At 40.3% G+C, this 144,179-nt stretch overlaps 1 protein-coding gene across 3 annotated transcripts; it reads left to right on the top strand.

Moving 5' to 3' along the window:
* The first annotated feature begins 702 nt into the window (after positions 1 to 702).
* On the top strand, positions 703 to 74,955 carry pcgf3 (polycomb group ring finger 3). 3 transcript variants are annotated; one of them, XM_082507539.1, is made up of 10 exons: positions 703 to 834; positions 38,529 to 38,638; positions 42,818 to 42,935; positions 48,651 to 48,747; positions 52,029 to 52,084; positions 52,374 to 52,481; positions 60,178 to 60,266; positions 64,688 to 64,825; positions 67,991 to 68,071; positions 69,274 to 74,955. In XM_082507539.1, exons 2-10 carry the CDS (start codon positions 38,624 to 38,626, stop codon positions 69,319 to 69,321), a joined length of 750 nt encoding a protein of 249 aa, XP_082363665.1. In that variant the 5' UTR covers positions 703 to 834; positions 38,529 to 38,623; the 3' UTR covers positions 69,322 to 74,955. The 3 variants fall into 3 exon arrangements, with proteins under 3 accessions (XP_082363665.1, XP_082363666.1, XP_082363667.1); XM_082507540.1 differs by lacking the exon at positions 703 to 834 and adding an exon at positions 10,109 to 10,132; XM_082507541.1 differs by lacking the exons at positions 703 to 834; positions 38,529 to 38,638; positions 42,818 to 42,935 and adding an exon at positions 44,997 to 45,068.
* The last annotated feature ends 69,224 nt before the right edge of the window (positions 74,956 to 144,179 follow it).

Genomic DNA, 144,179 nt, shown 5'->3' on the forward strand with positions numbered 1-144,179 from the left:
ACTAATTCCACTTTTATCTTTTATCACTTTTATTATTTTTTAAGCGAAATGGACTGAAACTCTGCGTTCTGTCAATGTAAAGACATTAAACTATACATTTAATCCCCGTGATTTCTTATGATAAGAAAAAAAGAAGTGTTTCAACAGCAGGTCTCAGTTTTTCTACATGATAAATGTGTCAGTTACAGAAAACGTTCTGGTAGCTCATTGACCAGACTATCTTGTATTTATAAACCATGAAGTTAGGTAATTCAAAGGAAATGTTCCTGTTTTTTAAACCGAAATTTCTAAAGCAGGTAGTGTAAAACATAATAATAAATGCCATAAAACTTATGAAAATACACTTAGAAGTCCAAAATCCATGCACTCCTTTACATTTTCAAAAGCCTTCCACTGACCCGCTTGTAGTCTTTCACGGACCGATTCTGGCCCCTGGTCCTTATGTTTGACACCTATGAAGTGCAACCTGGTGTTGCTATAAATTTTTATTGATTAATATGAAAGAATTCAAATAAATAAAGTATTTACAGCTTATAAACCCATAATAAAGAAAATGGTGCCAACTCGATAATCAATAACAGAATCAGCGGATCGATTTTCCGAAATTTGCCGCCCTCGTTCAACTCGCGCCCCTCTTCCCCCCCTCCCCCTCCCCCGACTCTACCGCCTCCGGCTCGGTCGCTTGGCCGCTCTGCGCATGCGTTCTGCCGCTTCGAGAGAACAGTTTCGGCCTGTTCCGCGACCGCTCGGTCATTTTCGCCTCTTTGTTTTACTGATAGTGGATTTAACTCGGATTCAACCTAACATCCAACGGACCGTGCTGCTCCCAAACAGGTTAGTTCGTCTACCTGCACTTCTCCTCCTCATATGTCCGTGCTCGGCGGGTGTGTGGCCGGTTTACGGTCCCGGTTTGCACCCCCTCCTCTACATTTTTTGCTTGTCTCTTTCCGCTTGGTGCTACGGGGCACGCTATACGTGTTGTGTTATGTGCCTGTGTGTGCGTGTGTGTGTGGTAGTGGTGGTGGTGGTGGTGTATGACCGGGCCCTGCAGTTGTAGACCGGGGATGGGGGTTATTTTTGAGGAGGTAAAGTCTGCCGTAAAGGTGGCTTTAATGCTATCCGGGATGCACACGGTTAGCCGTCCCGGAGAGGAGGCTCTGGCAGCAGCCTGTCTGCCTGTCTCGTCATGTTTAAATGCTGTTGTTCTTCTAAACCAAACACCAGTTTTTGCTTCCCAGTGAACTGGAATGTTCTTGAAGGAAACAGCTCATGGTCCACCATTAGGCTCACCACCTCCAACACCTCCTCCCTCTCCTTCTCCTCCTGCTGTTGTTGCTGTCCAAAGTTCAGAGGAGGATCTGTGTGTGAGGTTCGGATTAAATGGAGACACAAAGTTGATGCCTTTTCTTTTCCCTCTGGGTGGATGTCGCCCCTCACAACCCTGCTCCTCCTGCTCCTGCTGCAGCAAACCCTGGGTGACATTGTGAGGGGGAAGGCGTGCAGCCAACAAGTCTGTGCAGCGCTTTTATTTGTACGTACATATGTGTATGTGTGTGTAGGGGGAGATGCGGATAAGGATCAGCTTTACACAAGCCTTTTAGTATGGTGGAGTCAGTTGGACTGAATCCAGGTTTAGATGCGAGGGTTTCCCATAACTTTACACCACGAGGAGAATCTGCAGCCTGGGAAGCATGCTGTGGGTGATTGCAGGTTGTGTCTAGGTGAGAAGTGGGTCCAGTTTTCTTAGGAATTAATATGCACGGTCACAGACAAAGTTTTTGTGTCAAAACCTGTCAAATCAAGCCGTTTTTAAGTGTAACCAACCATCTTATTGTCAGAAAATGTGCTCTTAAATTGGATGCTAGCAGTGAGATTTATGTGCACATGCCTGTTGTCAGAATTTGGTTGAAAAATCAAAAAGCCTGATCACGTTTTCTTACATACATATGCCATATTTAGTTACAGTTAAAAGTTTGGTTAGTATTTAAAAAGAATGGTAAATGGCCTGTATTTGTATAGCGCCTTACTAATCCCTAAGGACCCCAAAGCGCTTTACACATCCAGTCATCCACCCATTCACACACACATTCACACACTGGTGATGGCAAGCTACATTGTAGCCACAGCCACCCTGGGGCGCACTGACAGGCAAATTCATTTTGAGAAATCTGCTCATGGTTCGGATGTTTGAGCAGAAATGCACGTGCACATTCCAGTATTCACAGTTTAGATAAGGGTAAAAAAAAAGGTTCAAAAGTCTGTGAAATCATGCCTTCGTTTTGTCTGCATTGGAGCCACCCTACTGTCAAAAAACCCACTCCTCACTTGCTGTTCGCACTAAGAGCTTTATGTGCACAAGCCTGTTGCCGTCTTCATCTGCTGGAGGGGAAACTTTGTCCTTTCTTACTTTAAATCTGAATTGAAAAGCAGGATTTTGCCTCTTTAAGAACAGATGAAGGCTGTCTTGGTCCAATATGCATCCTATGGCTAAGTGTAATGTAGTGTATAAAGTCTAGAATGGGAGAAATTGTTTATATTAAATTCTGAGAAGGTCATTTAACTTCTTTTTAAAACAGAAGTTATGAAAGACTGAATATTTGTTCATTTCTGTAAATGGTGTAAACAATCCTGTACAGCAGTCAGACGGAGAGTTTTGTAGTTTAACGTTTAAGTGTGACGTTGCTGTCTCACAGTGGAATAAGGTCATCACAGAAACCACTGTTACACACAGCGGCACATTTTTAAAATCGCTAAACAAACAAAAGCCAAAAAAACAAATTCAGCCTCCCTCTTGCATCGACGTCTAGACATCTTTTGATCTGCAGGTTACCAAATCAATGCTCATGCTGACTATAAACCACAGGCCGTCAGACTGAGCAGACTTTTGTTGCACGGAAACCAGGGTGCTCATCATGGCAGTGATGAATTCAAGCTGCACCTTACAGCAACAGAAAGTTGACCTCCATAACCTCACTGATTCCATTTAATTCAAAACGTTGCCTGATGTTGGATGGGTGAATAATTTCGCTGCTTTTCGGAGTCTTGATAGCTTTGATTCGCCTGAGATGTCTCTTCTAACCTGCAGCCAGTGTGCTTGTGTTTAAACAGCTGAGCTGCTTTCTGATGCTTTACATCATCACAGAGGGAAGAGATGCAGCATTTGGCAAGGCCAGGTTCTCCTTGATGGGGCTTTCACTCACTCTTTTTGTTTTCTTCTGCACTTCAGTTTAAAGTGAGTTGCTGTTATTGTCTGTCACAGCTCCAGCTTTTAATTTAGGTTGTAAAACACTTTGATTCACTTTAAATTAACTTCACTGAGCCTCTCAAACTGTGCTTGCATTTACCACATGGTATAGTTGCTTCATAGCACTCCACATATCCTCTTAGTGTCTACTTTCATATCGGGTTTCTGCTGACTTTGCAGGGGAACCCTAAATTACCTGCAGCTTTTCTTTAGCGCCGACCTCTGACCTGGATTCAATGACACCTAACGAGGTTTTCTAACGTTACAGTGAAATTTCTGCATTTTCATCAGTGGTTAATGGATACAAATGGCCAAAAGAACACGAAGCTTGACCTCTTTACCCCGAAACATGCATCTCTGCACTGTTTTAACAATGTTAATGGTCCCACTGGGCAGTCTGATAAAACTGTCCGCCCTGCAGGACAGGCGAGCAGTATACGACCTCTTAAAGCATAGCGCTTCTTGATAATGAGAAAACTCAATAGTAAGTGAAGCTCCGGTAGATATAGCATTTGTCTCTTTCCTTGGACAGGAAATGATCTCGGGCAGCTCTCTAAATGAGCTGCTGAACGACCGTGGAGAATCCCTCGCCTGCAAATCATGCTGCAGCTCAGCGAGGCTGATCTCACCCGCTTCAGCGCTACTTTCGCTTTTTCCTCCTCCACACGGTTTCTTTGAACATTCAGTAATGGGAAATGGACACAGTATCACCCCTTTGGTTCAGTCCTTGCCCATCTTTACAGGTCATATACCGGCAGCAGTCCTAATAGTGTGTGTGTGTGTGTGTGCAAGGTTCTACAGATACTGATAAGATGATGTGATACTGTTGGAATTTCAGGAAAAATTAAATTAGAGGTATCAGATGGGTGCAAAGCAGGATTGTGTGATTAGTTGGTGATTTTTGAAGTAGCAGAAGTTGAGGGAGGCTTACATTCTTTACAGGACAGCACCTCCTTTTTAGCTGCAGCTGTGTGCTTCATGGATGCCTCTGTGTCAAGGAAGAGGTGTCATTGAAATTAATGATCGCTGGGAGGGGAGCTGTCTTTTTATAATGCAGCAGTTGTCAGTCTGATGTGGCCTGAAGGCGCGGTCATGTCACCATTTAAACCTGCAAAATAACTTCCTAATTTTTAAGTTGAGAGAACGCTGATATAGTCCATGAAATCCTTATGAATTTGTCACATTCTGCTGTGGTTAAATGCACATTGGAGCCACACTGAAGTCTTCTTGATTGTAGTACCAACTGGCGATTTTGCTCTTTAGGGAAAGGTGCAGAACGAGCTGGTTGACCTGTTGGCTCAGGATGTTTCTGGCAGCTCATTAATGTGGCACTGTCATTTTCCGGTGCAGCTGTCTAACTGGTGTTGTACATTAATGAAACAAGAATCAATTATTTAACTGACTGGTATTTTTGGTGCCTACTAGCAAGGGCAGCCAAATGTAAACTTGAGGTTGTTATTATGGCCTATAATTATTTTTTTTAAAGTAGTGCTGCCTCCTTGTAGTAGAGTGGAATTTGGGACAGGTCTAACCTGAGCAGTTTTCACTCATCAGCTTTGGGCTTTTTTCCAGGAATCAGGTTGGGATGCTTTTCCCAGTATCACATGTAGTACGCAGCAGGAAATAATCCACTTCAGCCATGCTCCATGTGGTTTAGGTGAGGGGAGGAGCCTGGATGGAGCATGCAGGCGACTGCTTACTTTTCACCCACTTGCTAGTGGTGAATGTGCCGGTCTATTAGCTGTGCTTTTTGTACACTGACTCATCCCAATATGGACTATGTAGAAGGATGCTGGCAGGTGAGATACCAGCTAATGTCCAACCCGACTGCACCGAACATCTGCGCTTTCACAACCACTCCAGTCATTAATTCCTGGAAAGACTCAGGGCTGCAGCGCATGTGTGCAAATGGCTCCAGAAAATTTAGTTTTCTAGTTTCTGTTTAATATTGAAAAACAGTACATTTAGCTTTAAACCAGGATTTCTTTGACCACAAGTCAAAACCAGTGTCTAGACACAAAAAATGAAACCAAATGAGATCGAAACTCAAGATGAAAGTTGAGGGTGTGTTTGTGCTTCAACTGCTTTATATTCTTCAACTAAGGGTTTTATTTTTCTCTTCTTTTATTGCTTTTTAAAAAGTCTTGCATAGGTCGTTTCACACAACAGGAGCTGTTGTTGTCACTTAATCACTAACAGCATCTTTTTCTAGTGTGATCAGATCTTAGAGTGATTACAAGCTGCTTTCACACATGAAGAGGAGGCACACACATCACACACATCAACAATCTCCTGCCAGGAATCTGCTGATATTTGTCAGTACTTATATTAATGCTATGATTTTTTTTTTTTTTACTCCTTATACTGAGGCGATCATTGTTATTCTTTCGCTAATAAACTAAAAAGCTGAGACAAAAATGTAACGCGAAATCAACACGAGGAATTGATGGTGCTGAACAGGCCAATCATAATTGCTGTGGGCTTCTTGGGAGGTGCACATCAGGGTACGATGCACAGTTCCTGCTGAAAATTGGACATGATGAGGAATGAGAATAGTAGTTTTGAATCCACATGTCTTGTCTCCTGGATACTCTACCCAGCAGAAGCCTCAAGTAAACCTAATGAGCTTTATAGTAGTGAGAAAGTCAGCTGTGACCAATAACCTGGCTATGTTCTCCTGACCTTGTCCAGATTTCAAGTCTGAAAGCAGTTTTATTGTAGCAACAGAATGGGACGCAGCGTCTGACATTCCCATGTTATTCTCCATAGATAACGTTAGCTAATGCAAACAGCAGCCAGATTCTTTGAAGAAAATTTAACATTTCCAACAAACCCAGGGTGGAACCAGGTGGAATTATCTATTTTGCAACACAATTTAGAAAGTAGTTTGTTTTCCTGTGTTGTTATTTACATAAGGGCACATAAAAAATCTCAGACTTTCTGGCAGACTTTTTCATTTATTGCATAAACACAGTGGGTTATCTGAAGCAGCCATAAGGCCAGAGGACAGAAGGAGACACTTAAAATCGGTACAGACTTGCAGTGAATGTTTTTGAAGCAGCTCGGTCTGCGCTGGCTCTGCTGATAAGATTCATGGCTGTGCTCAGGCTTTCGCAGATCCTATCTGTTCTATGTCAACATCTCAAATAGCTGGTTGTCAACAGGTGGTGTGAATTTAAATGGTTTGCTTTGCCTTTGTGTTGACATTAAAAACATTCCCTGACATGCTAAGTGCTGCATTCAGGTGGATGAAACGGCAAACAAAAGACGGGGCGCCTGTGTTTCACGTCCTCATTCTCCTTTTTGTCTTTAGTTATCTGCTTAAATGTAGATGACACGACCGCAAGTTTGTTTGTGTTAGAATAATTGGTTAAGTCGTTTGTAGTATTTCAGGATGCATGTAGCATAGTGACAGGGTAATAAACAAGCACAGCGCGGCTTCCAGACTCACTTGTTAGTTCAGCCAGTTTAATGAAGACAGGAAGACGGTGTACGTTAACAGCTCTGATGCACAGAGCTGCTCTGGAAAGGTTTCTCTTTCTGTGCTTTCAGTTGATGTCACCTTCCCTCTGGCAGCCATACTGCAGCTCTCCAGCTGCAGCTGACTGATTTGCAGAATATTTGGTAAATCTGCTGCACTTGTTTTCACTTGTAAATGATATTTTAGCACTCTGAGAGTGCAGACTTTGTATTGAGATCGAGTTCCTTTTGGATACGGGCTTGTGGCTCAAAGTTAGGAGTAACTAGCAAGTGGTTTGCAAGGTTAGGCAGCCAAAAAAATGCTAAACATTATATCCAACCAAGATCAATATTTGAGATGCTTGCTACACACCGAACAGGACTTTATTGTTAAAATATAAAGATGGCGATTAGGGCTGCCACGATTAGTCGACTAGTCACGATTATGTCGACTATTAAAATCGTCGACGACTAATTTAATAGTCGACGCATCGTTTGAAGCTTTGTAAGATCACAAAGGACGCAGGAATGAGTAGTAGGATTTAAGAGTGTAATAACGGACTGAAACAGAAGATGGCAGCACTGCATGTACAAGGATGCCAGCTGCCGTTAAACCCCGAAGAAGAAGAAGCTGTGTCCCAGAATTCATAGCGCGGCCCAGCTCAGTTGTCAACAATGGCGGCAGCTAGTTAGTTTTAATATTACTCTTATTATTCTTTCTGGGTCACAAAATAAACGTTTAACATATTTTCAGGCGAGAATGTAGCTGTGTAAACCTCAAATATCTGCTCAGTTTATCAAGACACCACATATTTTCAAAAGCGCTCCGACGTTTTCGGAGACGTCTGTTACCCACTAGCTCGTTAGCTAGCCGGGGGCAAGGCTAACTAGAGCCGTGAGAACACCGGACTCACGGCAAATCGTTTTCAAACCCACCGCCGTCTTTCGCTAGTCAGGTTAAACATATATATAAGTCACTTAGATAACTTAAAAATGTTATTGTTTGGCTTTCTTTAGTATTTTATTTGTTCCTGAGTAAATCGGTTTGGCTGAGATTAAAGTTATAGTTTTTGCACAGCTAAAACTGTCAAGCAGACAGCTGATTATCAGAAGTGTGAGACGCTGGAGAATATACTCCGGTGTCCTGTTATATTTTAGAAAGCAAGGAGTTTATTAAACTTCACCGAAACAATCTGCAAATTTCATTAAAAATTAATAAACTACCATCTTGTCTTTATTTTTAGTTAGCACAAACACTTCAAGCTGTAAGCTAATGATAGTTATATAAGACCAGATGCTGCTGGTGCAATAAGCTGTACGTCCAATGGATGATGATCTGATTAGTCGACTAATCGCAAAAATAATCGGTGACTAGTCGACTATCAAAATAATCGTTTGTGGCAGCCCTAATGGCGATGCAGCTTTCTGGTTCACAAACCCAACTTTTATCTAAAGGTGCAGCTGTAAATCATTATGGTCATTATCCTCTGGAGTCCAGAGGCTCATTATTTAAACTCCTCGTAGCTGTATGCCATAAAGTTATGATCGGGAAAAATGCAATCAGTGGTTTTGCCAAGTAACCTTGAACACAGATATTTCTTAATATACACCAAAATATTCAGAGCAGCGATATCTGTATAGATAAAATACAGGTTCTCAAAGTATGCCCTGGGGGCCAGTGGTGGGACTTGGTAACGTTTTGTGTGGTCGGCAAGCTTGATGAGACTTTCTAACACTAACGTTACAGATGTTATCAAGCGATGCTAAAATAAAGGTACAAGGATGACAGTTAACTGCAAAAACCACAGCTTCTTTAACAGACACATTGGAAACACTGACTACATGCACTCAAAAGTTTCCCCATCCTCAAAGGTGAAGCTATAATTTATTTATTTTTTGGCCTTTTAGCCTTTATTGGATTGAGATGGTGTAGATCAGCGGACCCCAACCCCCGGGCCTCAGACTGGTACCGGTCCGTGAGTTGTTTGGTACCGGGCAGCGAGAGTTGAGGCTCAGGTGTGAAATGTATGGTTTTTATCGGGTTTCAGTGTTATTTTGTTATCGTTTTTATCGTTAACTCGGTGTCCCTGGGTCTTTTCACGTGTGTTATGAATAAATCTTCTTTTTTTCGGTACCGGTACTAGTTTTATTTTGTTGTATTTATCCGCAACACCTTAAAGGCCGGTCTGTGAAAATATTGTCGGGCATAAACCGGTCCGTGGCGCAAAAAAGGTTGGAGACCACTGGTGTAGATCACAGGTGTCGAACTCCAGGCCTTGAGGGCCGCTGTCCTGCTTGTTTTCCAACTAACCTGACCTTGTAGCTTCTTATTGGCAAAGCACACCCGATTCAGGTAATCAGCAGCAGGCATGGCAGGGCTATCTCAAAAACTAGCAGGATGGTGGCCCTTGAGGACTGAGTTTTACACCGCTGGTGTAGATGGACAGGAAAGTGGGGAGAGAGAGGAGAAGACATGCAGCAAAGGGTCGTGGGTCAGACTCGAATTGGGGCCGACTGCTCTCTGGCCATTCGGCATATGGTCGCCTGCTCACCCACTGAGCTAAACCAGGACCCACAAAGCAATAATTTTGAGCAAAATGCAGCTGAAATATACAAAATCCAAGCACATTCATGAAAAGAGTCTCGTCAGTGCTCTGCGTGTAGCTTATTTGGCAAGTCTCAAGCAAACACCAGTGACAGCACTGATTAAAAATTTTCCAGTTTTTCTACTCTTTATGTTCACCACCACCATCTTAGATTGCTAACTTGGTTGGGCTGCTCTGACTTTCGAAGTAGTACGAGCTGAACGGGCGTCCCACATTAGCACGCAGGCTTCTGACGTAATCTGGAATGCAGCATAAGCCCAGTTCCAGACCGAAAGATTAAGACCTTCACCGAACCACTAGTCTTAATCCCCGTTTTGGCAATTGAGCACAAGTGTTTTTTAAATTTTTAATAGCAGTTTCTAGTCAAAGATATTGTCTCTTATACGCTGTCAGCCAAAATAAAAAGTCTAATGCTGCTAAACAGCTGAATCCACATTCACAACAATGTGCTGTTTTTATGTGTGTTCTGTGGGAGAGCAGATTTTATTAACCCGCAGCTCTCAGTGATGCCAAGTTTGTGATTTAACTGCAAAGGCTGTAAAATCACCAAAATTCAATTATGTAACTTCCCAAGCTGTCAGTTGTATTGCAGTCTTTTATGTAGCAACCTATCGCCATGCCCTAAGGACAAAGGCGGTTAATCCAGTGCTGAACATGTGACTTGTTAGCTCGTCATAGACCACATGAGTTTGAAAGTAACAAATGAACAAAACTTTCAGTTAGTTTTGTGTTTTGTTTTTTTTTAGACTTGCCGCCCAGCTTTCAGTCGAAGGATCCATAAAGTTATGATGCATAAAGTTACTCAAGGACGTGTTTGAAAAAGGTTGTGACCACATCGAATCACCACTGTTGTCTTGCCTGTTTTGATTTTCTCCCCTCAAACTAAGCTGCAGACATACAATCTAACAGGTCAGCTTTTATTTAGTTGTCAGCTGTTTGATAAAATGCGGTCAAGGGTCAGCCAAGGTCTGACTTCTCCCTGAAGTCCAAAAAGAAGCGTGGCACAAGTGACATTACTGTTTAGCATCTCTGTCCTTTTAACAAGCCCAGAAAGCCTTTTCTAAGTGAACGTCGACACGCCAAATGAGGTATTAATTACTTGCTTGCCTTGTACTTTGGCCCAGCTCGTACAGAGCTCTGATAATAACTCTCATCTCAGGATCTGTGTGTGACGCGCCCTGTCTTTTTCCCGCGGCCGCTAGCCCACAGTTTGTGGTTAAAACTGAGAAAAGCAAGACGGGACTACAATTCTGCCAGCCTGTTAACCAGCAAACCCACGTAATGGCTCATTGCATTCTTCCTGTTGCAGCAAGCTTCTTCTCCACCACACACTGACTGGTGCATTTGAATATTATAATTTATGAAACTAAAACAGGAAGTTTTAAGTATATGGGTGTAAAAATTAACAGTGTGAAGCTGTGATTCTCCATCCTTCCTGTAAAGACTGCAGCGTGCCAACAAGCGGGCATATTGTTTGGGTTTAAATATGCTTTAATGGTGTCGGTGGAGGGTTTTATGTGTAAGTACGTTGTAGTTTATAGTTTGTGCCTTACATGGGTTGCTTTCATTTTGCTTCGTCTTGTTGCTTTGTATTGTTTGAACTGTTTGACAAATGTAAGGACTTTAAAGATATAAATTTGTGCTTTGTGAAGTTGTGACTTCACAGTCCGTCACCAATCACGTCAAACTACACAAACATATGTCTATTGCATTGATGCTAGTCTTTGGTTAAAGTCCTTCAGTTTTCCTTTATTCCCTTTATTAAAAGTAGAGATTAAAAGTAGTAGCACTCTTTTTAGTCTTAAGTCAGCTGGACTTTTTTAGGTTAAAGTGCTAACGACAGCCATGACTGGATAGAAAACGTTCAGACACAGTTCTCCTGAATCGACTTTATTTATCTTGCTGTCAGTCAGCTGTAAAAGCTCTAGACTTCAAAATAATTTTGTTTTGCCACTCATACCTTGCTAGGGATGGGTATCGTTTAGGTTTTATCCGATACCGGTGCCAAATCGGTACTTTTGAAACGGTGCCGGTGCTTAAACGGTGCTCGAACCGGTGCTTAAAGAATGGAGAACACAAACTTTGTCCAAAAACCTCTCATGTTCAGCTGGTTTTTTTTGTAAAAAGATAACAATGTGTGCCTTTTCTGCAGCTATGTGGCATATATGGTATCACTCTTGGCTGGAAGCAGTGCTTAATCAATGGAAAAAACACAAACTTTGTCCAAAAACTTCTCATGTTTAACTGTTTTCCACTTTTTCTTTGGTCATTTTAGCCTTTTTGGCCAGGGTGAAGGGAGTATCTGCCATCAAACAAGAAGACAGCCGCATGTAGCTATGATGATGTTTGCTAGTTCACCTTACCTGCATTAATGTAATAACGTGGTTAGCCTACTCAACGTAAATTACACACTAACAACATTAAGCTACTCACGCAGAGAAGAACGGCTGCTGCTGCATCATCATCCTCATCATTTCTGCTACACTGGCAGGGCTAGGGGCCAGGACTCTATTCCTCGGGTTTTTGGGGGATGTTGCTCCGGGTCTGATAACTGGCAACCCACCCGACGTGCACGGTGTGAGGTCTCGCAGCAAGCTATCAAATACGGCGCATTTCTCGGCTTTTAAAAAAACCGCTATGCGTCGCCAGCTGTTTAATCGGATTCTTGGTGTTACCTCCTTTGACAGTATCAGCTTAAAGCACTTGTTGCAGGCTGCTGAGTTTGCATATTTTGCTGTGAAGTACAGCCAGACTTTTGACCGCTTCGCCTTGGGCATTTTTAATCTGTAGCTCTGCTCTAACAGAACGTACGTACCTGGCCCCGCCTACTATCCTCGGAAACGTAAAATGATTGGCTAGAAGTGTATCACAGCTCAGGAAAAAAAGCACCGAAATAAAGCACCGAAATGTGCGCTGCTTTTCGGTCTGGTTACTACCGTTTATGTCAGAACGCACCGGACACCAGTACCCATCCCTATACCTTGCCTTCAACTATTTAAAGTGAAGTGGCCGATGTCTCAGTAAAGGTTGGTTGTCTCCTTCCCCTAACACCATCAGAAGAGGCACCTCTTTGACCTGGAGACCTTTTTCTCAGTAGGGTGTGGATGTTTATTTTCAGGTGTAAAAGTATAAGACAGAAATTACAGTTTTAGGTCTTGTTAATTGGTGATAAGGGTTAATAGGCTGTGAAACCATCAAGGTTAGAGCTTTAGGAAGATATGTATTAGAGATGGACCGATCCGATATTACATATCGGTATCGGTCCGATACTGACCTAAATTACTGGATCGGATATCGGAGAGAAATAAAAAATGTAATCCGATCCATTAAATATCAAAAAAGCACCTCACAAAACTTGCGACCTGGCGTAACTCTGCTCATAACAGTAGCACGTCGGAGCAGTATGCATCACGTGATAGAGTGGCTGTGGCGTGCGAGACCTGTCAGCGGTCTGGTTGTGTATTTGGAGCCTGGCTACCAAACCGCCATTTCATCTCCGAGAAAGTTATCCCAGAGAGAAGTAAAGCAAGTGTGTAAGTTCATCTCTGAATGTTTGTAAAGCATTCCAGCGTTAGGCTCAACAACCGATATATGGAGCGACTGCCTCTCTCTCCCTCTCCTGCTGCTACTTCAATCGTGAAACTGATCAATGATCAGCTGATCGGCTTTTCTGTCAAGAGTCCGTCTCTCTTGTTTGTTTATCACCCACTTCACGCCAGAAAGAGGAAACCAGCGGCTGAACAACAGCAGCACGTTTAAGCTTGATAAGCTGTTGTTAGAATTTATTTAATAGTACTTTCTACACCAGGATCTTTTTCTGCGTAGCTGACGGCTGGTAACTGTGCAGGGGTGGATCTAGCAAAGTTTAGCCAGGGGGGCCGATAGGGAATGAACAGGGGAAAGGGGGCACAAAGACATACTTTTCTTTCTTATTCTCATTTAAAATATCTAGCTTTTAATAAATAATTATCTGAATCTTACACCCAAAGTTTTAATCTGATGTAAAATGTATAGAAGTCCATTACGGTATATAGTAACTGTTAAGTCTAATATAGTAAGCTAGTACTTTTTTTTTTTTTTTTTTTTTTTTGCTGGGAGTTTGCAACCCTATTAGTTAGGTTGCTTAATATTTCTGCTAAGTACTCTTTAAAATACCAGAATAGGGAGGATGGAGTAGGTTTAAGTTTATTAGATTGATCAGTATTGCTGAACTATGAAATATTTTGGGTGCAGTGTATTTTTTGCATACAGGTATAACAGAATAGCTTCAGTGTTTGTTTGTTTTTAAACTTGAGTATGAACTTATACAAAATGCAGCAAGATATTAAAAAACAGTTTTATTGATTAAAAAACACACTATATCGGATTCATATCGGTATCGGCCGATATCCAAATTTATGATATTGGTATCGGACATAAAAAAGTGGTATCGTGCCATCTCTAATATGTATTAGAGATGGACCGATCCGATATTAAGTATCGGTATCGGTCCGATACTGACCTAAATTACTGGATCGGATATCGGAGAAAAATAAAAAATGTAATCCGATCCATTAAATATCACGAAAGCACCTCACAAAACTTGCAACACGCCGTAACTCGCCTCAGAACGTTAGCACGTCGGAGCAGTATGCATCACGTGATAGAGCGGCTGTGGCATGCGGGACCTGTCGGTGGTCTGGATAGCATTTGGAGCTTCGCTAGCGACCTGGCATTTCATCTCCGACAAAGTTATCCCGAGAGAAGTAAAGCAAGTGTGTAAGTCCATCTCTGAATGTTTGTAAAGCATTCCTGCGTTAAGCTTAACAAGCGACTGCCTCTCGCTCTCCTGCTGCTACTTCAATCGTGAAACTGCTTAATGATCAGCTGATCGGCTTTTCTGTCGCGAGTCCGTCTGTCTTGTTTGTTTTTGGCCCACTTTGCACCAGAAAGAGGAAACCAGCGGCTGAACAACAGCAGCACGTTTAAGCTTGATAAGCTGTTGTTAGAATTTATTTAATATTACTTTCTACTCCAGGATCTTTTTCTACGTAGCTGACGCTGGTAACTGTGCAGGGGCGGATCTAGCAAAGTTTAGCCAGGGGGGCCGATAGGGCATGAACAGGGAAAAGGGGGCACAAAGACATACTTTTCTTTCTTATTCTCATTTAAAATGTCGAGCTTTTAATAAATAATTATCTGACACCCAAAGTTTTAATTTGATGTAAAATGAATAGAAGTCAATTACTGTATATAGTGACTATTAAGTCTAATATATATATACCCTAGTAAGCTATAGTACTTTTTCCTTTGGGAAGGTACCATCTGTGCAGTCTGCAATTTTGTTGAAGAAAGATGTTGAATCTATTTAATATTTCTTGAAAAATAATTGATTTCTGTACATTTTTTTTCACACTTCATCAAATTAAGGTTGATTACGTCGATTAAGCATCATGAGGTGGAGCGTGAGGGGTGGTTCCCTATTTTTTATTTATTTATTTTTGTTGTTGCTGGGAGTTGGAACCCTATTAGTTAGGTTGCTTAATATTTACGCTAAGTACTCTTTAAAATACCAGAATAGTGAGGATGGTGTAGGTTTAAGTTTATTAGATTGATCAGTATTGCTGAACTATGAAATATTTTTTTTGTATACAGGTATAACAGAATAGCTTTAATGTAGTTGTTGTTTTAAACTTGAGTATGAACTTGCAGACTTGCAAAATGCAGCAAGATATTTTAAAAAAACAGTTTTGTTGATTAAAAAACACTATATCGGATTCATATCGGTATCGGCAGATATCCAAATTTATGATATCGGTATCGGTATCGGACATAAAAAAGTGGTATCGTGCCATCTCTAATATGTATATAAAATTCCCCATAGTTTCTGTCATTTTTCATGCAAACTCTGGTTTTTGGACTCTTTTTCTATTGGTTTTGGATTGTTGCTTGGATTAAATAAGAAACCCAAAACCACTCAGATTGACTTTGAGGGGCATTTTCCTCAATGATTTAAAAAATTTAAAGTGGCAGTAGACTCCTGTCTCTCCTCTGTGCCTCTGTTGCAAAGATTGGTTCCATTTTAACCTGTTTGCATCTCCTGGTTGCATTACACTAGTAAGTAAACAAATTTGTTGCTTTAAGGTAATGTAAATAACCCAAATCGTTATTTCTCTATGGCGTAAACGGTCGACTGGGCTTTCAGTTTCTGCCAGTCTCTCCTTTCACCTTCTGTACCTTCTCTTTTCTTTTGCTGGGTCAAGGTTTTACATTTATTGTGGCTGTTTCACCGTCCAGTTTTTCAGCTACACAGAGCGTTTGATGGTGACCCTCGTCCTGTTGTGGTTATGAGGCTTCACTGGCAGACGGATGTGCAAAGTTACACAGAGGCTTACAGGAAATCAGCTGTAATCATGTCACTGTTGATTTAGTATTTACTACATAAATGCAGTTTTAACATACAGATGCACTCCACTTCTTTGGGCCTAACTCAACCAAAACTGGCAGTTTGTTGGAGATAATTTGGAGCAGTTGGATCTGTGACGGTTTGATTTGCAGCTCGTAACAGCAGTCGGTTTAGTTTAGACCCGAAAAGATCAAATTTTTTTTTTTTTTAGTCAATGATGAGAAAACCTGTATGAAGCTCAATGTCTCATTATTTGGCGTATAAAATGCAAGTTTTTTATTTATGACAGCAAATTAAATATTGATGGTTCTAGGCTTTCTTAAGAAATAATCAAAAGGTAAATTGATAATAAAAATAACCCTTGGTTGTAGCTCTATTTCACTTTATTCCATCTCAGTAGTCTTATTGAACGGTTGCAGTTTCTCAGTATGATGGGGGCCGTTACATTCAATTTCTACTGCTGTAAAACGGCAGATTAAGAAGGCCCCCATCTTCCTTACTACCGGAAGAAATGCATTGTAATTTGAAGAGCATAAAACTCAGCAAGCAGAGGAAATGGCTTAAAGTGCTCAGGGTTATCGATTCAAGCTGTAAGACGCGTTTATAATTCCTGGTGTAAGAATGGAAGCGGAGACATGGACAAGCAGTGCTGCTGTTAATGTGGCCTTAAGCAAAGTAGGCCACTCCCAGTCACACCACTGGTGCTGTTAAGTTGCAAATTGCAGGTGACTGTGGCTTAACTGGGTGTAACTGAAAATATGAAGCAAAATTATGAAGAAAGAAAATACATGTTCAGCAAACCCTCCCTGGGTAAATAAAGGTTTAAAATGCAGTATATCACTGAGGCATTGTCAGGATAAGTGGTAGGTGGAGGACTCCTGCACTGTGTCGGCTTGTTAGAGCAGTGGCATTTCTGATGGGGGCCTGAAGACGGACGGAGTGAGTTAAGTGAATTTTGACACTTGAGTCCTTTAGAAAAGAGACTGGTGTAAGGTAATTACAACACTTAAGAGCTAATTGTTTTATTTTATCCAAAGACAAATAAGCTGGCTAACTGGGAGAATATATATCACAGGTTTAATTCTCACAGCATTAAACTTGGAGATATATCATGTCTGTATATCAATTATCTTTTGATGGCCAGTACCAGTTATTAGCAGAGATGGGCGATTACTATTGCAAAAAAGGGAATTAGATTACCGTTACTTTCCTGTAAGCACGCTGCGTTACTGCGTTACTAAAACCGTGATTCTTTTGTGACAGTGACGTAAGCGAGTGCGACGTTCATGGCAACAGCTGTGTGCAGATCAAGAATGGATAATATATCGAGTGCGGGAGAGAGTATGAGCGTACAGCGTTTAAAGCATGGAAGTACTGACCTCACTTTGAGTTTGATTCTGTAAAAAGTGACAAAAACATTTGCGTCCGCTGTCCACTGCATGGGAAGAAAACTTCTTTTTACAGCGAAAAAAATCCCTTAACTTCCGAGGAAGCACCGAGTGCGCTACCAGGGAATGGGCAATTCACAGACAAACTGGCGGATTCTTCCACTGAGCGCTGCGGCACACCTGCACCAGGGCAAACATCTGCCTGCCCCACTCGTGCTATACAGTTGAAAATAGAGCAACAGGACCGCTAGTCTTTGATTTTATTTATTTTCTGCTGTGTTTTACTTGCATCTATTTGAAAGACTGAGTGTAAACACAAAAAACATTTTATTTTATATGCCGGAATATGCAGAAAATAGGTTTAAATGTTAAACAAATGTCTTCCAGTCAGACAATGTTGCATATAATTTAATTTTTGCTAGATGCATAAAGTTAAAAGATTAAAACTAATAAAACACATTTTAAAGAGACTTTTCTATTTGATTACACTTTATATGATGGATTAGGCAGAAAGTAGAATTGGGCTGAAAGATCTATCGCTTTGTCACCTATTCAGGTTGTAAATCATGTTTTTAAAAAGTAATTAAGTAGCTAATTACTTTTGAAAATAAGTAATCAGTAAAGTAACGGGATTACTTTTTTGGGAAAGTAATCAGTAATTAGTTACTGATTACTTTTTTCAAGTAACTTGACCAACAGTGGTTATTAGTAATGAAGGAGACGCATAACTGATACTTGGAACTGATTTCCAGCAAAAGAATAAAACGTTGAAGTCAAAATTTTGACTAAAACACCAAGTTATGGGAAGAAAGCTCTGCTTCAAATGATGTTACTCAATTCCTAAAATGTATTTTTTTATAATGTGTTCATACTGTCGTAATCTGGATTATTTGTCCATGTAAATGTGCTTTTGGGTGCTTTCTTTACTGTTTTTAGATGCATGCATTGTTGTGGTATTCTGTTTTTCTGTGGTTATCAGTTTTTTCCTCTTTTTTTACATAAACCCTTACTGTGTCAGGGATTGTAGATGAAACTATTGTAGGTTCTTTAACTTGTAATATAAAGCACCTTGAGGCAACTGTTGTTTGTGATTTTGCACTATACACTGTATTTTCCGCATTATAAGGTATCTTTAAAATCCTTTAATTTGATCAAAAATCAACAGTACGCCTTATGTATGAATTCTGGTTGTGCTTACAGACCTCGAACCAAATTTTATGTGGTACATGGCGCTCAAAAATCTGTAATCTGGGTCCAAAACTCCATCTGCTTCAGGTCCCAAAGTCAAACGAACACTGCAGCATCACTAAGAGTTAAAAACTGACTAAATTCTTTCATCTTTAACAAAATGATCAGCGTTGCTGCTTTACCAGGTGTAACAATTAAGTTTAACATCGAGACATCCATGAAAACAGAATTTATTAAATTAAACAGAGTTGGACGTTAGCAGGAAGTTAGCTCGCTAGTTTTTACCTAAACATGAAACCATGTTCTGACTGAGAGATTATTGAAAAAGTTAAAATGTACAGCTCTGTCATTAATCGTTAGTCATTACTATACTGGAACAACATGGGAATAGAGCAGCTGCAAGAGAATTCAGCATTAATGAATCAATGGTACGGAAGTGGAGGAAGCAAGAAGAATGAATGACTTGAGTAAAGTTTGACTTATCTGACTGTTTTGTTTCGCTTAATGCAGCTTATAATCCGGTGCGCCTCATGTATGAAAACAGACCTGTTCATTAACCTGTTCATTAATAATTTTATTGTATTTTTAATTTTGTTAGTTGTTTTGATCTATGTTGTTCAGCACTTTGGTCTGCCTGGTGTGTTTTTAAAGTGCTATACAAATAAATGATGATGATGATGATTAGAGCAGGGCCCTATGACCAAAAATATTTAGCACGATATACATTTGAAAATATGCGATAACGGCACTAGACAAAAATACTTTACAACTCCACAACTTTATTAGTGCAAAAACCCCCAAAAATATTGATGTATTTTCACTTTAACAAGCAGTTGTTTTTTTATGTGATTTAAAGTTATATAAAAATTTTACAGTGCAAATGCAAATTCCTTGCTGACAGTTTAACCAAAAGACATTTCCAGTGGAAATTGGCCGACACATCCTCAGCATAACCATGTATAATATCCACAAAACTTAAAACGAGGTTCTACACACGCAGTACGGTAATATTATGTTGAAGCACAGTACGTATCACTCCGCGAGGCTCCTGCCTACAGTAGCCGTAATGCTCCGACAATCCATCAAGCGGTGCAGGTTCGTAGCTTAGCAAAGTCGTACTAAAACATTTGACAGATTTTCGAGCGCTGTGTACCACATAAAATCGTTTTGAGGTCAGTAACCACAACCAGAATTCATACATAAGGCACACGGGATTATAAGGGGCACTGTCGATTTTCAGAAAAATCAAATGATTGATATTAAGTGTGCTGTATTTTCCAAAAACACGGTAATAACGATGGCCCGCTAGCATGCGCTACCAAAATAGGGCTTTGTTGTGTATCTGACGTACGAAAGCTAAACCAGTTCCACACCACTGAAGTTGCAGCATTTTTACAAACCAATTCTGGTTCATCCGTTTCATTCAAAGATCCGCTTTCGCCCTTCTCATTCTCCGCCGCCGCCATGCTTTTTCCGCCATGTGCGTATGAAAACAAAGGCACTGCGCATGCGCGGTTTACCCATATTCTATCGCGACATTTCATTTCCTTATCGTTGCCCAACATTATACCGGTATTACTGTGAATGATATGATATGGCCCAGCCCTAATGATGATGACGATGATGTCTGTGTAACAAAGCACATTATTCGGCACTGGAACTATGCTAGCTAATAACTTAAGCGAAAAGGTTGATGATGTTTATTTCAGCCACAGTGATATCGGATGCCTTACTTTTGGGTAATTGAGTATTTGAGTAGTGTGTAAATGTGCCTGTCTGTTCTTGCTGATTGGTTACTCATCAGGAGTAAAAGTTCATCAGCAATCAGGTAGTTCTTCTGGAAGGTCATGGCTCTAGACCACAGAGTAGAGAGGGCAGAAAGAGCTAAATCAGCTGATTTAAATATATTTATTTAAGAGGGAAAAAAGATTGACAGTCCCTGCTGTGAGTAAATTCAGCTGCAGTTTAGTGCTGACCATGCACTTGCTGCTATTAATAAATTACATCTGCTGTCTTTTTGGTGCTACAAAAAGAATCACACTCACCTCTGTGGTGTAATAGCGTTATGATATTATTCAGTCTTAAGTGAAACGTGTGTGGCTTTTGCTCTTTGTTGAAACTGCATCTGAACTCAGTTTTATGCGATGAAAGCTAATCCTTTGATCTTATCTACCAGACGAATGCCTGTTTCGGTCCTAATTGTGCTTTCATACAGATTATTTTGAGCGGGGCAGAGGGCGGTGGGTGCTCAGAGCCAAGGACTCTCACAGAACGAGGGTGCCATGTAAAACTCAAACTTGTGGCAGGCAGTTAATTTAAGTGAGCATGTTTATGTAGCAGTAAATGTTTACCCAGCAACCGGCAGTCTGAAGGCACCCTGCTAATACAGTCTGGGTTAATAGTGTTTTGGTATTTTTGCAGCCATTATCATAAACAAAATCTTTATTTAATGTGATGCCATGTTGATCCTGTACTGTAATCTGCCAACTTCTTCTTCTGCCTCTCAGGAGCAGCTGGTGATAATCAAACTAAGCAACTGGGTTGTTTATCTCTACTTTTTCTAACAGCACAACTGTTCTATGACATTGTTCTGATTAATAACTTTATTTTCTGCTGTGCTACCTCAGAAAGATCCTGATTTTTGTCTCATTAAAAAACCCCTCACTCAGTAGTTGAAATGCTAAGCCTATTTGGTCTTAGTTATAATATGTCACACAAATCACTAAAGATAAATGTAATTGTCCACTCGTGTTAGTATAGACCTCGTAAACATTCCAAAAGTTCAGGCTGAACAGAGTAAAAATAAGCAGCGTAAAGAATGTAAATAATGTTAATAACTTAATAACCTAAATGGGGCAAATTGTGCGTAGTTCCTTGTCTGTATTTGTGTTCAAGATTTACAGTTTGAAAACTCCTTATCAAAGGTCAACATCTCTAATACAGCCGGATTATTTTAGAGTGGAAAATTACACCACACTATACAAAAGCCGTGGAATCGATGCAGACTTGTGAGCATGCAAATGTAATTTCATTGGGGTTAGAAGAGGTAGCAGCTAATTAAGGTTTTAGAGCTTAAAGAAGACCTTTTATGTTATTTATTCATATACAGTCTTACAGTGGATGCTCATTATGTGGCTGTGGTCCAAGCGGTAAAGCAGTTTCGATTCCTGGCTTCTCCAGACTCTGTGGCAAAAAGTATCGTGGGCAAGATGTTGAATGCTGAGTTGCTCCCGGTGGATTCATTAGAGTGTGAATGTTGGCTAGAAAGCACTTTAATGTAGACAAAAAAGTGCTTGTATGTTTTTGTGAATGAGACACGTTAATTAAAATGGTTTGAGTGCTCAAGTAGAGTAGAAAAGTACCACATAAGAACCAGCCCATGTACCTTTTATCTACAAGTAATCCATATGAGCCAAAAGCTCAGACTTTGCCTGCCCTAAATGTTTTGTTTTGGACAGTTTTTCTTCTAGTATTGCCTCTGTACAATGTCAAAAAGAGAGGATGTAACTAATACGGGCATATCGGACACACAGCTGTGATCATGTGGACCTGGTATTTAAACCTTTTGGTTTTAGGGGAAGACAATCAGAAAAAAGTTAAAGACAGTGGATGTATTGAGCCACAGTATAAGATAAGACAAAGCAGCTCTATTTAGACCTAGAATGGAAAATGGGGAGCTTGAAATTAGGTAGTGGGTCCCTGTTAACCCATGTAAGGTCTTTAATATGATAACTGTGATGGATAGGTTGTTGTCAGGGTTTAAGACCTCCGTATTTCATAAAGGGACTTTCGCATATTTCCTAAGCAGCAAAAGGAAGCACAAGTTAACTGACAAATGGGAAATGTGCAGTCAGAACTGACTGGTGTGTGATATCACTTCTTTCCTTCTCCCAGCTTCTTGTCATGCATTGAAAATGATCATCTCCTGCCTCAAACTTGTCTGTAAGAGGCTCCAGCTATAAGTGCTTCCTCTCTTTGTCTGCACGGCTCGAGTCGGAGCTGCTGCAATTAGCAGAACCTACTCCTTTTCGTACATTAGAGGCAGTCTAAGCCACCCAGCGTTAAGTGTGCAATTTGCATCTTAATGTGGATGTAATTTTCTTGCGTACGATAACCATACGTAACTTATAATTATATATTATTTACAGTTAAAAAGCTGTGAGAATTGGCACTTCCAATTCTGAGGTCATAGCTGTCAGCTAGAAAAGGCTGAATTGCCTGCTCTGGGTTTGGGATGAGTTTTTGGGTCAAGTAGAAAAGTTCAAGCACCGCTTCATTTTTCATGAGTCAAGGAAGATTGACAGGTGGAACAGTGCAGAAGGTGAAAAAGAAAATTGTGGATACAAGCAATGGAAACGAGCTTCCTGTGAAGGGTGTCTGTGCCCAGCCATCCAGGAATGACTCAGAGTAGAGCTGCTGTTCTCCTGCAACAGAATGACCTACTGAGGTGGTTCAGGCATTTGAATAGGATGCCTCTTTTGTGAGTTGATTAGGGCATGTTTAGCCCTTCAGGGGCCCCGGGTCACACTAGAAAGATTATATATCTCAGCTACTTTGGAAACCTCTCTCTCTATCCCAACAAAGAATTTGCAAGGGAGGTTTGAGTGTGCCAGATGCAGAACATGGATGGATATAAGTTATTTTTATTCAGAAAAGTCAAGCGAAGACAGGCAAACAGAATCGTTTTGTACATTTTATCGAAACATAAAATTCAGAGATGTTCATCTTAAATGCAAGAGAGCTGAATCCTTGCAGCTGTATATTTGGTCATATTTTTTTTGCCAACCCCCCACAAACCCCAAAATGTTTAGTTGGCTGCTGGCAGTCCTCAGGATGAGTATCTGAGAGAGAGACGAGCTACTTCACAGCATGTAGCTAAGGTCGCACTGTTATACCAGTGTGTATTTCTCATGCACACTCATTCTCCTAATAACCTTTCTAATTAATCCACTCCTCACAATTGGCTGTCAAGAGGACAATTATGGATTTTTGTCTTAAAGTCATTGATGTTTTCCGGCTTTTTGGAAGATATTGCTGCATATCGGATTTTCATATTTTTGCTACAATTCATCACAAGACAAGTACAATGTTATCTGACATCTGAGTTCATTAAGCCTGTTATGCTCTTGTACTTGAGGAAAATTGAGCTGCACTGAGCGCTTTTTATTGAATACTTTATATGAATAGAAAATATTTATGTACTTTTTTTTTAAACAGCTGCTCTAGCTGCTGTCCTTTGATTTACCTCATTAGTTGTATTTATGACTTTGTTGATCTTCAGGATTTCTTGGAGTAAAAGTTTCTCACAGCCAGAAACTTAGACCTCTGTCTTCAGTCTCAAACCACAGTGCAGAAGTTCAGCAGAGGTTATCAGTGTTTGCAGCCAAGAATGGTTTCAGCCAAAAGGTGTGGTTGATGCAGAGCTCTGCTGTTATCTAGGGCTTAACAGTGTGGTGAAGTCTAATGAGCAACAGTTTGCTATTGTGAACCACTGGAGAAAGTCTTAATTATCTTACATGTGCACATGAAAAGAAATGCATATTTTTATTGATATAGCCTCGAGGCACGCCTGACTTTTAATGAATTAGATTATTAAGCTAGAAAAAAACAGTCATTTATAGTCATGTTTCTGACCATCTGATGAATGTAAACTGCAATGCTTTTGATCTGCTTTGGTCTGTGTCAACAGTGCGCACAAACTATTTGCCAATATTGTAGCTGTGCATGTTAAGGAACCTCAGTCATGTGATATTTCTTTATTCGGTGTGTAAAGTGTGCATTGCATCTAAAATCAGTGGTCTCCAGAGATTTGGTTATATTAAAGGTACAAATAATTGTCAGCTAGTCCCTATCAGTTCTTGCTGCTTTGGTTCTGTGATGTTTATACAGTGGCTTGCAAAAGTATTCGGCCCTCTTGAACTTTCCCACATTTTGTCACATTACAGCCACAAAGAGTGTGGCAGTCAGTTACCCATAGAGTGCTAATGACTAAATAGCATGCACCTGTGTGTAATCTAATGTCAGTACAAATACAGCTGCTCTGTGACGGCCTCAGAGGTTGTCTAAGAGAATATTGGGAGCAACAACACCATGAAGTCCAAAGAACACACCAGACAGGTCAGGGATAAAGTTATTGAGACATTTAAAGCAGGCTTAGGCTACAAAAAGATTTCCCAAGCCTTGAACATCCCACATAGCACTGCTCAAGCCATCATTCAGAAATGGAAGGAGTATGGCACAACTGTAAACCTACCAAGACAAGGCCGTCCACCTAAACTCACAGGCCGAACAAGGAGAGTGCTGATCAGAAATGCAGCCAAGAGGCCCATGGTGACTCTGGACGAGCTGCAGAGATCTACAGCTCAGGTGGGGGAATCTGTCCATAGGACAACTATTAGTCGTGCACTGCACAAAGTTGGCCTTTATGGAAGAGTGGCAAGAAGAAAGCCATTGTTAACAGAAAACCATAAGAAGTCCCATTTACAGTTTGCCATAAGCCATGTGGGGGACACAGCAAACATGTGGAAGAAGGTGCTCTGGTCAGATGAGACCAAAATGGAACTTTTTGGCCAAAATGCAAAACGCTATGTGTGGTGGAAAACTAACACTGCACATCTCTCTGAACACACCATCCCCACTGTCAAATATGGTGGTGGCAGCATCAGGCTCTGGGGGTGCTTCTCTTCAGCAGGGACAGGGAAGCTGGTCAGAGTTGATGGGAAGATGGATGGAGCCAAATACAGGGCAATCTTGGAAGAAAACCTCTTGGAGTCTGCAAAAGACTTGAGACTGGGGCAGAGGTTCACCTTCCAGCAGGACAACGACCCTAAACATAAAGCCAGGGCAACAATGGAACGGTTTAAAACAAAACATATCCATGTGTTAGACTGGCCCAGTCAAAGTCCAGATCTAAATCCAATCGAGAATCTGTGGCAAGATCTGAAAACTGCTGTTCACAAACGCTGTCCATCTAATCTGACTGAGCTGGAGCTGTTTTGCAAAGAATGGGCAAGAATTTCAGTCTCTAGATGTGCAAAGCTGGTAGAGACAGACCCTAAAAGACTGGCAGCTGTAATTGCAGCAAAAGGTGGTTCTACAAAGTATTGACTCAGGGGGCTGAATAATTACGCACACTCCACTTTGCAGTTATTTATTTGTAAAAAATGTTTGGAATCATGTCTGATTTTCGTTCCACTTCTCACGTGTACACCACTTTGTGTTGGTTTTTCACGTGGAATTCCAATAAGATCTTGCAAAGAAAAATCTTTGCAAGCCACTGTAACACCAGACCAGCAGCTAGCTGCTGAAAGACGATGGCTGCCCCTGACAGGAAGATTCAAACAAGGAAGGAGACAGCCGTGCAAATAAGCAACCCATCCGTTCCACCTCTGGAGTAATGTAGCAACACATCTCGTCGACACATACCACAACAACTCGAATGACGTGGAAGGTTGCAGTGTAGGGATGAATTTCCAGTTACTATGCCAGTTAGGATCTAGATTTCCAGCAGAAGTCTACATCGAGTTTTATGGTGTTTTTATGCTCACCATGCGCAGAGTTGGATATCATATCCTACAGTGTGTACCACTGTTTTTTTGATGCATAAGCAAAATCACACCAACGCACGATCGTGTGCACGACAATTTTCGACAATTTTAATGATATTTCATGATAATCCAGTACAGAAACTCAGAGAGATAAAGAGAGCAACAGTTTGCAAACTTAAGACTTTTTGGGGAAAAAGCATAAATACATGCGAGTGCATGATGATTCTGAGAGAGTGCACTGGCAGATCACTGCTGTGGATCTGAACCTGCTGCTAGGACTGCTAATATTAGTCGCTGTGCGCATTATGTCGGCAAATATGCGTGGCTGCACATTTTGGCGTAATTTAAAATATGATTTTAAAGAATGCGCTTAAAGGTCAGGTGCTAGGTTTGCACAGTGTTTAACGTCGTCCTTATAGACTAAATTCTGTTTCATTTTGACTTTTAGATTACTTGATAATCACATCGCCCCCCCACCTCTTTAAACGCATAGTAAATTATGTGCCAGGAACATCCATAATTAAAGTCAGCATCTTAAATAACCCAACTGAACAGGTAATTCTCTTGACATTAGCTGATGTAAGATGATGTAAACACAAGAACTATATTTTTTTTCTAAGCAAATGGGACAGAGAGAAGCAGGGAGTGGAAAGCATGATTTCTAAAGCCTCACTTGAAGCTTATCTGTTTTGTCTCGGTGCCGCCGGGGTGGCCTGTGTGTCCTCAGCCTCTGGATATTAAGACTGTTTACTCTTTGAAATAGTCTCCTTATGTAGGCCAGTGTCTGTGTCTCTGTCTGCACAGCGGGATCACTGCATGCTCCTCAGTAGCGCGTGTGTTTGATTACTTCAAGAAGCTAGATAATGAACCCATTTGGCAAAGTTAAATCGTTTAAACATTCTTCAGAAGCTCCCTGCAGGGGCATTAGTATACTTTGGTTTGTGCAAACCCTTAGTCATTGGTCTTTCTTCTTCCAATGGAGCTAGAGTCATAAAAAAACCCAACCACCAGTCCAGTTAATGCTGCTACTGTAATCTACTTATTTCTCATTCTAGGATCCCAATTATAACTGTTGCATGCCATTAAAATACTGTGAGTCCACACAAGAAATAGTTGTTTATCTCCACACATGAAACTACTCCATCTAAATCTTTTCCAAAGCATGCCCTGACACAGATTTTTGGGTGGTTTGTCTCTCCCTGATATTGAATTTTGCAGAAACCATGTGAGGTCCTTCGTGTAAGTACAGAGGAGCTCTATGTTTGGCTTACCGATTGTTTCGCTTGCCCTCTCAGCTGAAAGCATCAGGTCCTACGATCAATAGCTGTATCACTCTGACCTTCTCAGACAGTTCCTCAAGCAAAGGAGGTTTTTGTTTTGTTTTGTTTTTTAAGAAAAAAACAAAAGGATGTTTTGCATCATTGCAGAAACCTAACAAGAACAAGAATAGGGGTGTACAAATTCATAGGCTGCATCCTCCTGAAGACCCGGCCTTCGCGGTCTACGTGGGCCAGGTCCTCCAAAGGTCGGGTAGGCTGGAAGTGAGCGGCTGTGAAATTGGACAGTCTAGCCTTCAGTTTTGCATCACCGCTGTCTCAGTGGAGTTTAATAAACTCAGCTGTCTGCTCCTTTCTATCTAAAATATAACAGGACATAAATTCCCGATCATCTCACACTTCTGTTTAATCAGTTCTCTGTTTGGCGTTTATTCGGCTGTGTGAAAACTATAACTTTAATCTCAGCCAAACAGATTTACTCACGAACAAGTAAAACACTGAAAAAAGCCAAACAATAACATTAAATTATCTAAGTGACTTATATATCATGTTTAACCTGAGTAGCGAAAGACCACGGGGGTTGGGGTGGGGTGAAAACGATGTGCGGGGAGTTTGCTGCTATCGCCTCGGCTAGCTATTGTCTCGGTTAGCTATCGATTGAAGATCACAATTTTTTATTTTTTTTATTTTTATTTTTTTAAAAGAACATGGTTTATTCAGTAAGACTAACGACAAACTAGGACAAACTCACCAGTATTTACAGAGGCCACAGAAAACGGAGCTGATTTTCCCACATACTTCAATCCTGTCAGACCTATTTTTGCTTCCCGAGTAGTTACCCCCTGCTGGTCAATAAAGAGCATGCAAATTTAACATACTTTTAAATTGGTTTTGTTTTTCAGACCTGGAAAGTCCATCGTTTATATACAGTTCATTGGTTTCCCAGACAGACACCCCAACTTTGGTTAAAAACTGGTTTCTAAAGTCAAAGATGGCCCAGAAAAAAAGATCAGATTGAAATGTTTATTTTGAAGATGGCTTCATGTAGAACCCCACACAATTTGTAAACCATACGACAAAAGGGCTTTTTTTTTAGCACAAGTTATGAATTTTGTTTCCCAAAAACAATTAATTTAGTAATTAGTCTCGTTTTAATGTTTTCATTAAATTAATCTCGGTAAAAGGTTGCCAGATTTCACAAAATGCTGACTTGTTTTCAGTTGAGCAGAACTGATCTGCATGTGAAAGGCTAACAGAGCTGTTTTAGTTATGGTAGTTAATAATTTCTACAGCTGCAACTAGGAGATCTGGATCAGTAGGGCTGCGTAATAATTTGCAGCTCTTTTAATAATGTGAATTGTTTATGTCATTTATAAAGGAGATTCTTTTGAAGTTACTCCACTATTAGCTTTTCCAGTGTTAAAAAGGAAAGTAGAAATGTGTAATGTTGCAGTAAAACCCATACTAAGTATCTTTCTGTTAGTTTTTTGTTTTTGTTTTTGTTTTTTTTACTCATGAGATAATCGCCAGTTTGATCAATATTCATTAGATATAAGTTAATTCAAGTTGGTGTGTAGGTAGTGTCCAGGAACATTTTAGAAAGCAAGGTGAGAAATATTCTCTCCATGGCAAAGTGAATGATTGTGCCAGACCTGCTTAAAAGAAGTGGGATGCTGTAACCGCGATCAGACATGTGAATATCGGTTTCTTTTCCACGTTGCCTCTGGGAAAGACTTAGTGTACTCAGCCCCCCACATCTCACTCCTCGCTCTTTCCAGTCTGAAGTAAAAAGGAAGGATCTTCTCTGTGCTTAGGAAATTCAGAACAACCGCATCTTTAAAAGCATAAACGTAAAATTTCTAAAACTTTCAGTAACTGTTTTGGATTACTCGAGCTCCAGCTATTTCTGTTCTTAGGATCTGTTCTGTTTTGTGTCTGACCTGTGGGGCAAATTGCATATTAGCTTCAATAACTCCACCGCTGGCCCTCACAACCTCAACTCAGAGCTCAATTATTCAAGTGTTGCTGCTTCCTGGCAGCCCATACAGCCTCCTGGCCTGCTGCAGTCTGCTTCTCTTTGGATCCCGTCTATTGTCTGACTGATTTCCCCAGGCACTGAGTACTGGCTGGAGGATTGAGGGCCATCAAACAGAATTAAGAGGAGACAATAAGTGTGTGTGTGACGGTGGATGTGTGTGCAAGTGTGTGAATACTCAGGCAAGAGTGCTTTTCCATTTTTGTGTAGTTTGTGTGGATTTTAGTCTCTGTGTATGTGTTTGTGTCTATGTGTGTGTATTGAAATGAGGCCCGAGCTTCCACAACAAGCAGAGGCCTCTCCTCCTGGCTCCGTCCACTGATGCAGGCCTTCAGTGTCCGTCGCTCCAGCTGGCGGCCAATTTATACCGAGGCCAAACACTCCAATACCCACAGGCAGGCCAACAGGGGCTCTTTGTGATCCCAGAGTGTGTGTGAGAGAGTGTGTGTGTCTCTCTGTGTACTTATCAGCTACTGAGCCAGTTGTTCGGCTCATGATTGACTGCAAACGTTGTTAATCTTAAGTCTTGGCTGCATTGCTGAGTGTGAATTGCATTATAATAGTGGCTCAAAATCAATGAGTGCGCTGGAAGCTGTAAAGCTGCTGTGGGGAGGAAGAAATGTCTTGTTGCAATTTAAAACAACGACAACAACGACAGCAACAAAAAAAAAATCCGTGTGTGTAGATAAGAAAACAATGATTTATCCCAAAGAGGGGATAAAATTACATTTTTTACTAGTGACTTTGTTAAGGAAAGCCATTAAAGTCAAATAGATTCATCAAGTTTGCAGCGATGATTATTAATTACCTTATTGAAGCAACTAGTTTATCCCATCTGTCCAGAGCAACTGGTTTTAAAACTGCATCCACTAATACTCATCAGCTGGGCTGGGTGATTAATCAGATTTTATTTTCAGTTATGATTTTTCGCTTCCAGTAATCTTGAAAACAAAATAATCGGGATGAAATGATTATCCTTTTAACTTTTTATTACTACTCGGATCAAGTGCACCCCTTTCCCTAGAAGACCTCCCTGAAGCTCAAACTAACTTGCTGCTTAGTTCAGTTGAATCCAGGATGACATAAAAAGAGCTTTTGTTGGACAAGAAATATCTGGAGGAAGTAAAATCATGAGATTTTTCGTAGATTTTACTGCATGCCCGCTGCATGATCTCTCTGAGTCTTTTGGGTTTTTCACTTGGGGACTGTTGGTTGTTGGGCTTTCTGTGGCTTTCTGTAACTTGTCCAATAGTTGCCATGCAGACAGCCCCACACTTCACTGGTGCCTAGATCTCTCTTTTTTCTTTCCTTTTCTTTCTCTTTTTTATTTAGATGAGCTTTGTTTTGTTTGTTTTGTTTCTTTACTTGCCTTAGAAAACCTAGCTTATCTTTCCCCCCCGACCATTTGCTGTAGTGTTTGGGAATTGTCTTTGTCCCACTCAGAAAATTCATCGAAGTATTTAGAGTCATGGTTTGCATTCTGAAAGAAAATTGTTCCCCTTATTACCTGGTTCCACATGAGCAGTTGGTGTGTTGTTTCTGAAACCCTCTGCAGATATTACACTAAGCTTTTGGAAACAGCGATGCAGCAGTAGACTGAGGATCACCCATTGTCATTGTGGTCACAACCAACGCCACTCGAATTTGAAATGCTGTGTCATAACACAGCTTTTCTCTGTGGTCTAGAGGTTGTTCAAAAGTAGCAGGAAAAATATTTCTCAACCTTTGACTCTTTTAATTTGATGGTCAGATCTGATTTGTTACTTTTACTGAGTAAGAATTGAAGATTTGCTGGTAGTAAACACATTTTAATGTCCAAAATAATGCTGTCAAAGGAAAGAAATACCCCTTTCTTTGCTAAAAGTTCTATTTTCACTGCTAATCCCCTCTTCACATTATTTTCATGCAGCCACTGAAATCATCAAGGCCTTAATGGGCCTAGCAACCACTTGACCGACCTATCTGTCCTGTTGTTCTGGTGTGTTTGGAGTGGTTCGCTTAATTCCTGGCTTTTGGGTAGTTTTTGGCCAGATGTTGGCTGTATCGCTATGCAGGTTTCCACAAAGATGTGGTTTAAGTGCCTTGTTACTTATTTATTAATTTTACTTATTATTTTATTGAATAGTCTCCCAGTAGGTCACACTATGAGTTTTAAAACCATTTCTTATGATCTGTATGTCGACGACATTCTGCTGTACCGTTCTGTAAACCCAAACTGGATAATGGTTAGTTAATGGTTAGATAGTAAATAGCAGTGTGCCTGATTATCATTGATGCTCACATTAAATCTGACCTGCTCTCATTTTTTACAATTTAAAAAAAATAAATAAATAAAAATTGCAATTGCAAAATTGCAGACAGTTGTCTCAAAGAGTGAACTGGCGATGCCCATCATGTCTTCATCTCTTCCCACTTAAGTTATTGTAATGCACTATTTTCTTGTCTGTCTAGAGCATCAAGTAATCGCCTTCAATTTGTCCAAAATGGAAGATTTTTAACTCTCAAACTTTCTCTTATCACCCCCCCGCCCCCCCCCTTTAAGCGTCTGCAGTGGTTTCTGCTCAGGTTTAGATGTAAGGTTAAAATCTTGGAACTTGCTTTTATTACCTTAGGAATTGACTAGTGGGTGTTTTTGACTGCAAAACCCATCTCACAAGGGCACAAGTCCACTGCGAGATGTCTCATGGTGCAACCCGAGCGACATGAGTGCTTCTCCACAGGGAGAAGGATGGAGAGCTGAAGCCAAACAAAAGCTAAAGCAGGCAGGTGATCTAGAAACAAAAGCTCCAGGCAACCTTTAAGAGCCTGACTTAATCTACTTGCATCTTTTTGAATAGTGTGAGTGAGTCTGGGTTTTTAGGAAAGAGTTGCACATGATTTATAATGCCTGGCAACAGTAATATCACTAAAGTGAATGAATGCAAACAAGAAAATCGTTCCATATATCTGTGTATATTTTTGAAATCGTTCTAAAAACATGTTTAGTTTGGATCATTTATGATGGTCGTCTTCCTCCTGACTCTGCTCAAATTATTCATTCACCACATGACATAAAGGTGGCACTTGGCAGACTGTAACAAGTAACCTGCTGCAGTGAAATGTCATTTGGTCGGCTCAGTTTGTTTCTCTCAAGGGTCAAGAGGGTCAAAAAAAAAACCTCTGACCTTCACCGAAAGTCGGCACACTGAAATTTCACCTGCATTGCTATTTCTGCCCCTTTGAGGCAGCTGGCTTTGCTTACAAGCTGTTACACAACAGCTCCAAAGATATGAAATGACTCCCTGAAATGTTTTGAATTGACTGTATTTTGCCTAGAGGAACAAATTTAAATTTAAGGAGCTTTAAAAAATATGTTTTGACATGAATTATAGGCGATGAAACTATATTTTGACAGTAATGTCTCTGTGGTGAGCTAAACATGCTTTTCAGACAGGCTCAAAGTCTTTCACCTCATTTTTCTCCTTTGTCTCATAACGCTCTCCTTGCCTCCCCTTCAGCTTCGCTGTCCCTCAGGGTAGGTTTACCTTGCAGTGTAAAGACCTCTGGGAGTGTGGTCTTTCTTTGAATAAATCTTTGTTTGTGGCGCCTCCTCACAGGAGATGTTCTTACATGTTTGAGATTTATCATCAGAGATCATTTAAAATTGATCTCTGATAAAGACTGGAAGTGAACATACGAAGATGCCTTCATCGCAACAATACCTTTTTATTTAAGCTATAGATGAATATCGCCAGCACAAATTAAAACTGTTGCCTTGACGTCTGTTTTCAAGGGGGAGAAACAGTGCTGTGATCAGCCTCATGTGGTCGTTTCTGTGGCTAATGAAAAACCAGAGCGACTGGTTTCAGGAGAGCGCCGTTGGCGTGAATGTGAGTTTCTTGTGGCAAAAAGTTTCTGTTGGACAGGTTTGAGTGGGAGGCTGTGATGATGTTGATGGTCTCACCGTGAATCACTCCAAAAAGAAAATAAGAGTGGGAACGGAGCCACATAATTTGCTACTTTTACTTTCATCTCACGTTCTTACTCAGTATCAGAGTTTCTTTAAGTAACAGAAGTGATTTCTACATAAAGAAAGATTTAGACTAACTATCATCTGTCATTTTAGTTGTTTCAGTCATTTTTTTGTTTTTTAAAGATGAACTTTCTCAGATGTGATTGATGTTTCTTTGATTGATGTTTTTTAACTGTTTTTAAAATAAATTAGACAAACAGGCCTTTTCCACGAGTACTTTTAGTTTTAGGGTTTTCCATCAGGTGGTAGCACCTGGTACCGGGTACTTTTTAATACCTACTCAGACGGGGTTCCAAGCAATCTGAGGTGATCTGAAAAAGTGACACCAGCAGATTGCATGCCACCAATTGATGAGTCATAAGGGCGACTCCTTCATGAAAAATCAATACTGTCATATTTGAATTTGGCCAGTTCCACAAAAACCAACATTATGGTCGCCGAGTCTGACAAAAAGCCGTGCACCGAGCAGCAGCTATACCACCTCCATTGTTGTGTTTTGTTTGTGTCCCATACAAATGACGTCATGGGGCGTGCATCACGTGGTACTGAATTCTAATAGATCTATTCTATTCAGTTTTATTTATACAGCGCCAAATCACAAAAACAGTTGCCTCAAGGTTCTTTATATTGTAAGGTAGACCCTACAATAATACATAGAGAGGAAAAACCCAACAATTATATGACCCCTATGAGCAAGCACTTTAGTAATAGCGGGAAGGAAAAATTCCCTTTTGAGAGGAAGAAACCTCAGGCAGAACCAGATTGGGCGATTGGTGTAAGAGATTTTCATTTTTAGTATTCTGAGATGCTGTATGAGCCAATACATTTATAAAATAGACAACTTTTTGAGCCCTGATGTGTTAAATTTAAAGTGCCAAAACATTTGAAGTCTTAAACGGTGTACCTAGTCTTGTCTGGTGAAGCACTTTTTGTTGCTGGGCTGAGACATCTGTGCACCGCAGCCTCTTGCAAATTGCATGTGGGGTCGTTTGACTGACAGCAGGAGAAAATAAAAGTGGGTAAGAGCAAAAAGTGCAATATTGGAAGTTATTTTCACATCTCTTTGTGAAAAGGCAGCAGGAACTTTGATGTGGCAAATCACAAGAACAATTACAGACTTCAGGAAATGAAGTTTGTAGATAAAATGCTGCCAAAGGAACAATTTCCCCCTGGTTAGCCTCTGTTGCTGTATTGTTTTACCTAAAAGTGGGATATCGTATGGCTCTTTGTGATTCTAGCAAATATAATGTGCACATAAGCCTTTCAATATGACGGACAGAAAAAGTTATTTACTTTTCTCCTGGCAAAAAGGAAGCTGTTATTATTTGTGTTTATATCTACTGTGAATGTGTTGAAGCAGACTTTCTACACTATGAACAGATTACCGCTCTGAATCACTACTTCATGACTTCAGAATAATGAGGGTGAAGAAAAACTAAGTGAAGTTTGTTCTTTTTCAATACAGGTTAAGGGTTGAATGTCAAGCAGTCAGGAAAAGCTTTCAGAGCATCATTTAGGGATACACCGCAGATATTTGGCTCATATCCACCTGTTTATGCCTAAATAAAGCTAAAAGGAGTATAGTGATGAAGGAAGCCAACAGCAAAGAGTTGGCAATTAGGAGGCATTTCACACCTCTGATACCAACAGCTTTTCTTGGTATGTATATTTATTTATTCATTAAATTTAAACACAAACTGTGGTCATAGTGAGTCTTTCTGTGTTGGTGTTTCTTGCTCTCACTTTAGGGTTGTTGTAAAACAGGGCCTATAGTTTGTTGTGGACTCAGACCAGTTATTCCTGCTATACTTCTTTGAGGACTGCCATGGTTGGTACGCTGTAGCGGTCAGTAAAACCTGGCAGGCATGCACAGAATCCTACTTTCACTACCTGATGACAACATTTTTGTCACTAAGACCCCGTGGAGCCCAGCAGATTTGCTCATAACCCTTGTCGGGAAGCATTGCAAGCACAATGCTGTATTGTGCTTGCAGTAATCTTAATGTGGTAATGTCAGCTTGATTTTTTTGATTATTTCACTTCACCAGTCAGATTCACTCCACGTGAGATTTATGTGTGAGGACACATTGGAGTGAAACTGAGATGCAGGAAAGCTGAAATGAAACTATATTGCAAATAATTTAGGAGAATCACATTATACCTGCTGGCTGGGTAGAACCTTTCTATTTCTTTGCATATTCTCCTTGTGCCTGTGTGGGTTCTCTCCAGGTACTCTGGCCTCCTCCCAAGTCCAAGACATTAGCCTAACTGGTGACTTTAAATTGGCTTCAGGGGTGAGCAGTTGTTGCTCTGAGTACTAAATGGACTGGCGACCTCTCCAGGGTGTAACATATGTGTATCGCCCAATGTGACCTACAGCTCACCAAATTACCCCTGGTATCAGGTTGTTACTGTGTTGCCAGATGCCTGTAGTGTGGCACTAATTAATAAAGCTGATGCTTCGTTCAAACCGAACACCACTGGTGCACACACTGAAACAATGACGCGGTGAATAAATGCATAATTCAGCGGGCAATGTGAAATGATGGTATCAGATTGTAAGTCACTGTGATTCCCACCTCTGCTGCTGACAGGTGAGACGGGCAGGAAATGAGCTGAGACACAGAGGAGACTGAAATGCATCAGAGACCTTTCATGAATTTGATAATGGTAGTTGCAATTAAAAGCTGTGTGTCTTACCCACTTGTCCTCCAGGATGCTGCTTTTATCTGATAGTTGACAATGGTGGAAGTGTCTCTAATATAATGGTAGAAGCGCTGTGCCTTTTGTGCTGCTTTCTGCAGCTTTTAAATAGCTGGTATCCTTAAATGACCCTGAATGCAGCGGCCTCAAGTTGGCACTGAACTGAGCTGAGCTCAGTTGTGGTTTGTTTTGTGGTACGCTTTATATATACTGTATATTTCATCTCTATTCCATCCCACAGACAGACATAGATGGTCAAATATGATTTCAAAGCAAAGCTCTGACAGCCTGAAGGTATTTTTTCCCCTATGCTGTCCAAATAAAGACGTGATCTCAGAACAGCGTGTTCATAAAGAATACAGATGCGTGTTCTTCCAATACGATGTGGAAGACTGACTTTGCTACAGGTTTGTAATTGTTTTGTTTAGAGGTTGCAAACTAATCTCACATGCACGCTGCAGTGCCAGAAGTTTGTGGACACTTCCTCTTCTGTTTTTAATCAGTTATGTCTTGATGCTTCAGCATACTAGAGCTGCTATGGGCCAATAATTGTTAAGTTTTAAATACCTAATTAGTCACTTAAGGTAAAGCAAGAAATGACAAATTTTAGAAAGTGTCGGCAGTGCGCATTCGGCTACAAAGAAGCAGTTTTTATCGGGCTTGTGTGGAAGAAATGACCAACACTACATCCAACACCTCTGGGAACATGATGGTTCAAAACTGGCAGGAAGCCTGTAATGTTATATAACATTACATTAAAGTGAGAGTCTCTTATGTTGAAATGTAAAGTTCAGGTGTACAAATGTGTATTTCAAAGCAGCTGACATGCCTCAAGGAGAGTTTTATTCCTATGTGTTTATTATTGGACTCAAAATGGGACAAATGAGCCTCATTTATCTGATAACGTTGCATGATGGAGACACTCAGTCAGTCTTTCTGCTGAACAATTTGTTTTAGCTCCCTACTGCATCCCTTTAAATCAGCGTTGGGCAATTAATTTTCCCAGAGGCTGCATGAGAAACTAGGACTAGGGCTCCACCAATAATCTGAACTCAATTCTGCTTAATATATATCTCTTCATAAATTGGTGCCGGCAAGGCCAGGATTATAATTTCCGTATCCATGGAGCAGTAGGGACTGTGGGATGCAAATTTCATCGTCAGATGTTTGCATGCCTGTCTCTATAGGCATGTATAGTATTACAGGAAGGACTACTAGGCCCTCGGGTCTGCAACAGAGTATAGTTGAGTCCCAATATAACTATAACCCACACCTGCCTTTAAGCCATCATTCTCCTAATTGGCTGCCCTTGAACTTGAAGCTGCAGCAATTTTTCTGAGAAAACCATATAAAGGATATCTTCACTCTGACGTAATAGACGAACAAAGAAGAAGAACAAAATGTCATGAACATGGTGTTTACAGCAGTCTTAAGTTTAAGCTTTTGGCTCACAGAGTTTATCGGTACCTCTACTGACCTAACTATTAAGTCTGAGCATCCACCACAGGAGTAGATACACAAGGCGCTGGTGGATTTTTACATTTAAAAGTCATCCACATATTGTGCCAAATGATGAGGCTAGGGTAAAATGATGTTTCATGCTGGTTCCTTTTTAAGCTCATTTTTATTTGTATTTTTTATTTTTTAAAGCTATTTTTATGTGTGTTCCCGGTGGGGGTCATCTCAGGCTTTGGAAACTGAACTCAACCCAACGTCTGAAGAAATATCAAAGATTACATCACAGAAAGGTTGCTGGATGTCATGTGACTGTAACATGTGTGTGAATCTCATCGACGTGCTGCCGATCTGTAACAGGCCGCCATACAGTGTGTGTGTGTGTGTCCTCAGCAACCGTCGCCGCATGTCATCTCTGTCGACTAACTGGGCTAATTTCATGGTCTGATGAGCAGACAGAGGAAGGCTGGCAGACTCACCGTTGAAGGCAGTTTCTTTTGAAGCTGTGAGTGTGTATGTGTGTGTTTGAAGGAGCGTTAGGGGTGGTGTGTGTTCGCCCATCGTGACTGGTGTGGTTGGACTCCTACAATTAGGTGATGAATCACACAGCGGCGGCAGAGCCAGTCACTGCAGCATGGCCGCTTTCCCTGTGTGGAGGACGACGGTGACGTTCACGAACGCTGTGCAATGTTAAACTAAAGCGGGGTTTCAGTCAATCCTGCTTTGTGTGTGTGTGTGTGTGTGTGTGTGTGTGTGTGTGTGTGTGTGTGTGTGTGTGTGTGTGTTCCCTCTGGCCGAGCAGTCGTTGTGGCGTGTGGGTGGTACTGAGATGTGTAGTTTTCCAGAGTGTTTTGACTGTGGGTGGCTTTCTTTCTTTGGTTTTTCAGTAAAACACAACCAAATATAAAGCTGTTATTTTAATAATTAAAAATCTAAATAATTATTAGGTTAAATATCTGGTACTCTGGCTCTATGATTATGCAGAGCAGCTCAAGTTAACAGAAGGACGGATGCTTAAAATCTGACAGCAGATTTAGAGACCTGTAGGAACCACAGCCGTGCTGGTAGATGGTTGATATTTTATTCACAGTTTTTTCATATATAAGACACTGATGATCTTTTAAGCCATCAAAATCAGGTGAATTGATTCACAGATATTAAAGCAAGGCCCTGTTGCTATAATTACTTATTATTTACAATATTAAATCTGCTTCTTTCTGTGTTTGTAGGCTTTGATAAGAGGCTCTTCAGGATGAGCAGCTAACACTGACTGCCGCACAACCACAGGAAGAGACGTGGCTGCTGCACCACCCACAGTTGACGCATGGCGGTATTAGGGGTAAGAATCGCTCTGTGAGGTTTATCGGTGCTTGAAGAAGTTAGAATGTTTTCACAATAACAGGAAGCATCTTTTCCTTTCATCTTTTCAGTTTCTGTTTATGTATAACCTGTGATATTAACTGTCCTCTAAAAACGTTCTGTTTTGGTGTTATGATTCATAACAATGGTGAAATAATTGTTGAGCATTTGAGTGGTTTTCAAACATTTTATGTCCAAGGGAGACCGAAGAATGAGCCAAAATTTCAAGGGACGCTTATTGACATGTTTACAGAAAATAGCCTTCATTTGATTAAAATATCATAATTTCTTCTTTGAGCTATATACAGCAGTATGGTTTAAAAAAATGTACAGCTTTACTGCTAATAGGCAAGCAGCAGACACATAAGTTTGATTAACTCATCGTCAGCGAGTGTGACCTCTAACCCCAGGTTGCTCTCCGATGCATCCATCAGAGTGTGAATGTGTGTATGAATGTTAGTTAGACAGCACTAAAAACGCAGAAAAGTGCTTGTGTGAATGGGAATGAACGAGTTGTGTAAAGCGCTTTGAGCGTTCAGATAGAGAGCTATATAAGAACCAGTCCATTTACCATTTACTTTAACAAAAGCACATGTTAAATTAACTCGCAAAATTCTTCCCATGAGCGGATGTCCCAGCAAATTTCCCCCCACGGTCTGACTGTGCATTGCTCAGAGAAACTAGGAAAAAAATGGAGAGCTACATCTCAGACTGTACAGGCCTTGGTATCCTCCTAAAGGTTGAAGCAGATGACGGTACGATTGGAAAAAGTCTGAACAAGTATTGAAGGTCTGAAAGGAAAGCCTCTTCTCTCTAAAAAGAAAATGACAGTACGGCTTAGGTTTGCAAAGCTGAATTTGAACAAACTACAAGACTTCTGGACCAAAGTGGAGACGTTTGTCCATGATGCACAAAACCAAAGACAGCATATCAGCACAAAGACACACCAGTCGTCTGCACGATGAGAGGGCTGAGGATTTGGGCACCTTGCAGTTATTGAGTCAACTTTGAACTCCTGTGTGTACCAAAGTATTCTAGAGTCAAATGTGAGCTCATCTTCCATTTGCTTGAAAGCTAAGGCTTAGCCCAAAATGGGTCGTATAACAGAACAATGATCCCAAGCACAGCAGCAGATCTACAACAGAATAGACCTCAGCCTGACTGAGCTGCTGTAGTTGGACATTCAGAGAGCTGCGCATGAATGCAAACCTCACTGAAATGAAGCAACATTGGAAAAACGATTGAGCCAAAATTCCTCCACAGTGATGTGTTAAACTGATAAAATCATAAAGAAAATGATTAATTCAATGTATTGCTGCTAAAAGTGGTTCAACAAGCTCCTGAATCAGGTGTTTATTTAGTAGATTTACAGTTAGCTCTAGAAATGTGCCTTCATCTGACTATCCAGTCCTGTGAAAAACTGTAGTTCAAACTACTGCACAACATTTGGAAACCTCCGGCCTAATAAGAAACTGAAAAGGTTTCACTCCGGTGGTGTTTTTTCAGTGCTTTACTTGAAAAGTTCACATTTTGGGAGGCAGCTAAAGAGTTGAATGGATAAATTAGCATCATATTTATTATTTAGTAATGAACTTAAACATTTGATTCTGCATCAAACTGCTTTTCTGCCTGAAAAATTGGTTTATTACTTATTTATTTTTCCCCCCCCAGAAGTAATTATAAATAACAGATGTTCAGTTTAATATTATGCTAGCTAAAATATAAAGTTTCAAATTTACCTTTGATCAAAAATATTTTATTTATTATCTTACCACAAACTTCTTCTATCATTAGTAAGTGCTGTTCATTACGAACTCTTTAAATGTCTCTAAACTTGTGTGAAAACCTGATGTTTTGAGGAACATTTTTGATTGTTTTCCATCCTGGTGTGGAGACTCTTGAATCGGTCTGACACTCAGGAAGGATTTCTGAGCAGCTTTGAGCCTCTAAATAATGAATGTTGGCTGTCTCACTGTCTCCTTCACTGAGTGCAGCTGGCCATTATCTGAGGTATCCTTACTGGTTGTTGCACATCTGATCATTTGGCCTCAGCAGTCAGTCTGCTGTTGTCAACCTTTATGTCTCTGATTTATCTGTCAGGAAGGAAATATTGCAACTTTTGCATATTAATTACATTTGATCCTTATGGTAAATTTACTAAACCATAAAAACATGTATAGAGTGTTGGGTCTCCTCAGGGTGACTCTTCAAGGCTGAAGGGCTAGATCCAGTCACATAAAAGAGAAAGATGCCACTCAGACATCCTCTTCTAAAAACGATCTGTGACAGTGGAGATCAGAGCAAGTTTTAAAAAACAAAAATAAAGCTTTTCAGGTAGTTTTCCAGGTAGTTTTCCCCACTGTAATTCAGTTGTAACTAAGTCAGTACATCCGTCTCGATCTGAATGAGACTGACTAAAGCAGGGCGTGGAGGAAGGCCACACAGTGTCGGAACCACCAGAATATAAAAATGGATTTTGAATATGCCTTTTGCTCACTGTTTGCACGTGGAGGCAGCAAAACCAAGACAGAGCTAAATGAAATTCAAGGTCAACTTAATGATTTATTTATCAGAAATTCACAAAAAGCCTTATAACTATGAAAGTGACCTATACAAGTGTGGTGTTTTGTCAACATATAGATAGTACCATATAAAGACTTAAAATCTCAATCTCTTCAATCTCAAAATGAATATTTAGAAAAGATTCGAGCTCTCTGAGTGCTTCTTTTTTTGTAGTTTAAGGCTTTTTGTCTTTTTTTTCTTTTTTTTTATTATAAATAAATGATTAAGTTGACATTAAGGACCACAATGGACGTAAGCCAAATTTTATTGACCCCATTCGACACACCTACACCTACCTAAGTGTAATCAGAATTCATTCTAAACCTTTCAAGTTCAAGTTCAAGTTCAACTTTATTGTCACTTCAACCATATACAGTTTAAAAATACACAGTGAGGCGAAACAACGTTCCTCCAGGAACCAAGGTGCTACAAGACAAGTTAGTGCAAAAAAAATAATAATATATAATATATCTAGTAATAATATTGTGATACTATACTATTTACAGACAGACACACAAATGCTACATAAAAGATTATCAGGTGGAGTTGATCAGATGGGGTCACCAGTGTTGCTTGATGTAATCAAAATAGGCTGAAGTTAAGTTTAAAAAAAAAAATTTAATCAGAAGGAAAGATAAAAGCCATTTTTGCCTGTCGCCTTATCTTTGATTGAGCCTCAGTTCTGTTTATCAAGGCGACACTCTGTCAACTGTAAACTTAAGGTTTCCACCCAAAGCAAACGAACGTGTGTGTGTGTGTGTGTGTGTGTGTGTGTGTGTGTGTGTGTGTGTGTGTGTGTGTGAGAGAGAGAGCGGGGGCAGTGTGCATGTAGCACACAGCTGTTTGAGGCTTTATGCATGTGACGACTGTAGGAGCTCTGAACTGTAGGAGATTACAGTAGTTTAACAGAGGACACACATTTAAACTGGAGTAGGAACAGTTGAGATTTTCTAGCCTAATTTTAAGCATTTATTAAAAAAAGATGAAACTCTAGTTATTTAGTACATAATTTTCAACTTTCCAGTAAGATCTGTCTTGTTTGTAATTTTATTTGTACTAATCTAAACAGATCTAAAAGGATTTAAAGTCACATTTTTAGCAGCCACTAAGTGAAGTTTCTGGTCTGACAGGTGAGTTGACCGTTAACACCCGAGCAGAGTTTCTGTGAGAACGGTCGACTCCCTAAAGATGCCCCTCGCAGAGTGAAACCACAGTTAGTCATGCTGTTACTCAACGCAAACTCAGCTCCTGTTTAGCAAATCACTGCTTTCAACATAGCTCCCGTGCAGCTCTGTTAAAGCATGAATCACCAGATGAGCAGCTCCCCCCGCAGCCTGTTCTGCCAGCCTGTCTGAGAGCGCCGCTATGCTCAGCTAAAGGCTCGGCCGATTTCGTCGTTAGTTCGAAGTCATTACTGCCAGCATTTGGTGATTCACCTGGATTGTCTCAGGTAGGAGGTAAATTGAAGGGAACAGCAGGGCTTAAATAGCTGCAGTAGGCTATAAAACTTTTTCTTCAAAGGCATCAAAAGATTAAAAACCCTGTTCTGACGAAAGCGTGAAAGATGGCTAACTGCTAAATTTGTCTCCTCCTCCAGAACCCCGACATGCTGACGAGGAAGATAAAGCTGTGTCACATCAACGCCCACATCACATGTCGTCTGTGTGAGGGCTACCTGATTGACGCCACCACCGTCACAGAGTGCTTACACACCTGTAGGTCCTCCCCACCCCTCACTCTGTGATTTCAAGTACTCTCGCTTCTTCTTTCTCATCTGCTCGCTTCTGTTTTTAAGTTTTCTGTTGTGTGTCTCTCACACACACACACACACACACACACACACACACACACACACACACACACACACACAGGCTGTTTTTGTCTCCCAGGATTTTTCTTGGCTCTTTGCCGTTCGGGGAAAAAAATCCTGGAGGCTGAGCGATGCTTCTGATATCTGTGCAGCGCCGCTTGTTGCTGTTTCTGTTGGTCAGGTTGACTGTTGCTTCTTCCTTTACTGTTTCTGCAGAGCATAATCTCAAAACAATCTTTATTTGTGCTGGTGTTTTCCAACAAATGGCTTTGAATATGAAGTAGATGCGCGTACAAAGACTCACAAGAGGGCAGACCAGATATTCTGCACATTTATTAGTCTCATAAAAATATCAAACTAAGTCACCTCTTATGCATCAGCTGGGTGTTTTCAATAAAGCGCCGTGATAACACCTGGTTCATGCTGCAGGTAGAGGTCTTATCTTGTCTGATCCAATGCCTTAACCCAGACACAAAGACTCATCTGGATCCATGAGCATCTTTAGAGTTCTCTTACAAATTCTATGAAAATAAGTAGTTTTTTTAGGACGTAACCTTAAAAACAGAGTTTAGTCAGCGTCTTCAGTAAAAATGATGAAAAACCCTCTCTTAATCAAAGCTGTGTCCACACTGGACGCGACCAGAAGTGACCATAGTGATAACCGCTGGTGACAGAAAGTGGGCGAGAGAAACTTTTCTCAGTTTCCAGGCGAGCAACTGAAGAGACCAATAAGAGTGAAGAACACTATTAGTCGACATGTGGCCTGGTGGTATATACATTAGAGGATCGCCTAATTAGCTGGAGCCTGAAATGTTGCAAGCGATCGGCCACCAGCTTCAAAGCGATGCGTGAGCAGCCCACTGCTTCCAGTCTGGATGCAGCAATGGGACGCAGGTTTAAGCTCAACTCATACAGTGTAATTAAAGGCGTTTACATGTTTGTGAAGGCAGGCTGTGCGAAGTCAGTGCAGCTGTCACTGATGTTAACTCAGCCAAAGAGGTTTTGTAAAAAGTTCAGTTTTGGCACAATGAAAATTGTGCCAGAGGTGATGATTGGGTCGACGTTTGATCTGGATCTGCATTCAGGATTTTTTTTTTTCATCACTGTGAGGACTGTGGATATTTCCCATCCTATCTGAAACTGAAAATTAGTCAAGTGGTTTTATTGTCATTCCAACCATGTGCAGCGGTACAGTGCAAAATGAAATGAGACAGTATTCCTCCAAGACCATGGTGCTAAATATGACGTACAACAAACAATATAACAGACAATCAACACAGGACTACATAAAGTGCAATATACAAAAAATATACAAAAAATACAAAAAATAGCAAACCAAAAAAACAAAGACTGCAACACCAGACACAAACACAATAGTGCAATAGAAATGTGCAAAAAGTCACTTTTAGGTTCTTTATCCATGCATTGGTCTTGTTTTCCACAAACACAAAACTTTAATCCCTCTTTTCCCCCCAAACACACACATTCTGATCCTGCCTTTAACTCCTAAAGTTTCCTGGACTTAAAAAGACTCTTTAACCAGTGTCTGAAGGACTGATTATAAAGGCGTTAAGTTTGACTGCTCACATTTTGTTTGTCTCATGAAGAGGCTCCTCGTGGCTACACTTTCTTACCTTTTTATTTTTTTTTTAATATTAGCAAGTCTTAACCTTAATTAATGTTAATTTTGTTTGTTTTTTTTGTTTTTAACATGAGCTCCAGATATAAGGGCCACACTTACACCACCTGCTGGTTAGTACAGTTTTGGTGATAATAGGATTGGTTTTAGACAGTCTGTTGCTGAAATACAGAGTGACCACTTCATTAGTGCACAAAAAAAAAATCAATCAGGTAACAGAGTTCACCTGTGATGATGACTGTAAGGTTTTTGTTATTGGGTAAATACATCAAATCTTAAGATACTTGGGGTCTTAGTCATGACATTGCATAACATAAAGAGCCATTTCTTAAAAGAAGGAACCAAAAAGAGAAGTCTTTGCAGAGGACTGGTTCATATTGGAGAACATGTGTATGCAAGGTACGTGTCGGGAAAATGCAACTGAAAATGGTTTTGGTTAAATCAGATTCAAAAACTGATATCAAAAACTTTTTTAAAAATTTCTTGGAACTTCTAAACCTTTTCAAGTCGTCTGTTTAGACACGGAAAACTGAGTTGCATAAAGGTAGCGCCTATTTTAATGTATTTTGCTGGTGTATTTAATAAAATGGCATGATCGGCATGTAAAAACAGAAGCAACGTCTGGCAGAGCTGCTTTAGAGGAAAAGAGTCAGATACGTTGCACTGGTTGTTGTTGGTTTGTGCTTTCTAGTGCGTGAAACCAGACGGCGCTCATGCAGAAAGTCTGATTCTGTGTGTTCACCGGCGTCTGATCGTAACGGCTGCAGAGTTCATAATAACTACTGCGTATGAGCTGATTGTGCTTTTGAAAAGTAAACAAACAAAGTAATCCAGGACTCCTCAAAGGCCAAGAGAAGCTAAAGTGCAGCTTCAGTTGCAGCGCTTCCGAAATTAAAATGTTTTCTGGTCTTACAAGATGAAACTGAATGGCTTTCATTTGGAGCATTTGAGGTAATTTACAGATTAAAGGCCTTTTTAATGGAGTTTGAAAGTTTGGTCAGCAGCCAATTTGATCGCGGATTTGATTAGTGGGCGAGTAACTGAGAGTTGCTCCGTGTATTGGCAGCAATAAGTAAGAAGTTGATGTTTTTAATGTAGAAGGAGCTTTGCAGAAGAAATGAAAACGACAAAAAACCAAGAACAAAGAGGAAATAAAAGGCTTGACGACATCAGGCGCTGAAACCTCAAAGGCGAAGGAAATGTTGTTTTTGTTTTTTTTGTGTTTTTTATAACTTTACAAGAAATCATGTTTACTCTGCTGCTGAATTTCTTTGATTTTTTTTTTTTTTTTTTTTTTGCTGATTTGTCACAGATCTGATCACACAAAGTTTAATATTAGTCAAAGATAACTCGAGCATACAAAATGCAAACCAGACATGTAAAGCCAGGTGGCTGCGTCTTTACCGGGGTAAAACCCGCATCACTGCCATTATGTCAGTTTTTCCACAATCAAAGCTGAAAGAGAATGAAACAGTGCAGACTTCATATTTTCAGCAAATGAGATGGTTGAGTTTGAATAACTAGGCACCCGATGGGGTATTTTGTTTTATTTTTATTTTTTTAAAATAAAGTTCTCAGTAGGTTTTAAACCTCTTGAGGGCGTCTGGCTTCACCTCCTCCAACATGTCACCAAACACTTCCTGAATACTGAGTGAGGCCTGGTTTATCCTGCAGTCTCACTTTTAAATCAAGTCATCACGTGCTGAATGGCTGCACATTGTTTAGCATTTTATTGCTTTTTTTCCCCTCAACCTTGAACTTGACATTTCGTAATCCCCGCAGGGGTCTCCGAGTTGTCGAGGTCTTGGCCTGTCTCCCCCCCACAACCTTAAGTGCCCTCTAATGCTCACATGAGAGTCTTTAGATTGCCTAGCTAACCACACCAAGCTGCTCATGTTGGCAGATTAAGATGGCTGTTTTTGTGAAATCACAATTTTCTGATGCAGGATAATAAAAAGTGTCCAAGCATTCTGAGCTGGGGGGCGCTCTCACCCCCTGTGGAGCAGCTTAATTGAACTTGACACATTTATTTCAGGAACAACACACTCAGCATTTGGGGAGATTAAAAAATGATTTGATAAATTGGACACTGATTAGAGCAGAACAGTGAAAATAAACATAACCCTGTATCAGACATGTGCTGGAATATATGTTAAGATAACCACAGACATTTTAGTACCTCTCATGCCCACCAGAGGGAGCTCTTCACTCACAGATGGAAGCCCCTCTGCCCACTTAAGGCGTCTGAGTCCAGACGTGACGCTTTGACTCTCCCTCTCACTTGGAGAAAGGCTCCACCATTGGAGAGTGGAGACAAAGAGATTCACATCACGTCACCACTGCAGCTGTTCTGACAGATCGAGCTCTATTGTCACAGAAACGGGAGGGGAAAAAAAGTGTGGCTGAGATGGGTAAAGTGGTGAACCACGTGCTGCAAATTACAGTGCTGGGTTGTACACAACATGTGCTGTACACATGAAGGGATCCATAGGTGAGGGGTCAGTTGCTTTAAGCACAGGCATTGTTGGCAGTATGAGATTCATTAGACGCAGTTTGTGATCCAGTATGTCTTTTTTTTTTTTTTTTTAATTAGTGCATCCTTGGATTACTTGATTATCTCACTGTCTCGTGTATTAAATGGTAAGTGGCCTGTATTTATTTACAGCTATACACACAGTCGGTGATGTTTGCTTTTTTTGGAGCTAAGACTCTTTCACATGCACTTGTGATTAGTGAGATGACCCGCTGTGCCACCTGAGCCACCTTTTACTCAAATCAACCGTTTTAATGAGCAGAAATATTTCAATGTTTCCTTGGGTGATGCTTTTATTTACAACCATTTAATAAGAACTCAATGTGAATGAGCCGGGTCAGGAAATAAGGGCGCAGCCTGTCTGGCTGGGAAAAGGAGACGAGATTATTAATGGAAACATTTGCAGGTTGTTGTTTGAGCGAATGCTCTTATCGTTCAACAGTGAGTGCAGCTAGGGAATCGACTTCTATAATGACTTTAAAGTTGTAAGTTGTTGTTATTATTTTTTAAATTGAGAAGATCCATAAAAACCCGTAAGATTTGAGGAGATTTTACAGTGGGGAAAAATAAATGTATGCTATATTTGAGATTAAAGAGAGAGGCTGTCTTTAATGCCTATGTAGTCTAGCAGAGAGCACTGATGCTTATCATTTCTGAACTACATCATCTTGTCACCGAACGCCTGCTTACATAAGCTGATGTCACTTTGACCATTAAATATCAGCTGGAGATGGTAAAATTCACCTTAGTTAAGTTTGCCAGCTTGCCCCTGAACTTTGCAGACAGACTGACTTTAATCACCTTCAAAAAATAAAACTAAAGCTGTTAGCAATCAGTACTACCTTTGAAATCTTGCTATATTGTGTTTAAGAGTTCTCAACTGGAGTTGAACTGGGGTCAGGCTGGTGAACCAGTACAGTGTAACCATTAAGGACACATTCTCCTTTATTTGCTTTATTCTCCTTTATGGCCTGGAAAAGCAAAGCCTGTTGAAGAAATGGGGATCGGACTAAAAAGACATTAAAAAGTTTAAGAATACTAACACACATCCAAAAACACCCGTTGGTAAAAACTCTGCCTCCTGGTGGTGAGAGTTTTAGTTGCATTTTAAAGAATCCAACTGATGCGGGGTGTAATGGTTGACCAAAAGATCAAATTGGCCAAGTGTGTTTGAACTTTAAGGTCATTCGTAGATTTACATGAAGAAAGAAAGAAAATAAAGCTACACAGCAAGTACAACAGCGCTGCACAGAGATCAACGAATGCAAACTCGAGTGTTAAAAAGCCGAGGAAAACGGTTTGCTTTTCATGTATTAAGCAGGGAAATCTAAAAATGTGTGGCAGATTCTTTTCTCTACAAATAAAGACCTTGAATGAAAGATGCTCTGTGTGCGTGTGTGTGTGCCCACGATGAAGAGTAACCGTACATTTCTGCTGTGCGTCTCCAGTCTGCAGAAGCTGCCTTGTGAAGTATCTGGAGGAAAACAACACGTGCCCCACGTGTAGGATTGTTATTCATCAGAGCCATCCACTGCAGTATATCGGGTGAGTGAGGAACCACCGCAAAGTGCACACACACAAACACACACACTCACTCACTCATTCACACTTTGAGTGCCATCAGCTGTGCTCTGCCAGTAAACAAACTGCCGAGGACCAAAGAGCCGGCGGTCCTTTTCCATTTGATTTCTGCTCTTCTGCAGGAAACAAAAAGCCTCTCGGGGTGGTCCGGCTGCTTTCTTTTGTAGATTTGCACCTCGCACAAAAACACTTAAAGCCCACACCCATTCACAGCTCTGTTTTCTGCACAAGAGTCTAGAAAATACATGCTCATTGTACAGTTAGTACAATCAATGTATTATTAAACTTTGACCATTTAAACATGGAGGGCTGAGCGTGAGCAGCTTCTCACATTAATCACACAAGTCGGTGTGATTTCATTGATTAGGTTTGCCTGTAATCTGTGGCTGGAACGATAACAGCTCTCCCCGTCTGCCTTACACGATAACATCGGTGCAGAAGGTTGTTACTGTTAGTGATGCAATTATTACTATGATTTTTACAATAATTTATTTATTTTTGCCTGCATTGCTCACCTGAAATGTTATCAGACCAGGAAGGACGGCGGTTACATTTTTATTTCCCATGTTTTTCTCCTTTTTTGGATGTGCAGTAATACTTTCGAACACCCGTTAAAAAAAAAACCCAACTCTGTGGAGTTTCCCTCTACTCTTATTAAAGACTAGTAAAATACACGAGCTAAATTATATTTTTCTCTTTAACCAAAGCAAAGAGATCCCTTTATCCACATTGCACATTTAAAATGTAAAAAAACAGCTGTAGCCCACTGAGATCCAAAGATGCTCATTGTCTTATTTTTATGTTTTATTTGCATACGCTCAAAACTCTTCAAAAGAACAAACATGTCTGTGTGCATTATAAAGCGCGGCTCAGTTGCTATAAAGTAGATATACAGTAGATGATCCTGCAGCTATGATCATAAACCGCTGCTGGGATTTTGCATCAAAGTGGCATCGCAGCTCGGCGTTCCCCACTGTTTCTTGATAACTAAATATGAAAAAGGAAAGTTGTACTTCAAGTCTGTTAATTGAGTAGCGATAAGTGCGTTGACTTTTGTAAATATCTTATTGCTTTTGGAAGCCGTCTCCGGCTGGTTAAATCCTGCTCTGCGAAGCATCGTGTGGTGTCTGCCCCTCTGAGCGCTCACGCATTAACGTCTGATAAATGTGGCACACAAACCTAATGTGCACCAGCAATTTAGTCATTACTGTGTAAACTGCGCTTTCTGCAGACTCATTGTTTTGCAGGAAATGCTCCATTTCAAACGCATTAGCTCTCTGCGCAGCTGTTTGGGTTTTTTTTCTTCCTCCCTTCATTGTTTTCAGGAAATTGGAGCTGATGGAAAACATCACAAGTGATTTGAAGGCAAAACGCCCAGCAGATGACAAGCAAAACCCCATCTGCTCATTGGGAAGATTGATCAAAGTTGATGTTTGAGATTTAGGCTTAAAAATCACAGTCAGATGTCTCTTCAGAGAATCAGCTGGGCAGAACAAATCCTGCCGCTCCGCCCGCCAAATGTGGCTTTCTTTGATTGTTTTAATCCATTTTGTTTTCACATACTTTAAATTGTTGCGGTTACATGCGTGCAAACAGCTTGGGAATCAATAGCTCTGGGAAGGAAATGTGCACATATTGTTGCCACTTGGTCTCATTTAGTTACTTCAAAACATGGTGTTGATTCATGCCACTACTTTTTTTTTAAATGATATATTTGTTACATTTACATTTTGGTTTCTATGTGTGTTAACATTTAGAGACAGTTCAGGGCTGCTGGATCATTTTATTTAGAGTTAATGTGCACGTCACTCTAATGTTTTCATAGGCTTTTAAAACCGAGTCCATAGAAGGAGGAGAACAATGCCTGTAACTCAGTGTCCATGTGGAGTTGGCCACTGGTAGCCAAGGCTTATCTCTTCTTCAGGAAGGAGCTCATGTGATAAGGACATGGTGGCATGGGGGAGGGAAAGACATGCAGTGGCTCATAAGACCCAATCAGAGCAGCAGATGTGGGTGTGTGAGACTGCAGTCGTTTTAGTTGGCACAATCACATTTTAATTGTTGGGTTCTTTATGCTCTTATTTGCTTCTTTATCAGTGATAACTCAGGTGATTTGCACAGGGCTGGATGATGAACACACTCATTGTCCTTTTTTTTTTTTTTTTTTTTTTAATGGGATATTTATTTGACCTTTTAAAGTCTCATGATTCAGAAACTTCCAGGCGGGATCAGGAAATAAAAACACAGAAACACACAAAGTATTTGTGATTTTTGTCTACATTTCTCACAACGTGGACATTTTTAACGCCAGTAACAGATCTCAGGGCTATAATCAGTTTTGTCCAGCAGGGGTCAGTGTTTCCCTGCTTTTTTGCAGGGGATCAATCCTCAGCATTAGGTGGCTAATTTCGGTCCCTGATATAACTCCTCCTCAGTGGACAGCAGGGGAGACAAACATGTCACATTTTTATTTATTCATTTTTCTCCTCCATAACCTTGCAACAAACAGCACACTTTGTCTGTTAGCTGGCTGTCAGCACTGGGTGTCAAAACACACCATCACACATAACGCGTACCCACTGTGCACCATGTCACCAGCACGGGGGAAGCGGCCATTTAACCATTTAACACTCTGACAGAGCGCATGCTGAACATCAGCCTTTGAGGGTGTCAGTTGGGGCTTTGTGAGATTATTTTCTTGCACGTCACCTTGAGATTTTCAGTCATTTAACAGGATAGTGTTTTACAGTGCAGGGTGGCAAGAACTTATAGTTTTACCTCGGGGCATTTGCAGCATGTCATAACAGGATGCGCAAAATCTACAGGTTCTCAATAGTTCAACCAAATGTTATTCCACCCTCTCAGACTGCTGCGTGCAGAGGCTGGACTGATTATGCAGCATTACATACAAGAAAAGGAAAAAAATTAAGGGGAATTTTGATAAGAAAAGAAACAGCAGAATATTGTTTCCCACGTTCTCTCCTATCATGTTGATGATCTCATGACTTCAGACTGAGTTTTTTTGGGGTTTTTTTGTGGATTCCAGTCCAGACTTGAAGGTAGGGATCCACTGCTGTGAGTTACAAAAACATGCAAATGTGTTATGAAATTGTACAAGTGCATCTTTACCTTGTTCGCTGTGAGTTTTTGAATCTCTGGGTTTGAAACTCAGTTGCTTTTCCCTTTTTATAATGTTAATTTTCACTGCGTGTTAAAGTAACTAATTATTTTCTTGTCCCTTATAGCCATGACAGAACAATGCAAGACATTGTCTATAAGTTGGTACCGGGACTACAAGAGGGTAAGTATTGTGTATTTATTTCCTGGGATGCAACCTACAAGAGATCCTTCCTTAAAACGTAACTTTTTAGCTTTCCCTTGCATGCATGCTTTGATAAACTGACTGAAAAATGCATCATTTTAATATTGTTTTTCCTCGCTGTTGTACGTGAACCTCAGAACTCCTAAGGAACAAGCTCCCTGTAGTGCACACATGCTTCTCTAAATGTTAAAACGATGACAGCATCAGCCTTGGCAAAAAGGACTTCTTTTTTTAACTCTTTTTTTTTTTCCCTTTGGCTCTTGTGCAGCGGAGATAAAGAAACAAAGGGAATTCTATCAGAAGTTGGGGATGGAGGTGCCCGGAGACATTAAAGGAGAACTTTGCAACATGAAGACTCATCTAGATCAACGCAACGGTACGTTAGCCTCGCAGACTCGCGCTGTTTTCAGAACCACAGAAAATCTTTCTTATTGCTTCATCTAGTTTGGAGCTGGCTCTGCATTTAAACCAACACTTAACATGCACCTGTGACAGGTCTCTTATTTGTTTGACGTGAAGGATTTGACCTTTAGTCAACACAGCCTTAACGGTGGCACATAACAGTCTCAGTGAATGCAGCATACGAGAGGATGTTGTTTGGCTTTGTCACGTGATGCTGCTGTGAGTTGAAGGTCCTCCAAATAGCACCAGGGCTCAACCTGGCTGAAAAAAGTACTGCAGGCATGAAAACAAATATTTCCTGCAGCCTCTTTGAAAAATGGTGTAAATAATGTTGTATTGATTGTCCGGGCGGATTTTACCTGTTGGCAACCTAAACAATCTAAGACACATGCACAATATGCATTCACATATTATACTTAAATTATGCATGGTAACGTGCAGATATTGTATTTACATACTTGCACTCAGTATGTTAGTAGAATTCAATTTTCAATTCAAGTCAGTTATGTTTTTTTCATATCTTCTCATACCATCTCAAAACTATTTATATTGTTAGACAAATATCCTACAGTAATGCAGAGAAAACCCCAACAATTAGACGAACCCCTATTAGCACGAACTCAGCAACAGTAGGAAGGAAAAACTGAATTTTAACAGGAAGAAACCTCTGCAAGAATCAGGCTCAGGGAGGGGCAAACATCTGCTGTAGACCGGTTAGAAGTGACTGGATGGAGACGGGACAAAAGACGAGCTGTGATGGATGTAGATGGGTTTGTTTGTTTGTTCCCAAGTCTTTAAGAGTGTGGCATTTTGATTGTTTTGCTTTTTTTAAATGAATGTGACAAGTGAAGGGTAGAAACCTTACTGAGAAACCTGCCGGTCACAGATCCCTAAAGAACAGCCTGCTTATCATGTTTCATTCTAAACTATTCTATGCTAACGTCATGTTGTTATAAATGAGACTTCACCTCTGCAGTGTGGATGTCGTGCTGATAATGTGTAAAGAATGAAGTCTCTGGCCAGTAATGAGAAACATTAGAAGCACAACCAAGAGTAAGAGCAGAAGCCATTAAACAGTACAGATAAAGACAATTTAGCCAATCACAATGAGCCTCTGGCCTGCTCTTTGTGCACAATGGCTTTTCCAAACCTGCTCGCTTCCAAGGGTTGGTGTAGATGTGTACCCAGAGGGCTGTCATGCTGGCAGGCCTAATCGCTAGCTTAATCCCCCTCTCTGATTTTGGTAATTAAGGTTCAAATGGAAGTGGAACTGCTCTCTGGATTCTCGAGCTTTGTCGCTGGAAGTCAGGTTTAGCTATAGAATATACACACACACACCTCTAAATGTTCATACCCAAACACATTTTAAGGACCATTTGCACAGACGCCAACAGAAAAAGAAACAAAGCAACTCCTGGGCTCCATTTCACCATTGAACAAACAAATGTGTCTCTAGCTTTGAGCAGTGATAAAAATAATCTTGACTTGAGGAAACTATAGAAAACCAAATGCATGTTATGGAAATAGAAATTCACTCTCTTTCGTGCGTTTCTGAAGATTTTAAAGCTACCAGCCTTTTAAGGAATTGAAAGCTTCCTTTTAACTCCAGTGAATTTCAGATAATTGTCTGGTCTGGTCTCCCTCAAAGCTCGTCTCTATATACAATCACTGAAAACGCAACAAAGAAAATGTCACACTGCACAACAAAATTTCTCTTTTCATTTCATCCATCTGTTTCAACAATGTAAGAAAAAGATCTTAGACTATTGAGCTGTTATAACTTTATATTATTTAATCCATTCGTGCATGTGTGTTGAGCCAAATGGAAGTCTGAATAGAAAAAGGCATCGTGCATAACATCCATGTGTCAGGTAGCCGGCTAATGGCACACCATCTTGTGTGCAGTTCTCCGTAATGCATCCACGGTGAGTGGTCTTTTCAAATAGCCACTCTTGAAAAGACTCACCATGGTTGTACAACACCATTAGTGTTAGATAGTTTTGCAAGTGCCACAAATTGAGCTAAAAATACAGCCACAGTTCCCCAGTCATGGTTTAGATTGCATAAAAAAGTTTCGACAACGCCAGCAAATGTTTGAGAGAGACAAGAAAGCCGAGGAGTGTCACAATATTACACATAGGTTAGATTGATCACAAAGTGGTGCTTAAGGGGTGGTTTAGCAGCAAAAATCCTACTAGGCTGAGTATGTAATATTACCATCATCTGTCTATACATACAAGCTAATGCAGTATGAGGCACTGTAAATAAAAACGCACATTGCTCAGAAGCGATAAAGTGCATCCTGGGTATGTGTTAGTCATCTGGTTGTGGTTGACTTGTTTTACAGGTTGTAAATTATCTGCATCCATCTTTAATCTGGACTCAGCGATTTGACATTGCATCCAGATTCTTTGAAGACCTGTCAGGACTTTCATTAAAGTTACAGAGATTCTGTTTGCATTGACTTGAATACATGTGGTATAAAAGCTTTAAAGTAGTAGGCAGTGATTTTATGTAGGCAGGCGGTGTTCGGTTGCAGCGATGGCTCATCTGAGTCATGCCCCACGTCCCACTCCAGGACACGGGGGTCAATGCCAACAATTCTTCGCCCCAACTGGAAAAATAATAATAATGAGGTTTTCTGGTTTTAAACTACTCAACAAAAAACTACTTTGTACTCTATTTTAAAATAGACAATACAAATCTAGTTTTAAATTGTGCAGCTGCTGGCCTCTAGAAGCTCTACTGTATTTCTATTTTCTTCTGTTTTGTAGCTCTTAAAGCTGGGTAGATTTCCCAAAACGGTGAAAAATATTAAGTCATAGTCAGAATTTGTTTATCCAGCATCACCGCGAGCAGGCTGGTTTGTTTACTTGAAATCTTTCTCTCCCACCTGAGAAAATGGACGCTCCTCATTAGGTTCCTATCTAAGAATAGCAAACCAAAGTTAACAGATGGTATCGCAGAGATCACACTGCACTAACAACAGGTGACAGTGGGCGCTCTGTAAATGTTTCTCCTGCCAGAGCTGAGCAGTTTTACACTTAATTAAAGGCTCATTTACCCAGAATCTCAAAATTAGGAACTTTTTTTTAGGTCCTTCTAATCAGCTGAATAAAGTTAACCTCTTCCGCTTTATAGAAGACGGATCGACACTTTCTAATCCATGAGCACAGAAGTCACAACCAGAGGTTGTAATATTTGGAAGAAAGAGTGTGTTTTCAGGAAATAAATGACGCAATGTCTGTTAATTAAACAGAGCACATGTAGTACAGACCTGCATGTGGATCTGAATCAGGGACATTGTGAGTCATGTTGGGACCTTAATCCAAATGCTCCCTCAGTGCATTAATACCCTAAAGACATGAACAATTACAGAACAAAAATCACATTTTATTGATTACAGGGGACCAGTGGCAGTTCATAATTTGCCCATTTTCTTCCTTAAGTGTTGGCTCTAAGTATGACATATTTGCAGCTTGTTCCTTGACAGTGCATAATCCAGCTCTCTTATCAATATGTTCCAAACACTTTCCAAGGCGGCTTAACAGAGTACCTCCAAGCTCTGCATTCAGTCTCACAGTCTCTCACAGAAACTGCAATATAGAGTTATCTGTCAGTAATATGCTGATTGATTGGAATATACTAAACATGCAAAGCAATATTAGAGATGTTTCTGTGGACTTTCTTGTGTGTGTTTTATTCCCAACTGAAGGTTTACTTACATTAAGACAAACGTGGCATGTGCAACAGGCCCAATATTTTAACCACTGATAACACTGCCATTAAGCTATAATACTGCACGATTTAAGCCTTTGCACAGTAGATCTAAGCCGTGTTAGCTGTGCTTTTAAGTGCATAAGCTGAGTTTTTTCCAAACACTGTTAAAAATCTGGCCTCCTCTAGTATACAGCAAACTCATTTCTCTAAATGACCTTCTTTTCTGAGCACTTTACACAAGAAAATAGGGAGACATGGGGCGATGATGAGTCTGTCGAGTGCCCTTTTCTACTTCATGACAATATAAACGCCCACTCACTAACACACAGTTTACTCCATCTCACTGCCATTACACAGCAGAATCACTCGAAAACGTTGTAGTACATGCCTTTGGGATTCGACTGTTTATAAGAGTTCCCACAAATCATAAACCTGTCAGAGTAGATGATTTTTCTGAAACAAAAAGAAATTTTGGAAGAGACAGACTGCTCAGTCTTTCTAATCCCCAGACCCAAGCAATCAACCCATTACACGATGCCATCACCTCGAACAAAAGCCAGGACTTCATGTTTGAGTCACTCAGATGCTCAGGAGTTGTTTGAAGGTGAGGCACAACAATAAGAGCAAGACCCTGGTGATAAGCAATCAGTGAGGCACACTCTGGAGACAATCACCACAGAGACACCAGAGCAGCTCAATAATACTTGGTGGAATTGGTGACAGTTAGCCCAGACAGAAAATGGTCACAGAGGGGTGCTCCCAATAGCATCTGTCTGAGTAGGACTAAACTGTCCACACACGCACGCACGCACGCACGCACGCACGCACGCACACACACGTTATTACATCCACTGAATCCAGGAAGAACAGACCGAATTTCTTTGTTTTTTAAAGGTTACAGAAAAGCAATACTTGCCCATGTGGCAATTTTGTCACTGCAATGCAATTTTGACTTTGATAACCAAGTTTCATATCTAAAAATTCAATACTACTACAATATCACAGCCAACAAGAAAATCCCTAGAGAAATATATAAACCTCAGCTGTCCCGGACAACTGTGGAGCATCTGTTTCACAGTGTGAGGTTTGAAATTATCGGGAAGTGTGTTAGATTTAGATATATATCTAAAAGTCTCTAGTATTTAGTATTTATTTATTTATTGTCATTGTCAAGAACAATGAAATTGCGTTTGGGGCTTCCATACAACCCAAAAAAAAGAAGAAAATAATAAATACCCCTTAAAACCCAAGTGTACATATTTAACCCAGTGTGACTCCAATGCAATAAGACAATCCTTAGCAATAATGTTCGTAGAAATTCAGACAAAGACCTGAGAAACATGACAAAATACAACAATGCAACCCATTCAATATTATTGTACTGTGAGATATGATATCAGATATGATAGTTATCTATTTAAGATAGATAACAGCGAGACAGCATGTCATTTTTGAAAATCAAATACTTCGAATGAGACTTCATTTTTAGATGTACCTAAAGTCAAATGAACATCATAATTCTGCCTCACACCTGTAAATGTTTAACCTTTTAACATCCACCAGGTCACTGGCGATTCACTTAGGTTTAGGGTCAGGAGCGGGGTTCGGGTTTTGGACTCCACCGAGGCTGTCCTTTGTTAGCGCTTCTTTTCTTAATTTTCATGGACAGAATTTCTAAAGGAGTCAAAGGATGAATGGCGTCAGATTCCGAGATCTCAGGATCCTATCTCTGCTTTAGGCAGATGATATGGTTCCCTTGGCTTCGACAGGCAATGTTTGGTGACTACAAAAATAGGCTTCCTTCCAAAAATAGGGTGTCTAGACTGTCCATTAGAGAGCGGTGGAGAAGCGGAGTCATTTGGATGGGGGTCAGAGTAGAGCCATTACTCCTTCACACCATAAGGAACAGCTGAGGTGGTTTGGGCATCTTTCTACGATGCCTTCTGGTCTTGTCCTAGGGGAGGTGCTCTGAGCACTGGTGTAACCTTCCTGTATGTTTCTGGTTCGGCACACTGCTGTCTTCACTATTTGTCTTGACCACTTTAGTTTTCTGGGCTCGTGTGGATTCTCGCAACCACTGTGTGTGTTGGTGTTCAGGCTCTGGAGATTCAGGTGGCCCTGATGGGAGTTTGGGTGTTGTCACAGTGTGAACCATCACACCGTCTGTTGTTGTTTCTGCTTGTTTCTCTGTTCCTGCTTGAGTGTTTGGTTTTTGGGTTTCATTGCTGTGTATTTTGCACTCTTTGAAGGGAGGTGATTGTTGAGGGTGAGGGTGAGGGTGATGCACACATGTTCACAAGTAAAGGTTAGGTGTTCTAGGCAAGTCCTACCAGGAGGAGGGTCAAGGGCAAATCCAGGATGTGCTGGAGATATTATATCACCATTTCCTTGGTATTCCCTTAGATAAGTTGCGGGAAGTAACCCAGGGGAGGGACGTCTGGGCTTAAAACTGCTGCCCAGCAGCACATGATTGATGGATGTTAGAATAGCAAAGCTCTGACATCATGAGCGCAGTGGGCTGCTGGATTGATGACAATCCATGTGTTAATGCAGATGTGTTCAGAGTTATTTGTTTGTCTTAATAAATTTCAGTTAATATACTAGTGAATGGAGGTAGTTAACTTTAACAGAATGAAAATGGGTGCAGATCAGTGCATCACGCATACATTTTATGTTATCCAGATGTAAAAGCAAAATTGCCACACTGGAATAAGATGACAAACCTGCCGTTTACATGACTTGTGATGCAGACCTGTGTTTTCAGAAAAGCTGCAGAAATGGTGCATCATAGCATAAGCATCCCTTGAGTTTAGCGTGTATTCTTTCAAAGCAGTTCGCCAACATTATCTCAGGACAGACGTTGGCAATCAGTTCAGGATGTTGTCTGAAATTGCCCCTTGTCATGTGTAGAACACAGCAGGAGCCAGCCTGGGTCAAATGCATTCTCACCTTCAGAAATATGGTTTGCTTTAGGCGAGGGTGCTGTCTCCATAGAACACGGGGGAGGCAGGAAATGAGGCATTTACTTGCTCGCTGTGAACACTATGCGTTCAATCGGGCATCATGCAGAGTTTACACTAGGAAGCTGGCAGGTTGAAGACAACTTGATGTCCAATTTGGCAACATTTGAAATTTGCTGTAGCTTGTCTGGCTTATTTGGTTTTAGAAATTTGCAGTAATTGTTAGATCTCTTCCTGCCTACTTCTGGTAACGAACTGTATGTAAAGCAAGTGAAATTCGTATATTGATGCAGGTAACCTTGTTTTCTACTAGAATTAAGTTACAAAAAAAAAAATCTCACCTGTAGCGCGTGCGTGCGTGCGTGTGTGTGTGAACTCCAAATATAGTTGACCCAGGGTCTTCAGACTTCTCCCAGAGCCAGACCAAAAGCTCTGTGTGATGCATTATTAAACAGTACCTTACCTGCTTTGTAACACTCTGAACACATTATCCTTCAGCAGTGCAGCCTGTGAGAAATGCCTTTTTCTTCCTATTTTACCTTAATGTTCACTAGACTGTGCTGCTCTCTCTGAAAACCAGCATATCCGAGAAAAGGAACAAAGGGCAAACTCAGACAGGGTTAAGTTCAGAGCTGAAGTCACTCCTCATGCAGACCAGAATAAGCGAACGCTTTTTATTGATTAGAAGTTCACCTGTGCTAGAGACGTGCCTGCACAGACGATAAGTCATACAAAGGATGCTTTAACACCCTCAAAGATGTAGTTGGTTTATAAATGGGCTTCTGCAGGAGGTGTTTTCACGCTCCAACAGGAGACAAACCTGCCTGTTTCCCTGACAAATCTGTTTTTAACACAGCCACAGTGGACATCAGTAACCCTCAAATCTCTTAACTTGCTAAACATAAAGAGAGAATCTGTATTGAGTCCTACAAACAGCATCTTTTTTTTTTTCTAACTCTTTGCTTGTTTGTTTGTTTGTCTTTTAAACAGGTGATGCCAAATCAGAAGACACGGCCAATAAGGAGGCAGGAGAGGAGAAACCAGAGGAGGACAACGACTATCACCGTAGTGACGAGCAGGTAAGCCTGACGGATGACAACATTTGCTCCTTGTTTCCTGCCTCCGGGGCCTTCTCAAGTGGCAGCCTCTCTTCTACTTTGTTGCATTTCAGAAAGGCACATCCCCCCCCCTTGCTTTGAGATATCGGCCTCTGTTCTGGCACAATCTTAATCCTCGGACCTCGCTGTCAACTGTTTTTTTAATTCCAGATACTTTTTGCTGAAGAGAAAGTCTTTGTGAAAACTGTTGACAGCAAAGTCTGAGGATAATTCAAGCCATCGGGGACATTATGGTGTCCACGGCACCGGGAAAAACAGAAAACCCAAACATAATCCTATCCTTTGCTTTATTAGTACAGAAACGGATCTAAGGAGATATCTGCTTTGTTAGATACCACAGCACTTGAGTTGTTTTCAGTCTAATTATGTTTTATATTTTGCACAAAAGTCCACAAGGCATGGAAGTATATATTTTTTTCCTTTGAGCAGATACTGGAAGTGAATCGGGTAAAATAATTATGGGTTACAAAGCATTGTGTCAGGAACAAAAGCACCAAGGAATAAAAATACTGTTTGTGATAATTGTTTGTACAATTGCCTTAAAAGCCTGAACATCAATTATTGCCTTTATAAAAGTGGCCCCCTTGTGGTTTACCAGGCTGTTTCACAATTACTGGGTTCTTTTGTCTTTCGGCTGTTTGATTTGCACGGAGCCACACAGACACCACAGACACACCACTGCTACCCACTGAACATATTTAAAATGAAAATGGGCCTTTTCTTGATTCCATTTGTATTCCGGCGTGTTCTTAAGCCCTGAAAAATGTCATTAATAATGCAGCGAGAGTGGAGTTTCTATTGTTGCCGGACAGACGCCATGTGGAAATAATGGCTCGCCGTTTGTTGTACAGGCTGAAAAATTAATCTTGTTCACGTTTTAGCTGTTGCTTTTCTAAAGAATTGGATTTATATTTAAAAAAACAAAACAACCACTTCTTTGCTGCCATGTGGGGAAAACAGGCCGCCCTGATGAGGGTGAAGATCTTGCCCTTTGGATACGTGGCAGCAGTGCAGAATGCACTCGGAATAGCTAATACAGTGGGCTGCGTGAGCTGAATGCAGTGATGTCAGATGTAACTCAGCCTCAGAAGGGTGGGAAGGGAAAATAAGATGAGAGATGGAAAAGAGACAAAGTGTAGGAGAGAGAGGTGATGTCAGGTCACCATGCAGGGGGTGAGGTGATCATAAATACGATTCTCTGGGTTTTATGTCGGAGGGAAGTCTAATGTGAGATGATGGAAAAGTGAGCCTCATCAGAACATGCAGAAAGGAAATGGCTGAAATAAGAGGATGATGGTGGTGCACACTCTTAAAAGTAGGGAGCTTTTAGACCACCAGGGAGTGAAAAGAAGAAAAGGGGGGGAAAAGCCCTTTCACACAAAAATACAACCTTGATTTCAGGAAGGCTGCTGCATTGATGAGAACGGCCGCTGACACAGATGTGATGTGGCAGGAAATCATAATACAGAGTGTCATCCTGCATACATTGACCAGTCGGATAAATGCAAGCACACGCTGCTGGCATATCACATTATCACTGGAGTGGTGTTTTTCTGAAGTCACCTTTACAGTCATTTATACTTTGTGTGAAAAAGGGCTACTCCTGCTGTCAAATACTGCAGTTTGCTACTTATTCTATATATAGAGGTGATGTTTGTGGAGGTGCCTGCTGTATCCAGGACTTCATATTTAGGCTGCCTTCGTGTAATATCATGTACTTTGATTGACAAACCAAGTTCCAAAAATGCTGAGATGATGTATAAGATGTAAATCAGTGCAGTACCGTATTTGCAAACAATTTTACCTTTTGTTTGGATTTTCTGGACAGCACGGAGAGAGTAAAACTCAAATATGCAGAGCTAGCTGTTGTGGTTGAGACCCTCGGGATAAAGGAGCAGCTAAAAGAAGCTTTATTGGGGTTTTTGGTCATATATATACATATTATTCTCGTTGAAGTAATTTGATGGCATGGCTCTGCAAAACGGGATGTTGCATCTCTGAGCAGATGGAAGTGAAAACAGCAGTTTCAGTTGGGGGAATGAAGATGAAGAGCAATTTTCTCCCAGAAATTGATCGCCCCTTCATCACTGAGATGTAACAACCAGCAGGCGTTGTGAGCATGCATGGAAGACTTCCAGAACGCTCCCCCGCTGTCTTCTGGACGACCTTTTAGAGTATAACCTTGGGGTGTTGCTAGGCGAGAAAGAAACTTGCAACAAGCTCATCTAAAAAGGGAGAAACTAAATTCCTGATAAAAGCTGCAATTAATCAGAGCAGCCTACTTTTGCAGCAAAGCATGAAGCTCGTTTCTGAGGTTAATGTTTCTAGACGAGGTATAAAGTCTCCAGATGGGGTCACCTTCAGGCTCATATCAAATTTTAATAGAGTCAGAACAGATTGTGTAAATTTAATAAACTACAGCTATTTTGGGTTTAAAGAGTCTACTTTGGAGACATTTGCAAGAGCAGCTTCGCTCTGAATTATTTATTGATGTCTCCAAATGTAATTTATCAGAGATCCAAATTCAAAACCCACACAGACAAACTTTTACTCCACACAGAAGAAGGTGCAGATAGAAATGTTGCATCAGCGCTCTGCAAGCATTCGGGACTCGGCAACATGGTGTAAAGCTTTCGCTTCATGACTCCTGAAGGCTCGTGCGATATTTTCTTGATACGCCTCTCCCTTGCATCATCACGTCTGTGTGTTTAGCTGAAGCGGGAGTCCTCGGCTCCGTGAGCACGTCACTAATCTATTTTAATGTAATGAAACTGCCTTGCGGCCTGCTATCAAGCTGCCGTGGAGTCCAGATCACTGCTAAGGGTTTTATTTCACATTATGAGCCTCCCTCATTGCCAACACCACTGGAAAGCAGATATATTATGAATCTGGGTTTTGCTTATTGAAGGGCAGGCTGCTCACTGAAGCGCTGCCAGTGTTTACTTGAGAGCAGAGATGATTTCCAAGTTTAAACAGAAACCAGGGTAATGTTAGCTCTCTCCGTCTCAAAAGAGAAAGATGAAAAGAGGAAGAGGAACACCCACAAATGAATAAATCCAACGCTTCTGCCTTTGTCTCTTGATATGTGCCGCTGGAGCCCAGTAGCAGTAATGCATTCTGACTCCCGCTACCATCCACTGCCAAAAACCACCTACCATGTTACCTCGGGGGGGTGGGGAGACAAATGAATGGGCCAATGGCATTAAGTGTCGGTCGCGTGAAAGAAGCCAATAAACAAAAAACCCCAAAAAACAGCAGCAGAGGTTCAGTGAGATGTTGTGAGGAAGCAGAGGAGGAAATCAACACCAGCGTCAGGTTGAGTTTTTATGAGAAGGTGGGTGAAACGAGCTACAAATCCACACATACCGTGTGAGCTGAATCGATCCCTGCGGCCGGGCTTCTTGGTTTCATGTCTTTGCAAAAGAGATGCTGTAGAAAGGTGGAAATATGTTTGTCGATGTGGGCAGGCTACAGTTCTGGTTACACAGCCAAAACTAAATTGTTGAATGGATTATAAATGGAAGGCAAACCAAATATTGTGGTTGTTCACAGCCTCAGCGACAACAAAAACTGACAAATGGGGCTTAAAGGCTGTTTAGTTATCCAGACTGAAAGCATTTCTGTCATTCTTTAAAAGCAGCATTGAAGATTGAAGCAGTTTTCACAATGTTGGTATAAATCAGGTTTGGCGATTGTCAGCCATCTCTGTCTTCACTGGACAGTTACCTGCTTTATACGTTTATAAGCACAATCAACGAAACCTCAGCTTTGTATCAAGCTTTTTAATGTCTACTTCAGCTGAGTTGGATAATTTTCTCACATTCAGCTCTGCTGGGTGAAAAGTTCACAGCTGCAGGACTTGTGAATTCTGCCATGAGGTTTTTGACCTTTGCGGAGGTGGGAATTTTGACCTTTAGGTGCTGCCAGGTGAAACTTTCTGGGCTTCTCAAAGTAAGAAGGTGGTTCTTATGAAGACTGCAGACGTCTAAGTTGTTCTGAACTTTCCTAAACCAAAGTGTTTATATATTTATTTATATTTAACTTTACACACATGACTACAGTTTGACTGTGAAACAGCAGCATTTGAAACAGCTTGAGGCAGAGTTATAGGCTCTGTCAATCATGTAACACTAGATTTACGTTGACATTCAGAACAGGGCTCTGCAGTGGACACACTCCACATTGTCACTGATGCTAGCTCTAGCACTGCCCTACTACTTGCTCTTTAAAAGGAACCTTGCGATCCCTCGTGGCTTATATTTAAAAAAAAATGTAGCACTTTAACATGAAACAGTTCTTAATGGCCTTATAAAATGATAAGATCATGTACCCACACTTCAGTGGACGCAGGATTTAAATCCTCATCTTCTGTCTCCTAACAGGTCAGCATCTGCTTGGAGTGCAACAGCAGCAAGCTTCGCGGTCTGAAGCGCAAGTGGATCCGCTGTTCAGCACAAGCCACGGTCCTCCACCTCAAGAAGTTCATTGCCAAAAAGCTTAACCTGACATCATTTAATGAGGTACAGATAATATCACGCTCCACCAGCCCGGGAAACAATGATGACAGGGAAATGAGTCTGTCACGAACTAAATGTAGTTTTAGTGTAAAATTAAAGCTGTAAAGGAAGCAGTTTAAGAGGAAACACTTCCCCCCTCAGCGCTTGTTATCTCCATGTTGATAACCTTGAGAGTCTGCATCACTCTGATCCTTTTATTGCTCAAAGCTAGACTTAACCTGTACATTTGAAGCTTTCTACTAGCCTTAATTACAAAGGAACAGAAATGGCTTCATATGTTTGTTCTTGGAGTTTAAATTAATCCTCATTTTATCTGATGCTGAGCCTCAGTGAGACCCTTAAGGCCATTCTCGGTCTGAAAGGAGCTGTTTTTGCTACTCCCCTCCCTTTAAACCAACTATATTGTCATTAGCTGCCCCTTGTAAACAGAAAGTTTGAACAGCAAGTGGGTGGGGCTTCTGTGCCCAGTCATATTAGGAATATCTTTGACATTGTTCAGAATCAGTAGTGGGTTAAAGCTTAAAAAGCTGCTAGAAGCTGAGAATCACAAGCAGCCTGACCAGCAGCTAGAGGCGTGACCCGCACCCTGACACCATCATTTCAAACATTATAAATCCAAACCTGAAAAACTCCACAAAACCTCACGACCATGACACTTACAGGCTTTCCCTCCAGGAAGTTTTACAATAATTCCTATAGTAGTTTGTGATTAAACATTGAGATTGCAGATTACTGCTTTTAGTCATTTTAATTCCTGTTCTTACAAAAACATTGTTTCTTTTTCCAGAAATGGATTTGTAGCAAATTGGAACAAATCTCTTAATTCTTGGCGCTTGTTTTAAGTTTTCGGAGCACCAGCTGTCCCGTGTGGGCCCCGCGTATCAGAAAGTTTTAGTTAATTGCAAGAAATTGCATAAAAGGTCACTTTATTGTAATTCTTCTGTACTGACTCATACAATGCCTTTTGTGTTTGTTATATTTAGCAGGAAACAAGCCCATATGAGATCTAATTTTTCTATTAATTATCGTTACCACCCTGTTATAAGCAGCGGGGGATGGGAGGGTGGAGGGGAGTAGGCGATAATTTGACAGATGGATTTTTCGATTGAATCATCAGTCGCCTCCTTGTCGTCTATTTTTCTGTTTTCTCCGTGTCCTTTTTTTTTTTTTTTTTTTTTTTAAACTGGCTGTCACAGAGATGAGTGGGAAGGCTCCATCATATCGTCGGCCTCCATAACACAGCTTTGGCGAGGCGGATGCTCTCCCAGCCAGCCATTGTTGTCCTATCTACTGACTATCAAAAGATGTTGTTTGAAACGATTTCTGCTTTCAATGCAGAGCCGAGCGCAGAGCATTGTCGGGAAGCAGTACACCAGTTACTCATTGATCATGTTTGTAAACCCATCGTTGTGGCCACGTCAGCCATCTGAATGTCTCTGCAGGAAGTGTTTCCGTCAGATGAAACTAGGATAAAAGGAATGCCCAAAATGGAGGAAAATCAGGGATCGATTCCTGGAATCAAATAGATTTTCTTAGGTCTTCTTTGATGACCATATAAAGACAATAAAGATGTTGTTCTTATTGTTGTTCTTACATTATAAATGTGCTACAAGAATAAGCACATTTTTGGCATTTAAAAGACTATCTTGGAAAAAGCTAATCTTCCAATCTCAAAGTTTCACATATAGGAGATGCATGTTTAAAAAATCCATTAATTCTTTTTTTTTTTTTTTTTTTTTTACACAGTTCTATAGCTGTGGAAACTAGTTCACAACAGCAGTCGCCTCAAAATGCTTTGAACTGTAAATTTAATAACAGAAAATGAACCAAGCACTTGGCAGCTGTGGAGACGAAGAACTCCCTTTAAACAGGAAGAGACGTCCAGCCAGGCTTAGGCCCAGGCAGCAATCAATCACTGATCCATGCTGTAACTATAAGCTTTGTGAAAAGCCAAACTTAATTTTAAAAGTCCCAAATCCAACGTGGGAAACTGGTTCCACAGGAACATGGGAGCCTGAAAGATGAAGGCTCTGCCTCCCGCTCTACTTTAAGGAGCTCCGGGAAACACAAGCCAGGGGCTCTGAGAGGGATGAGTGCTCTATTGGGGGTCTTTAAGTTATGATGGGACTGATTATTCAAGAATTTTAAATTAAATTGTGGTTTTAACAGGAAGGCAATGAAGAGAAACTAATATGGACGGGATGACTCTCTTACTCGTTCCTGTTAATACTCTGTGACATTTCAGGGAAACCTCGCTTGTCAGGAAGCTTTTAGAGCAACCTCATAAGGAATTACAACAATTCAGCCCTTTAAGTAGCAAATGAATGGACAAGTTTCCCAGCATCACTACAAATGATTCATTTAGTTTAAAATCTCATAGAACAAAATTCAGAAGATCACAGTTATGCTTTGATTGGTTTTGGTGTGCCAGATTCTGGTTTCCTTCTTAGATTGCTTTTATTTATTTTTTTCATTCAGCATCTCATTTTTCTGATTTTCATTGTGAGCATCTCTGTTTAGATAATGATGATTTAATAAGTTTCTTCAGGGTTTAAGGGTAAAAAGCATCTCAGCTGTACAATTCAATTTTAGATTTATGGTTTTGTTTTGTCGGACAGAAAACCTGATTGGAGAATGAAATTCTGCCCCTGAATTGCATCCTCCAATCAGACCTGGATAGTTTCAACTCCTCCCAGCCTTAAAATGTGCTCTCTCTGAGAGCCAGCAGGTGGCGCTGTGGCAGTGTCCCTCCCCGGCCTTCACTTTCTCTCCCTCCCTGCGTGCCTCTCAGTATTGATTGGCAGATGCAGATGCGAGGAGCTGCTCAGAAGAATATCAATGCCGGCTTCACGGGGGAGCGGTAGATTTGGCGAGCCGGCATCGTGTTCAGTATCGAACTTTTGGATTCTCTGTGCGGGTGCCAGGGGCCACTCGATGTCAAAATGAGCCCCCCACTCACCCATCCACCCACCCAGCTACATCTCCAGGAAACACTGATGTTAGAATAGAAAGAAAGAGGGGAAAATAGTAGAGTTTCACTTTGTCCTCGCACTAACCAGCAGAGACCTCCAGCATACGCCGCTCATATTAACGTCATGTTGTTAACTACTCTTGCACAAATCGGGTCAGATATCGTTCAGTAATTTGTTTCTGTGCTTCTTTTCTCAGCTGGACATTTTATGCAACGAGGAAATCTTGGGGAAGGACCACACTTTGAAATTTGTTGTTGTTACAAGATGGAGATTTAAGGTAAAAGACAAATGAGTTGTGAGTTTGAGACTGGTATTACCAGTAATATCCAGTTGAATTGATTTCACTGAAATGTTTTTGCTATGTGGACACTTATCAACTGAAAACTAATCAGCTGACTACAGACTGTTCATGTATTGATATAATCAGTTAATATTGGCGACTTTTCCCCAGAAGTAAACTCCAATAGTCTGATGCATTTCCAGGTTATATTTTTACTGAACAGCCATCAGGCAAGCATGCTTTCACCACATGCCATAGCTCCATTTGGTTAACTAGCACAAGCGACATGAGTAACAGTTAGCATCTCATTAGATAAAGCTAGTTATCAAAGCTGCTGTTATTCCTTCTGCATATCATATTTAATTAAATTCAGTTTTACTTATATAGCACCAAACTACAACAGCAGTCACCTCAAGGCGCTTTATACTGTAAGGTAGACCCTACAATAATAGCATTTACACAGATGGTGCTTAGATTTGTAAGAAAAACTGAATTTAAACACAGAGTTTGGCCAACATATCTACAGTGTTTGCTGCAGCAGTGAAGCAGTCCTTTGGTTTCTCTGGCTGATGTAATCTTCTCGTCTAGAGTCTATACCATATACCTGCCTTCATGAGTACCCAGTGAAATTTCAGTTGTGCAGCGTAGGTCACAAAAAACTTCCTAGAAGGACGTCTTCCCAAATGCTTTTCAAGCTTCTTTGGAAGTTATAGAGTATGTAAGTTTATTAGATCACCTATTATAAAAACAAAAACACACAGACTGTAAAAATCTGTCAAAAACTGGTTTAAAATTAAAAATAATGAAGTAATAAGTTCACCTTTTTGTACTCAAGACTTCTTTTAATTAATCGAGTGTAACATCTGGCTTCTTGAAAATGAGGACAAATTATGTTCTTAAAGCGATTTCCCCAAATTCAAGGACTTGTGTTCCAGTTAACAGTGGCGTAAACACAGACATGTGTTGATACATCACGTCTCCACCTGTAACAGTTAATGTACAACTAGGTCTCTGCTGTAGGTGGAAACCCATTTAGTCTGTCATAAATCTGTTATTTCTCGTAGAAGAACCTAAACTATAGCACTTAAACATTAGCATCATATTTTCTAAGCCAATCCATGCTTCAGTGCAGTTAATAAGCTAATTGTGAATGGTTTAAGGCCTTTTGCTCGAGCTTGTGTTTTGCTTGTTCCTTGCAGAAATCCCCCCTCCTGCTCCATTACAGACCCAAGATGGATCTGCTGTAGCTACAACGGACACAGTGGTTGTTTTTTATTTTTCTTTCTGGCCCAGTGGCCGCGGACTGTGCCGAAACCTTTTTAATTTATGCAAAGACGATCAACCAACACCAAGCAAACGCCCGACGGTAAAAGTCAACACAAGCCAGCAAACGTCCATCTAACGGGGAGGGAAAGTGGGACAAACTGACACAAACTGGCCGCCTCTCCAGCACAGACACTGCAACACTGGCGTGTGTTTTTAGAAACTAAAACAACCATTTTTTTCCCTGGTCTGCTACATCCTACATATGTGAACGAAAAAATAAAAAATATGGAGAAAAAGCATATATTTATACTTTTGTACAGAAGAGACACACGGAACCAAGACACTACTGGTGCTCTGTTTACACGCAAACAAGATGTCGGGAATCGTGTGACCGTCTTTTCCAGCTCCATGCAGACTTCATCCTCCTGAGATGATGACTGAGCGGAGGACAGGATTATTTTTTTTTAATATAAAAAGGTGTTTTGTTCTTTTCACACCGCACTCGACACGTCTTGGGAGCACAGAAAGTATATGGAAAAATTTATATAACAGGCATCAAATTTAAGCTGTTTATCAAGTCTCTGATTTCCCTGATTTTTTTTTTTTTTTTTGGTTTAAATTTCATTCTGTTGGCTTTGTCTAATTTGCTATTGGGTTCTCAATTGTCAATTGTGAATAGGTTAATTTTTTGTGTAGTTATTTATGTTCTATATACCAATATTGTACATAAAATGTCATTACAGAGAGAGAAAGAGATTGAAGAGAGACTTTAGACTGTTAAAAGAGAGTGGATCCCAGAAGTGCTATCTATATGTTGGGCAATAAATGTCCAGAGGTGATAAATTAGGATTTTTAAAGACAGACTCACTATCAGTATCAAATTATATAAATGCATTTTTATGTTGTCTGAGAAAGACACAAAACAGCTATATCAAATCCTCTGCCATTTATGTGTATGTGGGGTCTAAATGTGTTCCTTTGCCCCGATAGATGAACTTTTAGGGGGCCGATGAGGAGAAAGCTTCACCCCAACCTCATCCTTCCCATCTCACCTTCCTTCAGTAGAACACATTTATTGTTAATTTTAGTTATATTAACACATTTTAACATTACACAAAACACTCATGTCCGTAGATGCCCGGAAGATGTTTCATTTTTTAAACATTGTTTTCGGTACCCACCGTGCAGTCTTTTAATATCCGTCCCTGTGTTTCTGCAGTCTTTCAGTGGCAGCAGCACCAGGCAGGTGTATGCCCATACCACCCACATGTTTACAGCTTTTGGTTTGAGCTGCTAGCTGTAGATGTTTTTTGGCACCCTCCATCCTTCCAGACATTTCCTTCAGCTCCATTTTTACTGCAGAGCTACCGAAGCTGCAAGGTAGAAATGTAGAGATACAGACAACTCCCTCATCTTAACAGCCTCAGAGACGGTCTTATCCTAGTTTCTTTTTTATGGTGAACATGGAAGGGAAGTGACATTTATTATAAACTTCAAGCTCGTCTCTTCAGATGGATTCAAACGTCACAGATGTGCCAGTTCTGCAAACATGAGTGCAGGTTAGCGATATCGCTATTTTCCATTTCTGGGTTATACTTTGGTTAGTTCTCACTGCCAGCTGGAGAGCAAAGGTGCAAAGTCTTTAAACGCATCAATACGACAGCATTTCTGAAAGATAAGTGAATATTTTTAGGCTTGTAATCACACACAAAACAAAAGAAAATCAGTATAAAACTTGGATTTTCCTTTTTTTTTTTTTCTTCCTTTTTTGCAGAGTAGCCAGTGTTCAATATTGTTGACTTAACAAGACGATTTTATGAGTCTTTTTGAAAGAAATATCGTGCAAATTCAGGTTTCTCAGCGAGGAGGCTGAGGTTTTTTTTGAACATTTTGATAATGAAATGACTGCTGTTTGGTCATTTGGTGCTTATAGATGTGTGTTTCTGACCTTGAGGAGGATTGTTCCTCATGCGGGAGCATGCCGTTCTCAACTTTGTGACGCAGAAAACTGATGTTATGTCAAAAGCAAAATGTCTTAACCCTAAAAATCCTGAACCGAACTGTCTTTGACCACAACTGGATCCCTGAGCAGCGTGTCAGACCTCAAGTAGTCTTACCTCACTGACTTCTCTTATCAGTAATTAAAAACGGCAGTTCAGCTTTTGCGTTGTATCGCCCCACAACAAGCAGTCTGTCTGTACGCTCATGTGCGGGGTTCCTATGCATCTTCAGATCTCACAAGTCTGGCGGAGTGATTTGAAATTGGCCGACAAAGCAATGTGTAGGGACTCGTTAGGACCTATGACGTGTGTATTAAATGCATTATAGCCTACAGGTCTGTACAAAACCAGCTCTACCAAAACTCCTTCTGCATGCTTCATTCATGTGCTGACCTTTATGTTTCAAGGACCTTAATTCAGCTACCTTTTGTAGGGTGCTCATTGTTTATGGTTTTTATGTAAATTAGTATTTTATTTTATTATTATTATTTTTAAAAAGGTGAAATTTGAATTGGCCTGTCCAGAAATACCTCTCCGGGTATTACTTCTCCTCCTCTTTGTTCTTCTTAATTTTTTTTTTTTACTTGGTCCGACTCTTGCTACAATAAATTTTCATGCATAGAAAGTGATTAAAAACCAAAAACAATGAGCCTGGCCATGTTCTCAGCTCGTGGAAGAGTGTTGTGTATGTACTAATCCCTGCAAACGTAATGTAATATCTGTGTGATATTATGTCTTTGTAAGTGCAGACTTGGTGTTTTAAAGGCTTATACTGATTATTTCGTAGTACTCGGACGAGTGTCGAGTACGCTTCCCGGAGCTATCACTGACACTGAGATCTGTGTTTTAAGTCCTCTGGTTTGCAGTCCTAAATCGTAATCGTGTTTTCTGCCGTTCGGCTGTCACAACTCGTTTGGAGTTCTCGTCGTGTTTGGTTGTCACTGATTAAATCTCTTTACTGTAATTCAGCGATTGAGCTGTAAAACACTTGACAAGGTGCTACTGTACTCACGACTACAAACGGAAAAGATATAATGCAGGACACTGCTCCGGAAACGCCCTTGTGTTTCACATCCGCCTTCAAACGTTCACTTTTTCCCTGCTTTGATCGTTAGTGCTCTCATCCTGGTCATCGTTCGGCACGATCAAGTCTTTCCAAATGTTTCACTCTGAATCCTCTCTAAAGCCTTGAGTAGTTTACCTTCTGGATCTGTTGCATTTGTGTGTCGATGAAAACTAAAACTAAAATTTAATGAGCCCAAATAGAACAACTCCAAGGCGTTTTCTGTCACACAAAGAGCAAAATTGGTGCGCAGCTTTTAAGTCAAAATTAGAATTGTTTACCCTCTCGTGCTTGTTTTCTCCTAAAAGCCCTGTGACCTGATGGAAAGGTGGAAAGGGCGAGGTCTTCGCCGCAGTGACGGTCAGGCTGCGTCTCTGCTGCTGGTGCTCTCTATGGTGCTAACAACTACTCGCTTCAAACTTCAGAGACAAAAAGGATCTGTGTCGCGAAGCTCTCGCTCTCCTGCCGCCGTACGTGCTCCAGTCCTTGGGCGTCTGATAAAGAAGACGCTCGATCCCCTCCCTACTTTCAGATTGGGTTTCCCTACTTGTCTAGGCTCGCTTTGGAAAGGAAACAGAGGGAATTTTAAATAAGTCATAGACTGTGACGGGGCTGATGCTGTGACAAATAAAAGTGGTGAGAAATTGGGTGCACCTGCTGCAATTTCGTGCCTCAAAGAGAAACTCGCACTTATTACAGGCTTCACTGGTGAGATGTTTGCGCCTCCGAGTTCGATTGAGTCTCACTCCAATTTCTAACAGATAATTGGCTCTGAAAGACTAGAACATCCATGAATTTAAAATCGTGTACAGCTGGTTGTGTTTTCGTCTACACGTTTCTCTCAGGAGGTTCGACCTTCTCGCCACCCGTGTGTAGATGATGCTGGCCGCATCTTGCGCCAGAACAGATCAGTGTTCGCCTTTTTATTAGGACTAACATCGAGACATCAGTGCTGCTATGCTGACAGGCAGGATGAGAGGCTTCCAGGAGGCCTGCAGATGGTGTTGCTATCTGCTCTGAAATGTCTCTGGCTCATCTCTGCTTTGACCCTGATCTCCTGTCAGCCTGTTTGTTAGCTCCTGCTGGGATCTCGGTGAAGCCCGGCCAAAGTTTAGCCGCTTCACGTGGACCGTCGAGTCTGAGCAGAGCAAGTTTGCTCCACCGCCATGACGGCAAGACGAGTAAACAGTTTATTCAGGCCACTTTGAACAGTTTTCTGAGCTCGGAAACTTTCCTCCTCAGCGGCAGCCGCATTCATTTCAGCTTTCATTTCAGGCTTGTTGGCAGCAGAATTGTTTCTGGCAACTTCAAATGGCTCTCCTGTGTTTACTCTGCTGTAATAAGCGTCCACTCTGGGAGTCTGGTAGCTTTCTTTGTTACCTAGCTCTCTTTCTCCCTTGTTTGAGTTCTCTGCAAGGCGCAGCAATCTCACAGGCTGGCTTTGTGTGCAGCAGAGACTGAGACCTCACTCGTATGAACCACATGAGCCACGTGAACTGAAACGGTCGAAAAAATATAGATTCGTTTGGCTGGGGTGTCTCTTCAGAGCATTTGAGCCGGCAGCCCTCGAGCACACAGGTGGTTCAGCTTGAAGAGCAAATGTCTGCTTAAATTATGGATTGTTTTGCTGCTTCGGGTGATTTTTCACTGCCGATCAGGGCAACAAAGTCTCATTTGCAAAGGCGCAGCAGTTGCGAACGACTCCAAACTATTGGCTTTAGCAATTCAGAACGAATCAGTCGTCATCTACTAAATCTCACAATGACATTCCCCTGATGTTATCGCCTGATCTGTCCAGTTTTGTATAAATATTTATTTATGCTCAAAAAGTGACCTCTGCAGTAGCTTTTAAGTGTTTGACATTTATGCTCTTGCTCATTATTTTGCAGTTTTTTTTACCCTTTTCTTTGTGAAACTGAGCAGACTCGTACAGGAAAAATGGCTTAAATGACTCATTCCCCCTCTTTCGTATTAAATAAAGTGTCGTCTTCGCAGTGTGTGACAAAACACATGGGTCATATTCATTAGGTCAAGTTTATTTAAAAAAAAAGAAAAGAAAAAAAAGGTATGAATGTGGCAATGTGGTTATTGTACTGGCAAGGAAAAGGTGCAATATACAGTTCCCAGATGGTTCCAGCCTTTTTTTTTTTTTTTTTTAAATTTTGAAATGATTTTTCTTTTTCCAGTCAGGTCCTCAGGTCACTAAATGCCTTCTGGTCCTGAGGGTGACCAGGGAATCTCAGAACATACACTAATGCACCCAAAATTCAAACGACTGGATTTTACTTTAGTCTCTTCTTGCCACAAATACCCCAGACTGTTTTTTTTCTTTTTGGGTTTTGGTTTGCTTTCAGATCAACACAGACTCTTATTCTGGTGTCCTTTTCCTTGCCTCCTTTTGTATTATTGTTATTTATTGCACATGTAATGAGTTGATCTCCACTGTCATTTAATTCAAGGAGTTTTGGGGCTGGAATTTCTTTCATACAAAACTACAGAAGCTTTTGTCAAAACCTAAGTGTGTATTTCATCAATAAATGCCTTTAAAAGTGCTTCTGGTGCCGTGTTGATTGGATTTCTTTGGATTTGGAAAGCTGCCATCGATTTTGTTTATTTAATGTAGACAAAAATTTTAAATGCACATTAGAATACACAGGCCATTAGATCAAACTGTACTCACCTGCCAGTTTTTAAGGTACTCCTCTTCAGCTGCCTGCAAACACATCTAATCAGCCAGTCACTTGGCAAGAGCGCTATGCATTTAGGCTTGTAGATATTTTAAGTGGTTTTGTAAACCTTAGGGATGCTTCTACAGTAAAATCGCAGCAGACCAGCCTGTCTGCTATATCCAGAGGCCTGAAAAAGAAAATATCAGACCTTGTTGATGTTAGAGGTCAGAGGAGGATGTTTCAAGCTGAAGGGAAGGATTAGTTCAAAGATATAGTTAAATGTAACCAAGGCATCTGTGAACATGCAGCAGCAGAAGACGCCGCATATTTGTACTATTGTTATGTTACCAGGAAGTCCATTGAGATGACTTTTACAAGCGAGACCTGATCAAAACAGCAGCGACCCAAAACATCTCAAATGTTACAAATATAACAAAATGTAACAATATTAAAATGACTTTTCAAAGTGAACATCCAGATATCTCCTTCACTGAATTCCTAATTTATGCTTTCGAACTCACCAGTAAATGGAGGCAGTTTAATGTTCGGGCTTTCTGTAAATTCTTCAAGATTACACAGCAGAAGATTCAAAAAATGCCGCCGGGTTTGACGAGTCTCGAGTTTTACTGCAATATTCAGGAAGTAGAGTCAAAATGTAAACAACCATCCTGCTTTGTATCAACAGTTCAGGCTGTCATGGTGTGGGGATATTTTCTTAGCACACTTTGGGCCCCTTAAGGCCATCGAGTTTACTGCACTCAAATGGATGGATGTGGTGGAACGGGTAACTGTGTAACGCTACATTATATGGCCAAAAGCATTTACTCACTCCTCTAAATCACTGAAATCAGGTCACTTCCAGAATTGGTTATTCTCTAGAGCGCAGTGAATTCCAGCGTGGTACCGTGATAGGATGCCACAATGTTAAATGAAGGTGAACGTTGCTCAGTGTTCGTGGCTGCATGTTATTTAGTCCTTCTGCCAACTAGAGATTAAAAAAAATATAGAGAGACCTCTCTCAGGGAGAGTAGAAGACCATCCCCAACTTCTTATTCAAAATAAGAGCAAGAACTTTTGTCTTTGTACTTTAGTTCAGGATTTTCACATCCATGCTTGGAGCATCCGTTTTTATATGATTCTTCAGGTTTCCTTCAAAAGCTGCCGCAGAGTTTTTTGTTTCACATTATTACTTTGAGGAGATATTTCACAGCAGCTAGAAAGCAACTGGTTTAACCAGGGGACGCTATAGTGAAGTAGACACAACTTTAACCTCTTTCCTGACAGCCGTGGGGAGAAAAAAAGCAGCCTGCGAGCACTCTTTAGGTAAGATTTCCTGTTTTGTTACACCATATCGCTTTGTGTTGTGCCAGTACCACCAAAAATAAACAATTTCTGTTTCATCCAGTGGTGGAACATACAAAAATCAAATATTACCAAAAAACACCCACAAAACTATCAATGAAAAGGCCAGTCGTCGCCAACAGCTGCCTTACAGCAAGGTGGCAGATGTTAAATGTCAGACACTCTGTGGAAGAGTCTCAGGTTTCCGTCTGCTCACGCCGCAGCTGCAGAGTCATTCAGCCGGTGGCCACGATGGCTGCAGATGCATCACGTTTGACTTGGAGGTGGCTGTGTTTGCATTGGCCATCTGCAAAATACAACAAATAGGGAAGAATCTCACATTAATACACAACTTTTTATCTGCCCTTGTTGAAATAACACGACAGAAACTATCAAAAGATAAAACTGTGAGAATATTCTGTCTAATTAGCTACTGAACCAAATGGTAAATATGTTTATTTGTGGAGTAGCAAAAAACATCTTCAAATAATTAGTTTTACACCCACTCAAAGTGTCACAATCTAAAGCGGATACCAGGCTCATCTTCACAATGATTTGATGCACAAGATCCCCTTTGGGGCTGCGGTTCAACACACATAACAGTCCTGTCAGCATGAGGAGCTTGACAAAGGAGAGTTGATTGAGTCACAGGTTTCTCAGTCGGAAGACCACAGTTTGACTCCGGTTTGAATCTTGGTGCTTTGGTTTATTTGCAGATTAATTTAGTGTTTGCTCACTTTTTGTTTTGTTGTTTTTGCTTTTGCTCGTTTTTGGGCACTTGAAAATAGTAATGTTTAGAAAAGATTGTGCTGGATTAAAACATGACCCTTCAGATGGAGAGCCCGGTGTGCTTAAATGCAGATACACTTAGAGCTCCACAGCAGGTCTTCGACTAGCTTTCCTCCCCTCACCCCAACCAGTCACAGCAGATGGCCGCTCCGCCCTGATCCTGGTTCTGATCGACGTTTCTCTGTTAAATGGGAATTTTTTCCTTTCCACTGTCACCAAAGTGCTTGTTCAAAGGGAGGCGGAGGGAGGGTTCATGCACCATATAAATAAAACTGAAATAAGTTACCTTGTTTGTAAATCTGGCACAGCGATGGCTTTGAGAAAACTCCACTATTTGACATCCTGGGAATAAATATGGGCCAGAAAGTCAGAGGATCATCGTTACCCCGATGGGAGAATAAATGTCTGCATCAAATTTTATGACAATCCATTTAGTAATTGTGGAGAAATTTCACTCATAATAAGTTTTTAAATTTCAGGCTGTGTCTCCAATCCTGGGCCACTGATTCTCCATTTGAAATGATGAATGTGACTTCATTTGGTGCAAATAGAGAGGCATGATGTTAGTCGCTGTACGCAGTTTGAAGAGAAATTGCTCTCCGAAGACGAGAGGATGCGCTGTTTTGTTTGTTTTCTCGGGACCATTAGATGGCAGCTATTTCAGTCGGTATGTGTGGGCGGAGTGCTCAGATGTGTGAAATGAGAAGAGGAAAACCACATTATTGACTCATTAACCAATTCCGTGGTGTGGAGACTGTGGGTCTGCCTTTTGTTTTCCACTGCTGGTTGTTGTTTTACCACAGAGAGTCAAAGGAGTCAAAATCACAGCCGTTAATCAGAACAAACCACCGGAAAGGTGTCTGAAATCACCGCATTACATCATCCTGACTCTTTAAGGTTGTGACTTCATAGATTAAACACTTTTAGCTGCGCATATTTGAATTTGCATATAAGTTTACTTTACAAACACAAATGCAGTGCGATGCATAACTAAACAAGGGAAGCCAGTTTGCACTTCGAAGTATTTGGGGTTATCAGAGATGTTATTTTGATGCTTGCAGTCTCCACAGACTAAACCATCTAACGTTTCCAAATATCTTATATAGTCTGCAATGTCATGCTTCAGCACTTTTTGAATCTGTGAGATCAATATTTAATTATATTTTTAAGCTTCAACTTATGGATGTGTCACTTTGTGTAAAAGATTGCACACCACTTTGGGATTTTCACTCGAATATTGTGCACAGTCATGTTAAAAACAAGGTTTTCATAGGACTCTCTGCAGCCCTATGAAAAACTGAGTACACCATCAATGTGTATAAAAAAAAAAAAAAAAAAAGGATTTAACCCTATCACCAACGTACGTCTTTAGAAAAAAAAGAAAAAGGGTGGGGTGGGTGGGAGGTCATTTTCTACTGCTAACCCCCTCTCAGTTCCCCCATCTGCAATTGGTTACTGGACTTCCTGACCAACCGCCCCCAACATGTCCGGCTGGATAACCACTGCTCATCTACCATCACAATGAACACCGGTGTACCACAAGGCTGTGTGATGAGCCCTTTCCTCTACTCCCTCTTCACCCACGACTGCAGACCTGCTGATGGTTCCAACACCATCATTAAGTTTGCAGATGACACCACGGTGATTGGCCTCATCAGTGACAACGATGAGGCCGCCTACAGGGAGGAGGTGGATCGTCTGGCTGAGTGGTGCGACACAAACAACCTGCTGCTTAACACGAGAAGACCAAGGAGCTCATCGTGGACTACAGGAGGAATGCTGACCCACATCCACCCATCCACATTAAGGGGACGGCTGTGGAGCGTGTGAGCAGCTTCAAGTTCCTGGGAGTCCACATCTCCGAGGATCTCACCTGGACGACCAACTGCTCCAAGCTGGTCAAGAAGGCTCACCAGCGCCTCTTCTTCTTGAGGACTCTGAGGAAGAACCACCTGTCCTCAGACATCCTGGTGAACTTCTACCGCTGCACCATCGAGAGCATCCTGACCAACTGTATAACAGTCTGGTACGGGAACTGCTCTGCCTCGGACCGGAAGGCGTTGCAGAGGGTCGTGAAAACTGCCCAGCGCATCGCCGGAGCACCACTTCCTGCCATAAAAGACATCTACAGGAAGCGGTGTCTGAAAAGGGCTGGGAAAATCATCAGAGACCCCAGTCACCCATCACATGGACTCTTCACCCTCCTGCCCTCTGGGAGGTGCCACAGGAGCCTCCGGACTAAGACCACCAGGTACCGGAACAGCTTCTTCCCCACAGCTGTCAGACTCCTGAACTCTGCCTCCTGACATCTGACCCACGTTAAAACATGGACTGAACATACACACACCCACAATGGACAACTGTACCCTCAAAACACACAATAATAACATGGACTGAACCACCACTCACAACCACTAGCACTTTATATAGCCTCTGTGGAAATTATCCACGTATCTCACTTATCTTATCTTAACTGCTCTACTGTATAGCTCTGTAATAATCATTCTGTACATACGATAATTTTTAACCCTACAACTGTTTACAACTTGCACAGTTCCCATTTCTGTATAGCTGTATATCTCAGATTCTGTAAAGTTATTTATTTCATATTCTGTATAGTTTTTCATATTTATATCCTGTTCATAGCCTGTACATAGCTTGTACTCACTACAGCCTGTACATACTTATAGTTATAGAATATTCACAACATACTTCATACCATGTACATTATAACATTCCATAATAGACCCATTTCTGTAATATATTTACATATCTATATTTATTGTAATATATCTATATCACTAAAGCACTTCTGGATGGATGCAAACTGCATTTCGTTGCCCTGTACCTGTGCAATGACAATAAAGTTGAATTCTATTCTATTCTCTCCAGAGGTTCAATATGATCTTCTTATGCTAAATTCCTGCAGGAACCATATGTGTAAACATAGGAACCCCCTGCCAAAGATGCAAAGGCAGTACTGGGGTCTACTGCATCCTTAAGTACATATTTGAAACCAAAGTACAAGTGAGTGGAATAATGAAAGTGAAAGACTTCTTATAAAGCTGCAGACGTGCATGTTCGCGGTTTAAGGGTGATCCTTGTTGGTATGATCCGTAAATGACCATTTTCTTGTGAACATGCTGAAAGTTGTGGGGTTTGCAACAAATCAGGGAAACGGAGCAACTCAGAGGATCTAGTTTGATGCTAGCAGGAGGCAAGTGAGGGAATCGATGACCGGCACAGCTGTTTAAGCTCCAGTGAGCCAGTTCTCTTGATGTGTCCAGGCAGTCATGGTTGGAATGACAGCATAAGCAACCCCTCAGTTTTGACAGCAGCCCTCCCATCCCTCTGGCCTCGATGAAAAAGTCACAGCCTGCTGTTAGCAGCAGCACCTACCGTGAATCTGTTTAATGTTCAACTTTCCCAGTGTGCGAGTTCTTCTTTGAAAGAATGCACACACAAGGTTTTGTCATTGCAATTACAAAAACCATGTTGAAAATTTCATCCGGCTGCTGTCAGATTTCTCGCTGTAATCTTCACTCACAAAACTGAGCCTTTGGGGTTATATGATGATTGCACCTCAAAGATGAAAAACGTCTCAGGCTTATAGGAGTTTTATCTTTCCATCTTTTATAAATTCATTTTCTATTATTTCTTTTCATTTTCTTCCAATTCTGCCCCTTTATGGGTTTGGCAATATTGTTCCTTCGGGTTATTACTGCTCTGTGACGAAACGGCCAGAGACACCGGTGGAGAAGGCAAAGGTCAATAATTCATCAACCAATACGCAACATTGACACCGCAGAAATAATCTGAACTCGAGGAGGAAGAGATGTTTGAATGTTGCACTGATGTTGCATTTTGCAGAGATATTTCTCATAAATAGAAAATCTAAGCAACACTAATATTTATTTAGTTTGACTCAGTGCTTGCTTTAATGTGCTCAAAATGTGAGCAGTTACTGCCCAGAAATAACCTTCATTTTTCTGCTGTGGCCAGCCTGTTAATTAACCTCCATAATAACTCAGTGAAATGTTGAAGACCTTTCCTCTGGGGGGCGATTCTTAAAACAAAATCCTGTAAAAGTGCACATCCCAGCAGGAAAATTAGCATAATCATCTGCTGATGATCGATGTGGAAGGAGCTTTGCAGGGTCTTACTGCTGTATCACTGCTTTACTGGGTAACTCAGAAGAAACAAACTGTGGTTTATTGTCCTACCAAAGCTGTCTACAATAAGTGTTTTATTGTGGAGGTATGTAAAGACGACAGGAGAGGTCTCAGTGTCTCACTCCAACTTTATTAACAGATTCACCAGAACTCCACATACAGAAAGCGCCAAAATCTCCACCCCAACACTTCCCTTAAACTTGGGTGTGAGTGGAGCCACCTGGTGGTCCGCCACATTATTGTTATTAATATGTAATTCTCTTTATCTATTAGAGGACTGGAAATAATCCCGATTTCTGTGGGTTTTTTAAAGTAGGTGCTCTCAGATGGCCAACAGTAAGTTCTTTCACAGTTGGCAGTGTTTAGATGTGTTTGTACCACTGCTGCCACATCTGCTTCATAATCTTCAACGAGGAGTCAGCAGATTGAATCACAATCAGGATTTCCAAGAATCAAGCATGTTAGGACACAGTTTTATCCCCCCAGTCGATCCATTTTAGTAGCTAGAAGTCACTTAACTTCAAATGCTAACAATCTGCTACTTAATAATCTAAGAAAAGAGAATCAATCAAGGGGCAACTTATGGAAGTGCCAAAAACCAACACAAAGAGCCATCTCCAAAAGGGAGCCGTTCACCTGTTAAAATGGCCAGATACAATAAAAGAAGGAGAATTGTAGATTTACAAAGTTGGGAAAGTCTCTTGGAGCAATTTCTCTTCATCAGTTGTTGTGGGATTTCTCTTTAATGTATTGTCCTTTAATGTATTGTCTTGATGAAATGCTTTCATGTTACTTAGTTTAGTACGTCTGGTTCACACCTCATTCACGCCGGAAAACAGACGGTGAGAAACTGGTGAATGTCTCCCAGGAGACGGAAGCCAGGACACAGAAGCTCACACAGGAAGACTTGACCCCAGAGTGGGGGAGATTCACACAGGTGATACAGAGTCTTCCTGTTTAGAGCCAAGGTGTGAACTGCAACTGTAAAAGCCTTTTGTTCTGGGACTGTGTTTAAAAAGGACTTAAATTGTTCATTGTCAGAGACAACTTTCAGTGCGCCCTGACTGACGTCCCTCCTTATGCATGAGATAGCTGAAATAAAGGTGTTGTTACAACTCATCGTGTCTGCAGGCTTTGGTAATTAAAATTTCCACAACACAGTTCAAACAATTGTACATAAGTACATGTTTTTCAGATTGTCATCCCTTTGCCAAAGTCTAGAAGGAGGCTTAAACTGTCACCCTCAGATGAGAGGAAATTTCTAAGAAACCACCAAGGGTCAAGTCTGCCTTTACCATAGACCGTGACAGTGCGATCAAGAAAGAAGGCCCTGATCCAAAATCAACACCGTCAAACTTGACTGAGATCTGCAGCTGACCACATGGACGAGCCAAATGTCTTCTGGTTTCATGGTCAGATGAGACAAAGACTGAGCTTTTTGGCCACAATAGGTGTAAATAGGACAGAAGGTATGTTTGGAGGAGTAAAAGGTGAAGATTTCAAACCTAAGAAAATCATACTAACTTTCAAGTGTGGTGGTGGTAACATTATGCTCTGGGGTTGTTTTGCTGGTACTGATGTCTCACAGGGGTAGGTGGAATAATGGTGGATGGCCTCAAAGTTGTCCAACTTCATTTAAAATCAACATCTAGACAGTTAAAAGAATGTTAAACAATGGATAAAGCAGCTTAACCATAAACTTTTGGAATAGCCTTTCCAAAACCCCGACCTTAACCTTACTGAAAATTTGTGGACTGCCTAAAAGCCGGTCTTTGCCAGGAAACCAACTAATTAAAATGAACTCCAGTAATTCTGTGAAAATTATGCCAGAAACTAGTCAAAATCCAAAATAAATAAAAATAAATCCCAAATAAATACATACATTTGTGCATCCAATCCTTGTTTTTTTGTTGAAAGTGAAAATATGTGCTGTACAATTATTCTGCTGCAAATTTCTGAACAGTCATTCAATTCACATTTAATACAAATCCATAAAGTCTTTTATTTTGAAGTAAATAATCAAAGCCTTCCATAATGAGGACGCTGGTACCTATTAGATAAGTTTGTTTCATGCAGTCTGGAAATGGGTGCAGCTTTGAACTTATTTCATTTGAAGGAATGCAAATTCATTCCACTCAAACCTGCAGTAACTTTCAGGACTGTTCAAGCCTCTTTATTTTTATAATAAAAGCCACTTGTTCTGGAACAAAACTTTCAAATATAATCTGCAATCAACCAAAGTAAACCTCACCTTAAGCATTCTTTAATGCCTACATGAGAAAAAGCCTATTTCAGTGATTAGCGGAACAACATATGGCTCCTGTCTCAGGAAATCAGCTATTCTTGTTTCAGAGAAGCAAAAAAGAAAAAGAAACAGCTTTGTGTGTGCTGATGATTTAAGGATTACAGACCCAAAATGTGCACACTGATCCGTGTAGTGTAGGCTGGATATAAGACTACAGATGGTGTCAGCACAATGAACTGGGAGTAATGATACTCAGGAGCATCTCCCAAAGCCCTGTCCCCATGACAACAGCTGTCAACCTCCACCCCAAATATAGACTTATTTTTACACACAAATCCAGTGCCATTCAAGGCTGTTATTTCAGGCATGCACACACGTGAAGCAGGAAGGACGCATTCATCTCTGTGCCAATTAGCAGCATCGCAGAGTTGTTCACAGGAGCTAAGCTGTGGTGTAAACATTACAAACTCCCCCCAGACTGATGTAGACGGTGCTTACTTATGGGCACCATGACTGCAGAGCTGTTTGCTCATCTTAAAGCCAACATGTGGCAGCAATCACTGCAAGGAGAGAGTGACCGAAACACAGCATGAATTTGCTGCACCTGCAGATACTAGCTTACACTGCAGCATGGTGAGAACTTTATATTAGGAAAGAGTTGTTATGCTTTTATACTTTTAAATTAGTTTAAATGTTTTTTGTTCTCAAACTACTTCCAGAGTCAGTCATAGAATAAAGCACTCTTAGTGGTACCCAGACTGCAAGCAATATTTACAGCACTTTATTCCGTGCACGTTTAACTACTTCTACTCACAAACATTTTACAGCATTTGCTTTCAAAGTAAAAGCTGTGCCTCACAGCTGGTACCACATGTGCAAAGAGTACAGCTTACTCTGAAGGTGAAAAGCCTGTTTTTGGTTTGCGTCACAGTTTTTCCAAGTCATTGCACCTCAAGTAATTTGCAACAGTGTGCAGACAAATTTGCACCTTCCATGCAAACTACAGGTAACGACAACAATTTGATAACGATTGAAGCAACCGCAGGTTTTTGGAGCAGCACTTTGACCAACGACTACCCACAACCAATCGTCAACTGATCGAGGAATACACTGCTGCACCACTGCACACCAACCTCAAAAATATCAACTAAATATTCTGAGGTTTATTCTTTGTTTTCATTGGTTTGAAAATTGAGATTTTGAGCTGTAAAAATGAAGAGAAATTAATAACTGTGAAAAATCCCAGACTAAATTCCCTTTTCACTTTTCCCAGACTGCCTTTTTTGTTGATTTATTTGGGCTTTTGTCCCAGCTTCATTTGTCTTTAATGACTCTGAAAGACTCACTTTAAACAGACTTAAAAACACTTCCTTGCCAATTCGATACTAAATCTATGAGCAACCCAAAACTTCTAGAAGTTAGAAGAAATTACTTTAGAGAATGAGACGCTCTAAGGCTTTTATAGTCTTACCCACAGCATGTGTTTTTCTAAGTACTGATACTGGCATGCAGCTTGCCACACAGTGTATTCCTGCTAGTCTTGAACATGTGGCTCTACCCAGCTGCCCAGCAGAATATAATCAAACCTGGCATTAGTTCTGGCTCTGCTTAAACTGAACCTCCATGGTGAGCAGAGAGTTTTTGAAGCGAGGCCATTTCTCATTCCAATTCTTCTGGGATTTCACTCTTTAACCTTCGTAACTGCCGTGTGTCTCGAAGTAACCTCCAGTCTATCGATGCCCCTGGAGGCAGACAGGAGGAAAAACTAAATGGCGTACACACTTGCAGTGCAGCGTTCCTGTGTGCTCCTCAAGTCCACATGCTGCAGCTTTCTCTGCCGTCAGCCTCCTGAGATTTGAATAAACTTTTTCTTTAGTACGAATGGGCTCATTAACTCTGCTCACCACAATGCAGTGAGACTGAGTGTGCTGTACCTGTGCAGAACACAGTGACAATGTAGTATATTACAATAATATGTAATCACAGTTTTAAAACAATCACTTTTGTTAAGCCAGTGAAAACAGCATGTGTACACTGCAGGTTATTAGTGGCTTAAACCTTCCTGTTTTGCAGCCAGTCATGGGAGCTGCTCTGATCCCATCTACATTAGCCTCAGTCTCACTCACAGCGTGTCAAATGCTGTTTTTTTTGTTAAGAGCCTTTTAGTGGTAACCTTATCTAGTACAGCATGCTGTAAGAGAGTATCGAGAGAGGCACTGATTCATAGGACTCGATTAAGAGGATAAAAACCATATTCTTAAAAAAGTCCTTTATGTAGAAATTAAACAACAACTTATTCTAGACTGGGGTGTCCAACTCCAAGCCGGTGTCCTGGATGTTTTAGATGTGTCCTTGATCCAACACAGCTGATTTAAATGGCTAAATTACCTCCTCAACATGTCTTGAAGTTTCTGGTCTGGAAATGAACTAATCATTTGATTCAGGTGTGTTGACCCAAAACCTGCAGGACACCAGCCTTTGAGGCCGGGAGATGGACATCCCTGTTCTGTTTAAAAAGCCAAAAATAACCCCCAAAGTCTCATTTTTTCAAGGTCAAAGGCTATAGAAAAAATTTAAATAAATAAAAGTGTTTAATATTTCTATACAGAGAACCTGTAGAAATAAATCCCATCTCGAAAGAACAAAGGGTAACAGATCCGCCCACCAACAATTATAACAAAAACATAGTCTATGAGATTTAATACTTGACACTTTTTATAGCAGAACATTAAACTTTTTGTGTTGTGTATGGTGAGAACTGGCTCAGATGGTAAACATGGGTAGTGGGCAATTGTGCGGGATCCTGGCCAATACTGCACAAACATCCGGAGGCAAAACAGCTGGGAATTTTTCCATCTGCAGATATGGTCCAAGTTGATGAGCAAACTGCCTTCAGATGTATAAAGAACACAGGATCAGTCATGTTGATTTCATTTTCATTTGTCTTAAATTCATAATTTGGGCTTTTATCCATACTGTTGTCCTGCAGAACACATCGATTTACAATAAGCACATGTCATGGGTCTAATCATCCAAGAGCTGATTGATATTTATAGCTGAAAGATGCAACCCCCCTCTGTAATAAAGGAGGCCCTTATGTACCAAACATACACTTCTGATGTGGGCACGAGTTATTGTTGTGGAGTGTTAACTATTGTTTAGCTTCAAATTAAAAAGACAAAATGTGGTTTGTCCTTAAGTGCCCGGCTTAAAAAGGTAGCAGAGCTGCTATATTGCAGGGTAATGGGAAATTAGCAGTGGTAGTGGATTAGCATAGGAGCTCATATGCATTGATTGAAAACCCCTTTCTGCAGACAAACAGACACAATCGTGGTAGCATTTAAAGAACAAAAACTGGCCTTTTAAGTATAATAGAAAGTCCAGTTGTCACAGACAGCATGGAGAGGCAATTCTGTCAGATCTGCTGCATAGGTAAAAAGAAACAAAAACCAGAAAACCCCGAGACCCCTAACCCTCTCTGCCCATGCCTAAATCCAAATATAAAGTAGACATCTGGTGCCTACATGTTGCATGGCTCGGACTGGACTAGCATAATATACAGGCTGCATACCCAAATACAGATTTAGGCAAAAGTAAATACATAAAAAAGGAAAACTAATAACCTTTTCTGATGTGAAAGCCAGTAATCCAAAAGACAGCTAATAAACCTCCAAACAGGAAATCAAAATTGTGGTAAATAGATCTACAGAGCACACACAAGAAAATCCAGAATGATGCATTTAAAAAAAAAAAAGTAAGGCTAACTGATGCTTTTAATAAACAAAGTAATCAGCAAGATGAGAAACACCAGCGTAACGGGACCAGCTGAAACTAATTAAAACAGAAAATAAAACTAATGGCAAAGCACAAGAGACAAGACTAACAGGACTAAACAAAAGGAGACTCAACTAAAATGGGACGTGCGCAACAGAGATGAAGACTCGACAAGATGCAAGAACACACAAAATCTGTAATCTCTCTCTCACACACACACACCTGTTTAATATAAACTGACTCCAATCAAGCTTCAGAAGTTTGTGGAAGAATACTGATCGCTCACTTTGCTTCCTGTAATCATTGCTACTCTGTGGCACTCCTGTTTATTTAGAACCTTTTGGCTGAATATCAAATGACTCACATCACGTTTACTAAATCGGGAGAGGCTCTGACAAAATTGCAGCTCATATAAACACAGATATTCTGCTCCGTAATAGTCATGGCAAATTTAAAAATAATTAAAAAACGCCAACAAATGACATAATGAAGTCAACAGCAAGCTTAGTTCACAGAAAAAAGAGAAGGGATGAAGATTTGCATTATTATACGCATTATGGTTACATGACAATTATTTTATCTACATAAAATGCATTGAAGTGGGCAATTTATCATAATGAGTTAAAGGTTTAACCCTAAAAAAGACAGATGATAATAAAAACAAAACAAACACCTTTGTTGCCCTTAGAGTTTTGGGTACATTTTCTTGGGAGTCGACAGACTTCTTATTTCCCATCAAAGAACACAACCACCACCTTTCAGCTCCATAATCCCCTCCAAGGCTGCTTCTTCAGGTTGTTCACATGAAGTCAAAGACATCAATACAAAGAATCAGGCTCTGCTTTATTGACTGTGTAATCTTAACATCTTTATCGACCTACCTCTCAGTGACTTCAACTGATTGGCTCTTACACACTTCTGCGTTAAACCAATTAAAGCACACCGCCTCCATGAACTTGAAAGTTTTTAGCTCAGGAGCAGTTTTGACAGCACTACTTTCTGTCCACACTCCATACCAGTGGTGGCGGTAATGCACCATGCAGTTGTTTGCCAACCGCCAATAATACGTAGAAGAAGAAGAAGGCAGCACTACTTCTTTAATCTTTTTTACAAGTAGATAACTAAATTAAGCTTTTTTCCCCCCCACATACAAGAATTCTGTTAATGTCTCATAATTTATTTACTGCTGTGAATTCAGTTGGAGCAAGGTAAATCCAAGGAAACTGCACGGACTTCATCCAAACAAGAGCTCAGGAAGTCTGAGTCAACTTGTTGGCCTTAATGCCAAATCTAATTCTGAAACAAAGCTTGAGTTCAGCACCTTTATTCCCAAAATCCAGCTTAAAATGTTGTCACACAGGATTCATTTACTTCAATGCTCTGCTGCCTTTGGAGAGCTTTAGCCAGAGTATAAATGCATTATGCTTTGTACCTTAAACGTGACTGAATCTTTGTTCCTTCTCCTAACATGTCATTTGTCTTAAAACTGTATACACTCTTCTCCTTTGAGTAATTCAGGCAGCAGGAGGGGGCTGGCTGTATGAAGTGTCTAAAGAGTGATTGCTCTCAGCATGCCAAATGGCAAAATTTCACAAAAAAAAAAAAAAAAAAAATCACCTAATCCTTGTGGATTCATGCATCTAGCTGCTTCTGCAGGTCGATTATTCTCCCTGCTGTGGCCTTTTTGGCATGTCGAGTCAAGATTTTGATGAAATGCTTTCCTTGGAAAGCAGCTGAAGTAATTTTCTCCACACTACAATTTGAGAGAGACAGAGATGCACAAACAATCTGAAGTGGAGAGGAAAAACAAAGAAATCTCGCTCTTGCTGTGATTTTGAGCTGGGAAATGTTCCCCCTGCTTAAACGAGTGGAGCATGAGTCTGCTACAGCCAAACGCTGCATCAGTGTCACATGAGGCTCCATTAAGTGGCAGTTTAATCACACAGGTGCAGAGTGAAGTCAAGCAGCTGCCTGTTGGGATCTCCAGAAAAAAACAAATGTCAGGGCGCCTCAGAGAGCTGAGAGTGTGGTCCTGTGGCGTGTGGTAATATGCAGCGCAAGGAACTCCAAACTCTCATTACACATATTAGACATAAACAGTGCTTTGGTTTCATTATGCACTGTCCACTTTGGATGGCTTTACCTGAGTATTTAGTATTTTGACCTTCACGACCTCAGTCCCTTGCAAGGTCATCTCTTCTCTCCCGTCCTTAGCGCCACCCCTCCAGACTCTCTACTCTCACCACAGATCTTAAAGTCATCTGCAAACAGTATAATCTATGGACCTCATCTGTCATCCTGTCCATAACCACTATAAACATGGAGGACCCCGAAGCTGATCTCTGATGTTATCCCACCCCCAGATGTGAACCTTTTTCCATATAGTGTCTGTTAGTGACATGTGCTCGAGATCTAATCCAAATAAATCAATATAGTCACAAACATCAGAGATGCACTATAAAATGAAGAAACCGGTTCATCCAGTTAACGTCAGGAGTAAATTGTTTCCACCACATCTCTAGTTTGCTGTATTATCAATCATTTCTCTTTGACAATACTGAAACATCTCTATGAAACTAAGTCACTCAGTCTGAACTTTCTGTCTTTCCTTTCAGTACTATTAGAAACATCAATAATGCTCTCACCAGACAAACATCATGACTGTTTTTCTGTCCTGCTGGCTGCAAGCAATTTGTAAATGTATTTCTTTCTTCTATAAGCTACTGCATAGTGATATTATCCTAAACAGAGCACTAAAGCCTTTATGGATAACGGTTTGCCTTATGTAAGATTTGCAGATTCTTGTATTCACAGGTTTGACTCGTGTTTTGCGATCAGGAATTTCTCTCAACTCCACTTATATCAGATGCACGTATGGCAATGTTAAAGAATTTGATGCAACTGGACTTGCAAGCAAATATTTAGGGTAAATTTCATGAGATTACTCTGGAAATTGGGACACAGATGTGAAAAAGTTTGACAGAACAATATAAAAGTAAAACCCAGAGAGAGCCCAGATGCCGCTGGACACAGAAGCAGATGCTGTTTCACAGATTTATTCTCACATGGAGGCATGTTTTATTTTTTTCAACACAACAAAGCTCTGGAGACTAACTTTAAACCGTCACTGTGGTGTGTCAGAGATGCATGGCTGAAGAGTCTGATTGCAGAGCTTTGACAGGCAGGGCCCAGGTGCAGTCTATGAGACTAATGATCACAGGTGAAAGGCAAGGTAAGTTTATTTATATAGCACAATTCAACAGCAAGGTGATTCAAAGTGCTTTACAGAGACATTAAAAAACAGAAACAATTAAAAAGCAATATTTAAAATGAAAAAGAGAAAAAAAGGAGAACAGTAGATAAAATCAGTAGTTAAAATGTAAGTTTTGAAATGTAAGCTTAAAAGTGTGGATTTGGTGTTTTATTCAAATGCAGCTGAGAACAGGCGAGTCTTCAACCTGGATTCAAAGAAACTGAGTGTTTCAGCTGATCTGAGGTTTTCTGGGAGTTTGTTCAAGATATATGGAGTATAAAAGCTGAATGCAACTTTTCCGTGTCTGGTTCTGACTCTGGGAACTGATAAAAGACCGGATCCAGATGACCTGAGGGATCTGGAAGGTTCATACTGGGTCAGGAGGTCACTGATGTATTTTGGTCCTAAACCATTCAGAGCTTTATAGACCAGCATCAGAACTTTAAAGTCTATCCTCTGACGGACAGGCAGCCAGTGTAAAGACCTCAGAGCTGGGCTGATGTGGTCCACTTTTTTTGGTCTCAGTGAGGACTCGAGCAGCAGAGTTCTGAATGAGCTGTAGTTGTCTGACTGATTTTTTTAGGTAGACCTGTAAAGATGCTGTTACAGTAATCAAGCCTACTAAAAATGAATGCATGGACTAGTTTTTCCAGGTCCTGCTGAGACATCAGATCTTTTATCCTTGAAATATTCTTGAGGTGATAGTAAGCTGATTTTGTTATTGTCTTAATGTGTTTTTCTAAGTTTAGGTCTGCGTCCATCACTACACCCAAATTTCTCGCCTGGTTTGTGGTTTTTAGATGTATAGATTGAAGTTCTCTGGTGACCTGTAATCGTTTTTCTTTGGCGCCAAAGACTATTACCTCAGTTTTGTTTTTGTTTAGCTGGAGAAAATTGTGGCACAACCAGTCATTAATTTCCTCAATGCATTTACTAAGAGCCTGTACAGGGCCTCGGTCTCCTGGTGACATTGTGATATATACTTGTGTGTCATCTACATAGCTGTGATAGTTTATTTTGTTGTTGTTTATAATCTGTGCCAGTGGGAGCATGTAGATGTTAAACAGAAGGGGTCCCAAGATGGAACCTTGGGGAACTCCACATGTGATACTTGTCTGCTCGGATGTGAAGTTACCTATTGATACAAAGTATTTCCTGTTTTCTAAGTATGTTTTGAACCAGTTTAGTACAGTTCCTGAAAGACCTGCCCAGTTCTCTAGTCGTTTGAGTAATATGTTGTGGTCAACTGTATCAAATGCTGCACTGAGATCCAGTAAAAACTAAGACTGACATTAGTGAACTGTTGCTAGGAAGTGGAAACACTGTCTGTATTCACACATATGTCATTGAACACTTTGGTCAGAGCAGTTTCAGTGCTGTGGTTCTGTCTAAAACCTGACTGGAAGGCATCGTAGCAGTTATTCTGTGTTAAGAAGTAATTGAGCTGTTGAGAAACTGCTTTTTCAATGATCTTACTTAAAAATGGGAGATTTGAGATCGGCCTGTAGTTGTTCATTTGTGTCTTGTCAAGATTGTCCTTCTTCAGTATAGGTTTAATTACAGCAGTTTTCAGTGGTTCTGGAAACACACCTGACATTAAAGAAAAGTTGACGATGTTTTCAAAGCACTGATTAATGAGAGTCAAACCAGAAACCACCACACCAATCTTCTGACTTACTGAGAATTTGCTCAGACACAAAGCATATTCTCTCATATGTGACACTTTTATGAATGTCAGTGGACTCTTGAAGTGACAAAACAAACATCTTCTCAATAAATGTGTAAAACGTGTCTGTGCTTGACATTTAAGCTTGAGTTTTTTCTCCGAACTTTCTGACTTTTGCTCAATTCTTTTGTATGAGATAAACACTCTGAATGTGACTCACGCACAGCTAATCTTTGCCTCAGTTTGTTCCGTCATACTGTCAGTCAGTGAAATATACTTATATACTTTTCATATTTGCATGGCTCTGTCTAAGTCACAATATCCATTATCGGTTCATTAAACCTAAATATGTTAAAGAAGTTTCTACACCTTTTTGGCGGTATACTGAAGACCTGCTTTTGATTGTAAAAAATATAATTGTGTTGAATCCTAAGGGTTCTTTATAAACTGTAAGGAATGCACTACTAGATTTATTCTGGTGGAAAATCAGTGGTTTTTTTTTTTATTTTATTCCTAGCAACAGTTCACATACCTGTCTCATAAACCTGCTCAGGTTTAGGGCCAGTGGAGGGAAATACAAACCTACAGAACGTCTGGGCTTTTGGGCAGTTTGTGAACCCCTTTGCACAAATGCAGTCCACCTGGTTCCAGGTAATTGCACTAAAAACACACCTGGTTCCAGTTCCAAACAGCTGGCGCCTGCACCCCTCATCACTTCACCACAGCATTGCTGAGCCCAGAGTTGGAACCAGTGATCTGAGTGTTTCTAGTAGGGATATCACAAGTATTTCACCAGCGACTGATGTAACAGATGTAGCCCAATGAGTCATTTCTGATTTTCTTCTCATTAAAATAATTCAATCTTCTGTTAACACGACTGAATAACTGGTTCTCAAACTGTCAAAATGAGGGGTGGTTCTTAATATGCCCCCTAAGGCGCAGGACAAGCCCCACGCTGGCTTTTATTGGATCAATCTGTAATAATACAAAAAGTTGTGTCAGTGTTTGACGACCTAAGAAATGTTTTAAGTGGCACCTACCAGAATCACCTCATAGTCAAGCACTGGGTTTTGGTATAAACCCCTATACTTCTAGGAAATCAGCCAAAAACACCTATCCTGATGTTGCATGTGTATATGTGAGAGTCTTTAATATGAAAGAGCTTTATGTTAATTAAAAGCCAAAGCTGTGCATTTATTTCAATATATTCCTCCAAATCATCAGACATGAAATTCAACCACCCAAACAGCAATCTTTCTGCAATATTCACTTTTTAAATATTCTTTTACGTGTACGCACATTTTGAATTTACGAATGATATCATGCACTCCTTTATGGAAAGTAATTTTCAGATATGACAATAATATAGGCTACTTCAGATTGGAGCATCTATTATTTAAGAATTTCCTGTCAGCTACACCTAAACGCTTCTTTCTCTAATAAATCTGGTTCTTCCATGCAGATCCCTTTATCTCATAATCTGTCTACAGCTTGTTGCTGTTTTCCAAAGCCTTCAAAGAGGTTAAGTGTTCAATAACTTGCTGACTTTTAGTGTACAAAGCTGTAAGGGATATCTGTGCTTTAAAGACAATTGACCTTTAACTGGTTAGTTAAAAGTCTGAAGTGTTCAGTCACAGTTTCTTGAAGGATGATGGATGATCAGTATGCAGATTTCTCTGGCACAGCTACTGTATTTGTAGTTTACATGGACATGCTATCACAGCCATCACACAGTTTCCCTCACTTAGCTCCTTTTTCACAGTGAGTGCCATCATTGTCTCATCACCCAGCAGTGCTTATCTCCTGGAAAGCCTTTTCTCTTTTAAAAAATGTTATTTACATGCAGACCTGCAGCTTTTCTTTCCACATATAGATGTGAGATAAATGCAGGAAGCTACAGCTGACAGAGTGCAGAGTACTAACGCAGGGGCAGGAAATAGCTTGCAGTTGGCAGATACTCTTACTCTGAGGCAGCAGAGAGAAGTGGAGTCCTGTTGCTGGCAACCAAGAGTCATTCATAGCCAATAAAACGTAAAATTCAAATGCTTTCATTTAGGGGAATTATCAGTGAGTTTCCATACACAACTGATCATTAGTGCAGTGCCATTTGTGATGTCAAATGCACGTTAGCACCAGCAAAGGTGGCTGTCACACTCAGTGGAGTTATATTTATGAACTTTTTCAGTGCAATTCAGGTCTGTAAGGTAAAGATAGTATTTATAAAATATTCTGGTGGAAAACCCAACAATCAAAGGAACACCTATGTGCATGATCCAGAAACCTCTGGCAGAAGGGCTGAGAAATGCTTTTGTTTCCAGAAATCACTGAAAAAAAAGAAAAAGAAGTAACAATTATTATATTTTTGGGCACATGCACAACAACAAAGATCTGGATCTGAACCTTCAGGTAGCTGGGGTCCTGTGAGTTTGCATTTTCTAAGTTTGGTATTCTGGTTTCATTCCATAATCCAAAGAATCACACATCCATTTGTCCCAAAATGTCTCACCAAAGAGGCATCCAGTAGTCACCCTAGTCAATCTGGAGAAGTAAATCCTTTCCAAATGGCCAAGCAAATCACCCAACCTGTAAGGGAGAGCCCAGCCAGCCCCCAAAGCAAGCTAATTTCTGCAATTTCATTATTTTGTTCACTACCTACAACTTGTATTTGTGTGTGTATCCCAACAAACAAACACAGAAACACAAAATGACTGTAAATTTGAACATCCAAAACATTCCTTCATGGTTCTGCAGTGCTCCCAAAATAAATGTGCTGGCATCTGAGACAAAACCTGGATGTTCATGGTTGTTTTAGTGAGAAGAAGCAACAAAGACCACAGCAGCACACAGGAAATCTCTAATCTCAGCTAAAGATCATCAAGAGTTGATCAGTCATCCGAGTGATCAGTGCTGGAAAGGAACAGGCAAAAGACAATGTCCAGACTAGGAGGACTAAGAGGAGTGCATGCCAAATTTCACAGTAAACCACAAAGTGAGTAAGCATAAGCTCAAAAAACATGTATACAATTTATTCCTCTTACTGTCAACTCCAACTTTGACACTAGCAGTCATCTTTAAACGAAGTGTCCTCCATTCCTCACAGTGATCACTAATGTAAAGAAAGCTTCAGAGCACATCCAACAACCTCTCTGCTGTTTCATCAAAACAACACAGACAGGAAATAGGTGGTGAATAGTGGTGCTTCAAAGGAATTAGCTGCCTGATGTTATTAATGGAACGCATTCAGCAGCACCTGCTACTGCTGTATATATTACAACACCTGCAATGTGTCACTGGTTTTCATTTGTCACACCCACACACATACTGTTGGTAGAGCTTTGTAGATTTTTATTTTTGTGGATTTTTTTTAATGTTGCCTAAAGGCAGCCAGGTGGTGGCTTATGCATCAACTTGTCACTTGGATTAAAAGAAAAGTTAAAAGATGGATGAGATTCAAAGGGGAAATTCCATTAAAACGTCCAATTTGATTTATATGAGTGGCAGAAAGACGGCTCCTGCACGGGTTTTAATGTAATTATATGCAGATAAGTTTTCGGATATGTGAAGTGCTGATGTGAATGTCATCTTTCATTGTGTGAATATCCTTCTAAAACTGTGCTGCTTCAAATTCTACCTTGATGTGAGCAGTGGTTATGAATTCATGAGTTTTGAATGGAATTAGTTTAGTGGATGTCTTTTTTTGAGGGGGGATGTGGGTGTTAAATTTGACTCCAAAAGCGTCATCACATTGTGACAGACTCAGAGCCTTTAGCTGAGAACTGATTCTCCTGACATCATGAGATGTTTACTGTAGACTACCAAAGCAAATAAGTGGAGATCACACAGCATTTGATGTATTGAATGAGGCTTTCATCGGCTTTTTGGCTCCACATGCCATTTCAGAGTTATCATCGCAAAGACAGACTAAAGCCTGTTTACTTTATAGGTCTTCAGGCACCAATCGTGTCGTTGCATAGCAACCACTTGAAATCAAATGGAAAACAAGTTGACCCGTGCATCGTGAGCCTACAATCAGCCATCACGACTCCCACAATTCCGCTGGTTATACACGGAAAGCTTTTAGTCTACGTTATGTAACGAGTTCGGAGCGCTAAGATGGAAGGAAGTAAAAAGTAGGACCACAAACTGGACACTTAAAGGCTGGAAAGCAGAAGTAACATTAGAAATCGACATGATAGTGCAACCACGCTGCTGAGAATTTCCAGTATGTGATCAACTGACTGAATCAACCTTGGACATACTAATTTACCATCTTTTTAAACATTTCAAAACTCATCCCGTCCCTTGTTTTGTCTCTGAAAGAAATCCCCTTAACTCACATTTTACAACCCGCTGTCTCTGACCTGCACACAAAAACACACTAAAATACTTTAAAATGACATGCAGTGTATATAAAAGCAGATGTTTGTATGAAATTTAAATTTAACATTCTTTAACAAGCGTACTATGGAAAAGAGATGTACAGGATATGATGTAATGTTTGAGGGTCTGGAAAAGGGTTTAGTTTTCTTCACTGGACTTGAATTACTGGGACTCATTCAAATGTTTTGTGTGGCTTTCTTCAAAGTCTCTTAAAGTTGTCTCCACCACCTCAGCATGCTTAAATGCGGTGACTTGCTGCCATGTGATATTTCTGTTAGCCTCAGAAAGCTAACATATCAGCTAGCTTAAAAAGCTTGTAACTAAATCACAAACTCTACTGGGAATTCTCCCAGAGATGTAAATTACTGATTCTTTGAGCGCTGTTTGTCTTTTATGAAGAGGGAGAGACCAGTGTTGCTGTGTGTGTGTGTGTGTGTGTGTGTGTGTGTGTGTGCGTGTGTGTGCGTGTGTGTATATATGACTACAAACAGGGCAATCGTAACAAGATGCAAAATGCATCTTGCCCTCAATCACAACTTGATGACATAAACTGCTATAATATGCAGAGACATGTTAATGTGAACTTGTCCCCCCTCAAAAGTAGGCTACGGTTTATCCTGGCACATCGTCACCAAACCTTGTGCATTCAGATTGAATGAGTCTGAGCTCCTGAGGCAGCGAAGTAGACATAAACACACTAAGGATTTTCCACTTGACCAATTTTGTATAATGTATAACTGTAATTATCTCATCCATGTCTCCTCAGAATGGGTCACTGCTCGGATTTATCTAATGTGACACTTAGAGCCAACTCCGAATGTGATATACAGCAACACAACATGGACAACAAGCATTCAAACTGTTAGCAGGACCACAAAAAGAGTTCAGCTTTCAGTTTTCTCTCACCTGTGTTCTAATTTCATTTCTGCTTTTTGGTGCATGTCTTAGATTTTGGAGGCTTGACCACAGACTGTATGTTAAAGATGGATGTGATTACCATCTGTCGTGAGGTCACTTGCATAGTGTTATCCAATCGTCGGGGCTTTGTGAAGACTGTTCCAGAAGCTTAATGTTGATCTGTATTTGGGATCATTGTCTTGGGAACACCCAGCTGTGTCCAAGTTTCATCCACGTATTGATTTGAGGTGAAGTTGAGGAATTTGTCATTATCACATCCACTTTGTGTAATCTATCAGTACCCCTGGCAGCAAAACAGCCCCTGAGCATGATGCTACCACCGTGCTTGACAGTTTGCATAGTCTTCTTAGTTTACTCATCTTTGTGCGTCATTATGGCCAAACAGCTAAATCGTTGTCTCACCTGACCATAAAACTTTTGTCCAGACGACATTTGGCTCGTCCCCGTGAGCAGCTGTGGATTTCAGTCGAGCTTGAAGGTGTTGGTTTTGTAGCAGTCATTAAAGATGCATGGTCTACAATCATTTTGTCCTGGTAAAGAACAGTTAAAGAAATCATTAAAAAAGAAATGTCGTTCATGCTTTCATGGAGAGTGGATGGAAACTTTTGACCACAGCTGTATGCATTTATCACAGTCACAGTTGGTCATTAGTCTTTTTCAGTTAGTTTTGAGGAGGGGAACGATTTAAAATAAAAGCTTTTCTGCTTTTTTGTGATTGTGTAGTTTTCCCTGAAAGACCATTCAAATTATTTTTCCTTGTTTGAATCCTTCACCGTGTTTCACACAAGCAAATATTAAATCCAAAAAAAACATCTCTAATAGTAATGTTTGTGCATGCCTAGACAGTGTGAAGTAGAAAGCCTTTTACTTTTCTTAGGAGTATTGTGCAAGACCTCCTAGAGAATAAAACAAGAAATACTAACATTACTTCCTGCTTATCATCTAGCAGGAGTTCTACTAAATTACGCTATAGAATTTTCCAATATGCACTGAGCCAATACAATACAAGTTGAGTGGAAACTGAATACTATGTGCTAGAAAGGTTACTGGTTAACATTTTTTAGATGGTTCTTCTGGAACACATGCGAACCATTCGGCTGTTTGGCTCTTCATGTTTCTCCCCCATCTGTTGTCACTCTGTCTTTGAACTCTACTCTTATCATGCCGCTAAAACATTAGTTGGCAGAAAAATAAATACAAGAGGGATGTGTAAAATGAAGGCTGTCAAAACATAATAACACAGATTCCTTTTTGAGGTAAATGGAACGCTGTATCTGAGTTACCAGAAAAATGGAGCCCAACGTCAAATCCATCCTATTTACCCAAAGGAGACAGAGCACTATTTCACCATGATGAGCAAATGACAAAACCCTTTGGGAGCAATGATTTCATGTGTTCTAAAAAAGTCGATAACAATATATAGAACAGCTTCAATAAGTCATTATCATTGCATCGCCTCCCACGTGTGCCCAACGCCTGCATGAAAACCATCTTTGAGTGTTAATCTTTGATCAAAGCAGCTACCTAGATTTCAAATAAACCAGGTCTCTCCTCACTTTATCTGTAATGTTGGTTGATTTTTATAAAACATTTTTTGCCTCCTATAAACCTGTCTGCACCTTCCACACTTCTACATGACTCGGCTCACATCTTCTCCTATACATTCTTTGATTTTCCATGCAGCTCTTGTGCTGGAAGTGTAAAACCCCGCATGATGATTAGCATAAGATGGAGGATTGGCACATGGATGTCTTTGATGTTCCGCCTGTCTCCTCCCACAGTAAGTCTCTGCTTTCATAATAATTTTGCATGCGTGCTTGCATGTTATGATGCACCATTGCTTTGAAAAATTAAATATTTTAAAATATTTAAATTGGCTAAGAATACATAAAATATTTGTTTTCATGGCTCATGCCAATGCTGTTGAACTGTTGGGAATAAAATGATTTATACTGATCGATGCTTCACTTCATGAGTTTGAGCTGTGGCAGTGAAGGTGAAAATTAAGCCTTGACGCTTGCACTGATATTTAAAGCTGCACTATCAAGTACCTGTCGAAACGGTAACGCGTTCAGGCCATTTTCCCACATGAACTCTGGACAACATTGTGATTGGGACTGTGATCTGCAGGTATTCTTACACTGGAACAAATCGGAATGACACCACCTTTGTACCGAAGCGCTTCCAGGTTACACATTCTTATTAAGAACATCCAGCCTTAGTTCACGAGCAGATCGCCAGGCAATGCAGACATTTATTTTTTCAGCTCATTATTACTTTTCCAAACCTACCGTGAGTGCCTGAACTTGGACGTAGTCCAGATTGAAATGTATAAGATGCCATTTTTCAGTCATAATCTTTCCACGTTTCTTTACGTTATCAGCCAAAATGAGCTGGCAGGAAATAAACAGTCATTCAAAAAGTCAAAAATGGCTGCTGGATGGTTACTGTCCAACTCTTCTGCTTCTGACACCTTGTGCATTACTCTAATTTAATATTAGATATACAGTTAGAAACAGATGCCATTGCAATCAAATACATTGTTTTTTTTTTTAGTATTTGTAGTGTGATAACATTTGTCAAAAGCTGCATTTTCATTTGTCTACCACAGCAGTAAAATTACGAGGCCCCTTTCCAAAGTCTCTGAATCCCAGTTCCCCCCGAGGAGAACAAATTTAGTGTTGGTTTAAGCACTGTTTAAAAGTAAGATGGATTCAAGCATAAGTCTGATGCTGGAACAAGAGTGAAAGTAGCTCAGTGCCTTGAGGGTCTCTCAGGATGGTAGGAAGCCACGCACTGAGATGATTTGTCAGCTCAGCAGGATCGAGGCAAATTATGTCTTTGAAGATTCAGATGCAAGAAATGAAGAATACAGAGTGGGGTTTGTTCTGCAGTGGAAAACTTGAGATTCCACTTGTTGTCGAATCTCAAATATATAATTCTGATAAACTCTTCACTTTTTCTGTTTATGGAAATTCCTGGCTGACCTTGGTGTAGTTTAAATTCCACGCAGATATAGACAACCTTATTGTTTTCCGTAGCTTTAAAAGAAGTAAATACAAATTTAGTGGACAGCAGGTATTGTGTGTCTCATAAAAGGACGCTCGGTCAGCGGATGTCTCTTTGATTGAGTGGCAGAGGATGTGCCTTCATCACCTGTCAGGCTGGTGCTTTGGGGGCAGGGATTCGGACTATATTTAGAAAAAAGGTGACAGCGCAGAATGAATGAGCCATCACTGTCACGGCAAGCTGACAGGTTTTAAATTTAAAATGGTAATGGGACTAAGCAATAAAGTGTAGTGGTTTACACTAGAGCAGGACGATATGACCAAAAATATTTATCACGATATACATTTGAAAATTTGCGATAACGATATAACTGGCGATATAATTGACACTAGGCAAAATACTTTATAACTCCACAACTTTATTAGTGCAAAAAAAAAAAAAAAAAAAAATGTATTTTCACTTAAACAAGCAGCTGTTTTTTTTTTTATTTTTTATATGCATTAGTTATATAACAATGTAACAGTGCAAATGCAAATTCCTTGCTGACAGTTTAACCAAAAGACATTTCCACTGGAAACTGGCTGACACATCCTCAGCATAACCATGTATAATATCCACAAAACTTAAAAAGAGGTTATACACACACACAATACGGTAATATTATGTTGAAGCACAGTACGTATCACTCCGCGAGGCGCCTGCCTACGATAGCTGTAATGCTCCGACAATCCATCAAGCGGTGCGGCTTCGTAGCTTAGCAAAGTCGTGTGATTTTATGTACAACATAAAATCATTTTGAGGTCAGTAACCACAACCAGAATTCATACATAAGGCCCACGGGATTATAAGGGGCACTGTCGAGTTTCAGAAAAATCAAAGGATTGATTTTAAGTGTGCCGTATTTTCCAAAAAACACAGTAATAACGACGGCCTGCTATCATGCGCTACCAAAAAATGTGCTTTGTTGTGTATCTGACGGACGAAAGCTAAACCAGTTCCACACCACTGAAGTTGCAACATTTTAACAAACCAATTTTGGTTCATCTGTTTCATTCAACGATCCGCTTTCGCCCTTCTTATTCTCCGTCGCCGCCATGCTTTTTCCACCATGTGTGTATGAAAACAAAGGCACTGCGTATGCGTGTTTTACCCATATTCTATCACCATATTTCATTTTCTTATCATTGCCCAACATTATACCGGTATTACCGTGAATGGTATGATATGGCCCAGCCCTAGTTTACACTTCACCTAACAGGCAAAAACTTACTCTTTTGATCACAGGAGGAGATAAAAATCCTTTGGGGGTCAAATCAGGAACAGCATCTGGCACAAAAATCTGCCAAATCAAACATCTACTGCGAACCAAAGAATATCAGAGGAGATTATATGAAACCAACTTCCACTGTCTTTCACATTATATCATGTCCACTGAGACGGACTCAGTAAGTGTGTGAATGGTGGAGAATTTTTGCATTATTGTATTGTTTTGGTAACTTCACCGAACAGAAACCAGCTCTAATTCGAGCTCATCAGCTAATGGCTTGTAAATGGTTTTGCGTTGGCCCCACCCAGAACCCAATTTGTTGTAGCTATTTCCTGCCACCAGGGGGCAGGGCCACAAATGGTGTGTAGACTGCTCTTTCTCTGTTGTTGGTCCGTTAGTCAACCCCAAAGAAGAGCAATGCTACAAAGAGCTGAATGAAACTTTCCGATTACAAGACGAACTGCCAACTCTTGAGCCACAATCGCCCCAATACATGAAATACATGAAAATTATATTTATATTTTTCATTTTTCATTGTATTTAATACATGAAAACACGAGTATTAAATATAACCATTAGTATCAACTTTATAAATGAGTATACATTGTGTATAATGTGCATGGCTGTGTGCTTTTATGCAACAATTTTTAAAAAAGAGAAGAAAAAGATATAGATTAAAACAGATATCTACCACAATAGCAACTACACACAGTAATGGTAGTAAAGGGAGGTACTGGGGAAAGGAATGGAAAGATAAGCACCAGAGTGCTTATCTCTGGATCATCAGCAGTCCCATGGCAACTTAATAAGCCAAAGTCAACCGGATCACCAATACATAATAAACTGAGCTTTTTTCTCAGCTAAATGCTTGGGGTAGTTGCTAACTGTAACTATCTGCTATTTGTACAGACCTCATTTGCTGAAAACAGCTCCCGGCAGCTGGAAACAATGCTGATGAGAGTGAACTCAAACACTGAAAAGCTTTGGGCCCTAAAAACTAAAACCACTGAGCTGAAAGACCCAGAAATGCTGGTAATAGATGAGGGACTGGCAAAGCTGGGCAATAATTTTGTTAGTGCACGTCTCCCATCCAGGTTAAACTGTAATTTGGTATCTGCATTTTTAAAAAAGAGGAATAGAAGCATTATATTTAATGCGGATGTCATTCGACCTTGTTTTTCAATGTCTGTGATGCTCACTTCACCTGTCCAGCTTTAAGGGGAGAATGAGACAAATTCCAATCAAATAAATCAGTGCACTTCTGGTATGTATGCATGCTCCTCCCACAGTGTCCTTGAAACAAACAAAAGCTTTCACACCGAAGAGACAACCAAATGAGAGTAAAGAGGAAAATTTCCACATTTATTGATGGTGGCATTCAATTGATCTAGAATCAGGCTGGGTAATTGCACTTTCCTTTTATGTTGGGCTTGTTTGGATTGTGAGACCAGAGAGGATTACTCCGCCTCCAGCAGACACCCACACTTGGAAGGCTCACATGCAGCATTTAAAAGGAGAAAATAACTCTATAATAACACTGCTGTTCCTTGGACTGCACTTGCTCAGGGAAACAAGCAATGCCATTAAAGGTGGGAGGATCTATCAGAGCTGAATTTCTTTGTAAAGTTTCTACTTTCTTCTCGACCGAAGTTCATTCACAAAGATGTTCTGCCACTTCCATTTACATGGCAAACATACAGAGTTTATTCCAGAGTCCCTTCTGTATCATTGTGGCACAAGCATTTTAAGTTATATATGTTATATATGTTGTTCACGTTACAGAGATCCAGCTGGGCTCAAACATCCACAGTCTGCCAAAATTTCCTTGTGATGCATTATTTAAACTAGCTATAAATAATAAATAAATGAAACTAAAGTCATTTCAACATTTTCTTTCTCAAAAGTAATTGTGTTTATACCCCTAGTACCCCAGTACTTATCATATAACAGTATCAACATTCATAATAGATAAACAGCATATCTAGAAACCTGAGTAACTGTTCTAATTAAGGGTCTTAAAGTCATTAGTTTTTTCAGTTGTGACACTGCCCCAATTAGTGAAGAAGTTTAAGATGACTTGTTTCTGGCCTTAATTTTAATAAAAGCAGTGTTTAGAACTGTCCCATCAGTAGCCATCAATCATCTCAGCCATGATTGATGTGGTTGTTTCAGTGTATCAAAATTATGAATCTGGCAATGGTGCTAGGCTGTACGGGACACGCTAATGTATCAAACTGAACGAGTGAAAACAAAAGCAACAAAAATCCTAAACATGTAACAAAATCAGAAACCCTGTATTAATCCACTATGTTTGTTTAAATACCAGATGGAGATGGATTGAAGATGGTTTTGTTACGTCCAGGAATAAAGAAATTTCAGCTCCATATCTGACTTTCAGTGGGAAGGAGGAAAGGCTCATTAACTAACACAGCATTTCATAAAAAGAACATCATTCCAACAACCACAGTGGTGTGATGTTCTGGGGCTTGTTTGCTGGATAACTTGCCGTATTTGATTAAAGCATGAATTCTGCTCCCTACCAAAAAAATCCTGCAGGAGAATATTAGTCTGTTCCCTGATGTTCCAGCATGTTTGGTTTATGGAGCAGGAAGCACACCTGCAAGTCCACCTCTGAATGCCTCAAGAAAGAAAGAAATAATGAAGCTTTTGGAGTGACCTTTTCAATGTCTGGACTCAGATTGTAATGCTTTGGTGTGACCTTAAACAGGCCGTTCATGCTCAAAAACCCTCCAATGTGGCTGAGTTAAAACAATTCTGCAAAGAAGAGCGGGCCAAAATCCTCCACAGCGATGTGATAGACTCACTGCCAGTTATCACAAATGCTTGATTGCAGTTCTTGTTGCCATGGGTGGCACAACCAAATATTAGGCTTGGAGGGTAATTACTTTCTCACACAGGGCGAGGTAGACTCGGATAGCTTTTTTCCCGTAAGAAATTAATCATCATTTAAAAACTGCATGTTGTGTTTACTCAGGTTATCTTTGTCTAACATTGAAATGTGTTTGATTATTGAAACATTTAAGTGTGGCAAATGTGGGAAAAACTAAGACTACACAAGGAATGCGCACTAATGTGCTGTCTTACAGTCAGCTGCACAGTTTTCTTACAACCATAAAATAAAAGAGGAGGACTACGTTTCCTTTTGGAGAATATAACATGTTCCTTTTCAGATAATGTGAAACACAATGACCTAAACAAAACTCAGAGAAAGGATCTAGGAGGGTAAAACAGCAGCAGGTGTCGTGAGGTTTCGCTTTATAAATCAATCCCCATCAAAGTGCAGCTCTATCAACCACAGTGTGAACTTCTTCACAATAACCCTGAACTCTTAAAATGAGATTGACCTGCTGAAAGTCTGCACCTCACTCTACCTCAGGAAAATCCAAACAACTAATATATGACTAATATCGCCACTGAAATAGGAGATTGGCTGAAAAGCTATGATATCATCTTGGCCAGAAATCCTCAGTCCAAGGATTACACAACCACATTCATATATTCCAAACTTCAGAATGTCCCACGTCTGCAATTAACCTTTGGCTTTTTGGTATAGTTACACAAATGACCCCCATAATTCAAATCTTTAGCTTAGATTTCAATTGGACTGACTCTTTAAAAGACCGATTCCCTGTGGGAGAAATGACAAGATAGCAAACTACAAATTGGAAATTTGTTAAATGTTTCTTAAAGAGCAGTTTTCTACCTCTGCCTATTTTTTTAAACTTGTATTAATTAGTTAATTAACTTATTCCTGACAAAGTGTAAGAAGAAAGAAGTGCAAAAACTACCCCAAAACAAGATTAAAGGGCCAACTTCCCACTGATTGGATTGCTGCAGCAGCACAAGCGACTATAATTGATGCTTTATGCAACAAAATGCTTCTTGGGGGAGAGCAATTTAATTTAATTCGGCGCCACGAAAGGCTGGCACAGCATTTAACACAGACATGCTATGCTAAGGTCGATTTGCAATCCACAAAATAAAATAAAGAAACGCACTTAAAAAAAGTAAAAAAAATAAACTAAAGCAGACGAACGGGAAAATGAAGCCAACTGAGCAGCATTGGCAGCAATTATCTTCAATAGTAGAGTAATCATCTTGTTATATGTAATTTTCATGTTGCCACAAGAATACTTAAAGCAACATTACTGTATAACATGGACTGTGCAGCAGCTCAGATTGCCACAGCAGGCTCTCAACGTGGATCTCTGATGCTGGACCAGAAAAGCTGCATGTATGCCCATTAAAACCACCTGTCACACCATAACCACAGAGGGAAAGCAGCATGCAGAAGGACACAGCCACTGCTTTACTGCTCACATGAATTAGGAATAAGGACGTGAAGGGTACTGCAAGCCATCTAGTCCAGGAGGGACATTTCACTCAAGGCTACATTTAGCACAAAGAAAGAGAATATCAAGTAAAAAAGGCTGTCATTTAAGATGATCCTTTTTTTGTATTGTAATGGCTCTTGGCCTCATGTTAGTGTTTTTTTTGGCTTGGTTCAGTATTTGTTTTCTTCTTTTGCAGGCCTAATCTATAGCTTCTCATACTTTATAAAAGGAAGTCTTTCGGACAGTTTTCCAGACTGAAAGGAAAATTCAGACTGAAAAGATTAAATATCCTATTTATAATGACTACTGAATAATGAATGGGTCTCTCTGTGTGAATTCAAATTCAAATTTTATTTGTCACACACACACACACAACCATACATAGTATGACATGGGGGTGAAATGCTGTACAATGCCCGACCATTAAATGACAGAAAAAAAGTTTTACAGTATTTGCAATTTACAGGTTACTACAAAATTTACAAATTAACTTAGGAATTTACAGTAAAAAATGTGCAAATAGCAGAAAGAGATTATAAAGATTATAAATTATAGGATTATAGGAAATGTGTGATGGTGCGTGTGGTGATGTGATGTGTGTGAGAGTCCAGTCTTATAGTGATGTGTGTGGGAGAGTCCAGTCCTACACCTGGTTCAGGGCCCGAATAGCCTGGGGGAAGAAGAATTAGAATTAGCCAAAGCCAGACTTTTTGGAGGATTCAACCACTGACCAGTCTTCTTTTCAGACTAGCAATTGTTGCAACTTGATGAAACAGAATTACAAGTTTTGCGATACATAAATTTAATCCATCCATCCATCCATCCATTCGCTTCCGCTTATCCTTTTCAGGGTCGCGGGGGGCGCTGGAGCCTATCCCAGCTGTCATAAGGCGAGAGGCAGGGTACACCCTGGACAGGTCGCCAGTCTGTCGCAGGGCTAACACATAGGGACAGACAACCATTCGCACTCACATTCACTCGCACATTCACACCTAGTGGCAATTTGGATTATCCAATTAACCTATTCCCACAAGTTTTAATTAAAGAAATTTAAATTCTTAGCAGTATCCAAAACACATCTTATAACACATCTTATAATTTTGATCTTCAGCTGGATTAATCTTTGAAAACACATTAAAAGTATCCATGTCTGAGAAGCATCTCTGGTTATGCAGCAGTTTCCCATCTCGCTTGCAGATCAGTAGAGTCTCTTTCTAAGGAGCTCAAACCTGCTGAAGAAGGCCAGATGGTGCAATCAGCTGGCCTCCTCAGAGCTCGGCATGCATGTGGCTTGTCCTCATTCAGATCCCTTTGTCGTCTAATGCCTACTTGGATCCAAGTCAACCTGTGCCAGGCTGGCGGGATCAAAGAGAATATTTATATGGTGCTCTTGTGTGGGTTCGCCTTCGAGGAGAATCAGTGGATTTCTGCCTCTTCTGCACCTCTTTTTTCATCAGCAGGAGGGCTGGAGGCTAACCTTGCACTGCTCAGGTAATCTTCAGAATGGAAGAGGATGTAACAGAGCTGCTGATATGCGGAGCTTTGATCTTGGCATTGTTTCTTTCTTTGCTTTGGCATGGGTGATTAGCAGCTTGTGAGTTGTCACTCCACATCGAGGTCCCTTTTGAGAGCTGATCGTGAGGATTTTTTTTTTCTACAATGCCTTTGCTTTTCATAAATGGGTTACTCAGCTCCTTTTATTGTAAACTGTATATGGGACTGTGCTGGTTTTTATCAGTGTATGAAAGGATGAGGATTAAAATTTGGAGAGCCTCCACAGAGGGTCTCAGTATTTTTTGGTAATATAAATCATGACACATCTGTGAGAAAGAACTCCTCCTCATCTCAGTCTCTGCTGCAGCATTTAGACAGCAGAATTTGGTGTAAACATAAAAAGTATCAGGATCCATCTTGCCTTGTATCAATGGTTCAGGCTGCTGCTGGTGCTGTAATGGGGTGGGGAATATTTTTGGGTACAATTTGGAGCCTTTGGTACCAACTCAGCATCATTTAAACACCCCAGCCTACCTGGGTATTGTTACCAACCATCCTCATCCCTTTGTGACCACAGTGGACCCATCCTTTGATGGCTGCACCATTTCAAAAAAGCTCAGATTATGTCAAACTGGTTTCTTGAACATGACGCTGAGTTCACTGTACTCAAACGGCCTCCACAGTCACCAGATCTCAATCTGCACCTTTGGGATGTGGTGCACAAGGAGATTCAGATCATGGATGTGAAGCACACAAATCAGTGGCAACTGTGTGATGATATCATGCCAATATGGAACAAAATCTTTAAGGAATGTCTCCAGCACCTCCAACCCCAAATGACTACTAAGGTCAACTGAAGCTCAGTGAGAACACATAAACAATGTATGGACGACATTTCATTGTGAAGCGATGGCTTACTTTAAATTTTCGGAATAACAAAAGCAAAAGCTGGATCTTCCTCACCAACCAAACCTGACCAGTTGTTCTGAGGACAATACAGTTGAGTTGAAGTTGAGTTTTGAATTATTTATCAAAAAACAAAAGAATAAGAAACACAAAACACAAAGTCAAAGACCTGAAGAACAAAACAAAAATCAAAATCAGGAGCATGAGAAGTCTGAGTAGCAGAAACATGGAGTGGTACAATACTGTGGATGAGACACAGGTGGGAACAAACAGGTGAAATTAGTAAGAGTGGGACAGACAATTACGAAAGGTAGATGTTTTAAACTTTGACATTAAAAAGTAATGGAAGCCACAGGAAGCGTTACAGCTGGTTTCCTGTTAGATGGTGTCGTATTTCGTTAATCAGTGGGAAATAAATGTGTTTTAGCCAGCTTAGTGTAAATAATACTGGTCCTGAGACTGGTGCTCAAAGTTTTCATCAAATGTGTCCAACAGGTTTTTTAAGAAAACCTTTAAGACCAGTGTTTTCACTGTTGTATACCTGTATGTATATCTATTTACTATCTAACTAAGTATTTGGGAACCCAGTGTCATTCTTAGATTTGTAAATGGTAACAGTTATAATGACTTGCAGCTTAGAAACAAGTTGTTTCACAGAGTGAATTTAAACAACGTGAACAAGAATCACACTGATGGTCTTTTTTTAGGAGTAAAACTTTGACCAAATGCATTTCCCCTCCAGTGTTTTTTTCTTACCTAACGGGCCTGCTTATTCACTTATCCAGATGGAAGTAGGTGACATATGCTCAGCATACTTGAGACCGATTCACTTTAAATTTAACCTTTACCCAGACATTCTGTTTTTACCTTGCCCACCGAAAATTGAAGATGTAGGGTCACAGCCTGTTTCCCTTATAAATACTTTCCTTTTTTCCAGTATGCCCTCTCAAATATGGAACTTGCTGTTAAAGGAGCTAATTCTTCTTTATTAGCAAAGAAGTGAGACCTGTTGTGTAAAAGAGAGTAGAGATGTGTGCATATGCGCTTTTTCATTTTCCCATGAGGTACATGGGTGAGGCAGCACTGCCAACATGATTTATTAACACCAGTGATTAGAATTTGAGACTAAATCTACAAAGATGTGTACAGATGCACTTCTAACCTGCTGGCTGAGGGTTTGACTCTGACTTCTTCTCCTCCTCCATTTAAAAATAAAAAGGAAAGCTTAAAAGTGGCTACAAAAATGGGAGTACATTTCTATACTGCTTACCCAGCTGCTGTTAAAAACCTGAACTTAAAGGTGCCTCCAGTTGCTTTTGTTGGCTTTGTTTCTAACCTCTCCAGGACTGTGAATATATAGAAACAGTTTGAATTAATATTGATGGGGAAATGAAGATTGATTTTAAGGTGATCAAACTATTGTTTTACCTGTTCACACACTATGATCCACTACTCTCTCTCATAGTCCCCCCTCCCCACAATTTGACTTTTAATTACTAAATGTTTTTTTTTTTAAATAAATTTAATTTTATCTGGTGTCAACTCCAATTGCTCCACTATGAGCTCTCATAATCGTTTGAATCCATTTGAAGCTGTCCCTCCACAAGTTTTTAAATCTTCTCTACTCACAGGTAGAAATTTCTAAAGGCAGATATCTTGTTCGGGAATGAACTCTTCACACATGAAGTGAACAATCTTTGCTTTCAGCTCCGGCCTCGCCAGTCTCTCTGACTTGAGATGGGAACTAAGGAAACCTACACAGGCCAAGGATAATGACTTTTGTGCTATGAATAAATGACAGCAAGCTCTTTCTTCTACCTCCACTCGGGGGGATGTGAATCCTGTCACAGCTCTTGTCCTGGAGCACAGCCTGGGCTATAATGAGTGCTGGTCGCTGGTGACGATGTTATCATCTGACTCCAAGGGAGGTGGCGGAGGAGTAAAAAAAACATCTAGGTCTGTGCCCACCCCTCCCTGCTCGCTTTCATTCTTACTGAAGGATAATTAGGCCCCAGAGGTGAGCAAATTACTAGGTATCTTAGGAGAAAGCAGGCACTGGCTGAAAACCTGAGGATATCAATCTAGCTGTGGCCTCTTTTTGACCTTTTACCGGTTGTTGTTCAGAATTGCTCATCATCAGCTAATTTGTCCCTAAATGGGCGAGTCATGTATTTTTCACATGTGCCATGCTTCTCTCTCATTATCTCTGTTCTTGCAAACTCTAATTAGCTTGCAATAGGTCAGCTCACCTCTGTGGTGTAAAACAATGGAGGGATACACTTCATTGGTTCTGCTTTTACACACCAACACATCTAAAAAAACTGAATTTGCTCAGGATTGTTTTTATAGCTGCATATGCCTTTTTATATAAGATGCTTACAAGTCCAATCTTTACTGAATGCACACAATCTGGCTTCCTGTTGGAGTGTTACTGTTTATAAGGGAAAAAGACTTCCAATCAGATACAATATCTCCTTGGCCTTGCCTCTCTAACTTTGTCTCCAAACTGCTTGACCTAAGCTGTCCCTGTGATGTACTCATTTCTAAAATGCAATTTTTATACCCATGTGGGGGTATAAACAATGGGGTAACAATGGGGACGTGCACATCAGAAACTGAAGGTGGAATGGTTTGATCAATCACATTTTTTTTTTTTTTGCATGGCATGGATGTGGCATGTACATTGCTTACCTGAGGAACACCCAGTACCAGGTTGCTCTATGTGAAGAGGGACAATCGGTGGAGGCTGTTTGACGCTTTGGGCGATGTTCTTCTTGGAAACTGTGGGTCCAGCTGTCCATGTGGATGTTATTTTAACACACATTGCCTACCTAAGCATTGCTCCAGAAAATGTACACACCCTTCCACGGAAATGGCATTCCCCGATGGCTGTGTCCTTTTTTAGCAGGTTAGCGCACCAGCCACAAAGCAAAGATGGACTAGGAACGATTTGAGGAGCACAACAATGAATTTGAGGTGTTGATTTGGCCTCTAAATTCCCCAGATCTCAATCCAATCAAGCATCTGTAGAATATGTTGGACAAACAAGCCTGAGCCATGGAGGCCCCACTGCACAACTTACAGGACTTACAGGATCTCTTGCTAAAATTTTGGTGCAAATACCACACAGATCTTCTAATCCACCAGAGAGACTAATCTTTTAAAACATGCAGGAGTAAGTCACCTGTGCACACCTGAGAGAACCATTAAAGCCAGACCAGGGCAACATGCTCGCTGGTTTCCGTGTCTGTCCCATGGGTGTATTCCTGTCAGAATCAAATGGGGCTCACTTGAGTGAATAAGACACACCTTCTTATCCCTCTTGACCTTCTTTACTGTTGAGAACTCCTTAATTGCATAAGGACTTCTGCACTGCAGCAAGACTGAAACACCGGCAACACTATCGCGACTCAGCTAGTGACATCCTAATGATATTTTAATGAAGTTTTGCGATTATGGGACACACGGGAACTTTAACTGAAGTGAAATTTAAATACCTGGCAGCTTTAATCAAAGGGGTCCTATTTTGTAAAGGTTTCAGTCATTCCCACAGGATCCTGAGACCCCATAGGGGCATAGCCTTACGTGTTGCTCACAAAGGATAGGACCACACTCCTTGTTAAATCTTTTTCTTTTACTTCTGCCCACTGACAAGCAGGAGCAAAGGCAAATTAAATTAAAGTTCTTTCTCTCCTCTGTGGGGTATTTGTAAAGGCAAGAAATACAGTTTCTTTTACTTTAATGAGTAATACTTGGATGGAGAGCTGAGAGCCGAATGATGAATGGCGCTCTGTATGAGAAACACCACCTCATCGTGAGTGTGGGTTTGTGGAGGAAACATTATCGGCCTTCTATGGCTTCTCCCTGTGACCCCATTACATTATGAAGCTATAATTTGAAATGAATAAAGAATAATCACCCCAGACAAGATGAAAGATTCAGTTGTCTGTCAGTGAAAAAGTGACTTTAGCTGATTTTGAAAGGATGATAATGATTGATAAAGAGGTCACTGTGAAAAAAATAAAAACGAGGGGTAGAGACACTTAGTGCACTTTCTTTGAATAACAGTGTCTATCTTTTAAAAGTGTAATTTTCACCAAAGTGGAATATTTCTCACAGACTGCATCAGATCAGATTGACACACTGCAGGTGATGATTTAATATTGCAGCCAAACCTGCTAAATAAAGGAGAATTTTTAGAGCACTTGGCAAATATTAGTTACTTTTGCCTTAAACCTTAATATAAGAAGAGTTGGGTGCAAAAAACTTCCATCTAACAGTAGGTTCACTTTAATTGTAATGTAAAGGTAATTTATTCAACAAATTAAATGTCTTATTTTCAAAAAAATGTAATTGAAGTCACAAATTTGATTATCTTTTGCTGCAAACCTTCAACATCCTCTTGCGTTTTTTTTTCTTTTTGCAGAAACTTTTAGTGATTTTTTGCAACCATAATAAGCAAAGAGATGGACTCGAAGATGTAACTGGACACTTTACATGCAGAATTAGCTGTGACACACTGAAAAAAGTGATCAGCAATAATTACACAGTACAACCACTTACAATGACACCAAAATGACAGCGCACTTCATAGCTAAACAATAACAGAAGAATAAAGTGAAGAGGTTCCAAAATAACTAGACCATACACTGCGGTCAAAATCAATGCGGATGTGAATTAAATTCATAGAAAAATATTATGATGTTTAAAAATAAATTAGAAATATAACCAGAAATAAATATCGGGAAAGTGGGTACTATCTTCATCCTGGACAGGGTTTCTGTCATGGTCCTGGGTCATTAGACCCAGCGTTTTGTGTTTACTGTTCCTATTATTATCCTGTGTTCTAGTTTATTCTGATTTTGGTATTTTCTTCAACAGTTCTTAGGGTTTTGTTATTCCTGCCTGTGTGCTTTCCCGGTGTGGCGTTTGTGTTCCTGAGTTTGTTTGTAAAACAGTTTGTGATTTCCTGTTTTACTTTGAAGTTCTGTGTCTCGTTATGCCCATTAGGTTCAGCTGTGTGTTCCTCCTGTGTGTCGTTTCCTGATTACCTTGTGTCTGTACTTATAGTGTGCGTCTACCTCTGCTTCTTGTGGGTTTGTCTGTGTAATCTGGTGTTCTCAGCGGCTCCCTGCTCCTCATCCCATGTGTCTCCGTATATTATGATTTCAGGTTTGACAGTTTCAAAAATCACCAGAAGTTGCATCTTTTCCCAACAATCAGCCGTGCGTTCAGCTTCACAATAACTTTCATTCCTCTTCTATCTCGAGCACACCTTCACCTCTTGATGCTCTCTAACACCTGCTCTCTACTCTCTCTGCAGATCACAGTGTCATCTGCATACTCCGTCAGCCTGTCCATCACCATCACAACCAAGAAGAGACTCTGCAGATCCCTGATGTATCCCACCCCCACCTTGAACCCATATTCCACTCCTACCACACACCTGACCACTGTCTCTGTATGTTCTTATGTCCTGCACCACCCTTGCATGCTTCTTTGCCTCTCCTAACTTCCTCATGCAATGCCACAGTTCAGTCTTGGCAACCAATTATATGACTTCTGATTCACAAAAACACAGAGAGGCTCCTTCTGACCTTCTCTGTGCTTCTCTATCAACAATCTCAAAGCAGACATTGGCTGATCGACTTTATGCCTCTCTAGTTACTGTAGTGAAAAGTAAAGTATGAACCTGTGTAAAGATACAAAGTTGGCAAACCTTATGAAGACAAACTGATAACTGGGACCTTGACCTGTTTGTCACATGATCGGATTTGTGTCTTCTGATTGGTGGTGCTGATGACAGAGTACAGTCTGCTGACATTGGGAGGTTAAGAGGAAACAAGTGTTAAGAGGCTCAACGTGGGATTTAGCCGGGCTTCCAACAAAAAGCATTTGATTATGGCATACTACACACTGAGAGCTTTCACTTGATAGCATTGTCTCATTTTTTTTTTTTTACTGAGGTGGCATTTAGAGGCTTTTGCATCTGAACTCTTCATATATTTTGCTGCATTTATGATTCAACACATTATTGTCACATAAAATCAGAGAAAAGGGTCAAAACTATAAAAGTGCCAGATGATTCACTTGCTTTGAACACCACGTACCAACAATCCTCTCACAGGATTTCACATAATAAAATGGAGAGAATCAGACTCACTACACGGAAAAATGTGCATGTTCAAATTTGAAATTTTGTTTCAGAGTAAAAGGAAAATTTAATTTAGCTTTACTTCAGTAGATTGGCATTTATGCTTATTAGTGCATATTTGACATACTTTCTTCTGTTGCAGAGTTTACATGTTTTAAATATGCAAATAATAAATTAACTGTCTCAAAGTAATCATTGGTGGATTTTCCTGGTGACTCTAACTTGTTTTCATAACCCTAATAACGTGTTATATCTCTCCTTAAATCAATGACAGCGAATGTGGACATTTTCATCCAATTTATACTATTTTATTTAGATGGTTGTGTATGTTTCCTAATTTGTTTATCTTCTGAAAATAAGAGCTATTTCAGGCTCTTGCATACCACTGAACAAGCACAGTTCCCACACTTGGGTCCAATTTTCTCACATAATGCATGTAATGATCTCATTAATCTGGTCCTTACCTTCACAGTATTAGTTTTGAATTCATGACATTCGTGTTACTTCCGAGGAGCATCTACCAGACGACAACGACACATTAGAATCAGTGTAGAAAAACTGAATAATGCATGTTCTTCCTTTTTTAGCATGTAATTGCAGAGAGTATAAAATTGTCATCAGTTTAACATTATAGTGGAGAAAATGGGAAATTATGCACAGGGAAATGTTATTACAAACACATATTCTGTTGAAGGAGACTTTTTTTTTTTTTAAAGCAAAAGCATTGCAGCACATGTGTGAATATAAGGTGTTGTGGGGAGATATGAATTCTTAATGGCTATACTTTTGTACCACATATGAACCAAAGGACATATAAGAGCACATTCCTATCGGCCAGCTGTCTCATTTTTTTCCACTCCCCATGAGGAAATCCTGAGGGAGTGACTTAATGGCGTTTTCTTCAGATACAGTCTCGTATGTGGTGCAATGAATTTTCATGCAATTATGATGAAATGTGATACATTTGTCTCAATGTAAAGGACTAGCTTCACCACATGTAGTGGATATAATCCTTAAATCCTCTTAATGTTTTTCCTTTGACAAGAGAGATTAACAAGGAGGTCCAAACCACCGGTAACACCTTCCTGCAGTAAAAATCTCATAAATGAACTTATTAGATGCTGCTGGTGAGACTGAGATTCAGGGGATTTTGTCGCTATCAATATCCAGCCTTGTTATAGATTATCTCTTGGTGCCAGAAGCTTTATTTCAGCCTAGAGTGTTGCTAACACTGTGCCTAAAAATTCATTTTATGTAACAATAATTAGTTGAATATGAGTGACTTAAATGCACTCAGGCATTTAGTTTATTTGATCTTAATGACTTATTGTGAAGTGTTAGCATGATGTTGATGTCTGTGTAAAGTATCTCCATGAAATATAGTTTGACTTTAATGAAACTCGGTGCTGGTATTAATGTTCCCTGACTGAAATAACAAACTAATGATCCCCTCATTATTCATCTAGAACAGTGGCTCTCAAACTTTGTTTTTTCTACTTTGGATAGTTTCTTTTAATAAAAATGAACCAAGTTGAATTTGTGTTAGCAGGATAGGAGCAACAAGCTGTGCATTTGCCCAACAAAAGACATATTTAACCAAGACGCTGTTGCCCATTCACTGTTTGACAACCACGCATGCAGTGTCACCATTAGGCTAACATTTCAATTTGTAAACACTTGATTTACATGAAATACTTAAGTGTCAGTTATTTGAAAAAACTGGTTTACCATGGTAGCGACTGCTAATGAACACTTTTCAGGTGGGCTATATCCATAAAGTGAGTGCTTTGTCCCTTTTCCAATTTCTTCGTTTTTGGGGAATATTTGTTACATTTAAATGTTTCAGATAATCAAACTGATTTTATTATTATACAAGTTATACAAAAATACCCTAAATAATGATTTCATTTGTTAAGGGGGAAAATCTATCCAAACTATCCAAAGAAGTTGTGAAAAAATCTGTGGTGATGAGCCTTTGACACGACTGTGGAGGAATTTTGGCCTTTTTCTTACCCTTCCTGAATTAGATTGGAAGATTCTCATTGGCTGAATTTACTATCTTCAGTTTGCATTTTGCAGTAATTTCCATATTTGAAGTCCACATGAGACACCAAAGACTTGTAGAATGAATAATTTTTGAATGTTTATAAAAAGTAAGAAAGAAATTGGTCCCTATTGGCCAGTTTCACCTGATCTGTGTCAACTTTTTTTTTTTTTTTTTATTGTGTACTGTTGGCACTTAATTGTAATTACTGGTGCTAACATGGCTGTAGACTCTAGTTTTGTTTGTTTTGTATCACTTCTGTCCCATGGGTCATGGTGTGCTTTAAAATGAGGATTGTCACGGCTGGCATTGCATTACATTTCAATTAAATATGTTGGATTAGCAAGTCAGAAGAAAATGTAAGAATGCCTAACATCTCTCAAAAATGTTGAGTGTGAAGGAAGGTTGTTTTTAAATTTTATTCTTGATTTTTGCTAAAGTTTGTGCTGCATCCAAAAGAACTCAACAATGACATTTGTCTGTCTTGCATATTTAACAATGTAGATAAATGCTTACCAGCTGGTCCTGCAAAGTTACAGAGAACTATTATTCCGCCTTGGCAACCTATCTTTATGCCAAGGCAGCAATTACAGCATGATAAAGAGCATAGCATATAGAAAAGGTGCATGTGCAATTATACTTTTCTACTTTGCTCAACATGCACCGATCTGTGAGGTGACAAAGCTCAGTAATCACACAACGCAGAGATTTTCACATTCACAGCCTCTGTAGCAGAGCAACACTGGTAATGCTGCCATGAGAAGCATTGAGGTGATAATGTGACAAGAAAAATACAGGCTGGTGTGAAGCAGCTGTGACCTTTAGCTATGAAAAGCAATGCACCTGTATGAGCTGAATCTGTAATTTAGCATTCAGCTCATTGTGGGAAGATTATAAACAAGTGAGTGCGATGGCATCTTGGCTCCAAAATGAAAATCTAGTTGATAATTCTCATCTGTTTCATTGCACCTGTAAACAACAAGAATAGAAACAAGAACTGATTATTATTCTTTTGTATCACCAGAGTTAGAGTGAGTTATGCTGAAATCATTAAACTCTTGTCAGTAAAGAAGACAAAGAGATTGTCAAGACACAGTGATGGTTAAACTCCAAAAACCACAGTTTTGCCCAGTTTCTTGCCATCTATCTATTTTCATATGCTCCACTGCAAACTATAAAATGAGCCCAAACTAGTGACATTAAAATAAAGATAATAAATAAACAAATATGGGTTGTATCAAATATATTGATTACATTTGACTTTAGGTTTGACAGAACATGATTTATGTCACGGGACTGGGTCTGATTAAGTTATGTTCTCTGTTGTTTTTCATGGTTTTGATTCTCTTGATTGTTTTCTGCTTATGTTATTTATAGTTCCTGATCTTTAGGTTCTGTCTCCTTGTGTTACATCTAGTCAAGTTATGTTTTTATGTCTGTGCTTCTCATTGTTTGAGTCCGTGTCTCTGTGCCTGTCTCATGTTTCCTGTTTTACTTTGACAGTCTCACGTCCTATCTTATTGTTTTCAGTTTTGTGTGTGATTACTGCCAGTTGTGCTCTTTTCCTGTCTCATTCCCTCATTATCCCTCTGTGTATTTAAGCCCTTTGTGTTCCTCTTTTGTTGCCAGATTGTCTGCTTGTCATCTATTGCTAACCTCCCATGTCTCAGGTGTTCATGTATTTCCTAGTGTTCCTGGTTTTCGTATATTTAGTTTTCCCAGTTTGGGTTTTGTGTGTCTATATTTCTCATTTATGTTTTTTTGTGTTTGGTTCATGTTTAGTTTTTTCGGCCTCCACTTTGTTATAATCAAGTTCCGTTTCCAAGTTTCGTTCATCTGTATTTGGGTCCATCACTTTCCACTCCACAGACTGTGTCGCACACTATTGGTCTTTGATGGTTTTTGTGCTTCTCCTGTTTATGATGAACTCGACTGTCTGTCTGTTCTGTCCCAGTTTTTAACTAATTAGCATTTAACCTCATCCACCTTGAGCTATGCGCTTTTGTTTTATCAAGGACTGCACACAAGTATGTTGGTGCAGGTGGCAAAACCCTCTGTGTCGGTGAATACCTATGGAAATGGACACGTTTGCTGTACCATAAATTTGCTTTAAGATATGCCAGTATATAAGATATGCATATTACTGGTCAACTATAAATACGGTGTCGTACTAGTGAAGTCATTTAAACCTCACTGAAGCTTTTTTACATTTTTATTTTATCATAAAATATTTTCTTTCACCCATCTCAGTGAGTATTTTTGTCTGTGTTTCCCAGCTGTGGCATTTTGTGCTGCCCACGCTATCAGATTTAAAGGCCATCTCTCTGAAGGGAAGCAAACAGCACAAACAGCAGTGAGGACTACAGTGACAGTTAATGTATTGCAAAATCCCAAACTATTGTGCATCACCACCAACAGCTATTTAACTCATCAAGCAGCAGTAGGTGAAACGCTTTTTGCAGCAGACAATACGGCTTGATGAATGAGTCAGCAGCTTGTGAGCTGACAAAGCACCCTGTAATAAGAGCTGTAATCAAGTTCAAAGTAACTTTGCAGTGCATTTGGCTTGTTGTTCTGAATCCCAGAAGGGAACAAGGGTGCCTGGTCTGATCCATCTGTCCCTGCATCAGGTCGTCCAAAAAATCTGAGAGAAAGATGGGGGATGAGCTGACAGGAAAGTGGGAATGAGAGCCTTTGCTGGCTGCCAACTTGGCTAAACACAGCAGCACTGCAGCGAAACACATCTGTGTATCCATGTGGTCATTTCTCCGACTTCACTGACGAGGCAGCAGGAACGTAATCATTAATATTCAGGGTTTACTCCTCTGTTCTGCTCCATTTCTCGCTAAAAAACAAAACCAGATTTTGTTGGACTACATCAAGGATTAGCAAAGCATTGAATATTAAATATAGATGAGATGATTAATGCATACGGTTGCTGTTTCTGAGCAAGGGCTCCATTAATTAACCCCCACCACCGTTAGCAAGTGTATTGGCTGCTGGTGGGTGTGTGGAGTTGCAGATGGCAGGGGAGCCTTCGGGAATCCGATGTGGGCTATTTGGAGCTGCTGTGTTGGCGAGGTTTCACTCCCACTTAGTTCCCAGGTCTTCATGAGAGCTGTAAATTTTCACAGGAAACCAGTAAAAGGGTGCTGATAATACTGCAAGAGCAGGAAAGGCTTGAAAAGTTTCTATGGAAACTAGAAGATATTTCTCAGCTGTATATTAAGGATTCATGTCGCTGCTCTAGAGAGCGTTAAAGCCAAAGCTGAGACTCTCCGAAGGTCTGCGTGGCTTTGAATCTCGATGTTCTTCAGGGAATCGATCTGCTCTATGGACACACTCGTGTGATATTGTCAGAGCCAGTTTTACAGTTGCTCCTTAAGTGACCAGCTGCTCCAGACATCACATTAAAAACTATGTCAGACCCTTCATAGATGGTGAGTAGCTTGAAAACAGCATACATACTTTTTTTTTTAAAGTCTCTGTGCACAGTCGCACCTTCTTTGCCGTACAAAAGGTGAGGAGCTTTTGAAGAAATCCCCACAACAAACGGCTCTGTGTTCTTTGATGCTTTGGGATTTTTAAGCCCAGAGAAAAGAAACTGAGAAAATATATTGTGCTTCAAGTAAGAGCAATTGTTCCCATGGTCAGAAATTCCCACATGTGTCTGTGGATTGCTTTGAGCTATAAGAAAAAGGTTTCCACTGGTTTCAAGGTTTATTGAACTTCAGTGCTTGTCTCAGTTGAGCCAAGACTTAAAATATAGGTTTTGTACTTCTTTTGCTCTCACTGCTTTATATCTAGGGCCAAAAGCATGCAATAGTAATCTATTTAAAAACTGCTAATGATTTTTTAGGAATTAACAAATTTACAGGAAATCTGATGTGCATTTGTACAGTGATTCATGAAAAGTTATGAATTGTACTGAAAGCTTGTGAGGATATCATGGAGCCACTGATCTTTGGCATCCTTGGAGCTGGTCAGCAGGTCAGTGGTGCATAACACCATTAATGACTCATCTATGCCGCTTGTGCTCAGGAGTCCATAAGGGATGTTGTGTCGTGAACTTTGGCCTGCATTAATGATGTTCAGTGTTAGATGGGTACATGCCCCGGTACTGCCGTTTGTACACACTCTTGTACCATCTGCCTCCATGTAACCTGGTCAAAGGACTCAGTTTAAACAGGCTTTAGTGAGTGGATTTGTTTTATAGGAACACATAAGGGAACTAATAACAAACCTGAAGTCTTCCAAAGCTAAACAAACAACTAAAGGCATAGATAACAAAAACTCACAAGCATAAGAAAATACAAAGTAAGAATATTAAGAGAACACTGTCAATAATATAGAGGTTGAACATAGGTCGCATCTCAAAACCGAAAGAAATCCTTAATACACAAAAATGACACTAGCCACTTTTCCTTAGTGTGGCCACAGAGTCCAAACGTTTTAGGATGACGGGGATCTTTTTGCTTGTATCAAATCATTCACAGAAGCTGGCAGCTCGGTCAGTAGATGTTGAAACTTTTCATTAAAACAGATTAACTGCTTCAAATTCTCAGTGTGCTTTCTGTTGTAAATCAGTATTGGTGATAGACTGCCTTTTTAGGTCAAACATGCTGTAGACTTTAATATTAACATGCTGCAATCAACACTGAAAAAAGCTTTTTCCTTGGATTATTTTTAGTGGGTCTTGACCCTGAGTCTGTCAGTGGACAGTTTACACGCCTGGTGTTTTGTTCCCAGTCTTCTGTCGGAAGCGATCATCAGTGCAACTGTCCAAAGAGCAGTGATTCGCAAGCTGGGCGGTCTAAAAAATGAAGGGAAACATCTCCTGGCAATGTGTTGCTGGGCAGAATGGAATTAGAGACAAGGATGCTAAACATAATTGCGTGCGACAGATGTTAATGGCCTTTCATTTAGACAATTTGCGATCTACAGTCTACAGCTGGACATGCAGGCAGAAATCAGACTGGATGCTCTTGGAAAACAACAAGTCATTATGTCACTGAGTGAACGTCTGCTGCCAAACGTGTGTGAAATCGCAGCCAAGGAGCCCACGGCCTGATTACTCCCTTGCAAATATATGAGTTAGACTGCTATCTGTGCACCTGTGTCTCTGTCAAGGCTTGTCATCCGCATTATTTTAAAATGTAAAAGGGAGCAATCACTAAGAATTGCAGGCATACTTTGCTGTAGTAGGAGCAGCAGAGGTGTGATGAACGAGGAATGACTTTTACAGAATAAGCTGCCATGAGATTTCGTGAGTCGAAAATGACAGCAAATTATTTCAGTGCAGAAAAGCAGAGCAGCAAACAGGAAGTCAGCTTAGATCCTTTCAAAGGGCATGTGAACTTTTCCACAGGTACAGAAAAAGCTGAGCAAGCAAAACAATAAAAGGTGTGCAGCACGCAAAGCACAAAAATACATCACGCATTCTACACCGTGCTCCTCTCCGACAACAGGTTGGAGGAACTGAAACTCCTGCATAGAGCTGAAAAGGTGCCATCTGCTTTAAGATTCCTGCCATAGCAGTGATTCATCTCCATTCACGCTGTGCTGGAGAATTACGTCTGACCCCATGAGGTTCCCCGCATGGAAAACAACAATAAAGGCAGCCAGCCTTCGCAACTGACTCTGTCCACACAGGGAACACTGATCTCTATACAGAGATTTCGCACACTCTTATCTCCTGGATGTCATAGATGTTAGGCTTGTTCCTCCAGCAGAGTAGATCTCATTTGAGTCACACCGGTGGTTTTTGATTCAGCATAAAGCCGATTTGAAGAGTTAGAATAAGACCTCAGTGGATCTCTGAAGGCTGGGAGTGAACACAGAGATATAAGAGGAGTTATAAAAGTTACAGGCAGATTAAAAACATGAGGATATTCAACACAAAGATACTAATAATACTGGTTCTTCATCTTATTGACTGACTTTTATAAGATGCGTGGTGACATATATGCTTACATTCTAAGCATATATCCAATATCCATATTGTTACAGACTGATTATAGTGAGGCTTTTACTGCTGATGTCTGCTGCAGTTAATATCTATTTAAGCATTTGTCATATCATTTATTTATTTATTTTTTAACTTACATTTCTCTCAATCCAATTCTCTCCGTCACATGTTGGGTAATAACCAGTGAATAACAAATGTCCATAAATCATGATATTTTCAACTGCAGCTGATATTCACATAAATATGCAACATGTGATTCAGTGGCTTGTTTTTTATTCCCCGGGTGTTTGTGCTTCCAAATTAAGCACAAGTGGTGCTGTGACGCACCACGATGAGACCGTGATGAGCGAGGTCTGTTGCTTGTATTGATTACAATTTTGCACTGTTGAGTTGTTTGACAAGCTAATAGCAGCACTTTAATGTTGAGGCTAAACAGGACCCCTCTACTGGGGTGACAGGATGTCTGTATAGGGCACCTTGGAAGCAGAACGTGATACCTTGTTTGCAGCACAGGATTGCCTGTGAGCATCCAATAGAGCAGGACCCAGGATGAACATGGCTGCATTTCAAAAGCTCCAGGCATTATTAGCTCTGCAAAAATTACTTCAAAAACAAACAGCAGATGTCTGACTATCCCTAACACCTCCATTGCTCCACCTCTTCATTATCAAATTAATGGTTCATTAGGATGACTTATAGGTTTCTGTAGTGAATATATTTGACACACTGTTTTAAACTCCTTGAGTATAATTTAGTATATTGTCTCACTAAGTGTACCACTGCCTCTGTCACCAAGTGCGGAGTGCTTAACATAATCACAAGTGGCCCCGTTTGTCCTGGAAATGATGCCAACTAAGTGTTGTTTTTGGAAGTTCACAATTCACAGAGCTCTCTCGATAGAGTGAACGCCGTTCTGAGGTTTATACAGACTGGCATTAGGTTTCTATCACTCTGCCTCCTTCGACAACTGAGAATTCAGTTGTTCCATCATCTAACCTATGCCTGCCTTGCAAAACAAGAACTTCATGGTCTTTTTTTTTTTCTCCCTTTCTTTCATGGTCCTACTTACTGCACCACGTGGGACTGGTATAATCAGACAAACAATAAAGAAAGATCATTTAAAAATGATTACATAAAGATTTTTAGATACTGGCTTGTTTCTCTGAAGAGTTGCTGAAGAATATGCAAAAAGCATTTTTCTTACCCTTAGAGCTATAAAAATTAGAAATTGAAAAAACACAGATCTTGTTATATAAGTATATTTAATCTCTGACGAGTCCAAAATAGCAGGATAATTAACCAGAGAATTCTAACATTGTTAGCGAGTTATACAAGTTATGTTAGAAGTTCACTTTTACATAAACATTTTGGTCTAATTAGATCTTAGAGAATATTTCAGAATGTATGTGTAAGAATTAAGAAGCTTTATGGGGAGATGGTAAATTGCGTCACCAATAACTTTGAGCATCAGAAATATTCATTCTATGCCAAATATCTGTCCTCAACACGCCCTTCACCACACTTTCATCGGCTGATCAATGCTTAATTGAATATAATGAGTTTTGGGCACTGCCCCTATAGTGCTAATGTGCTGTCATAATCAAGTTCTCACCACTAGTGCCGTGTTTATGAGTCGGGGCCAAATTGGTTTTTCTCTGCACAAGGACAAAAAAGGAGCAATTCTGAATGCTGCATCTCACAGTGTCTTAGATAACACAGCATAACAGCTGCGGTTTCCTGTTGCACCTGTGAGAAAAGTCCTTTCTAGAGTTTTGTACCACGCTTTTAAAACCAGAGCTCTGTGAAGCCTAGGCATGAAATATTCACATGAACCTGCACTTGAGATTCAGGTAAAGAGATCTGAATTTTTTTTCTTGGAACAAAAATGTCTTGTTCCAGGACTACCAGCTCAGTTTCATACCAGTGAAAATTATGCAATGAGTTCTGAGAAACTTCCTTAAAAGAAACATATTTAAAGCCATGCAGTAATAAAAAGAGCACAGATAGAAAATATTTCACAGAATAATGCAAAAATAATTAGAAGAATCCTTGAGAATTTGAACATAATACAGGTTAACTTATTTAGAAAGGTATCAAATATCATGGTTTTGTCTCTCTCAAGATAAAAATGTTAGAAACATGGTGTCTAACCAGATATTTGCCCTGGATGGCAATACCTTGCTCTCTGGTAACACTGTGCTCAATCTTGAAGTCATTTTGTGTTCATATTAAACAAATATGTCTGTCTTCTGTCATTTGTGCTATATCTCTAAAACTAGAAACATCCTGTCTCAGACGGATGCTAAAAAACTAGTTCATGCATATTTCTTCTAGTCTGGACTATTGTAATTCATTATTATCAGGATGGCCTGGAAAATCCCTGAAACACTGTCAGTTGATTCAAAATGCTGCAGCAAGAATACTGACAGGGACTAGAAAGAGAGAGCAATTTCCCCTATACTGGCTTCTCTTCATTGGCTCCCTGTTAAATCCAAAATTGAATTTAAATTTTTCTCATCACATACAAGGTCTTGAATAATCAGGCCCCATCTTTTCTGACCTCATATGATACCCCCTTATATCACCCCATTAGAGCTCTTTGCTCTCAGACTGACGGTTTACTTGTGGTTTGAAAAGTAGAATGGGAGGCAGCTTTTAGGCCCCTCTTCTGCAGAACCAGCTCCCAGTTCAGGATTCAGGAGACAGACACTGTCTTTACTTTTAAGGGTAAGTTTAAAACCTTCCTTTCTCTGGCTCTCTTCCACAGTATTTCTTTGTGCTGTTTTCCTCCCCTCACCCCCAACCAGTCAGGGCAGATGGCCACCCCTCCCTGAGCCTGGTTCTGCTGGAGGTTTTTCCTGTTAAGTTTTTCCTTCCCACCAATGACTTGCTTATAGGTGATTATAATGTAGCTTGCCATCACCAGTGTGTGAATGTGTGTGTGAATGGGTGGATATGTAAAGCGCTTTAAATAAATAAATAAATAAAATAATAAATTCAAATTTTATTTGTCACGTACACAGTCATACACAGTACGATATGTAGTGAAATGCTTGGACAACTGCTCGTGACCTAAAGAGAACAAAAAAGGAAAAGGCTATGAATAAGATAGGAAATAAATATGAAAAATTAAAAAGGATAATTTAACTAGGAAGGAATAAAATATAAATTAAGGTTAAAAATGAAATAACTGTACAACACAAATTAGAATGAAGGGTAAATTTAACTGGGAAGAATAAGATAAAATATATAAATTAAAGTTGAAAATAAAATAACTGTACAACAAAATACACAATACACAATATAGAACTATATAAGAATGTATGAAGAAATCTAAATATAAATAAATATATACACAATAACAGCAGCTGTACAAGTATTAACCGGAAATGAAGAATATAGTGACCAGTGTTGTGCAAAACCAAAGTCCAGAAAGTCCAGTGTGTGTGTAAGAACTGTATGTGTGGGTCAGTACTGTGTGGTGGTGTGATTGAGAGACCGTATCGCCTGCGGGAAGAAGCTCCTCCTCAGTCTGTCTGTGTTGGTCTTCAGGGAGCGGAATCGCTTTCCTGACCTCAGCAGAGAGAACAGTCTGTTGTTGGGATGGCTGAGGTCCTTCACGATCTTCCTGGCCTTGGTCCAGCACCGCCTGCTGTAGATTGAGTGCAGGTCAGGGAGCTCGGAGCGGATGGTGCGCTCAGCTGACCGCACAACCCTCTGTAGAGCTCGTCTGTCCTGCATGGTGCTGTTCCCGAACCAGGTTAAGATGTTTCCCGCCAGGATGCTCTCTATGGTGCACGAGTAAAAGTTCCTGAGCACCTTGGAGGGCAGTTGGAAGTCTCTCAAGCGTCTGAGGTGGTAGAGACGCTGTCGGGCCTTTTTCACCACGGTGTTGATGTGACAGGACCATGACAGGTCCTGCGTGAGGAAATTACTGAGGTCAGTTTCAGAAAGTGACTCATTAGAGTTTCAAGATGGCGCCAGTGTGTGTGGCTCGCCGTCTGGCTCTTCCTCTGTTGTGTTTGCTTATGTTGTTTTTTATTGCTAGAGTCAACTCTCTTTTAATGTACAATCGCCAAAAACTTTTGGACCTCCGACTAGTTGCCAGTGATCTTACCAATACAACTTATAATGGACATAAGGCGTTACCTCCATTCCTGTCTGGGATACCAGCTAACCTCTGTCGGACCCCGGCCCCAGCCTCACGGCGAAAACGTTTCAGACGCCGGGGCAAACGTAGCGGTCTACTCGTGAAACTTAAGGCGTACTTGGTGCGCTCTTCTCCGGCTCTCTGGAACGAACGTGGATCGGTACCTTGTCATGCCTTTTCTCCGTGCTCTCTGGAGCCCATCGATGCCTGGCTGGTGCCCGTTGTTGGCTCGGATCAGATGTCCCAGCCACGAAAGATTTCCCCTCATCTTCGTCAGCACGGTGCGAACCTACAGAACCTGCGGCCGCTGCGTCGGGTCTCGCTGTCAGCCACGAACACGCTGACCTCCACCAGGTTTGGATTGGTGAACACTAGATCGCTGAGTAATAAAACTTTTATTTTAAGGGATTTATTTACGACCCAAGGACTGGATTTCCTCTGTATAACTGAGACATGGTTGAGGGCCGGTGAGTCCAGCGCTTTTACAGATCTCTTACCTGATGACTGCTGCTTCTTAAACTCTCCTCGAATATCAGGCAGAGGAGGAGGACTAGCGGTTGTTTTTAAGAAGCAGTATAAATGTAAACCACTGCCATTATTAACCTCACCTAGTAGCTTTGAACTGAGCATGTTTGAGCTAGGTCGGTCTCACACAGTGCTCTGTGCTGTGGTTTACAGACCCCCAAAATACAATAAGAACTTCTTAAATGACTTTTCTGATCTGTTGGCTGAAATTATGCCAAAATATGATCATGTCCTTATTATTGGGGACTTCAATATTCATGTGTGCTGCCCTGACAAGCCAATGGCAAAGGACTTTTTAAATCTTATTGACTCTTTTGATCTTGTGCAACCTGTGTCTGTGCCTACACAAAAATATGGGCACACGTTGGATCTTGTTTTAACTCACAATTTACCTGTCTCTAACTTAGAGGTTTGTGATGTTGTATGGTCAGACCATAGGCCTGTCCTGTTTGAGGTTTTCCTTCCTTGTACTAAAGTTAATCTTCCTCCTGTTGCTGCTAGGAGCTGTCGTATTTTTAACCCTTCCTCTGCTGGACAGTTCTCTATTGTTTTTAATCAGAACGGCGGCCTTCCTGATTTCATATGCAATGATACAGAAGAACTGAGTACGTGGTTTTATTCTGTCTGCCAAACTGCTTTAGATTCAGTGGCCCCCTTTAAGCTTAAGCAAGTTAAAGCCAAATCTGAACCCTGGCTGAATGAAGACACCCGGGCTGCCAGAAGAAAGTGCAGGAGAGCTGAACGTAAATGGAAGAAGGATCAACTTCAGGTGTCATACCAAATGTTACAAGATTACTGGAATTCTTACCAGAAAACTGTAAAAGATGCTAAGAGGAAACATTTCGCTACTATTATTCAGGCAAATTGTCGTAAGCCTCATGTCTTATTTAAGACTATTGACATGGTCCTTCATGCTCCACAGTCTTCTGTCGAGTCTTCTCAGGAAATTTGTGAAAACTTCCTACACTTTTTTATTGATAAAGTGCTATCTGTCAAAGCACAGACTTCCCAGTCCGTTCCCGACCCTTCTACCCCTGTCCCTAGTTCTGCTGTCTTTGACAGGTTCGAGCCAGTTTCCATGCTCTGCCTGCAGGAGTTGGTTGCTCACATGAAGCCCTCAGGTTCCCCTTATGATGCTCTCCCTCCTCGATTTTTCAAAGAGGTTTTTCTCACTATAGCATCAGCTGTACAATCCATTGTAAATAGTAGTCTGTCCTCTGGTGTTGTACCTGTCAATCTCAAACATGCAGTGATTCAGCCTCTACTCAAAAAACCTGCTCTTGATCCTGATATTATTGCGAATTACAGACCTATTTCCAAACTGCCTTTTATCTCAAAGATTCTTGAAAAGGTAGTTTACAAGCAATTAATGTCCTTCCTAGAAGAACACGGTATTTTAGAAGTTTTCCAATCTGGTTTTAAAGCTTTACATAGTACTGAATCTGCCCTTTTAAGAGTTTTTAATGATGTGTTTTTGGCAAATGACTCAGGTGACTGTGTTATTATTGTGCTGTTAGATTTAACTGCTGCTTTTGATACAGTGGATCATAAAATTTTAATTTCCCGTTTAGAGCAGTTGGTGGGTATGCGGAGTACCGCACTGCAGTGGCTCAGATCCTATTTGGCAGAGCGAACTTTCTCTGTGAAACTAGGGGAGTTTGTATCCTCTACTGCTTCTCTTCAATGTGGGGTTCCACAGGGTTCAGTTTTAGGCCCGCTTCTTTTCTCTCTATATCTCCTACCCCTTGGGTCTATTTTCAGGAAACATGGGATTTCTTTCCACTGCTACGCCGATGACTCCCAGATTTATTTCCCACTTAAAAAGATAAATGGCTTCTCAGTAGACCCGCTGCTCAGATGCCTTGATGAAATAAGGACTTGGATGGCTTTGAACTTTTTACATTTTAATGAACAGAAAACAGAAGTGATGGTTTTTGGTGGCGCTTCTGAGGCCACTATTATAGATCTTGGTTCACTGGCACAGTATGTTAAACCAGTCATCACTAATCTGGGAGTTAAAATAGAGGAAAATCTTAAACTTGAAAGCCAGGTCAGAGCTGTTGTAAGATCTAGCTTTTTTCATTTGAGGGAATTAGCCAAAATAAAGCCTATCTTATCGAAACAGCATTTTCAGACAGTAATCCATGCCTTTGTTACTTCTAGGCTGGATTATTGTAACGCACTTTATTTTGGGGTTAGTGATGCGTCCATTAGGCGCCTGCAGGTTGTGCAAAATGCTGCAGCACGTCTTTTAACTGGAACAAAAAAGTTTGAGCACATTACCCCTATTTTAATTTCACTCCACTGGCTACCTGTACATTTTAGGATTGTTTTTAAAATTCTCTTATTTGCTTTTAAATCTCTTAATGGCCTGGCCCCCCCCCTACCTCTCGGAGCTACTACAACCATATACACCTGCCCGTTCCCTTAGGTCCGCCAATCAGCAACTCCTTAAGGTACCGAAAACTAAGTATAAACTTAAAGGTGATCGTGCTTTTGCTGTAGCTGCTCCAAAGTTGTGGAATGATCTGCCCTTGCATGTTAGGCAGGCCTCTTCTCTCTCTGAATTTAAAAGTCTTCTTAAAACATATTTATTCGCTGAAGCCTTTGGCATTGATTAGAGGGGTTGACTCAATTTGTTTTAACATGTTTCAATTTATTGTATCTATTTATTTTATTGTATCTCATTTTAATTTTCTTTACGTATGCTATTAACATGTACAGCACTTTGTGAAACTCTGGTTTTATGTTAAAGTGCTTTAGAAATAAAGTTGGTATGGTATGGTGATGTGAACTCCGAGGTATTTGAAGCTGTCCACTCTCTCCACTGGGCACTCGTTGATGACGGGGGTCTGGTAGTTCCTCTCCTGCTTAGTGCTGAAGTCCACTATCAGCTCCTTTGTCTTACTGACGTTTAGAAGGAGGTTGTTCCTCTGGCACCAGTTCTCCAGATTCCTAATCTCCTTCAGGTAGGCCGTCTCGTTGTTATCAGAGATCAGGCCCACCACGACGGTGTCGTCAGCAAACTTGATGATGGTGGTGGAGCTGGTAGTGGCCACACAGTCATATGTGTACAAAGAGTACAGCAGGGGGCTCAGAACACACCCCTGGGGGGCTCCAGTGCTGAGAGTGGTGGAGGCTGAGACATGTCCGCCCATCCTTACTGCCTGTGGTCTGCCAGTTAGGAAGTTGGAGATCCAGTGACACATAGATGAGCTGAGTCCCAGATGCTCCAGCTTGGTGGTGAGTGTGGAGGGAATTATGGTGTTAAATGCAGAGCTGTAGTCTATGAAGAGCATTTTAACATAATTCCCCCTTCTAGTGTCCAAGTGAGTGAGTGATGTGTGGAGGAGATGAGAGATGGGTCCTTAGGGACTAGTAAAGTGCTATATAAATACAGGTCATTTACCATTTTACCATGATTATCTGATTGTTGAAGTTTTCTCTTATTCCAGGGTCTTTGCCTTACATTATAAAGTGCCTTGAGGCTACTGCTGTTGTGCTTTAGTGTTATAAAAATAAAATTAATATGGGAATAAAAAACAAACAAACAACAAAATGTTGTGATTGTCTTATTGGGGTTAAAGAGGGATTAATCAGGTGGGAGATCCTGGTACAGTGGTGCAGTTGGGAGAAATAATTCTCTTTATATAAAATCCCAGCTTGTACTGTGAGCTCCCCTGGATGTGTTTTCTGTGTGGTTAGCTGAGCTTTGTGACTGCTGCGGCCTTAAGATTTACAGATCTGCAGATTTAAAAACCATTTTCAAAGAAATTCTAAAACCCACATTCACACAAAAGCAAAGAGATTTAAGCTGATAACACAGAAGATGCAGAAGATCAAACAATTTTGTGATATTGCATTTCAGACCTTTAGGATATAAATTAACCTTTGTCAGAAACACTATAAATCATTGAGGATATGATTAGCTTTGACTGTCAAAGACTAAATAACTTTAAATTTGCATCCAAGGGAATGTTTCTGGCAAATCAGAAGAAATTTCCTGCAATAAGAAGCTCATAACTCAGTTATATACAGTTTTAAAAATCTACTCAACAACAAGAGAACAGTAGTATGCAGGAGATATAACAAAACAGTTGTACTATCCCTGCATTTAGGAAAAATGAAAAATGCCCTCTTCATTAAGTCCTTCTGTTGCATCTCTGCTTCAATTAGCTTGTGTAGGAGACTACTCTGCTGCACTAATGATGCTATAGTAGGCCCTGCCGGTCTGATAGAGCACATAGTTCACCCAAAGCCCCTTAAAACAGATCCATACTGGATTTACAGCAGCAGCCTGAGGGAGAACAACCACATATTTGTTGGCTGTGCAGCTACATCACAGTTTGCGAGAGCGATAGGCAATAAGCACACGAGGCGCACGTTAAATAGATCTGTGTGTTTCATGCTGGCTGCTTTGCATTAAAAATGATTACCAACGATGATTACTTTCTTCGACTTTTGTTCAACCCCAAGGTGTGCTGATAGGCACAATGCTAAACAATAACCCTCAAGTGACTTAAGCCTGTAGAAGCAACTTCCTTGATAGCTTGCAGCCAAGGATTCAAAGGTGATAATGATTTTTTCAGGTTACTTTTTAAAAAGGTCATTTATCTGCATGTAACAGGATATTAACTTAATGATGGTGTACTAATTAAAAACTATCCTAAGACTCCTGTAGACTACTCTACGGACAAAGTGATTCTTTTTTTCAGCTGATGAAAAGATGGCTATAACAGTGCTCCATCTCATCTGGTTGTGTAAATATGTAAAACTGACTTAAGAGCTCCATTCAGAGTTTAACATATTTATGTTACTCATTGCTAGGATGCAGCAGTCAGTGTTGCTAATTTATCCCGGCAAGTAAATAAATCACTGGAGCAACAACACTCATCTAGAGCTCTAAAGCTTGTGTAATTATTACAAAACAGACTCTGTAGATGTGCAAAACTCTATAAAACATATTCTAAGTGTCACATGGTTGTGTTAGTATCCTTGGGCAAGACATCAAGATGTGTGCTAACATAATGACGCAATTTTCCCACGAGTGGACCACCAAGCAAATTCCCCTTGAAGGTCAGACTGTGCAATGCTCAGAAGTTGCCAGTTAGCATGTTAAATGCTAAAGTTAATGACAGTAGAATTATAAAATGACTGAACAAGTGTGGATTATTTTAAAGGAGAAAGTCTCTTCCTCTCTCTAAAACGAACATGACAGCACTGATTAGCTTTCCAAAGTTGCATCTAAACAACAATGGCCTCTGGAACAATGTCATTTTGGACAGACGAGACTAAAGTGGGGGTGTTTGTCTGTAGCACAGCACCATGTTTGGAGAAAACCAACACTGTCACGAGGGGCAGGACAGACTCACGTGCAGACTGCGAATCACAAATTAGAGTTCTTTATTCACACAACACCAGGTGCTCTATATACAAGTGGGGGGAGAGGGTGTCCAGGGGTTCCAAGGTTCACAGGAAGGTGAAACGGGGTCTCCACTCTTGCACACAGCTCCTCGCACTCGTTCCATTCGCTCCTCATGGGGGATGTTCCTCCATGCACACTAGTCAGGCAAATCCACGTACAGGCTTAAGGGGACGGGGTCTATATGCAAAGACGAGATATTAATACTAAGAAAACACGAAGGAATACTCTGAATAATACAATCCGGAATTTCACTAACGAGGGTTACTCAACAGTCCAGCAATGAGATGCTCACAGCCACTGCCTCAAGTAGTGATAAGCAGACAAGGTGATGAACCACAGGTGAGTGATTTCTTACAGGTGCAAGGGCCGGGGGGGCCCCACAATCAACAGGCAACACATAGCGAGCGCACAAATACCTCATAATAAATGTCAGCACTGTGGTGGAGGGGTGATGATTTGGGCATCTTGCGGTCATCGAGTCAACCATGAGCTCTTTTAGAGTCAAACGTGAGGCCATCAGTCTTACAGCTAAAGCTTGACCCAACCTGGAAAATGATCATAATCACAACAGCAAAGTTTTTGCCATTAAAGGTGGTTGGATAAACATGAGTTTAATACATAATTTTTTACATATATCTTCTTCTACAGTTCTTGTTGTGGCAAAGCTTAGATTTTGAAAGCTGACCATGGATGGATGGACTGATGGACTTTTGTAGTCGGAATTTCCAGGTTTTAAAACTCAAGGTTACAAAGCTACAAGATTCAACGTATTCTTTTTTTTTTTTTTTTTTTTAATTTGATTCATTGTCTTCTGCCTTTCATTAATCATTCATCTTTATGATTAGATGGATGTCCAGTTTAAGAAAAGCCAACAAAATGAAACACAAGCAGGAATTTTCTTGCCTAGGCAGTTTTTTTTTTTTTGTTTTTTTTACTCCAGAGAGCTGGATTGGTGTGAAACAGGAAACCTGATCCTCTAATTATCAGCAAACACAGTGGGACTGCATTCTTCATGCTGTTTGACATTTTGATTTGAGACAAAATAATGGAAGCAATCAGAAGCTCAGCCCGGCTCTCCAACTGCGCTCACAACCCATTTGTGGCATGTTTACACTCGGCTTTGAAGACCTCCACACTTCTGCTCGTCTGCTCCTGGGTGTGTCCCCATCACCACCGTTGTTTAGAAAAAAGCAAAAAGCCTGTAAATCATATGTGAAAAGAAAGTTATAACTTCCTGTGTGCTTGTTGTGTCTGTGTTAACAAAGTCATTAATGTCTATGTTATCAATTTAAAGACTGGTACCCTTTTCTACTCAATTTGAACACTCAGAGCCTGGATCGAATCACTGATATTCTGATTATTTAACAACCTGCTCTTTGTGATAATATAAAGTATAGTATATTACAAAAAAGTTAGAAAACGGGAGTAAATGGCTGTCATTTTAAAACTTAGTCGCTTTGGTATTAAGCAAATGCAGTAAAATGCATTGCAAAAGTAGTGAAAACACAAATACAGCAATTTCTGATACAAAATACTCAAATTTGTTTAAAATGTCTTTAATTTATTCCATTTTATAAGCTGCTTCTTATGTTATGAAGTTGGTTTTATAGAAGCAGACATGCACTTAGACAGTATTGTATTAATGGAGAGGTATGAGATATGACTTCTTTGTTCTCTGTCCTCTTGCCAACAGATAAAAAATCCACAAGTACGAAAGCATATTTTTAGTCTGAACAATAGATTTCTTTTGCAGGTGCATCAGTGGCTTTGATTTGGTCTTGATTATGGAACAAATGAGCCCTTCTGCTAATAAGACCAGTCCTTTCATGATGAACTGAGCATGTTTCTTCAGTTGTTTGTATTGTTTGCTCACCATGTATTGGTGTGTAGTAAATGTATTCTATTTTGATACCGAAAGAAAAAAGCACGTGGTCCGGTTTTTCATTATTTTGAGTTTAAAGATGATTTCCAAACTGTGAAAGTCACTGCAGCACTTAAAAAGATGAACAAATTATGCGTTTTGTTACCGATGCAGCAAGGTAGCTGAACTCTATTCCCAAAGGCTGATATTATTCTGAACGAACTGTTAAGTTCTCTGAGCTCGGTCTGCTCCATTTGAGTGACGCTGACATCAAATCTGCAGGTCGATACGACCTGACAGTACAACTGCTACCGCCGTCGCCTCAGACAGTAGTCTGTGTCCTCAGCTCACATCTGGTGTAGACTCATTCGTATAAATCCCCCAAATAACTGTGCAGGCAGGTTAGCAGAGCCCAGTCTTTCTCAGCTGCATATGTAGTTTTTTTTTGTTTTGTTCTTTGAGTAACCTACATTAGGGAAACTAAGCTACTTTTTATAGTTAACCTAAAACCTAAATCTATCCTATGTTGTTTTATTACAACAGAAGGTTTCTGATATTTTTTGATCCTGTATTGCTTCCACCTGTGCTTACTACAGATAGCACTCTTGATTTGAGGTTTTGACTTAAATTACCATATGCTTCGGTTATTGTGCATACATATTGTTAATGGGGAACAGTAGGACTGAGACCCAAACCGACACCGAACTTCATCCATCCATTCTCTTCTGCTTATCCTTATCAGGGTCACAGTGGGGCTGGAGCCTATCCCAGCTACCATAGGGCCAGAGGCAGGATACACCCTGGACAGGTGGCCAAAATAACACAGAGACAGAAAACCATTCACAGCTATGATTAGAATCACCAGTTAACCTAACCCCATTAATTGCATGTCTTTGGTCTGTGGGAAGAAGCCAGATTACTGGACAGAATATTTCCAAAAGTATTTACTCACCCATCCTGAATTTAGGTGTTCCAATCACTTCCATGGCCACAGGCATAAAAAATCAAGCACATACGCATGCAGACTTCTACTTCTACAAACATTTGTGAAAGAATGGTTCACTCTCAGGTGCTCAGTGAATTCCAGTGTGGCACCTATGCAGTAAGCAGTGTTGGGGAATAAAGGAATACATGTACCGGCAGTTTAAAATACAAAATATGAGTAACTGTATTCCGTTACAATTACCGTTTAAAAAGGTGGTATTCAGAATACAGTTACTTTTTTGAAATAAAGGGATTACACGGCGGTCTTTTCCTGTTTCATATGTTCGGCTATGCCCTCTCTATTTTTGGTAATTCCACGCCGGCGGAAACCCAAACAAAATACGCATTAAGAGGCTCAAATGTTTGTGTCTCCATCTCACGGCCCATGTCACCTCTACTTGCTGCCGCACAATGATGTGAAGAAATATTTTTTAAAAATTATTATTCAAAAAATGATTTAATATGCATAATAGGCAATAGGCAGGTGTTACAGGCATCGCCTTAAAGAATGTAGCCTCATGGGCAGTGTAGTCCGTGCTGCAGGGAGAATTGACTGCCCGTTATGTATCTTTGAGCGCGAGGAGGGAGAAAAAGGAGAGTCGAAAAGTAGGAGTTGTCATCAACTAGAAACGGGAGATGGAAGCATGTAAATATAATAATAACCACTGCAGCCAAAAAGTTTTTGGCTACAAGCCCGACATGGTACCTGACGTATTAGCCAGAGGTCCCTTTACTACGGTTCAGAGCCGCGGACCTGTTTTATATACGCGTGGAATAGTTTTATATACAAGATCGCTGCAAAAAGTGCAGACTTACCTAATATCCAACATACTGTTACTCATTTTATATTAAAATTTGAAAATGTAGTTGGTATTGGTATGGCGAGTAACCTTCAGTAATAGTAATAAATCACGTAGTTGTAAAAAGCATGTAAAAAGCATGATATTGTGGATATTAAGTAATCCAAAGTATTCAGAATACGTTACTCTCATTGAGTAATGTAACGGAATACGTTACAAAATACATTTTGGGGCATGTATTCTGTAATCTGTAGTGGAATACATTTTAAAAGTAACCTTCCCAACACTGCCCATAAGTCCAGTTGTGAAATTTCTCTGCTACTAAATATTTCAGTCAACTGTTAGTGCAAAGCTTTGTATGCAGTGGTATAAAGCACACCGTCACTGGACTCTAGAGCCGTGCAGCCGTGTTCTCTGGAGTCATGTTTTTCCATCTGCCGATCTGATGATTGAGTCTGGGTTTGTTGGTTGTCAGGAGAATGGAGTAGAGTTGGTGGAGGGGGGTTATGATCAGTGTTGCCAACTTAGCGACTTTGTCGCTATATTTAGCGAGTTTTCAGACCCCTGAAGAAAGACAACAAGCAGCGGGTGCTGTAACGCAGTCAGTTCTTCTTTTACTCTTTTACTCTAATGCTGTTTTGTGGATCACAAGGTTTAAAACTACTTATAAACACACACACACACAAAAAGTAACTCCACCAGTGCCTATTTCGGGTCACTTTTGCCGGTCCAAGCCCGGGTAAAGGAGCAGGGTTGGAATTGTGACTTACAAAAAACAATAATTGCTCAAAGAAATTTAATTTGTAGTTCTAAATAAACTCTAAATGCATTTAGGACATTTTTTACTCACTTTATGTCTCTTCCACGATGTTATTTCTCTCTCCAACAACATAGGTTACAATTAGATTAGCATGAACAATTATGCAAATTAGGCGATGACGTCATTTAGCGACTTTTAGGACAACCAATAGCGATTTTCCTTACTGAGGAGTTGGCAACACTGGTTATGATTTTCAGGAGTTGGGCTCGGCCCCTTAATTCCAGTAGAACACAGGTGTGGAACTCCAGGCCTCGAGGGCCGGTGTCCTGCAGGTTTTAGATGTGTCCTTAATCCCACACAGCTGATTTAAATGGCTAAAGTACCACCTCAACATGTCTCGAAGTTCTCCAGAGGCCTAGTAATGAACTAATCATTTGATCCAGGTGTTGACCCAGGGTGATATCTAAAACCTGCAGGACATCGGCCCTCGAGACCTGGAGTTCGATACCCCTGCAGTAGAAGGAACTCTTAACGCTCCACCATACCAAGACAGTTTGAATTTCATGCTCCCAACTTCGTAAGAACACTTTGGAGATGGCCTTGTTCCAACATGACTACTGATGAGTGAACAAAGCAAGGTCCATAAAGGCATAGACGAGTGAGTTTGATGTGGAAGAACTTGGTTGCCCTAACCATGACAGAACACCTTTAGGATGAATTACAGTGGAGATCGTCATTGATTTAAGACTGTGTCAGGGGTTCAAGTGTTTAAAAAAATCAAATCCGGCTAAGATTAAACCCATAACATGAATATTTTTTAAGATTTCACTTAAACCACACCACATCCACCTAATACAAAGGAGGACTCACAGGAAGTGAATCACAGCGATGAGCCAACACAGTTAAACTTCTCATTTCAAATCAAGTGATTGAATCAACTACCAAGGAAAGTGGAACATACCAGTTACTGACATGTGACTGGGTGCTAAAAAAACTCACTCAGGGAATGGGAGCCTAAAGTGTCCAGTAGAGACCAGTACAAGTCAACTGCTTCCTGAGTGGACACCCTTTTAGAGACAACTAGTCCGTGACTCATCCGACTGTTTCCCAAACTGTAACTAAACTTAAGATTATCACAATTCCAGACCTTTTCTTACCCTGCAGAGAGGTAAATCTAGTTATGCTATGGCTATGGTTAGCATGGACTGGTATGTACCGTAAAAACTAAAGATGATTATTCTGGTAAAAAGGTTCAGTACTGGAGGGTTGCAGATTAACACGAACCTTGCGACACTGCAATCAATTTAATGTCTCTGGACCATATTACGCTTCAGCTGCCACCTTTTTTTGTCTCTTTGCTAATGTTAACCCAGGCTTTCAGCTGCAGGCTGTGCGTGAGCTCACTTAAAATTAACTGGTACATATATTTATCTTAGCACTTCACACACTCTCACTGCTGCTTGAGAGTTGTTAACGTTAAAAAAAAAAGTAAAGGTGAGTGAGAAACCATTTGAACTCATTTTGTTTATTTAGATTTCAGCTCCTGTGTGAGTGACTGTAACCTTTTGTAAAGCACGATGTGTCACATCTTCTTCACTTCATCATAACTGTGTGAGTGTAGTTCAGTTCAGACACGTTTCGATTTTTGCACAATAATTGCAGTGTTTTAAAATCAAACCTCTCTGTCACATTGTGTTGTAAAAAGGCCCCAAACACATCACACTTGCAGACAAAATAAAAACAAAACAAAAAACCCAGCTGAAATTAAAATATTGAGGTTAAAATATCGAAAGACAAAATAGTCCAAAATTGACAAAAAGTCCTGAGATGAGGAGCAGCATGTGACACCACCATAAAACAAACAGATCAGAGCATCTTAAAAACAGAGTCTGGAATGTTTATAGACAGAGGGCTGATGGGAGATTAGATTAGAAACAGGAAGGAAATAAGACACGTGCACTTATTTAACACAAGTGAGACATTCAGACACACAGCAAACAAAACTGAAAGAAGACACTTGAGATTAACCAGAATAAAAAAGAAATAACAAAGGAAGAAACACGAAACATGACTGAGGCAGGAGTGGAGACAAAACAGTGATGCACAGTAAAAAACAAGAACTGTAAAGTAATCCAAACTGGAACCAAAAACACCCCGACTGTTACAACAGTAACCAGAACTCAAGTATTACAAGAAGAACTAAAGCTCTGCATTACTACACTGGAAAGTAAGACTATCGTCTTGGGTCTCGGGTTTGAATCCAGCAGCTGGTTCTGGCTTCCTTTGAGGATTTTGTATGTTCTCTTTGTGCCTGCCTGGGTTCTCTTCAGGTACTCCAGCCTCCTTCCACTTCCAAACAGTAGGTCTAATGTGAGTGTGACTGGTGGTTTGTTACCCTGTTGGAGTGACAGACAGTTGAGCCTCACATCCATGGTTTGGTCAGTATTTGCAAAGTAGTGACATATACATCGATGATGTTTCAGTGAAAGAAAAGTCTCAACTGTGGGGCATGTTGCTGCAAATGTGTGCAGCTGTGTGACTGACTGGACCGTGCTACACACAAAAGGTCAACAGAAGAGCATTCCTATTACCCATTCTAGACGCTTAATAACCTCCTGAACACACAGCCGCTCTAGCAGCTGGTCACTGACTCCAGATGATGCATGCTTGGTGCAGAGCAGCACAAAGACAATCAATCACATGCACATGTAGTTCAGAGAGGCATTTTCTGTGCTGTGCACATGCACACAGCAAGTTAATAGATGCATAAATTGTTATGGAAATTTCCCTGCATGTTCAAAATGACACAAAGATAGCTCTAGGGCTGTCCACATGACAAAGAAAGCAATTGCTCTGAGCTGGATAACATGTCAGACTGTCAGCTGATAAGAAATTTGTTTAGGAGGAGGTTGCTGAAAGATGAGCATTCTCCCTGTTTGGTGTCAGGATGAGATTTTATCCATTTGGCAGAGTTTTGCAGTCAAAATTTGTCTGCAATATAATAGAGAGGATTCAGATTGGTTCAAGGCACTTTCCGGACGTGTATAAACAGCGTGATTTATCACCATTAGTCCTTGATATTATCTGATGGTAACAGTTAATGCGCTAATTGTTCATATTATTGTGCACTGGGTTAGTTATTTAAAGATGAGCCCAAAAAGGCTTGGAGTGCAGCTCAGTGTGGACAATGTGGTTCTTCGAGTCCCTGATACCAAAGGCGACCGACGGGGAAGGTTTGAAAACAGCTCTCAAGAGCTCAGTGAGAGAGTGAACCCTTCAAGTGGAACTAAGCTCCCAAAATATGATACATTGCCATGTCAGGAATCTTGTGAAAATAAGCCAATTCAATTATGATTATGAAGCCAATATCATGTTTTTACATCAGAGTGGGAGCACATGATTAATGCACTTCCATGTTTGCATTTATTTTTGTGAATCCTGGTTTGCACAATCAGTGGGAGTGCCTTCGGTCACAGTTCTCTTATTAATATGAGAATATTATGGGCATAACGTACTTACAGCCTAATTTTTAATAGAGACTTGGCATTTAATATGTGCAGAGTGGCTTCAAGTAGTTACAAGAGTCATGCAGCCATGATGATGGAGGAATAATAAAAAGTGTGGCAAAACGTCCAATAACAGCAGTGAAACAGCCTCCAGGGTTATACAAACAACCACTGTTCACACATACAGAGTCAAAGCAGCAGCCTCTTTCTCTGTCACACACTTTTAAGCTTACATACATGGCTGGTGTTGTGCATCTAATTTATATTCTCTCCTTGGGTTGTGATAGGTTTTTGTCTCCTTTTTCCACAATACTGGTACACATATTAGTCAGTTACTGTATGCACACATGCCATTCTGGTTCAGTTTGGACTTGCATCTTAATTTTAATTTTAAGGAGTTTTATTAAATGAAATTTTAGTTTTCAGATGGAAACAAGCCAGATAAACTGGGTGAATTATGCTCTCATGCATCTTTATCTTATATTTACATTTTCACAAATCGGAAAGCTCCTCAGTTTTGTTGAGACCCCACAGCTGGTGAGCTTTGAGCTGTTAAATTTCTTGGCTTTAATAGAAATATGTATAAATAGCCTCCATAACACAGGAAAAAAAAAATCCATGCATATCCTCAGCACCATGTGGGGCAGTGCAAGCTAGAATTCCAATTTTCTTATTTATTGCATCTAGTTTATGATAATATGTATCGCTTGCAAGTATTTTACAGCTGTTTATCCTACAGAAAATGAGGTGATGATTGAATATTATTAGCATTGGTCACTCCTTATTTATTAGATGCAATAAATAAGGAAAGGGGAGTTCTCCAGTGTATGAACCATTAATTCTTTTCTATGCATAAAGAGCCATTTTTAAAATTTTCTCTCAAATGCAGACAGCTGGATCAGATAATATTTGTTTGGTAGGGTCTCATAAACTTTTGACTTGGAGGAGTTACAAGCATCCACCGCACCCGTGATCTGTATAGCCACCAGAAAATGTTCTGCAACTTCTTCACAGGACACTGTGAACTAACCTAATTGAACAACTTTCTTTGGTTTCTGCTACAAGACCACAGCTATTAAGGTGCACCTGGGAGTTGTGTTCTGGGCAGCTTCCTGTGAGTTTAATTACATAGATGTACAGCAGGATTATAAAAGAGATGAGAAGAGCACACTCAGCGGGTCTACACTCATAAAATTAAAGGCTGGAAAAAGAATAATAACTATTTGTAATAATGTTTAATGCAGATCATCCAGCATGAAAGAAACAAATGTATTTACTATGCACTTCGTACATTTATTCCCAAACGGTTTCGAGCGGCAACTCAATACAAAACTATCCAACCCAAACAGCAGTCCCCCCGCCCCCTGCCCCCCATACTACTACAGAAAATAAGAGCTCTGTTTTAAAGACAGCAGGAATTGCAGCACAGTCAGCACAGAGTCTCCTCCCTCCTGACTGAGCCTCTTCATCATTTAGTCTTTTCGTGACATAGTCTGTCAGAGCGGAAAATTCTATATTTGCCATAGACATGGCAAAGCAGACAAAGTTAGCAAGCACACTGGTTTATAAGCTAGGAGATTATTACTAATATTTGTGGTTAACAGGAATATGTTTGATCTGAAGGAAGGAAAATAGATATAAAATCTGAAAAGGAAAGAAATGTTAGCTTCTCCAACTTTCCCTATTCCCTCAGTGTCCCCTTTAGGGCCATTTCATATTCCCCGAGGAGCTGTTTCCCGTTCGCCATGGGAATAGGGAATAGCTATAAAATATTTATTTAAACAACCCAAATGCCCCTGTGTTGTATGGGGCAGATGGTTTACTGATTTAGAAACAATTAACCAAACAACTGAACCATGTTCATGTTGCTTTGTCACTGCTGTTTCCAAGGTCACAGATGAATCGTCAGTCTTCCATTAAATATCTGTTTATACAAAGTGCCAGATTCTTTTGTACAGTTTTGCAATTTATATTAGCAGTTATATAAGTAAATAGGATTTTTGTGGTAATTATAAGCGCGTAAGGAAGTGCAGTTTCATTTGGCACCAGGTACAGACACACTAAGCTCTCACTTTGGTGCAACGCGTCCATCCAAGATCATGAATGTCAATTAAGCCCATTTGATAGCGCTCCCATCATGTGGCGGAGCTGCATAATTAGTGGTTATAATTCAGAAACAATGATCTGGGCTCCAGCTGCCCACATTGGCCTCCAGGCACTGCACAGGATAAGATGAACGGCCCTGCTCACTGGCTTCACACAGCCAACAGCACCCATGGGTGAAGTCCAGAACCCCTGTGACAGGTTGACTCCGGGTCCCGTGAACAGATCCCGACACATCGTTACTCATTAGGTACGGGGTAGTGACTAATTAATATGCCTGGACATTAATCATTGTGTAATGAAGTGCAGTTTTTATTTTTATTTAATTTATTTAATTTTAAATTTGATTGCCACCAACATAGTGTGAAAAGCAACACAGTAACAATAATGCAGTGGAGTTTACATAAAATACCAGCAAATGTAAGACATTAAAGCACATGCCATAAGACTTTTACATTCCACATTATACCCTTTGTCAAGAATAACTGAAAAATGTGACTTGATTCTTGTCATTTTTGAGCCGGCAGGACATCTATACTGATATAAAGGGTTAGAAATAGAAGGATGCCACTTTGTTGGACTCCTCCAGATCACTTATTTTTATTGATATGTCAGTGTCTCTGATCGGACATCAATGCTACACTTTAACTGTGTTTAACCTCCTTAAGTTGTGAGAGAGACCGTGTTTTCACTTGATTACCTGTTATTTTACTTACGTTGGGAACCTAAACTATCAAATCCTGCAAAGATTTTGGTTTGGGTTAAAATATTCCTCTTCAATATTGTGTAGACTGCACGTTGATGAATCACTGCTGTGTTTAAATATGATGCCAATCATTCACAAACAAACATGCATATATCAGGAGAGATATTGCCATAACCCAGTAAGGTACAGACACAAGCAGCAGTATTTAAAAGACCAGGACTGACAGTTAGCTGAAATACATCATTGTCTGCTGAGAACTATTTTGTGTATTTAGATCATGCTTGCAGGTTTCATCCACACCACTCCAATTGTTGAACTGTGAATAACAGCCAGCTCTGTGCAGCGACCTTTATAAAACATGATGGTTGCATAAATTGATCACATAAATCTTTATCTGAACTCTCTGCCCCTTTCACAACTGGAAACATCGATTTAGAAAATTCGGTTTGTTGTAGTTTAGCAACCTGATCAGACATGCTTGATGCTTTACAGTAAAATGAAAATATGAGCTACTGCCTTTTTATTAATGCGCTTTATACAACACTTAAACTG

This window comes from Aulonocara stuartgranti (assembly GCF_965226115.1).
Source record: "Aulonocara stuartgranti genome assembly, chromosome: 2".
NCBI classification, from domain to species: domain Eukaryota; kingdom Metazoa; phylum Chordata; class Actinopteri; order Cichliformes; family Cichlidae; genus Aulonocara; species Aulonocara stuartgranti.

Coding starts and splice junctions, on each gene's coding strand:
- pcgf3 (XM_082507539.1), top strand. Junction 52,085..52,373: donor GGTACCGGGACTACAAGAGG/GTAAGTATTGTG, acceptor GCTCTTGTGCAG/CGGAGATAAAGAAACAAAGG. Junction 68,072..69,273: donor TTACAAGATGGAGATTTAAG/GTAAAAGACAAA, acceptor TGTTCCTTGCAG/AAATCCCCCCTCCTGCTCCA.